This window comes from Hydractinia symbiolongicarpus, chromosome 14 (assembly GCF_029227915.1).
Source record: "Hydractinia symbiolongicarpus strain clone_291-10 chromosome 14, HSymV2.1, whole genome shotgun sequence".
NCBI classification, from domain to species: Eukaryota; Metazoa; Cnidaria; class Hydrozoa; order Anthoathecata; family Hydractiniidae; genus Hydractinia; species Hydractinia symbiolongicarpus.
In genome coordinates, this window is record NC_079888.1 from 5,292,965 (window position 1) to 5,410,527 (window position 117,563).

Here is a 117,563-nt window from a genome sequence, read left to right on the forward strand (position 1 = left end):
TGACAATAGTATAAACCTTCTTATTCACCCTAACAACACAAATTCAATATATTTAATTTTTAACTTTCATTATTTAGGCACAGCCAACATTTACCGAACTTCAACGGGAGGATGAGAACGAAAAAGGTGTGTGACATACAATGCAAATTTGTGCTTCATATAAGTTTCCTCACAAAATTATTTTTTAATTATTTTAAAATAAAATTGATAAACGAAAATGTATCTTGCGAATTAATATAATGGATTTTTTTTACCAATGTGAACGTTAATTGTGAAAGAAATAATACCGTTATGTATTACAATCTCCACTGTAGATTTATGCATTTTTTAATCTGTAAAATTCTTACATATAAGAGGCTTTGCCATATTTCAATACTTTACGATGTTGCATCCAGTAGATCAATAATGTTTGCAATTTGTTTACAGTTCAATTTGATTTTGGAAAAGCCAGTGCTTCGAAGAGTGATACCACTAAAGTGGATATGTGAGTTTTACTAATTGTTTTCGATATTTTAGCAGAAAATTTCTGTGTAGAAGATTGTAGCGATTTTTTCTTTTTAACTTTCTTTTAGTTCATCAGGTGCTAAAAAGTTGGAAAGTTTAATAAAAAAGACAGATAGTCAACCTAAAGTTTTCAAAGAGTGAGTAAATCTCCTAGTAGTTGACTTATTTAATGGAGATGGTGTAGCAGGCAAGCAGGTTTAGACAATAATATGCATATCTTTAGTGGTAATTTACCTTTGTTAGGGGAGGAAGAGCCAGTTGTTAGGAAAGAATCCCCTATAGGACACTAAATGTTCTGTTTGTCGTAAATCTCACTATTCACAAATTCACAATTCGCGTTCTAGTCTTTTTAATGAGGTATGTGGTATGGGTCCATAGAATGGTTGATTTTCTCAACACCTGCATAATCTTTTAAGCTTTTTAGTGGCATTTCTGATACGAGAAAACTCAGAGTAGATGAAACATGCTCCCAATCAAACGTTAATTGTTATTATTTTTAGGAAGCCCAAAAAGCGGAAATCAGCTTTGGATGAAATTCTAAAGGTACTGTGGTTTCTATGTTTAGTTATATTCCAGGTATAAAACATGAATAGCCACAGCTCCAAACTTCATACGTTTGTGTGCAACTTGCTTACCCTCCGTAGGACTAAATTTTGATTGGTTCTTAATAAAGATAAATACAGATACTATGGCTAGGAAAATTTACTTTTTGTGAGAAATAAATTTCGCGAAATTAGCAAATTCCTAAATTTAGCGTTAAAAAGATATAGTTGTCTTTTTTTCTTACAAAAGCTTAGTGTATATCGTTATTTCAAAAAAGAAAAAATTCAAAATTTTGCGAGAATTAATTCTGTAGCAAAAATCGAATGTAATAATTTTCGCTTGTCAGATGTTCTTGAAAATTAGAAATATTAATTTGCTAACGGTACTTACACCTTTTTAGGAGGAAGAAGAGCGAAAGAAAAAACAAAAAGAATCGAGATTACCAAACTGGTTAACAAAAGTAATTTGTATTTGCTGTTTGTTGTTGTTGTTTATTTTTTATTTCTGTCTTTATGAATTCACTTTTACATGCACCTTTTTCTAATGCTAACAGTTCTTAAGGTCAAATTTATCCATCATTTAAACCTTGCGGCTACCCACTAGTTTTTTTTGTTAGCATGTGCACACTTTCACGAAATGCATGCGCTTCAAAAAAAAATTTGTGAGTTTTTTGCACTATAGCGAAAAATGCAGTCAAATAGAAACAAGCCGTGTGTCTTGGTCTCTCAGGAATCTGAATAGTGATATATGTCTTGAATCAGCAGTTTATGTATATATAGTATTAAGAAGTATATAGCTAATTTCTAACTGGCTTCAACTAAAAATATTTGAGTTTGAAAAATGGTATTTTTAATTGAAGGATATTGTGGTGAAAATCATAACAAAGAAGCTGGGAGAGAAATATTACAAAAAGAAGGGTATTATAAAGGTAATTTTTAAAATAATGGAGAATGGAAAACTAGAGAAACGTTATTTCAACTCTTTAAAAAAGCCGTTATTTCATTTACTGTGCTCGCTGTATTAAATCATTGTCTGTTTTTCCTGGTATTTTTCTCTTACAGTTCAGCGTGCCGTGTTTAAGGAATCTTTCTTATTGTTCTTTAGGAGGTTAAGAACTTGTATATCGGTATTGTTGAATTGCTTGATACAGGCGATACTCTGAAGTTGGATCAAACACATTTAGAAACAGTGTTACCTGCTCCAGGTTCGTAAAACTCATTGACGAAACTCTTCCTTTTCGTTTTGTTGACATTCTTTCTTTGATAGTTGTTTTGCCACAAGGACAAAATTTTCTAGCGTTTGCAATTTTAAAATTAATGTAATTGAGATTTTAAGTGAACTCAATTCGTTAATTTGTTCTTTTTTTGCATCGTTTTGTTTCCGTTGGTAACTCATTTCCACTAAAAAAAATCGAAAAAGAAGAACATTTATTTGAACTGTTCCTACTTTAGGCCTTCGATGCCAATGTAATACATGTTAAGATGTTTGATAGAAAAAGTTGATTTTTGAGTGAAGTCGATTCTGTTACAGGAAAATTAGTCAAAATCCTGAACGGTCGTCATCGTGGCGAAAACGCGACAATGGTCGGCATTAACGAAAAATCTTTCACTGCTACTATCAAGTTGACAAGTGTACGTTGATTTTGTTGTTTTTTCAATGTGCAGATCTTTGCTGTACATCGCCTTTTTGGATATATTTATTTTTATTTTCTGGTGTCCGTTTTTTGTCATGTTTAGTCACTTTCTTTGATTGTTTAAGAAGTTTGATTTTTATACTTTTTTGAGAATTTGACTTTGATGCATAAAAATAGTAAGGGCACCAGCAGATATTCACCAAAATAAATACCGCAAAATATAAAGTTTCTGTTTTTCGCGAAAATAAACTTTTGAAACTTTCAACCACGCAGATTTATTCTGCGATATCCATGGAAACCCTTGCTGATAAAAATCCTTGTAAGCCCTTAAATCTTTAAGGGTGTATATTCCTGGGAAATCCATTGAGCTTAGCCAACCGTAAAAATTTATAATAAATAAAATGGAAGAAAAAAATGTGGTTGTTTTAAATCGCGATATTTTCTTCCCGGGAAAAGTATTTGACAATAAGTATAATACACTTTAATAGCAACGAACATGTTAGCTATAAGATTATAACTTAAAATCTTACAGCGTGGTAAAAACATTATATATAATTTATTTGTAAAGGCAAGGTATATTGATTTCTATTTCTTCTTAATAATACTGCAAATCTGGAAGCCACGGAGATATTGAATAATTTTTATAGTACAGTTGTCCATGATCTGCTGCTTCATTTTAGCTATAGAATATATTGAGTGAAAATCGCCACACTCATCCCTCGTAGCCCCGTGATCTTATGCAAAAACGTGCACAAGAAACTCTCTTAAATATTTTCTTGTCAACTAAATTTTCTTTTAACTACGAAACGACTAGTTTCTTGATGACACTTGTTTGTTGCAGGGACAATCGAAAGGTGAAACAATTTCGAAGATAGCATATGAAGATATCAGTAAACTGGCTGTCTGATCATTCTGAAGTAAACCAAGAAGAGCACGATTAATACGAGATGGACTGCGTTCAAATGTTAGCGTGGTTATGAGGCAACCTTATTATGTTGGATGAGATAGCTTAAAACGTTCCCAGAAAGGCTTGATGGTTGCTGGATTGGTGGCTCCGCTTAAACATAGAACAGTCTACTTGTAATACTCTCCAGCATATAGCTACCTGTAACACCAGTGAAATGGTCAAATTTTTCAAAAAAAGGATATCGTTTTAACATTAACATTTTAGAATCTGATGTAAAATATTTGTTTTAAAGAGTTTTATAGATTTTTTCCGCAATTAGTTATCAATAACTTGATATATTTGTTCAGCAATCAACTGGCAATAACAAGTGCAAATCAAAGACAAAATATTGTTAGGTCATTTCTAGAAAACTCTGGATATAGAATTTCTCTTCAATAATATCCGCCGTCTGTCTGTCTCTGCGCAAAATGATACGACAAGTAACGAGACACAAAATGTGGTAGATAAAGGACGGACGTTCGGGAATCCACAGGTGGTTTTATCCACGGACCAAAAATCTCTCGCAACGCTATATTAAGGAGCCTAACGTGTTGGTAATTCGGGTATATTAAGGAGCCTAACGTATCGGTAATTCGGGTATATTAAGGAGCCTAACGAATCGGTAATTCGGGTAAACACCAAGACCAAGCTTATTTTTTTCTTAATTTTTTTATTTGTTTATTGTTTTAACAAATTTAACTTTTCTTTTTTAAAAAAAAAATCTGTTTTTTTTCCTTTTTTTAACTATATTTTTTTATCTCGTTTCCTTATTTTGTGTTTTATTTTTGTTTCTGGTGAACTACTTTAAATATATACCATACGGGTGTGTTTCAAACGCCATACCGAAAAACTGGGTTCCACAACCCTAAAGGAGGACCCAGGAATAATAGGGTTCAAATGTAACAAAGCAAAATAAATGAGAAAATAAGTTTTTCAAGATTAGAAGAAAGGAAGTTTTTTATTTTTCATATTAAACTGAAAAGCACGAAAAAGTGAAAATTGTTCGCCCAACGTGGGGCTCGAACCCACGACCCTGAGATTAAGAGTCTCATGCTCTACCGACTGAGCTAGCCGGGCTGCCATTATTTAAAACATAAATTTAAAAATTCAAAAAATTAAAAGCAAGTAAGAAAAAACACCGCATACTATAAAAAAACAAAAAGAAAAATCACTGTTACAACATTGCAACAACAAACTGCTGTGTATTTTTTTAATGCAGCGTCTTTTGCTTTCCCTGTATTCATAAAAGACGCCCGAGAAGTGCATTTTTCACAAAACACAATCTTTATTTTTACTAAAATTATTTTTTTTATTTTGACGAAAAATAATCTCGTGTAATGTCTATCAAAGAAACTTCTTTTTTGTTTAAAAAAGAAAAAAAGACAAAACGAAACGCATCAACAATTTGGAGCTTTGTGATTGCTACATTTTCTCTTATTGGTGCATGACGCAGCAAGACTCATAGTAACTGGTCACAAATGCCTTAGTTTCAACTTCACCACATGGACTTTTAACAATGTGATTTTAATGGCGTTTAGTTCGCCAATGGTGTTTTGTTTGCCAAGTTCTTCAAAAAGGTTGTTTGGAAAATACAATTGTTGGAAAAAAGAAAAAAGCTTGGACCTAATAATACTTATAATTATCTGTATTTAAATTTTAAACTACCTTTAAACTATAAATAACTCAAATTTTGAAAATTCGCGTTAATTAAAACCCCGTAAATTTAATCATCGCGTAAATCCCCCCTACGGTAATTAATTGATGGCGCTAAAAGAATCCCTTGTTAACCTTAATTCTTAAAAATAAGTTTTAAACGCCTTGGATATTTAATTATTTCAATAGAAATAAAAAGAGAAAAAACATGTTGAAATTTTAAAGCTCTTTAATCTTCTCCAAACCACACATTGTGTCAAAATTTTCTATGCGTTACCTCAATTGATAGTTTCCATTTGAAAAGCAACATCTTCAACACCACAATCACTGTCATCTCCGTTATCTCCACTTTCGTTATCAATTTTACCCCAAGATTATGTAAAATCTCTTTTGAATTGTCAATAATTTACCAGGACAGTCCCATGCAACAGAAATTTTGATCGGCACAATCGACCCAACAAGAAAAGAATGCTAATTCAAGCTACAACATAGAATCTGTTATGGTCCCCAAAAACATGACTTTCATTCTTCAAAAATTTGAAAAACAGCATTTAGTGAATACTTCACTACTTGTATCGTGAAAGAAATTGTCCCTTCTGGAGATGTCACAGCTATTACGGAGTTTTATACCACGCAGGTCTGGGCATTAGCGTAGCGCTTTGTAAGGACAAATTTTTTCCTATTTTTGTCATGATAGATGAAATTTAAAAACCTTGGCACATCAAGGTGATGACTGAAGTGTACCATCACTTTCAGCAGGTATCACCTATAACTTGACAGCTGTCCGTAAAAACAATAAAAACACTATCAAAGATAAACCTTTTTTAGTAATCTTTAGATGAGAATTTTAGACAGAAAGATAAAATACGTGCGATGACATTTCATTATTTCTTTTTTATTCTCCTAGTTTGAACTTGTAAAAAAATGTCTACCTTTATGAGAATTCGCGTTAATTAAATACCATCTGAAAATTTGAAATTCGTTGACTCGCGTTAATTACTTTGAAATTTAATTTTAAAATTCGCGTTAATTGCTGATCGCATTAATTATAGGGCCGTTAATTACTTGCTTCGTTTTTTCGTGTAATAAGGTATTTTAAAAAAACTTAAGATAATTTTGAGAAACTCAAAAACTCCAAAATTTTAGGTTTACAAAAAATGGCGCCATTATGATTTCTTTAGAAAAAAAACACCAAAAATGTCACTTCCTAGCACTTACTGATAAAGTAAGTTTGTCAAAAGAAATCAGAAAAACTATGCGCAGATCCTGAGGAGACGGACGGACGGACGTCTGTATGTACGTCTCTTCTGGATCCTGGATTGAAGCTTCAGCGATTGAAAAAAGGGGAAACGACGATTTTGGGTTAAAGGAATTTTTAGGTAAAGACAAAATCTCGGGCCATTTCATAACCTTTTTTGCGATCTTAATAGAACCATGAATAATATATTCGATACCTACGAATCTCTCCCGCAAGATTTCAGCACTATACTCTCGTTAGTACGTCCCAAAATTAAACGATTAGACACCCATTTTCAGAATTCATTGTAACGGACATAAGCTAAGTTATGCAGGAATCTCTAAAAGATCCGACTTGATGGGTTTAACGGACGATTAGGCGGGAATATCAAAAATGTACGAAGAAAAGTTGATCTGCTCCAAGTGTTTACAATTTTCTGGGACATTATACTATACTTACAACGTGTTCTGCAGCATTGTTTTTCTAGTTGCTTGTGATGCAGACTTTTTTCACCTCGGTCAACCTTGGTAAGGTACGAAACGACTATAACAGCTATGTGTTGTCTGACTGTGACATGGGTGAACGATTTGAAAACAACAGCTGGAGAATTCGCTCTTACCTGAATATAATTTTGAACCACTCCTATATTTTTTGCAGGGTGATGACATTTCCCAATGTCATCACCCTGCAAAATAACAAGAACTTTTTTCTGGGCAAATTTGACAGAGAAGCAGCATCAAATATTCGCCTTTCATGTTGCAGACGTGTTATTAAGAACGCGGTCAGAATTCTGGTATCTTGTTGGCAAATTTTCTCTACTCCGATAGAAGCTAATGTTACAAATGTTCAGAAAAATATTCTTGCATGTTTGTCTCTACATAGTTAATCATTCCTGCAGGTTTTGTTGACAGTGAGAGCAGCGATGTTACTATTATTTGGGCGACTTACGCACTAAAAGATATAAGACTAATGTAGGAACCACGGGCTAAGGATAAAGTTGTGACTATATGAGAAAGCATATAAAAGATTATTTGTCATCAGATTATCACAGAGAGACATAAAAAAATAGAAAAAAGGGATTAAGTGTATTATAATAATATATAAGCAGTTGTAATAGCTATTACTATATGTAACTATTTTTAGTTAATACACAGGATTTTAACACATGTTTGAGCAGCAGGCAGAACTACTTGAACTAAACGAACTTATCCTCTGTGCACTTGCACTCTAAGTTCTCCAAACTGTAAAAAGAATAGTTTTGGGTTAGCTCCATTATAGCATTTTAGTTAAATTGCCTGACTTCATTGCCTCCACTTTTTTGCATATTCTCGATCTTCTTTAAATTTGTTTCTACCAGTTTTGTCCTTTCCATTTTATCTTTTTGAAAATTGAGACTGTTATGGTGTCTCATTGGCTAAGCGCGAAAATTGAGACTGCCAGCCAATGTGATTGGCCGAATTGAAAATAAGATAGCGACGAAGAAGTGCTAGGCGAGGAGATGTCTGTTTTGGTCAAGTATTTGTTGGAATTTAGTGCTATAAGTACTCCGCTCTGTCCTTTATACTGTGTCCTCTATTTCTTGTAGGCTTTACCTTCCCCATTACCTCCATTTTGTGTATAAATCTGCACTAAAATGCCCCAAATTAGAGCTTTTAAGACGTCTTAGCTCACAGCAGGGTAGCTACTTAGCTGGCTATAGTATTAGCTGTAGCTAGCTGGGGCTAGGTTTGGGTTAAATAGTCGAATTCTCAAGCTTGTCACACCCATACATCGTTAAGGTTTTAGCCATTCAAACATACTCCCATAATGGCAATCTTTTGGAAGGAAGGAGGATGTGGAGTGTCCTATTATTGTATGTTTAACGTTTCAAATTCTATGTAAAACTGTCATGTCTAATGGTCTGGAAGATTAATCCATACACACCATACATACGTACATAGATACTTTTGGCGTATAGCCGATAAACATGTGAAGTTTTCCAAGGATGTCACTGCTTATGCTAGCTATAAACATAAATTTAATTTTTATTTATAGTCTCTTGCTCAGCTAACTTAGCATTACTGCAACAGTTTTTAAAATGCCGAAGACTGTTCCGTCCAAAAAGGATTGGCTAGTCCGATTGCGATTATTTGCCAACAGAAATCTTAATTTCCAACGGGTGTCTGTGGCCTGCATGAGATACAAAGTGGCATCGTGAATTGATGAAAATTAAATCTTGTTGTCGTCACGATGCAACAAAATCAAAAGATCTTTTTGGTAACGTCATCGCATGTACATGTACCTATCAACAGACGGTAAGGCTGATTCCCAGGATTTGCATTATTACATTTATTTAATGCTGACATAAATTAGAAGGACCTTGTAGTCGGAAAGTGGCCTTGTGGAGTTTGCAGGAAAGGGGTTGGTAGTAACTCAATTTTTTGTCAGACTTGCAAGCATTGGGTACATAAGAAGTGCAGTAGTATTAGTGGAAGGTTAAGAGCTGACATTCAGTTTGTATGCAAGCGTTGCAAAGGTGAGATTATAGAGAATGAAGTTTTTCCAGCTTTATTATGTACAACAGTGGCTCGTTAGAGATAGTTGAGAACTTCTGTTACTTAGGTGATATGTTGGGCAGTGAAGGGGTGTTGGAAGAAGTGTTACTTGCAGGATAGGTTCTGCTTGGAAAAAGTTCAGAGAGTTACTTCCTTTGTTGACTAGGAGAGCCCTGTCAATTGAGGTAAAAGGTAGGTTGTATGAGGCCTGTGTAAGAAGTGTTATGTTGTACGGTAGTGAGACATGGGCAGTGAAGCAGGAAGATCTTGAGCGTTTAGAAAGGAATGATATGAGAATGGTTAGGTGGGTGTGTAACACCAGTCTGAGAGACAAAAAGAGTTCAGATGAGCTAAGAAGCAGGCTAAGTCTCCAAGAATGGAGGAGGATAATTGGGTAAGAAAGTGTAGAAACTTGATAGTTCCTGGGGCAAAGCCCAGAGGCAGACCGAGAAAGACTTGGCAGGAGGTTATAAGGACAGACTTGATACAGAGGAAGTTGAGTTTAGATCTAACACAGTCTAGAGCGGGTTGGACAGGGTCATTAATATACCCTGTCCAACCCATGCTAGCGTGGGTAATGCATTAGCATTACCCACGTTAAGCCGAGAATGATGATGATGATGTAGAGACATGTGTATATCAAATTTGCATATATATTTAGCCTACCAAACCATCTTCAACACTAACACCTCCACCCCCAACATCCGTTCATCGCACCTCAACAAATATCTCCACCTCACCTGCTTAAACTTCAGCCTCATCTACTGTAAGCCCGATAAAAGTGAAGCAAAGATTTACATATTACAAATCTCCACCAAAGGTATCAACCTTTTACATTTCTTTTTAAAAATAAGATGCAAAGCTTTTGTATATACTTATGTGTCTTGGAATCTTAAACGTTAGTCCGGGTCACGCATTGTTTTTGTCACAAGGATATTTGGATGAGGAAAAAAAACTTTACGTTAACTGTTAAAGTATAAGCTTAAGTTTACATTTTGTTAGCCAACACAAGCTTCGAGTATTGCAACAACAAAAGATATGAGTTATAAGAATGTCAAATTTATAGGGATAAGAGATTTCTTTACGTTAAGTTTAAAATATTGATTTTACCATTATATTTTGTTAGCCTGAAAACAACAAAATTGCACAAACTCAATCTGTAAGTGGTACTAATACATATAGTTTTTTTAGCAAGTCTTATATTTAAAATTTATATATATAATGGCTTGTTTATTTTAGTCTTTTTCCTCATCGTGTCAAACAAAGAATAATGTGGTGAGTGATGCGTTACCCAAGACACCACCAAAACCTGTAAGTGTAACTGTGTTAGTTTCATTTGATTGTGAAGATTGCAAATAAGCTATTTTAAAATATTTTGCAAAGATTTATTTTTAAATATGAGTAAGAAATGTGAAATCATGCAATCATGTCTTAAAAGACAGTTTTTGTAAGTTTTTATATATTGCATGTATTAGCATGGAAAACGGACGTTAAGCCGAGAATGATGATGATGATGATTGTTTGTTTTAGTGATTTATTTTGTAAACACATATGTATGTATATATATATATATATATATATATATATATATATATATATATATATATATATATATATATATATATATATATATATATATATATATATATATATATATATATATATATATATATATATATATATATATATATATATATATATATATATATATATATATATATATATATATATATATATATATATATATATATATATATATATATATATATATATATATATATATATATATCAAGCAAAATGTAATGTTTTAAATTTTATGTTTCTTTAGAAAAGAAGTCCATCAAAGTTCCCAAGGCACTCCAATGACTACAGTCAACGTCTGCCAAAAGGTTGGTCTACCAATGTGGCAATAGCTGAACGACAGTGGATAGGTCATCAAATTTTTGCAAATGAAAGAGACACGCCTGATCGATTTCAACAACCAATGAAATTATGGAACCATCCACCACCTGTAAAATCATCATCAATTTCTAAGCCTGTGCCGGATAAGTATTTTTAGAGAAGAATGTTTCTATGGATGCCCCGGATGATGTACAACTTTGATTTTAAATGTCCCAATTGTGGTAGAAGTGTACAATCCCGAGGTATACACCAAAAAGTGCGCCTGGTTTTGGATTTAAAAGATTTTTACTATCTTGCATCAGAATATTTGGGTTGTGCTTGTAGTAAAACAATCGTAGCAATGGACAGCCGCATGTTGGAACAGCTACCTTATGTCGTAACGTAGTACCATTATACGTACCACTATGCATGTGACACTGCTATCATTTCTTTCTTGAAATGAAGAACTCTTGGAAATAGTAGCAACGCCCTGAAGAACACTCTGCTTGAAATGCACCGTGAACACTGGGTCATAAGAAATCTGAACTTTCTCAGAGATTGTCAAAAGCATAAGGCAGCATTGGCCATGGTAAATGCAAAACCATGCGTATATGCTAAAGCTGATGCATTTCGGGTCCTACCTAATTCCAAGTGGTTTTTGGCTGCATACGCAAGAGATGTGTGGTCCAGATTGGACATATGCAAGGCATCGGTTACCAGTGTATTTGGAGATGTTTTAAAAATCGATTCTAACAAAAAAATATTGTCAAGACTTACAGGAGATGCAAAAACATCTGAAACTTAGTTGAGAAACGTTGGTAATGAGTATGGTCCTATTTTGCAAAGCATTGTCACATCATCAGAGTCAAATGAGTCTTTGCAACCTATGGCAGATGGTCTGATGTCACGGTACAAAAACGCAGATGTCCCACCACCTAGCCTTTTGTATACAGACAGAGATTGTTGTAGTCTCAGTGTACCATCAAGGTTTAAGAGGTTCTTTCCATCTTGGGACAGTTTGGAAGTTCGCTTGGACATTTGGCACTTCATGAGGCGCATTGCGCTTGGCTGTACTTCCGAATCCCACCCTCTTTATGGTTCCTTTATGTCACAGCCCTCAGGATGTATTTTTGAATGGGAAGAAGGTGATTACAAAAAGTTAGTTGCTGCTAAGAAGGAAGAGCTTCAGATGAAAGGACTGTCGGCACCCTCGTTAAAAGCGGTTACCAATGCAATAACAAAATATGAATTGGCCAGACATTGCAAAAGAAAAACGAGAGGTGCTTCAGTTACCACAAAAAAATTTGAAGAACTTATCCTTACATATACTGGGTGTACTGACACTTTAGGTGTGCCATTCCTAAGGGAGAACATGGTGGAAATATATAATGAGCAAAAGAAGCATATTGTTTGCACCCAAGACCCAGACATGCCATTATATACTCAAGTGAAAATGGTTAAAAAAAGAGCTTCGTTTTTTCCATTGTACCGCTGTGCCAGAGAAGCACTTCATTAGAATCTTTTCACTGCCACCTGTTAAAGTTTATTCCAGGATCTTCTGCCAATGCAGTAGAAAAAAAACAGGCAGAAGGTCCAGGGATGCTTTCTTTACGTTCCTTCGATGTTGAACTCGTTGCAAAGTTCAACAAAATGCATTTGGATGTATATGGAGAAATGTTTAACAACAAACCTGTTCCAAATAAAGCAACGAATGAAGTAATTGGTATGGAATATGTTTTTCGACAAATTGACATGAGCTTTACTCAAGCTTACGTAGACAGTACCATCGAAAACGGGTGCAAGTTAGAAGATGAGGGCATATAGGTTGATGTAGATATCGATACTTCTGCTGTCAACCATCCAGTAGAGGACTTTGCTGATGGAGATGATGATGGCACAGAAGAGATCGATGACACCACTACCGCTACTACCGACTCAAAAGGAATTCCTGGTTGGAATCATGTTGATGCGTTGGCACAAGCTCTTTTAGCATCGCATGGTCCAGTATTTCGGATGAAGATGCACAAAAAATCACTAGTCTCTTCAATCAACTGGACGAATATGACAAAAAGCCAATAACATATACAACTGTTTACCGGAAGCCAGTAAAAGGACGCTTCTGCACAAGGAAGAGGGAAGGTTTTACTGGTTTGGTGCAAATGAAGAGATCGTTTTTGTCAGGTGCCTCCCCTGCTCTTTTCCCATCAAAAAGTAGGGTGGTTGAGGCTATTTGTATTCATCTGTGCCAGAAAATAACAGTACCACACACATCTACACGTAGTGCCGGAAGCAGACAGTACCGTTCTCGTTGGGGTACCATTTTAAAGGAGTACAATGCCATTCGTGCGAGGTTATTTAGCAGTCAACACCTGTTGAATAATACTAATATTACTTTGTTCAACATCAACGAGACCACCCTTAGACTTTGTTCAAAGACAAAATTCGAAGCAAAGAGATCATAACACTGATGCAAGGAAGACCTGTCCTTAAAGCTGTGTACATTTCAGTTGATACTTTGCCAGTTGTTTGTGAACGAGCAAACACAATGGAAGGTTTAAAGAACCCTATTAAGTTCACCAATCATGAAGACCAATCTGGACAGTGTAAACGTTCATACTGTAGAAAGGGAAAAACATCTGTTGCAACAGAAGCAGGTGAACCAGCATTAAAAGTAATACCACCCATTAACATTTCACCAGTATTACCATCACCTATCTTACCAATGCCACACATGTTTACTCCTCCATCATCACCACCTTTTACCGTACCTGTTATTGTTTCACCAAATTTCGTGTAGACCAATCGCGGCCATTCAAGACGGGAAATTCAGTCTGCGCCTGCGCGATTCTTGTGCGTTATATTTCAGAAAAAAAGTGAATTTTGGCGACCTGGTAAAGCTCTCACGAGATGGAAGGTTTTGAAGATTTAAAATTTCCTGGTATTAAAGGTTTTTTGGCTAGTACTGAAGTTGCTTGTGGATGTATATATGATATGTGGAAACAGCAAAACGGACGTCGAAGCACTGTGCTTTTTTTTACAGAACTTGTAAAGCCCCAAACCTGGGGCATCAGACACGAAGAAGCAAATGAACCATCAGTCAGGTAACTGCTTAAAAATTATATTTTCTGTGTAGTATAGATGCAGTGTAGCCATAAAACGTTCCTTAAATATAAAAATATATTTTAAATGTCCTTAAATTTTCTTTTTTTTACTTGAGGGGTCATGCTTTTTGCCATCGGTTTGACTTTCAGATGATGTCGCTCAAGCATAACTTTGACTCGAGCGTTATGTGGTCGGACTGATGCATAAGTAGCTCTCAATTTGTTAAACTCTGGATGTATGCTCTCTCCTCCTTGTTCACCATACATGCCAAGACCAAAGTGCCACCTCTTTATAAAGTCAACTACATGGTCCTCCAACATGTGGAGTTTTGGTGTTATAGACCGGTTTGGAAAAGTGGTTCATAGATAATCCATTAAATCTTTTATTGCAGCATCTAGAAAAGATCATTAAGTACAGTTGATTGACATCATCATCATCATCATCATTCTCGGCTTAACGTCTGTTTTCCATGCTAGCATGGGTTGGACGGGGTATATTAATGACCCTCTTCCAATCTGATCTAGACTGTGTTAGATCTAAACTCAACTTCCTTTCTATCAAGTCTGTCCTTATAACCTCCTGCCAAGTCTTTCTCGGTCTGCCTCTGGGCTTTGCCCCAGGAACTATCAAGTCTCTACACTTTCTTACCCAATTATCCTCCTTCATTCTTTCCAAGTGCCCCAGCCAATTCAATCTTCTTATCTGGATAACATCTTTAATTCTACGGAGACTTAGCCTGCTTCTTAGCTCATCTGAACTCTTTCTGTCTCTCAGACTGGCATTACACATCCACCTAACCATTCTCATATCATTCCTTTCTAAACGGTCAAGATCTTCCTGCTTCACTGCCCAAATCTCACTACCGTACAACATAACACTTCTTACACAGGCCTCATACAACCTACCTTTTACCTCAATTGACAGGACTCTGCTAGTCAATAAAGGAAGTAACTCTCTAAACTTTTTCCAAGCAGAACCTATCCTGCAAGTAACACTTCTTCCAACACCCCCTTCACTGCCCAACATATCACCTAAGTAACAGAAGTTCTTAACTATCTCTAACGAGCCACTGTTGTACATCATTAAAGCTGGAAATACTTCATTCTCTACAATCTCACCTTTGCAACGCTTGCATACAAACTGTATGTCAGCTCTTAACCTTCCACTAATACTACTGCACTTCTTATGTACCCAATGCTTGCAAGTCTGACAAAAAATTGAGTTACTACCAACCCCTTTCCTGCAAACTCCACAAGGCCACTTTCCAACTACAAGGTCACACTTGGCTGCAATGCTACTTATCATGACTTTAGACTTTGCTGTGTTTACCTTCAGCCCTTTCTCTTCTAGTCCTTTCTCCCACTTCTCAAACTTTTCAACTAATTCTTCCATCGACTCTGCTATGAGAACCAAATCATCTGCATACAATAACTCCCATGGACAACCTGTTCTGAACTCCATCGACAGCGCTTCTAAGACTAGAATAAACAACAAAGGACTAAGTACAGAACCCTGATGTACACCAACATTTACACTAAATTCATCACTAAGTGAATCGTTAATCCTGACACGACTTCTAGCATTGCTGTACATAGACTGAACCATCGTAACTAGCCACTCATCCACACCTAATTTTCTCATAGCCCACCGAATAACTTTACGTGGCACTCTATCAAAAGCTTTCTCTAAATCTATAAAGGCAAAATAGAGATTCTTTCTCTTTCCTAAATACTTTTCCTGAAGCTGTCTGAGTAAAAATATTGCATCTGTAGTGCCACGCCCTGGAACAAAACCAAATTGCATCTTATCTATATCAATTCTTTCTCTAAGTAACTTATCAATCACTCTTTCAATAACTTTCAATAACTTTCAACCAACTTCAAACCTCTATAGTTACCCCTTTCTAATGCATCACCCTTGCCCTTGAAACAGTTCACTATTACACTCGACTGCCACTCACTTGGAATAGCACCATCCTTTATAATCTGGTTAGCAAGACGTAGTATACATATACAGTAACAGTGCCAGTATCAATATGGAGCTTTCTTATGTTATAAACAGCTTTAAGAAAAATCTTTTACCAAACCAAGAGGCGTAAACCGGTTAAAAAGTATAAACGTCGTTTGTCGGACGGCCCCTTACCCAATTCATCCATGTTTTCATCACTAAATAAATCACACGAATTCATCAAGTTATAGCACAGTGCATATTTGAGAAAAAGGTGTTTGAACTGTGTTGCTATTTGAATAGCATCTGTGTGAATATCTGTGTCAACGAAACCCATTCGGTAAACTTCTTTAGGTATGGTTTACGTTTTTTGTTTAGCTCCTCAATTTGTGACAACTAAATAGATAATATACATATAATTTTTAGTAGTGCAATATAAATGACTATAACTAATAAAAACAAACATAATTACCTTTTCTTTTAATTTGGTTTTTAAATGGACCAACCAAGGTTAAAAAACTTCATTGATTTCTACCTCTTGATCAGGATTTTTTAAAATATTTGAATTTATTGCTTCGTAAACCAAATTTATTTTGTTTTCGTAGTCGCCTGCAAGATATTGGAGTCTCTTATCTTGGACTGTGTTGTAACATATGCATCAAACCATTTTGATCTAACTTCCTGTTATTTACTGCCATAGCTGCTGCAATTTTCACGTCCAAAAGATGACAACGATCTTCGAGCATAATGAAGAATTTAAGATACGACCCCAACGAAATATGTAAAGCTGGTAATGCAACCTAGAAGAAAAATATATGTTAACGTTCGAGGTTTTAACAATCCACAATGAAAAAATATTAGGATGAAATGTATTTCAATGGAGATGTTAGGGTGATAAAAACATTCACTATCATTACTTAGATGGCTTAGTTAATGAAAAAAGACTCACTTGCTCTATGGGAACATTAAACATAACTTCATCGATAACATTGTTAAAGTGTTTCGCATCTTTTATATTTCCACCAGCAGCTTGAAATTATCGTAATCAAATTTCAAAGTGAGTAGTGTTCGTTTTTCATAATTTCCTCTTGTTGCCAATGATACTTGTAATTCTTTTGATGTTATGTTGTAAAATAAGCAGCAGTGACGACCTTAATTAAAAAGTCAATTTTTTAAAAATTATCAATAAGTTATAATTTATTTATTAAAATCGTCAACTAATGCAATACCATTTGCTCCAGTCAATCCATAAATAGCACAAAGGAACTCATAATCACCATAAATGAAAACTCTCATATTTCTTGTTCTGAAAAAAAAAAAGAGTTTATAATATCTGTTAGTTGTAGATATGTATACATTCCTAAATGTATTTACCTAAAAAAATATTTATACCTTCAGTTTTGTGTTTGTAAAGTATCAATTTGAGATTTAAATGTGTCAAGCCCCATCTTCAGATTTACTCTGTAGTCCTTTGCTTCGAAAGCACTGAACACAACTATATTCCCTTTGCTGTTTGGATGAAGTGTGTTACAGTATTGATAGGACATTTTAAACGATTTCCAACCATGGTCCCCACCAATCTTTACATGGATCTCATTATCAGGAGTTTGTTTCTCAACAAATTGAGCATACCTTAATAAAATACAATTATATGGAATTCAATAACATTTTAATTTACTGTGCATTTGTGAGATTTGTAGTAGAGAAACTTACTTGTATAATAAATTTAAGTAACAAAGAACGTAATGTGAAACCAGTACGTAACCCCATGGTGCCTCTCTAACGTCATAAGATCCCTTTTCCTCTTTAATTTGAAATCTGAAGGGAACACTTTCAACAACTATGTCATCCCCTGTCCACTCCTTTGCCACCTTTCGTTGTCTTGCCTGGGAAGCAACTTTGATGTTAAAGGTTTTTAGCCATCTATTGACAAATAATAATAAATAAAAATGTAATTATGGATGAAAATGTCAATGTTGTTTATTGGAATTGTGATTTTTGCTGCTGTTACCAAACGCCAAAATTATTTTTTATCAAATAAATGAAAACCTTACTAAAACCTTACTATAAACCTTACTTAACGTATATAATGGGAAGTATGCATGCCGTTCCATTTTGTGTAATTTTTCCCATGGGATCCCTAAGTCAACTTTCATAGATATCAATGTCTCTGCAGAGATTGATGTTGATAAAATATCAGGTTGCTTCAAACTATTTTCTTTTTCATTTTCTTGAAAACTGTTTACTAATTTATATGTTTGGTTAACCATGGATGAAGATGTTCTACCAGTTGGTTTTGTAAAAACCTGTTTCTGATTTGGAGAGTTTTGCGAGTTACTTCAGTTCCCTTAATAGCTTTTGGTGTGGATAAAACAAAGCATTATGATCATTGTGCTGGATACTTCGTATGTTAGACTTTGTAATAAATGCGAAATAACTTTAATGTTAGAAAATTGTTTGACGTTTCACAAAATTTTATAGATTTGGCCAAATTTAGATATATCACATTGGAAGTTTATTTTTTGCTGATCGAATTTCAGGAAAATTTTCTGACATTAAAGTAAAATAAGAATGCTATTTTTTACCCGAGAACCACCAGTCATAAACTCGATACTTTTATTTGGCAACATTGACTGTGCCATTTTTGTTTTTATGACACAAAGGACAGCTTCTTCAAATTCTCGTGAAATAGGACTACTTTTATCTAGAGCGAACAAGTCGTTTAACAATGTATGTGATGATGTCGCCAAGATATTTTTTTGACCACAACATGATGCTTGGTGTATTTCTCTTGAGTTCATTCCAAAATATCAAAATTAATTCCACATCCTATTACACATTCCAGCTTAAGACACTTTGTCATATCAGTTATACCCTTTGATGGTATTATAGAATCTGGTGCTATAGCTGTTGATTTCTCTTCTTTAGATCAAACAGGACACTTGGTTTCTGTCAGCAGCAGGCCTTCAACCTGCAGCAACAAACATTTAAAACAAAGTGTGTGATGACAGGCAGTTATTAAAATGGGTTGAACTGGACAAGTACACAGATGCAAATGACTATTTTGTTCAGATGTTAAACTTTTTATATTACATTTGTCAGGAATAATGTCTGCCGACATTTTATGTAGTAATTTTAGCGAGCATTCTTTTGTCCAGTATAAATGTTTTCCAGAATATCGCCTGGTACTTCCTCTCTTTTTTGGCCTCCCACCTCTTTTTAATGTTTTAAATTGAGTGCAAAAAGTACAATTACTGCTATGCTGACACCATGAAATATTTAAGTGCTGAGAAGTTGCATTATGTTACCATATTTTTTTAACTTGCAATAGCACTTCATGCAAATATTCTTTGGATGAATATCATCCTTATCCTTATCAATGTCTACTAAGAAATATTTCTTGAGAGGTTCTTTTACTTTAACGTTTAATGCACTAAGCACATTGTGAGAGTTCTTAGGCAACAACTATTGGCAAATTCTACAAACTTGAGATAGGTTTTGAAGATGTCAGGCAGCCATGTTCGATTTTAGTGTAGCTAGCTAGCGAAAACTATGGTCTAAACTTTTATTAATAACTTTATCTAAAAGTATAACAGTAACTTATTAGATACATGTATAGAAAGCCGAATAATTGCTATGTATAACACTTATCATGAAAAACTTATTAGGAAAAGTTACTGACAGATCGTGAAATATGTGTCTTTTTACTTGCGACATTTTCCGGCGAATTCCCGCTATTTTGTATGTTCTTAGCTGAGCATGGCAATAGCAAAATATATATTTGGATTCCTTGATAAAAACATTAAAATCTGATCAGAAATTATCCGGTTGGCTAACAGAACACAGGAGGTGTTGATAAGCACGTGTGTCCATTCCCCGCGCGAGCCTAAATTATCAGTTGTTTAACTTCTGCCTTTTGAAGCACGCGCAGACTGAATTTCCCGTTTCTTGTACAAACTGAATGGCCGTGCAATGGGCGTAAATTTAAGCTCAGTCGGTAGAGCATGAGACTCTTAATCTCAGGGTCGTGGGTTCGAGCTCCACGTTGGGCGCTTTTGTTGTTCCTGTTGGTATTTATTGTGAACCCACTGTGCCTGTAAAGGCTGATACTCCAAACCACATCGGACTACGTTCATTTTTACTTTTTTTAAACCGGGGTCTCATTCAACTGAAATCCAAATTTTGAGCTCGAATCCAGATTCCCATAGATTTACCAACGCTGGTAACAGATATAAGGCGTTGCAACACTTGTGGTAATTATTTTAACGTTAAGTATTATCAACAGCAAAAATCCAAAACTTATGACCCTGACGTGAATTGAACACGCAACCTTCTGATCTGGAGTCAGACGCGCTACCATTGCGCCACAGAGTCGTTACTGACATCTGGTCTTTACTTGTGCCATAATCACTTTGCCGTAAAACGAAAAAGAAAGAAAAGTTGTTTCCGCCCGGGCTCGAACCGGGGACCTTGCGCGTGTTAGGCGCACGTGATAACCACTACACTACGGAAACATGCTGTTGAATGCGAGAGTGCTGCTTTATACTTTCTTGGTCATGACAGATTTTGCAAACGGAGGATCTTTTTAAACAATCTGTCAATAGATTTAAATCAACGATCCAGTTGCATGGCGGAAAGTTTGCGTATTCGTCATCGCTATCGCTGGATGACACAGCGTCTGCAATTTTTTTTCGACTAGTGCTATCTGGACGATCGGCAGTAGAAACCTTTTGCTTTAATCTTCTTTTTAGCCGGCGAGTCAAATATTTTTGTTTTAGGTATTGTTCTTTTTTTCGATGATATAAAAGCTTTATGACGATAGGACATTTTTATTCGCTGTTAAACTTGTAAACTGGTTTTGCCATGTTTTTCACGGTAATTTAACTTAGGAAGACAACATAGAAAAAGAAAATATCCTTATGAGAAATAGGAGAAAACTTCAAAAGAGTCTTTTAACTACATACGAAAATCATTTTCCTCTTTGAGTCGGCTATCATTAACCGTGAACATAATTGAGTAGTAAAGATTAATGCCCAAGATGATTACGTGTGAACAAATATTTGATCTTTATCGCATAACAAAAAAGTAATTTATAAAAAAAAATTGGGGGAATAATAATCTATCTTAAATACATTTTTAAAAAAAATATTTTTGCACCATTTAAAAGCCCAGATCTTTTGCTACCTAATCACTGAAAAAAAATATTTTTTTTTAAAAAAAAAAACATTTTTTCGTATACTCAGTTGTACATTATCATGTTGAACATGTTGAACTTTTTATAGTATGTGAGCCTAAAACCTTCACCATTTAACCTTTTTGCGTTCCTAGTTTTAGAAACTTTGTTTAACAGCTTACCAAATAGTTATCTAAGCACGATCTATAAAAAATAAAAAGTAAAATTCATTATAAATAATTTAAATAAATATAACAACTGGGCTGTCGTGGGTGGGAAAATGTTGAAAATTTACCTTGAAAATAAACTCGTTCCAACGACAATTTCAATTTTTAAAGTCAACCTGTAGAAAACTTTTTAAAAAAATAAATAAGATAGTGATAATTTTATTTGGAATAACAAATGTTTTGGATTAAGCAAAAGAGCAAAAATTACACGAAAAAAAAACCCACCACAAAAAGCCGGCCGATTAAATGTTTTGTAGAACCAAGCAAGTTTCCGTAGTGTAGTGGTTATCACGTGCGCCTAACACGCGCAAGGTCCCCGGTTCGAGCCCGGGCGGAAACAACTTTTCTTTCTTTTTCGTTTTACGGCAAAGTGATTATGCCACAAATGAAGACCAGATGTCAGAAACGACTCTGTGGCGCAATGGTAGCGCGTCTGACTCCAGATCAGAAGGTTGCGTGTTCAATTCACGTCAGGGTCATAAGTTTTGGATTTTTGTTGTGGATAATACTTAACGTTAAAATAATTACCACAAGTGTTGCAACGCCTTATCTCTGTTACCAGCGTTGGTAAATCTATGGGAATCTGGATTCGAGCTCAAAATTGGGAGTTCAGTTGAATGAGACCCCAGTTTAAAAAAAGTAAAAATGAACGTAGTCCGATGTGGTTGGGAGTATCAGCTTTTACAGGCACAGTGGGTTCACAATAAATACCAACAGGAACAACAAAAGCGCCCAACGTGGGGCTCGAACCCACGACCCTGAGATTAAGAGTCTCATGCTCTACCGACTGAGCTAGCCGGGCTGACAACGTTGAACAAGAAACAGAAGGAAACAAAAGTAAGAAAAATTACAAAAAAAATATTAAATTTACAGAAATAAAGGAAAGGAGAAAAAAGTAAAGGAAATTAGAAAGTGATAACATTTAGTTATATTTAAAAAATTAAAAGAAAAAAAGGGAAAATTACAAAAAAAAAAGAAATATTTAATTAAGTTTATAAAGAGATAAAAGGAAAAAAGGAAATTAACTAAAAAAAAGAAATATTTAATTAAATTTAAAATAGATTAAATGGTTAAGAGATGATAAAACTTTTAGAAATAAAGATTGAAAATATGTTTTTTGTGCGAGAAAGGCTTGGCTGTTTACAATACGTTTTATTTTAAAAGAATGTTTATGTAAAATGATCGATAAGAAAAAAATTGTGTACGGTGGCCGAGACGTGCCATATAAAAAAACAAACAATAATAAACACAAAAAGGATATAAAAACATAAACAAATAAATATAAAATCCGAAAAAAATTAAAGGAAAAGAAGTAAACGTCATAGCGCAGGAGCGTTAAAGTACATTACAAATTAATACAAAGAGGGGCCCCCACAAAAAGCTGGGGACAAATTTGCGGGATAGAAAAGACAAGGCAATAAAACATTTCTTAGGTTTCAGACACCGTCTTTTAAAACAAATGATCTTTTACACGCATTTGCCTGTAAATCACCTGTTATTGAAGTTAGAACCTGACGAAATTGCTCTAGATGCGTCAAGTCGATGTAGTTGGATTCAGAATTTTAAGGTACATACTCGTGATTAGTTAAAAAACTGCGTATCAGCAAATTCTACGTATGAAACCGATTATCACAAAATACGTTATATTATAAATTACTTAAAAGACAATTTTATGATCTTTCAAACGAACATAAAAACGCATTGTTAAAAATGACTGCAAATCAAGATACTGGCTATTAAATATAAATTGATGACGTCAATGTTTAACTAGGATTTTTGAAATTTCATATAATATGGTTGGAAAGCAAACTTTATGGAGGATAAAATAAAGCAGGAATCATTCTATTTTGATAGCCAGTTAGCTGCGGAAGAGTTAGAAAAGTATACTGGCTAGCCAGGTCACCTTTTTGGGTGCTGACTTGCCCCTTATTCAACGTTATGTAGCTAGGTAGGTATCTACTAAAGCTAGCTAAATTTCACTTTAGGCAAATTGAATGAAGTGAGATTGTAAACCTAAACTGTTTTCAAAAAACTGACAAACCATCGACCTAACACATATCAGGATATATCATGGAATTTCCAAAAGCTTCTAAATAAATTTCAAAGCTATCCTGTCAATACTATATCTAAGATCTGTATTTTAATTCATTTATTGCGTGGTATTGTATGCAATCTACAATTCAACAGTACAGGTTTCAACTCCCACAAAAAATGCGTTGGTCAGGTAAGTAGCGTTAAAAATGAGCTGGGCGCACTTGATAATAATCCATATTAAGGCTCACAAAGGGCTCTGACATTTGTGAAAAGAGACCATGCTGACTTCAGCAACATTCTAAATAACCTTCAAGCTGTAGGGTTTTTTGTTCCACCTAACTTGCCTTTTTCCTTGACGTTAACAAGAAATGAAATACATTTCAGAACTTAAAAATTTGAAGCCACAAGTTGTTGTATGCGTGCTTTTAGAGATGGTTTCCACAAGCAATTATATACGTTCTTTCAATGTGCTGTCCGAGCTGTTTAAACCACAAGTTGTATATACGTGCTATGTTAAGTGCCACTTCCCATTGCCAATTTTCAGGCTTTAAGAGGAATTGCAATAACAAAAACCGTTCTTGTTCCATGTTATTAATAAAGAGATAAGCATTTATCTATCTAGATCCAGACTTTAAATACGCTAATTCTACTCTCTGATTATAAAGAAAATACGTCAACCAAGCGTGTTTTCAAGTTGTATCTCAAATTGATCCTGATTCATATCGTGGCACGAAAACTGTTTTCATAACACCAAACCACACTTCGACCAAATTTCATCGATATCATTGGACGAAAGTTGAGAATAAAATACGTCCACAGACACGAATAAGTTAAACAACCATGAAAATAAAGTCCGATTGCGGTATAAGTCCACTTTGCTTTTTTAGATGAAATGCGCATAATTAGATTTCCACAAAAGTTTAAAATAAACTAACATCACGCACGTAAAGAACGGTAAAAAATGCATTTAAACGAAACTAAAACGATACATCAGCAGGTACATTGAGTTTGGATGATGAGTGATCCGACATATTTAAACAGTTTGTTTCGCCGCACTATTTTTTGCTAATGTGAATGACAGGGTCTGGAACGGCTCCGAAGCGAAATCTTATTGAATGTGAGAATGGTAGTAAAAGTAAAACAAAAATCAAATTTTCCACTACAACTATTTTGTTAGAAACATTTTGCAGAACCACATACTACATCATAAAACTCGTACGTGTGTAAAATGTTAAATCTTATCTTATCGTTACCATGCTAATGTACCTAATAACCCTCTACTTTTATGTTAATGCATTCCTTTTTATATAAACGATTGATTCTTCGCGCTTCGCTCCAATTATTTTTACTTGTTTAGGAAAAAAATCATAGCCAAAATAGTTTATCGTTTACATATTGGTTTGTTTATTTTTTAAAGTATTTATTTTATTTATACCAATTATTTTAAATCTTCCGCAATTGCTTAAAATTGTAGCTATTCTTGAGGCGATTGTGCAATTTTGTAATCGTTTACAAAACAGGAATGGGCTAGCCTGGTGCACGAAATTCATGTTTGGATATTTAATATCCCGAACATGATGTTACGGATACACGACAAACTTTTACGCTTTCATCAATAAATATGCTCCGAATTGAGCTTTATCGGGAGACATGCTAAAATTGATGCCACTATCTGCAGTAGCTATTGAAAGGTCATCATCTTTCGTCAGTTTGACGATACGCGCAATGTATTTGGTACAGTACGTTTGACATGCACTGCGAGGGACGGTTGCATTTACTATTTTCGATAGACGATTTTTTCTGACATAGAATTGTAGAACGTCTTTGCGGAAGTCCTTATTTTCAGAAAAGAACATCTAAAAAGCAATTGAAACATTTTGTAAAAGTTATATTTTGATATTAAATAATTTAGATATAGATTGGCCTTTTGCCTTACCTGCGCGTAAACATAGTAGTAACCAGAAGATTTTATGATAATGTAAGAATCTTGAAAACTGGATATATTACCAGTTTGTAGAGTCGTCTTCCAATTATAGATAGCGGTATCTAAAATGAAGAAAAGTATCGTAAACGGTGTTGTTTTTTGTAAAGTTATTCCTTAAATTCACCAGATCTATATACCTTTCTGTGATTGTTGTTTTTGGTAGTTTCTACCCACCATCTGGATAGCTGCAAATGGTTTCTGAAAAATATGTTAAACATGTAATTTAATAGACAACCTTACGTCTTTAAATGTTTAGTTTTGATCACATCATTTTAATGAAATTTTTCAAATTTCTGCTTAATCTATAAAATTCATTGATATTAAATCGTTTCAGAGTATTTCGATTGCATTTATGTATTGGTATTTTTATTAGACTGATTAATTAACTTGCAGCTTAACTCCCACTAAAACAACATAATCTCAATATAGCATTTGTATTATTTCTATTTATTTCCGGATTTACATTTTAAGAGGGCACAAAGATAACACAAACAAGGTTAAACAAGCACACTTGCATGCAAATCTGATCGCCACTTGAATAAGTCTCTTGTGTGAAGTGCAACAATTAAAGTAATTTTGACGTCATTACGTTGCTCATCGGCAAAATTATAGAAATTCTAAAATAAGACTAAAACAATTTGTACCAAAGTGGGTAAAATTTATAGTTTTGACGTTGGATTTGTTGCTTTATTCGAAACTAAGTCGCTGGAATCATACAGGGGGTATAAATCCCCTACCTACCGCTCGACCCTTTCCACTAGCACACCTCTGAGCAGCGTACTGACGTGAAAATCGGATTAAATCCGAAATAAGTTTAAACAAAAAAACAAGAGTTTTAATATAGCGGGGGAGCAGTGACTTAAGTAGAGAAAAAATTAAAGGTAAAATTTCTGGATTTACAATACGTATTTCTAAAACGAATATTTTTTTGTTCACTACAAATATATTATGAACATTTTAAGATTAAGTGGGAGGCCAGTTTTAAATTTCTGAACTTAATGAATTACTTTAGCAGCTGATTCGACTGCTTCGTCCAGTTGACAGCTGTTTCGTAAGAAATTAATTCTAAAGGGGGATTTTCACGAAGGGAATTCAACTGCGAATTCGACGGCAAATTGTATCTGAGCATGCGCAGTTTTGTTTGTTTTGATTTTGCATCGAAATATTCGCTTCGCTGAAAAGTAGAAACAGTTCCTACTTTTTCGCGGCTAAAGGTTAAGTTGCTAGTTTTTGACCAATCAGAACGCGGTTAACTAATGTAAACAATGAATTTGGCGCCAAATTTATTTTGTCGTGAAAATTAAAAAGCGAATTCGCCATCGAATTCGCCGTCGAATTTGCCGTTCAATTCGCTTCGTGAAAATCCCCCTTAAAACAGCTTACGTCTCCTTTAGCTAAGTGTTTTTCTTTCAGAAACTGAAACGATGTCCTCGATTTCAAAAAGGCGCCACATGAAGTAGTAACAGAAACAAAAACTTGACAACGAAAAATATACCTAAAAAATTACTAAAAACGGGAATAACAAATTCAACATAGAGCGAAACAAATGAATTGAAAGGGTACTGAACGATAAGGCATGCAAAAATTTAAAAATCTTCAAAACGAAAGTCTCCTTAAAAGGGCGCCAAAATTTAGTGTTAGCCTTTCTTTACTTTAGTCAGGTTTTTTAAAGTGTTCTGGGGAAAGAGCTATTCCACGAGAAAGCAAAGCGAAAATTTAATTACTACTTACTAATTTTTGAAGTTTGTTCTTAATTTACTAAGTCAGCTATAAAAATATGAAAACGCCTTTTCATTCCCATATCTTGGAAAGAAAATAGGAAAAAATTGTATAACAAGTCGTTTGCCCGTAGAAAAATCCACGAGTTCGTGTCTGGCTACTGCGGTTACTATTTTGCGTGACAGACAGACGAATACGGGTATAATACAGACTGAAAATGTTGCAGTTTATTGGTTATCTATTCATTGGTTCAGAAAAAAAGCTCGTTTTTGTGAAGAGCTCAAATTGAAATTTCCTTTAAATTTCTCATAAAAAGTGCGAATGTTCTAGCTTTGAGTGAAATTATGACACTGGCCGCAAGTATAATGTGTTTTTTCTTCATTTAATAATATTTAAGAATAGCTGTAGGCCGGTTGAGAAAGTCCGCCAGTTTGCCCATTGTTAAAATTCCTCGCAAATTCGCCTGCAAAAAATAAATTGTATAAGAAAATATTGCATTTGCTATTCTATGTGTCCTTAGCACGAACACGAGTATTATTATAGAGATAGAGATGTTATACCTTCTCCGGAGCCTGTGTAACTTTGGTCCGGTTCCTGGTTTCTTTTTTGAACTGTTGAAAAATTTTCGTGTAATTCGATAACAACTTAGCGTAAAGGTGCAATTTTTTCTGATCGATAGGAGCTGAATACGATACTTGTGATAATATTTCTTGTAGGTGATCTTCTTTTGCCTGTAATCTTTCAAGCCCTTTCTCTAATTCCTTCTCTGAATTTGTGTACATGTAACCAACCAAAGATAGCAAAGAGATAAACAGAAACGAAAAAACAAGAGGGAGACATAACCTCTTAAAATATGAATTCCTTGCTTCTTCTTTAAATGACACAGAATGCATTTTTTACATTTAGTATTATAACTTATCCTGTCATAAACTTTTTTTTACAGCTCTTGTCTACATTTAAAAAAATTTAAAGCTTCTGTACAAGATGTATAAACATTCTCAAAAAATTCTCCGAAGAAGAGTTTGCTTATTAAATATTTAAAACTCGATGCTGGTAATGTTAAATGAGAATTATTATTACAACAATAAAATAGATTTTCTTGGAAGTTTATACATCTATAACAAACAAAAAACAAAAGGGAAAGTTATAAAAAGCAATAAAGGTTTATTTGTATTAGCATTCAAACTGAAATGATTAAATCACGTGTGTCCTTAAAGGCGCATAATCACACTTATCGAAAAAAATTAAAATATACATTTTATTTATTTATTTCAAAGTTCAGACGGAGTTATGACTTTCCTGAAAGTTTGAGGATGTAAAACATACTAGAAATGGAAATAATGGCACATTAATATCTAGAATTTATTGTTTTTGTTTTCCAGCCGCCATATTTAACGATCTTGTTGATCTCTTATTTTTGTCTAATAAGCGAGCCGTCGCAAAATGTTCGTGTGAAACCGTAGGTAAACAAACGGCCTCAACTTTAAATGAGCTCTGAGATGGAGTTCGATAAAATCAACGAAAGTAAAACTCGTTAATTGACGCCTTTAATAATTTATGTCATAAAATTTTAATGTATGCACATTTTCTTAAAAGAAAACGGGGGAATAGAATTATATGAATTCTTTATAGGTTTGCCTTTTCATAGTTAAATAGTAAATATTTCTTGGGTTTAAGGCAATAAATAATATTTACTAATTAGAATTATATGCTTCCATGTTTATACTAAGGAGATGTTTTTATCTTTTTAAATGTTCAACCGGAAATTCTTATATTTCAAGCATTTTCTCTTTTTTCAAAATGTTGTAATTTTTCGCAAGATCACGACAAAGGATTCTGCTTTGAATGGTTTATTTTCTTACATTTTGGTATATAAAGATCATTTTTTAGTTAGAATTAAACGATTCTTAAAAAATTCACATACTGTGCTATCATAAATAGTATAAATATTTTATTTAAAACCATTTATTTTTTCTATAGGTCAACCACTAATCTGTTCAAACAGTGGGAATTCTAAGACGACATATTATGTTAGAAACGCAACCTCGTTTCCAGCGCCTGTTGTCTCTTTTTATCTGGGGATTTTTATCAGGTACAGGATTTGAAACAAAAGTCCCACACGTTTAGCGTATGTTATTGTTGGTATCTAACAAGTTGCATATATCAAAACTAGGCGAAGGATCTCTCCCCTGCCTGCTACTACCCTGGTTTTTCCCCTGTGAATCAGGTAAATTCTTGTCTGTTTACACAAGTTTTATTTCTTTCTCAATCAAACTGGACTTTTGTTCAAAGACGCTACATCACTTTCTCTTTAGTTCTTACTAAGAGGGGTTTTCCAGAACATGATGAGCCTAGACCGAAACTGAACTTTTCTAACAATTATAATTCCCTCCCCATTCCCATCCACGCCCCCCCCCCCCAAAAAAAAAAAAAAAAAATAGCTCCAATCTAGTTACCAAAGTGCAGTGAACTCTCCCTATTTCGACTACTCTTTATCTTAAACATCTCGGTCTCGCTTCCTTGAAGATTTGTTTAGGTTCTAAGCTATTTTCCTCTATCTCAAACCTCTCTATATCAAATACCTCTCTATCTCGAACCTAAATCTCAGTCCCGTCTGATTATTTCTTTCTCTTTGTCGAACTTCTTCGCAATTAAGGGCCTATTTACACTAAAAATCGAATTAAAATGTTCGATTTGGGGACGAAAATGTTTGATGTTTGGATTCTAAGGTAGATCAAGACATTATGTAGTGTTTATACTGAATCAGAAATCTTTATGAAGATGTCGGCTGTGAAACGCAAACTCAATAATTTCTCTTGGTTCAAAAATGCAATTCGAAAAATTGAGAAAAGAATGATTAACAAAAAAATTTTAAAATCCCCCAAAACACAAATTCAACATGAATGAAGAACAAAGTTAAAACCATGTCTACATTATATCGGATAGGTTTTGTGTCGATAAAAAATCATATCGGATAGGTCTTCTGTTTACACTATACACTGTGTTTTGCAGCATGATTTCTATTCCGGATAGGTTTTGCAACGCAATGTATGTACCGGATAGGTTTTTATAAGTATGTACCGGATAGGTTTTTGTAACGCCATATTTTCTAGTGTGATCAGTTAAATGGCATGATTTTCATGCCGAATACTTGTTTTTTGTGTTTATTTTACCATTTTACACACGTTTTTTTCCGAGATTGTGGAGGAAATAATATTTCTATTTTATGGACTGCAAAACATGTAAGCTGTTCAGTTGTTATTCACCACCGAAATTTTAACAGCATCCTAACAAATACACGAAGAGATAGACTTCTCAGACTTGCTTGTTTGAATGAACTGTAATCGATGTCATAGGAAAGCGTTCCTCCAGGCCAATGAAACAAATAGTGGGTTTTTTTTAAGTTTTGAACCTTCGTGCTTATATTCAGAAAAACGATACCCAATTCCACGATTCCTCCGGTAAGAATCGTGGTATTTCGAATTTTGTATTTTGAATCCAAGTTTTGATTAATTTCTGCCTTTTTCCTAGAACTCTGTGGGACATGTTCTTTTAAACTTCGACTTTGAGATTGCTTGGTAGTTTCTGATGGCTCTTTTGCTGATTGACTTGTTTGTGATGATGGCAATTGCGATGAATACTTGAATACTTTTTGCAAAGACGTTCGTTTTCCAGATATTGAGAGTATTTTGCCGGTGTTTTTTTAAAAATTTTGGCACCATTTCTGCTTTCTGATCCTCTCTTTTGACTTTTTTAATTCACCCATTGCTTCCCGATATTTTTGGATACTTCTGAGTTGGTCAGTCCACTGTACATTCCACCTCACGATCCTAAGAAAAATATGTGAGAAAATAAATCATTCAGGGGCGGATCCAAACCCCGTCAAATGGGTCAAAGGACGGGGTTCAAAAATAACAAGTATAGTTTATCTAATTTTCAAATATTTAGTACTAACCAGTAATATTTGGGGCGTGTAATAATGTATTCATTTGAGCGCTCATCAATATAAAAATTAATAATATTGCCGCCGCTGCTGCTGCCGTGTGTATGGTCGCGCGGTGGTGGCGGTGGCGCGCGTTATGGCATCAGCTTCATTTTCGTTGCGAAGACAGGGCGCAAAGATGGCTAGACCTAATCTTTAATGGTGGATAGAAAAATATAGACTTTGTTCTGCAGGTTTTTGACGGAGCAATGAGGTTATTCTTAACTCTTATTGGTCTAGAGTGCCGGGTTTGCAGGAGAAGAACACCGGCAGGATTTGATTGGTCCTTACAGAAGTTTTCTTAAGCTGTGATTGGCTAAAAATCAATACCCTGCAAAAGCCAAAATTCTCACGCTAGTCTTCATCTTCATATCTTCCTCAACATTATTGCTCAACATGGCGTTTAGTTCAGTGAGAGAAGATGTTTTGAAATTATTTCAAGACGAAGATTTGCAGAAATTGATTGAAATATTTAATATTTATTCTGAGAAATGGATAAATTCAAATAAAAATGTGTTTTTAAACACAGAACAGCTTTATGCTGTACTTTCTTGCGGAGAAATTGGTGTGAATGAAGATGCTTTGAAATATCTTCCTGCATCAGTTTCTTCCAAGAATTGTGTTGCATTGAGGTAAGATTTTATTTTCTGTAATTTCCATTTCTGATTATTGCTGACCATTTGTTACCATAGTAATTAAGTGTACATCACTATGTCATCACCATGAACTACTTATGGCTAGCTAGCTAGCTACATGTATTCGTGGTTTTTGTTTTGATTATTACTCTTGGAGAGCTAGCAACCGTATCTATGGTAGCTAGCTGGCATGTGTGTGTGGAATTAATAATGGTTTTGATTCTTCTCAAAATGTTAAAATTTAGTGTCTTTGCTCTGGGGAGTGAATTCTCTTTAATTTCTCTAAGAAATATTTATTTATTTTTCACTGTTTAGGTCCGAATCATCTGGAAATTGCTTGTTTAGCTCCATATCCTTATGTCTGGTAGGTGATAATACTTTGACGCAACAGTTAAGGCTACTTGCTTGCATTGAACTTTTTGTCAATTCTGAGTATTATAGTTCTCACCCCAATTTATTTGTTGACAAATATCCATCTTTAAGTCCATCAAATATTTTAGCAATGTCAGTATCTCATGCTGCTGTTGATACTAATTTTAAGGCTGCTGAACTTGTCAAAGCTGAGGCTACTTTTTGTTTGAAAAACATGAACCAGTGGTCTGGTTTTCTCTTTGTTTTGTCATTGTCTTCTATAATTCGCAGAAATATTATGTGTTATTATCCTGATTGTGGTCCTCTCAAATACAAAGAAATATTCAATAAAAAGGTTTTTCCACGTGTGCCAAAGGTTGATGAAACTTGCTTCCATATTTTGTTTTGTTATGAAGGTTATCTCATTTCAGATATTACTTTTAAACATAATCACTATGTGCCACTTTTATTTACTTCTAAGGAATTAATTTATAAGCCTCTATTTAAGAAGAAATGTATGTCTACCAATGTTTCTGGATTCTTTCAAAAGAAAATTGATTTTAAACCTGTCACCAAGAATAAGCTTATTTTACCAAAGGTATCTCTTCCTCAGCAATTGCCTACATCAAGTCAGGATCCCCAAGCAATAATAAAAGGTACTAATAATACACCTTCAAGCAACATTTCAAATCCTTATACTTCTTCTGTATCTAATGTTTTTAGTAATCTTTTACAAAATAGTACTAGCCATGAACCTAATTTTTTTCCAAACAATAATAAGTCAGTCATAACATCAAAAATAGTTGATTCCCTTCCACAAAATTTTGATGTAACTGATGTTGCATATTACAGACTTCGTGTTAAAGAAGGGATGACAGACAAACAAATTTTCGATCTAATAAATCAGACTCTTTCCCCTTCTGCAGATTATACCTACCCTAAAACTTTAAAACGTCAGTTCCGTTCAAAGTGGTTGAAAGATTACCCTTGGCTTCGCTACTCACCAGCCTATGATGGGGCTTTTTGTTTACCCTGTGTTCTTTTTGGATCAAAGTTCCCTGACAAATGTGGTAAAAATTCAAAACCTTTTTTTACAACCTTTTACAAAATGGAATGATGCAACTAGATCTTTTAATCAACATCAATCCACAAATAATGGTTTACATGAATTTACTTCCACTGTTTTTAATAATTTCATTAGTCAGATGTTATCTAAATCCCAGCCCATCAATGTTTTAGTCAATGATCAGCTACAACAGAAAATAAACAAAAATAGAGAAGTTTTGAAATCTATTGTTGATACCATCATTTTATGTGGTCATACCAATTCAGCTTTGCGGGGACATAGGGATGATGGGAAATATCTCCCTGAGGCAGGAGGCTATGCTAATCAAGCCGGGGTTGGAAATTTTCATAAGTTTTTAAACTTTTCAATTCGCAGTGGCAATCAACTATTAAAAGATCATTTAGAGTCCAGTGCTAAAAATGCCAGGTATATTTCTAAAACAGTGCAGAATGACTTAATTGGATGTTGTGGTCAAGAAATTACTAATGAAATCATTTCTGAGGTTAAAGTAAATAAGTTTTATTCCATAATTGCAGATGAAGCATGTGACTCATCAACTAAAGAGCAAATGGCTCTCATTTTAAGATATGTTGATAGCACTTGTGAAATAAAAGAGGACTTCATTCGTTTTTTACACTGCTCTGAAGGATTATCTGGTGCTGATCTCTTCAGTACAATTATGAAATGTTTAAAAGAAGATCTAGGGCTTGACATAATGGATTGCAGAGGACAGGGCTATGATGGTGCTGGGTCAGTTTCTGGTCACATTAATGGTCTATCTTCTCATATTTTAAGACTTAATTCAAAAGCCATTTATACACATTGTCACTCTCATAAACTTAATTTAACAGTGTGTGATTCCCTAGACATATTGTTAGTGTCAGAAGTGTTTGATAAAGTGAAGGAATTGTCATACTTTTTCAATTTGTCTGAAACAAGACAAAACGTTCTGCAAAAGTTTGTTGTTGAGTGTAAGCCTGATACCTCAAAATCTAAGTTGAAAGATATTTGTAGGACAAGGTGGGTTGAACGAATCGATGCTCTAGAAGACTTTTTGAAATTGTACACAACCATTGTGAAATGTCTTAAATATATGTCTTCTTCTGATTGTATGTGTAACAGAGATACAAAGTCTAAGGCTTCAAGTTTTGTCAATTCAATTTCCAGATTTGATTTTTTAATTTCTTTAGTGTGTACTACCAAAGTTCTGTTGGTGACTCTTCCTGTCACACGAAATTTACAATCTAAATCTGTAGATATTCTTAAAGGTATCAATTTAATTTCTGCATTGAAAAAAGAGTTAATTGATACTAGAAATTCTGTTGATGCATTTCATAATAATGTATTTTCTGAGGCAGTTGCTATTGCAAATGAGCTGGATGTAACCATTAAAGCACCAAGAATTTGTAAAACACAAATCCATAGGTCAAACACTCCTTTTGACTCAGTATCTGATTATTTTAAACGTTCAGTAACAATACCACTTCTAGATTTTCTTAATACTTCTATTAGTAAGCGCTTTCAACCTGAAACAGTTGCTGCTTACAAAGGATTGGCATTAATTCCATCTCATTTATTTTTCCTTAAAAGTCAGGGTAAAGACTGGAAAAACGAAGTTCAAGATTTTATTACATTTTATACGTCTGATTTTCTTAGTGTTAATGCCCTTCAATCTGAACTGTCGCTCTGGGAAAAATATTGGGAAGAATATACTGATACTCTCCCTGATAGCATATCCTTGGCATTAAAAGCAGTTTCTTTCCCTGGTTTTGAAAATATAAAAATAGCCCTACGTATTCTAGGGACTCTTCCTGTTACTTCCTGTGAGAGTGAAAGGAGTTTCTCTGCATTAAGAAGGTTAAAAGAATACGCACGGAGTACCATGACCAATGATCGTTTAAATGGGTTAGCATTGTTATATATCCATCAAGAAATTATCCCTGACAAAGATAAAGTTATTGATAGATACGCTCTTTCAAATCGTAGGCTTGAATTTTAATTGTTATGTATATTTGTTGCAAAGGTTGGTATTATATTATACTATTGGTATTCTTAAAAAATTAATTTAATAGAAAATATGTTTATCAAAATTATTAAACACTTATATTAATACTACTTTATCACTTTGATTGTTAACATATTTCGTGTTCCATTTCCATTTTTTTAGTCCATAGTTCATTTTCATTTAATTGACAACTGTCAAGAAATAGTAGAACATAGTTGCAGGGACTGTGGGGTTACTCAGTTGTCATTTTATCCTGCATTCATTTTTGTTCATATCAAACCATTTCATTCCAATATTCATTATCATTTAATTGACAACTGTCAAGAAATAGTAGAACATAGTTGCAGTTGTCAAGTTATCCTGTATTTTTTAAATATAAATATGCCAATGACAGCTAAATTTTTCTCTATTTTTTCCTCATCATTGTATCTTGTTATCTTAATTCTTTACTTCTTTTTTATTTGGCTGTCCATGTCTGGATCACATTTTTTGTTATCCTAGGCATGCTGATGAGCTCTGATATTGAGCGAAACGGCCTATTAACATCTATAAATTATATGAGATAATCTTGTTTCTTTAGTTCATAGGCTTCATATATAACAATAGAAACTCAGCAAGAAAGACAAGCAACCAAACAACATTGTTGAAAAGATGACACGGTAACGATTTTCGTTTTATGCTGTATGAATGACAAATAGCCTTTTTATTTTCCAAATAATTTAGATGCGGAAATGTTGTTTTCAGACAATCTATGACCCTCCAATGTTTAAAAATTTTCTGGCCCCTCACGCCCAACCATGGTGGGCCTTCGCGTGTCACTAATATAAGTACATTTTATGACGGGGTACATCAGAAATCCTAGATCCGCCCCTGTCATTACCAAAAGAAGAAAGTAATCAATTAACTACAGCAGCAGTACTGCAATCACAGGAAGGATGAAGTTTGATAAAAAATGTATAAAGCATACCTTTTCCTTTCTTTGAACCTTGAGAGTCACTCATTTGAAAAATAACTAACTTGACTAAGCAAGAAAAAAAAACCTTGAACTTAAAAGAAACTGAAAAGTTCTTTTTCAAAATACTTAAATTCGAATTCGAATTCGAATATAGAATCATATATAATCCACATATGGCATTATAAAGCCATTGCAATGCAAAATGAACACGTTTGACCTTATGTCAGGCTGCCAAAGTTTGTAATAGATGAGCTCTGTAATTGATAGCAAGTAACTTGTGGGTGAAAAAATTTCCGTTCGAGAATTATTTCAAAGTATATTCTTTATTGAGAGTTAGAAAAATTATAGTGGGGAAATTCTAACGAACTTTATTGCAAAAGCGGTTAAAAGACATACAACCTCAGCTAAACGTACTTGGAACGTTTTAGACTAAATGATTACAGAGTATACAGACATTGGACGTTAGCGACTTTTTATGTCTTTTTTGTCGGACGGAATGAAGGAAGAAAAACTCGTTATTCTAGGAAAGTACAAACTGAAATGAGATTTTTCTGGTTAAATTGATGATTTTTTTTACCTTCTTCGACACTTGAACAATGTGAAACTCCGGCAGTTGATATTCACTAGCCTGTGAAGAAATATTTTGCTTCCACTTTTTGTCGGACGGAAACAAATGGTCTACTATCAATAGATTCGTATTCCTTTTAGCCAGGTCTTTTTCTAACTACTTTCTTTAATTTTTTTATAATGTTAATATGAATCTTACCTTTGAATTAATAAAAAAAGTATAATGTTGTTCTCTGAATTTTGAGAGTTTCGCCATATTGTAAACACGATCGCGCATGAATACGAAGCATATCTAATATGTCCCGCCTACGTCAGTGTCCAGGTTCAAAATTGGACCGAAAACATGGAGAATGTATAACGAACCAATTTAATTTATAATGCCGAATATTTAAAAATTACCCTCCTGCTACGAGCTAGACGCTCGTCTGTGATATATATTTTTGGATCGTGAAAGGGTATTGACAGACTGCAATATTAAAAATCACAAATGAATAACGTATGGATTCTTTAAAATTATTTAACGGAAAAAACTAAATATATCTGTCAAAGTATGATGTAATGTCATACACAAATTAGCAGCAGTTAAAAAACATTATTGAATGACTTGGGTTTTAAGCAAAGCGAAACGTTGAAGGTTATGCTATGTGCACATACACTTAAAAGGGCTACGAACCGGTTAAAATGCTCGCATTCCGTTTATTCCGCCACATATTAAAAATCCGGCAAACACGTTTTGCGCAATAAACAGACCGGCGCACTTTGCTCGCTGGTTCAATATTTTTTTCCGAAAAGTATATTACAAAGAAATATTTCAGCCTCATTCTGGATGAAAACATAACCAAGGCCGTAGAAGATAAAAGTTCTAGATATATCTATATGTTCGAGTCTGTAAATTTCATACATGCCGGAAAAATACCCATTTTTGTTTTCCGCCGCCATCAGCTCGACTTTCGTGTAAGTCACCAAAAACAAAAACCAACAGCCGTTCCGTAGCCCCTTTAAACATAGACCAAAAATTTATCCAGTCGGGACGAAACTGATATAAAAAAAAAATCTTCAAAAACCGTGGATACGAAGTTGCTGAACGGTTTATCATAAGCAAAGAAATGTTCCAAAATTATCAGTTTAAAAACGAACATGTCTTGGTGCTCAGCGTTCGGTTGCAGCAATAATAGTAAACGCGACAAAAAAAAAGTTTTTTCGTCTACCAGGGGATCCAAATGTACGAAATGCCTGGGTAAAAGCTAAAAACACAACTGAATTGCCGAAAAAAGTTCTCTTATGTTCTGATCACTTTACGGAGAACTGTTTCGATAAAAGTTGGAGCCTTCAAAATGAATTGTTTTATACCGAGAGAACAGCAAAAAGGAAATTGGTACCTGGATCTTTGCCAACAATTTTCCCACAAAAACCGCGACCTAAGGAGAGGCAATCTTCCAAGAAAAGAGCGGGAAAAAGTTTAAAAGAGGTACACACGATTCTGAAAATAATTCTGAGGCTCATTTTTAAGTCCTTTTGTTTTCAATTTTGGTTCAATATATCATAGTCACAGTGTTCTATACTGTAGTTGATTTAAGTCATAGTGCTTTTGTTTTTGCCTATTTTTGCTCTCTCCATCACATTCTTCCCTTTGGTTATATGTTGCAATCCTGATCTCTTACCAAGTGTTTGACTCGATACTTGGAAATTGGGTTGTGGAAAATGACTAGAATGATAGGTCAAACTCTGGTTATTTAAAAATTGAGAGGGCGAGGCTATGGGTGGTGAGTACATCGTTTTACCAAATGCTTGCTGCGATTGAAGTGCTAACATTTGTCTAAGCGAATGAACGCTTTGTTGCATCGCAGCACCAATATTCGACATAACTATGTGGATATTTGTTAGCCTAGCTTGTAACTCCTTGTCATTTTTTTCAATTTGTTGGAATAGCCATATCTTCCTAAGTTTTCCAAAACCATATAATTGTGAGCAGTTTTTAAATGGTTTACTGTTCAAAGAAACAAACACATCCGGATCAATGGTACTTCAATAACTTAATTAAAAGTTTTCCAAAACTATGTAATTATAATTAAACAGACAAGGCTGTTTTGAAATGGTTTACTGTTCAAAAAAGCAAACACATCCGGATCGATAGTACTTTTATAACTTAATTAAAATTTTTTTGAAACTATATAATTATGAGCAGATAGAAAAGGCTGTTTTTAAATGGTTTACTGTTCAAAAAAGCAAACACATCCAGATCGATGCTACTTTGATAAAAAAGCGCTGAGTTTGACTGCAAACTTTGATTATTTACGTTTTTAGGCTTCCGATTGTTGGCTAGACAAATGAAAAAACATGGTTATAGTTTTTATTTGCTGCATGATAAAAACATACAATGTATTTTCTATATAAAACACTGGAATTACATTTCTGTTTTTTTAAAATCTCCACCATCGACTTTGATAAGCTGAGAACACAGGGGACCTGTATCTCATCACTATCTCTAAGATGGTGATGGATCTCCCAAACTGATCGGGAAGGAGAAAATAAAATTTGATTTTGACAAACTTTCCATTTTTTCCTAACGGCGAATGTCCGACTAGTTTCCCATCATTTTTGACGGCTACATCGTATTTATCAACAGGGTTTTAAGGTTCCATTTCTCTGTGTAATTTTTTTTGTTGAATTGATGGCCATAAACTTTTATAAACATGGTACCCTCTGATGTAAGAAGTAATGTCAATAAAAGACAAAACGACGAGTAGCATATTTTCTGTGAGTTTAAATTTCTTGCCCTTCCATCTTGGATAGTTCTTCAATGTCATTTACACTAATTATATTCGCCTGTCATAATCGGGGGTCCGATCCGTGTAAAAAATTCTCTGTTAAGAATAAACAAACGGATTTGCCATGATAAAAGATCACCTATATCGCTATAACTTAATTACTTGTTCCAGTGAAATTAGAGCCATGTTGTTCATAAGATTCTACTACACACCATACACGTGTTCAACATGAGTTTGTAAAAACGTAAGAATCGAAAAAACCAATCTGAAAATGTACAACGTTCTATTAATATAAAGGAGCTGCCTTACATGAAACATTTCTTTTCGGGGACAGCATTTCGTTGAAAGTTATTGGTGGTGAATGTAAGTCAGTTACAAATCAAATGAAAAGCTCCTGGAATGAAACCGCACTCCAAACCATTCTGTTGAATTACAAATTGGAGGACACTTTCAACGCAGATGACTTTGAATTGTTTTACTATTGTCTTCCTGAAAAAACATAAGATCTCAAGCCATCAATTCTGAAGTTAACAAACATCCAGCTCGCTTTTTTTTGCTCCCTAACGCTATGTTAGTATTGCAATCGATGGTCGAAGTTGTCATACGGAGTTTCAAAGCGCGTTACAGAGGAAGTGGCTAAGTAGTGCTTTGGAGAACAACAAGCCTTTGCCAAAGATTTCTATTTTAAAAGGAGTGAAGATACTGGGCGATTTTATGGGAGGTTTTAACTGAAGAACCCATAGTCAATTGCTTTAGAAAATTTTGAATCTCTTCTACCGTGCAACAGGCTGCTACTGCTGATTTGGATGACCCATTTAAAGATCTTCAAGAAATTTCGGAAGATTTAAGAGAGGCTGATCCATCATTGATACCAAACGATGTTACTGCTAATGTCCTTTGACCTTGTATGAAGAGGATGGATACTTTGTAAAAGAAAATACAATTTTAAAATTGAAACCTCAAAAAAAAGTGCATTGTAAATATATGAGAATCGTGTAATCTGTAACGGCGCTCTTGTTATTAGTGTGCCATGTGATATTAAAGAGCCTGGAACAAATTTTAAACGTAACTGAGTACGGAAGTGTCATCCTTAAAGAAAACAAGAAATCAATCTAATATGTGCGTTTAGGAAAGGTCTGTTTTTCAAATAACAAAGATTATCTTATTATTTCCTTATCACTTTTTGTGTTGACTGCTTTATCCATGTCTTTACGTTGCAGGATTGTGAAAAATATGATTTTACTTTCGACAAGCTAAGCATTGCCTTATAAAATTAGACGCAAAAAGTGTGAAAAACCTTGTCCATTGACTTTGTTTGTTTGTTCGTTATGACGAAGAAATTGATTCAGCCGATACGATTTTTAATTATCTGAACAACTGTGTTATTAAAAATAAAAAGATTTAATAAGAACGCAAACCTGGAATCAACTGTTGAGATCTCCTTTCTTAGGTTCTCTTTAAAGCTTGAAAATGAACACGCTTAGAGAATTACAGTGAAACCTACCTAAAGTGGACACTTGCAAGAGATGCAAATTCTACCTAAAGCCAACGCTTGCCGAGATACGAAACCTACCCAAAGTAAATACTTGTACGAGATGCGTAATCAACCTAAAGTGGACACTTGCGCGAGATGCGAAACCTACTTAAAGTGGACACTTGTTCGAGGTGCAATACCAGCTTAAAGTGGACACTTGTACGAGACGCAAAATCTACCTTAAGTGAGCACTTGCATGAAATTCAAAACCTATCTAAAGTGCTCACTCGCACGAAATGCCAAACCTACCTAAAGTTGACACTTGCAAGAGATGCCTTACTCACTTAAAGTACACACTTGCACGAAATAAGAAACCTACCTAAGGTGGACACTTGCACAAGATGCAATACCCACTTAAAGTGGACATGTCTGCGTGTTGACTGTTAAGTAATTTAATTCAAAATTTTCCTGATAGTAATATGGACTTTTTGTGTGCTTTTATGCAACAGCAGAAATATTGCTTAACAGGACAAGCTTTATTAAAAAGATACGCATCATAAAAAAGTCCATTTTACTCTGTGAGTATTCCTTACAAAACTTGCCCAGAATAAATAAAATTGTCCAAAACTGCCCAAAGGTATCCAATTTAGAGCATGCTTTAAAACGTTCCTGCAGTGTATTCTTTTTACCTACACTAAATCCACCTCCACCGCTTCTTTTTGTTTTCGTTGCTAATTTTTCCGGTGTTCTTGTTTCCGGTGTTGTTGTTTCCACTGTTCTTGTTTCCACTGTTCTTGTTTCCACTGTTCTTGTTTCAAGTGTTGTTGTTTCCACTGTTCTTGTTTCCACTGTTCTTGTTTCAAGTGTTGTTGTTTCAACTGTTTTTGTTTCCAAGGCTGTTGTTTCCAGTGTTGTTGTTTTCAGTGTTGTTGTTTCCAGTGTTTTTGTTTTCAGTGCTTTTGTTTCCAATGTTGTTGTTTCCGGTGTTGTTTTTTCAAATGTTATTTCCGATGTTTTTGTTTCCAGTGTTTTTGTTTTTGATGCTGTCGTTTTCAGTGCTGTTGTTTCCCGTATCTTTGTTTCCAGTGTTGTTTTTTTGGGGGTTGTTGTTTCAGCTGTTTCTTTTTTCAGTGTTTTTGTTTCTGGTGCTGTTGTTTCTGGTGTTATTTTTTCCGACGTTTTTGTTTCTAGTGTCGTTGTTTCTGTTGTTGTATTGTTGTTTTTGTTTTCAGTGTTGTTATTATTTGTATTGTTGTTTTCAATGTTGCTGTTTCTGGTGTTGCTTTTTCAAGTATGATTATTTTTGGTGTTGTTGTTTTCACTGCAGTTGTTTCTGGTGTTGTTTTTTCCGGTGTTTTTGTTTTGAGGGTTGTTCTTTCCGGTGTTGTTTTTTTGGTGTTGTTGTTTCTGGTGTTATTATTTTCGATGTTTTTCTTTCCGGTGTTGTTGTTTATGGTGTTGTTTTTTCTAGTGTTGTTATTTTTGTTGTTGTTATTTTCATTGTTTTTGTTTTCAGTGTTGCTGTTTCCGGTGTTGTTGTTTCCAATGTTTTTGTTTCTAGTGTTGTTATTTTCTGTGTTTTTGTTTTCACTGCTGTTGTTTCCAGTGTTGTTTTTTCCGGTGTTTTTGTTTCCAGGGTTGTTGTTTCCGGTGGTTTTTTTTCAAGTGTGGTTATTTTTGTTGTTGTTGTTTCCAGTGCTGTTGTCGCCCGTGTTGTTTTTCCGATGTTTTTGTTTCCTGTGCTTTTGTTTCCAGTGTTGTTGTTTCCAGTGTTGCTATTTTTGGTGTTGTTATTTTCATTGTTTTTGTTTTCAGCGTTGCTGTTTCCGGTGTTGTTGTTTCCAGTGTTTTTGTTTCTAGTGTTGTTATTTTTTGTGTTGTAGTTTTCACTGCTGTTGTTTCCAGTGTTGTTTTTTCCGCTGTTTTTGTTTCGAAGGTTGTTGTTTCCGGTGTTGTTTTTTCCGGTATTTTTGTTTCCAGTTTTGTTATTTTTTGTGTTGTTGTTTTCAATGCTGCTGTTTCTGGTGTCGTTGTTTCCAGTGTTTTTGTTTTCAGTGTTGTTGCTTCTGGTGTTTTTGTTTCCGGTGCTTTTGTTTCCAGTGTTGTTGTTTGCGGTGTTGTTTTTTCCAATGTTGTTGCTACTTATACCTATAATAGAAATAAGACTTAACGTGCGAAATTCAACTAAATAATTGCAAAATCATGAAACCAGCTGCCAGAAGTAATTGCTTTCTTACAAAAAGTTGTGACGATACAATTGAATCAAGATTATGATTATTAGAACAAATATCTCCGAGTTTTTTTATTATACTATAATACTCAGCAAGTTTTGACCTGTTTTTGATCTAGAAGTAAAGTAATCCTTTCTCTCCTAAACGACTTAAGTAATTTAAGCTGTGAGCGTCCACCTTTCTTGTACTTTATGAAAATTTGTAAAAACTTAACTTGGGTACTGTAGAAATTTATATCAAACATATTTTGCAGTCATCCTTCTGCTTATATGGCCTGCTGGATTTAATTATTTTGTAACTACATGTTTTTTCTTTCATAACAATCTGCAAAAACAAGCCACTGCAAGAAAAACTCTGATTCAACATGTAGTTTAAGCATCTTTTTTTGTGTGTATATATCTTTCGCATACTTTTTTTAAATGTATAGAAAAGAAAAACAATTTATGAACTGGTATGCCTTTCCACTAAAATTTGGCACAAAATCCAGGGTCAGCAAAAAACTTTCGTGTTTGATCGACTTTTTTAAATAATACGTATGTTAATAAGAAATAATTTTCTAAGCAGTTTTGTATCATTAAGAACATTTTAAGTCACTGCAGTATCACTAGTAAGCACTAAATCACTGACTGGAACCTAAAACACATGTAATCTGTATGAGGTATACACCACTGGTTTATGACAAAAACAGGTACACGAAGGTATCAGATACAAATAAATTCCAATATAACTATTTAACGCAAATTAAGCAAACATTCGTGTCTATTGTAGTTTTTTTTTTAAGTTTGCATTGTTAGCATCTTAAAAGAGAGCACGCCTTCAATGAAACAGTTCTTTTTATAAAAATCATACATGAAAAAGTAATAGTGCTAAATTCAGCACAATTCGATGAATCGGTGCAGAGTTGTATAGTTGAAATCTAACAACCAGAATCAATATTCAATGTTTGTCTCCAATGCGGCGACCTAACACCCACACCAAACCACTTTGTTATTATTTTTTCTAATGTTTTGTTTTAGAATTCATTCAACTATATAAACTTCTTGCCGAAAATATCACTTATTTTATATGCAAAAATATCTGTAATATTCTGTTATTATGTGATAAAAATACACGATACAATAGAAAGAACAAGCTGAATTTAATTTAATTTATAACATCAGGCATGTAAGTAGCCAGGAGACCTAGCATAATTTTTCTTAACAACGGGAAATCGGAGTAGCTAAGGTGGGAAAATTTACGGTTGGTCTCAACTGTATCTTGTGCGGTCAGAAACTGGCCGCGCGTTTTGATTGGCTCATTCTATTGTTCTTTGCTTACGTGAGCATTATCGGGGAAAGCCATTTTCATCCCGATTATTCCGAGCGAGTGGTTTCATTCACCCTAACAGTCATTACTAAACCATGAAGTTTATACCAGAGTAAGATGTGGCCAAGCTTGGTAAACAACTTGCAGATAAATTAGAATGGCCTCCGTAGCGATTAGTCGCATTAGTCAATTTAAGTCAGGGTTTTCGCTGAGTCGTTTGCGTCTAAGCTTTTGTTTCAGAGAAACTCATTTTAATGACCTCGGAGAAGAAAGCGACAACGAAGAAAAAACATTTTTGTGCTCCTTAATCTCTGCAATCAGTTTTATTCTTTCACATAAAAAAGAATAATAAAAATGGATGAAAGATTGACTCCATCACAGAAATGATAAGCGAGCATGTAATACATTCGTGGATTTTGATACGATCTAAACGTACTTGGTAATACCAAATTATCTGAACTATTCTTCAGTTGCGCTTCTCTGCACTACTATTAACACTCTATTCTGTGCATAAAAACATTTAAAATGAAGGAAAATTCGAGTGTGAGTACACTGGTGGCGATTTCCTTTGAAATAATATTGCTCTAACAAAAAAAAATTGATCTTAAAAAATCAAACCAGTTCGATTTAATTAAATCGATTTTTTAATATTGATTTGTGTCTTTACGTCATTTTAGTATTATCGTTCTATTATTTTTTAACGATGTACACACAACAATTTTGGATTAATTATAGTTCAATATTATATTTTCAAAATTGTTCTGCAAAATTGTTTCGCCTATCTGGCCCTAAAACCACATTTAAAAAGTAATCTATGCGCACACTCGGTTAATACTTTTGACAAAATGGAGTTTCCTAATGAAGTCTTGGTCCCAATCAACAAGAGCATGAAGTGAATCACTTCCACTATATCATTACAAAGGTTTAGGAAGATTTCTGAATTTGATGTTAACAAGAACAAAAATTTTTAATTATCAGACGAGGTTTATCTAACACTTGTCTTCTGGGAGCTCTAATGCACGACTTTTCTCTCGACATGGTTGCTGACATCAAAAAATAACAGAAAATATAATAGCTGTCCAACCATTGGTTTCCGTATTGGTGCAATCAGGAGGACATTGTGAAAATTAATAGTGGCTTCGTCGTGTTGATATAATATACAATCACTTGTTTGCACTCCATTTATAATAGGGAGCCCACTCACTGAACACAGAGAGTTTAGTTCACAAGCAAGCGCGCATTTTGTAACCGTAACTGTAATTGTTTTTACTACTGTTCCTTTTACTTCGTTGATAGTTCCCATCTTAAGTAAAATCCCCGTTGATAAAGGAAAACATAAATGAAAAAGTAAGAAAGAAAGAATTTGAATCATTCTTCATAACAAAGCTTAGAAGCTAATGGCTTCCTCGTAACGAATTCGTGAATACTTTGAGGAAAGGTGAATATTTGTTATCATGTTCTGTTAAATTTAATACTTTCTTTTTAACACCATTTATAAAAAGTTTTATTTAATAAAGCTTTTCGTTACCTATAGAAGGGTGACGTCCTATTTAATAGGTGATTTTTCTTAAAAAATGTTTTACAAGCTTCTCTCTAGTACTTCGTGCGCTTTTTAAATAAATAGAAGAAAAGAAATAGTGGTTACATGATTGCTTTGTGTTTTTCCATACTCGCTTAAAACTACATAAACATTATGAAATATTTATATTCGCTAAAATTTAATAACCTTCAGCATAATAAAAATTGGAACTTCAAACATGCATGATAACTTCCTTCTACTATTGCGCAAAGTTTAGACACGTGAAAAAACCGATTTCCCGATTTCTTCTTCGTATTATACCTAGACAGTATCTTTAATAACTCTTATTTGGCTATCGGAACTTTAAGAACAAAAAAGGGCGCTATTATTATTCTTTCAATTGTTTTTGTTTTTTTGTTTATTAGAGTGATATCTATCATAGTACATTGCGCCATCATTGCTGTATCTTTATACACGATGGCAACTCGAGTAATCAACAATACAAAAATTTTCCGTATAGCATGACAAAAACGTCGCCAGTTTCTCAATCAAAACAACACAGACATCTGCTATTTCTGCAACTTTTATTGTTGTCCACTTTCTTAGGAGCAAAAAATGTTTTTGTGTGGTGTTAACTGGATGTTGCTTTTAGGACTTACATGCGTTGTCAGATATATACGCACTCAAAGAAATATTGAGTCAACAATGTTGCTAATTGTACGTTTGGGACGAATTTCGCGTAAAAAGCTTTCGCAAAAATCAAAAATCACTTCAAATCTTTTGCGAATAGAAACAATTAGATAATAAGAAAAAAAAAGAAAAACAAGAGGTTTTTCTTTCGTCTCTTATTATTAGTATTCGAAAGTCTGCTTCCATTAACTCCTGTGGTTTATTTGTTTTTAATATTAAAAAAAGCCTCTTCTTTCTTGGAGAGATACACGAAGACATTTTCTGAAGAACATTTAGCTTCCTGCTGGCTTTAGAACAAATGTTTCAATGTGTGCGGCAAATTTTAGTTTTGTATAAATCGTATAACCGAGCAATTCAACTGTTGGACTCCACATAGTAGTGTGACCCTCAAAAGAAATAAAATTGTCGATACTTCCCATCGTAATGTATTGATATTTATTTAAATTTACGAAGAGAAAGTTTTCATCTATATTATAATACCCGTATACGTCTGTCTGTCTTTCTGTTACGCAAAATGGTAGCCTAGCTGCGCAAGTAGCGAGAATCGCGCAATGTGGTATAAAAAAAACAGGCGAACCCGTGGATTTTCCACGGGCTAACGACTAGTTAAACTAACTATGCAATACACTATGAGTTATTATATTTTAACTTCGTCTAAGCATATAAAGTGTTATCATTTGCAAAGTGATTCACTAAACTTGAAAGAAGTAAATGCGTCTGGTATGGTGTGGATTACCTATGACTATGTTAGGCGAACAAGCAGGAAGGTAGACAGACAGACGTTGGAAATTGTAATATAGATAAATGTATATGTTACATCAAAGATTAAGTTTTGATATGAACGATTTCCTAAAAAAGAAGTATTTTTATTTATTATCATTCGCTTTTCTTTGAGAGAATAAAATATTTGATTACAATTGAAGAAACAAATGTGAGATTTTGTCATCCTTTACATTGACAACTTGTACTTCGAGCACTTCACTGCTGGTAAAATCCATGGCGGTGACAGTGCAGTAAGTCGCATTGTGTCCTAGCGTGTGACACTGACCATCAATACCTATATTTAATTTAACTGCTCGAAGCTCTACAACCAAATTTTGTTGATGAACTTTCCAAGCGTGATCGATGGCAGGAAACACATAATCACCTGAACATAGTTTTATCACACATTATTATCAATTTCTCGAGATGTAAGACCAAAAAATTACAAAAAGCGTACCACGGAGCCTGTAAAATGTCGCCTTCTCAATAAAAATTAAGTTCAACACGTAGGCAAATCTTCTCAATTTTGAAAATGGTACACCAACATGCTCAGCTGCTGCAGTTACCATTAAATTCTCTGAACCTAAAAGACAGCCCCGTACACTTTGTATATATAATTTCAGAAATTGTAAAACATTATTGAGAAAACATACAATTGAATCAACTTCCGGCTGCGAAGACCAGGATGTTGAACAACCATTTAAACCTTCCACGGTGACTTTGTATTGACTGTCCAAACTCTTTAGTTCTTTTATGTCATAAACGAAACTTCCACATTTTAAGCACTTCGAAAGCAGTTGTTTTAACTTTGATTCGTACACCAAAACACCCTTTCGTATTTCGTACACCCTTTGATTGGTCAGCAGACGTGTGTACAGTGACTTTCATTGCAGGTTTGAAGTCCGGATCTGAGCGTTCCGATCTCTTCATGGATGTGAGTAACCAACTATCATTCAAGACTTCATCGTCGTGCCTCATGCTGATCAGGAACAAAAAGGTACAGGTATGTTTATAAAGAAAGTAACATAAAACAATATATTTTGCTCAAGGAGCTTTAGTAGTGGACTCTAGTTTCAGTATACCTATTTGTCATAGTAGTTGAAGCTGCTTCTTTATTAAATCGTTGTTTTGTTGGTGTTGATTATCTATAAGAAAACGATAGAAAATAGTGAAATAAGACATACCCTTTTTTGAATAATGTCTAAATATTTTAACTTACAAATAAACGTCGAGGTTAGTTGTCGATGTATTTACGTCGTGCATTTTCATAGGTGATGGCCTTTTGTTTCTCGGTACTGTGAATAAAATCCCTGAAGTTAAATGTTATTGAAATAAATATACAGAATTTATAAGAGTTTTAGGCAATAATTACAAACACTTACAAGATAACTGGTTTCAACAGAGGCATATCAAGTATGGTGCATAAATGATCAATGATCGCAATCTAATCTGTCGGTAAATCTAGTGAAAATAAGGTAAAGTTCGTTTAAAAAAAGACACAACGATTTACAAAATTACATTTATAGAAGATAATGTCATACCATCTTCGAGTAAATCTGTTTGTATTGCCACGGAGAATGATTTTGCGAAGTTTTCTTTAGTGACATGAACTTTTTTGCGCCTGATGTTTGGCTACATTGGGCGAAATAAACTATAAGAATGTTTGCAATTTTGAACAAAATAATCAACGTAAATTTTGTTTTGCTCGATTTGCCTTGACATTCACTTGTGAACCTTTGCATTCAGTGGTAGCAACTTTTGGCTGCGTAGGGACGCAGTTCCGCAAAAAGATGTCGTCATTGTCGGCATCCAGGAGTAAATTCTGTTCTTCATGTTCAGAATTTAAATCCTCGGCTTCTGCTGTCGCCATCGCAGCTATAATAACCTAGAATGTACTTTTCATGAAAAAGAAAACAAAAAAAGCGAAGAAGAAGCAGCCAAAAATATATATGTACAGAAATTCCCCATGCTTTCACCTTCCTTTTTTGTAACTTCTCAACGACACTAACTCTTTTGCTATGTTCAGGCTTGCGTGCAAAGATCGTTAGAACAGCCCCTTAAACCAGTTTACGAGGTGCTTTTTTAAATCGTGTAATACGAACCACTAATTCACACATTCGCAATATACACTGTGTTCAGTATCACAACCTTCTTACCAGTCCCTCCGATAATAACTGGACTAACACAAAGAAAAAACGTTGTTTACTATGCGTATCTTCATTAGTTGATTTCTTAAATCGATGGACTTATCAAAGCAGTTGTTTTGGAAGTGCTCCTCGCATAAATAAATAGTTTTTGGAAGATCAGTTCTTTTCATGCTTGCTGCAGATTTATCACGCAGGATTTGGAAAAATGATAACTCCAGATTCCCTTTTATGTGGTTTTGACAGCCTGCGGCAGCACAAGACGCATCCATTCTCAAAATTTCTTTTTTCTACAAAACTTTGCCAAGTCTTTCGTTATATTGCAAGAAAATTTTGTAAATGTTTTACTTCTGAATTAATTTTTTATTCGAAAAAAAAAAATAAAATAAAAAAAAAAATAGGAACCTGCGGCGCGCCATAAACAGATTTCCTTTATAAAAACAGGGGGTTGTTTAATTCCGCTTAAGCAATTTACTTCATAGCCGGCTCTACGTCATTTGTTTACATTTTTCTCGCATCCGCTGAACTAGACCGTTTTGGAGAGGAAGCCCGCCATACTGTCGAAGGCAGAACGTTTGGTAAAAATGGTAAGAAAGAATACAATATTTCTAAGTTACACTAATGAATTGTGCAAAATAATTATTGAATTCAGCTTAAGGCAGCATTATTGACGATATGAGAAAAAGGTTTTTTGAGGTGGGAGTTCCCCTATAAATTTTATATTTTTCGTACTTTTCTTGCATAAAGTTTGAACTTTATATGTTATTGCAACATCATCTAGAAAAAGCACAAATTATGATTATACGACACACAAATTCTTAGCTACAACTCTTTAATACATGACGAATTACACATAATAATGGAAATTGATTTGTTTGTTTGTTTGTTTGTTTCGCTGAAATGGAAAAAGAAAAATTTTCCTGCAAATATTCTGGCGAGCTACAAGAAACTCGACAAACAGAACTCTACAAACATAGATTTAAAACACCAAGCGTCATTTTAAATTATTCTAAAAATTGTTGGTTTCAAAATTATCATTTTTTCTTCACTTCATTTTTGCTTAAAAAATTTCAGCAACAACAGCTTCTTTCTTCATCTTAACTAAGAGCCATGCTTCAATAATAAAAACAGCTGTAGAAAAGATAAAGGTCTGGTTTTTTAACTTTATATCAAGAAAGCACAACATTAGCTTTCCGTTTACGCAAGAAAATAGTAAGGAATTTTTTCATCCAGTGAAATGAGCAGTAACAATGATTCGAATCCAGTGTGATAAAACTTTCCTGAAGACCGCCGCTGCCGCCGCGACGAAAGGGGAAACCAACATATCGCACTACTCCGTACGTGTGATTTAATCAATACTACATAACCCCTGCCCAAACCACTTCCCTTGTAAATACAGCTTTAGACGTGTGAGTTTTTTTGTCCTAAAGAATTTCAAATTTTGACTTTAAGAAAAAGTTTCATCAAAGTGTTAACTTGCCGTAGCAATGAAGTTATTTATCAAAACCACAATTTCATTTAACTTTATTAAACCAAGTTAATTAATTCTTCTAATACAACAAGATATATTTTAATCTTTTTCCCCGTTTATCGATAGTATTCTTACACCATCCCGTTACTCATTCTATCTTCCTTCTGAACATTTTTCCTGTTTGTGTGTGGGGGATGAGCATTCATCACTTATAACGATTTTCTTCCTCCTTTTTCTTTTATGTGTGTCAACACTATACTCTATGCATTAATTTTTAAATTTGCTCATTTTGAAGTCAAAACAAATTAATCAACAAAAAAATTAACTCATAAAAGGTGGTTACATTTGAGTGATTTGACAAGGAACATGCTTTAGAATATGGCATCACACGAAAAAAATAAAAAGAAGAACGAGTGGTCCTTGTTGGACAGGGGAAAACAAAGAAGTTTATTCGAGACGGTATTATGGCAGACGAATGTTTGCATATTGCAATTACAAATTTAGCTAATTGATATTGTAACATAGGATGTCTTCATGCCCTTTTTTAAATTTAGTTATACAGAGCAAATACGGGATGAAACTCTCCACAACAACTTCAACAAAAATAGAAGAAATTAATGACATCACATGCGTTTTAACACAGTTCAAAATCCGTTGTTGCCTCATCATAGCATTATGTTGGAACAAGGTCACTCGATAAAGGTCGGGGGAGGCAAGCGCTATTCCTATAACTTCTTAACTAATTCTATATTTTTGAAACTTACTTAGCAGACATAAGTCACATCACGAACTAACGAAGCTAACTTTGACGTTTTCATGTCTGATCACGAGAATCGAACATTATAACAATAAATTAGTGGTTCCAATGCATTTTTTTCAGGTAGACATAAATTGCCAAATAGTTCATATTAGTGCTTAAGCTAAGAATAAGTCATGTTTGTTGTTCCGGCGCACCTTCGTGCACACTTGTGATAACCGGCAACTACCCTACTACCGGAGTTCCTTCAGCACCTGCAAACATGACGTTTACATCGATGTTGGAAGCGCTTCTGCACCACTTAAACCTAGTTCACATTGACAAACGTCCGTGAATACCCCGTTCAAAAAAGAATCTACCCCACTTTTTGGTGTGGTTTCATGAAAATCAATGAATCCCTGCCCCAAATCTACTTCTCATCGTGTTTAGGAACTAGTGCAGTTTGAGACTCTGATTGTTTCTTTTAGCACACACTTAGGAACATCGGCAAATGTTTTTTTTTAAATGTAAGGAAATACCTTAGAAATACCCCATAAAGTTTTTTCCGCCAAGAAAAATCTGGCGTAGGCTAAAAGCGTAGAAAGAAATGGCAAACAAAAAAATTTATTTTAACTTAAAAAAAACCTAATAAGAATGATTCATTTCAATTCCAGCAGGCTCGGCTATTTATATGAGAAGCATTATTCTGTATGTATAAAGTTGGCTATAATCTATTGATGCATAAGGAGAATTTTATGAAAGTCTAAGCAGGGAGCTGACGGAGTAATGTGATTTAGGGAATCATAAAACAAACAATATTATAACCTGCACCATGGGTCATTGCCAGTCGTCTTTGATACTTCGGTTTGATGGTTTGGTTGATGGTTTGGACTGGTGTTTTTCCGAGAATAAGAAGAAAGACCTTGAAATATTGTAGAGCTACGTGAAGTCTCTACTAAAAAAGGCGACGCTAGTTGAGAGTTTCAAAATATATAATAAATAAGCAGTTTAAAAATTACCCAAGAGATATGCAACAACTCCGTAGAGAGAAATCTGTATGTACTCAAGGACGTTCCTGATCAATACAAAACCAATCCGTGGGAAGAGTATATTCATGACGCAAGAAATCATCCATAAAGCTGTTCCAAATAGATTCATGATCTGAAAAATGTATCATAAGGCAGTCCGTCAGATTCGTAGGCACTCCGTTATACTTCAAATATATTAATGACTCACGAATTCTGCAATTAGGTTGTTAAGGCGATACCTTGGTGCCCGGTGATCATAGGTATATATTCATATATGGCCAAAAATATGGCCAAAAATTTTCCCGATCGACTCAAAAGCCAAGAGCTATACAACAAAGCTTTAAAAACCTACATGTCTTCGGTATAATCATTGCAAAGCCTAACTAGCCTATCAAACAAAGAGATGAAACAACAATTGGGTAGTTGCAACCGTATACTCGATGGGTGTGACAGAAGTAAGTGGGGACGTAGGCTTATAATACAGGCTAAATTACTCTGCTGTCCTGCTACCAGAAACACATCAGTAGATACTCATTTTGTAATTTAAGAATAAAAAACTCAAATCAAAAGAATTTTACAGCGATGTTCCCGTCCACAATATCGGGAACGTATATGTCTAAAACCTAGTATTAAGTAACTCCATGACACGAGAGAAATGTCATTGGATATCTTAATCAGCATAAGCTATCCCGGTTGCTTTCGTAAACCTTCAAGAACGTATACTTCCTTGGTGTCTCATAATATATTAACCATGTTGTTTAATGTTGGGAATTATCCAAAGCAACTATGGAAAACGTAAACCATTGGGAAGACCGCATACGTTTTAACTTTCATAAAAAGAAGTCGGGACAATGTATGGACCTCCGGTAGGTTCTAAATACTTGCCAAGGGAATTCAAAATCACTTTTTTGAAACTCAATTTTTCCGAATCTAAGGAAGTGATTTTGGGAAATGTTAATATCAACTTCTTAAAAATATCAGATGATAAAGACATTAAAGAGATTTAAGAAGACTAAAACAAAACAAGTATTTGTTCCACACATATTAGGAAAGGTAGTAATAATTTTTCTCCTGTCGTCGTTTTTTTAGATGTGGAGAAGAATCACGTCTTCTGAATAGGGTGTCGTCGTACTGAGACACCATTTTTTGTAAATCAATCTCTTACACAAAGTGGACATTATTTAAATTTACAATTTTCGTTTTAAGATTGCTCGTAGCTATGTACTCATAACAATATGAACACATTGCCAATGTTGCTCTTACAAATAAAGCAATAAGAATATTTTTATCTTTTACACCAAGTGGACATCATACATACGCAAAGAGGTAAGAGTATAATTTTTTTTTGATTATTAATCTTCTTTACGTATCGTTTTTGATGAGTTGGAATTAAAGTAAGTAAGGTTAATAATTGTATTGGAATTTTTTGTTGTTGTTGTTCTAATAACAGTTAGGAAAAGTTACTAACGTTAATTACTCAATTACATGTTGTTATTCCCAGTCAAACAGCCCTAGGACAATTTATGCCCTCCCCCCCCCCCCCCACCGCATGCTAAAATTATTAAATTTGCCCAACACATTGCTGTTATATTTTACGTCATTATAGAAGAAGGAGAGGAGGTGAAGGAAGAAGAAGAAGAAGATATTGAGAGAAAGTTTCCTTCATCATTCATCGAAGTCATTTTTGGGAAATATTTTGACCAAACTTTTCGGTACTATAACGATATATTATTTTAGTTCGAAGGAAAAAATGTTCTGTGTGAAAAGGCAACTACATTTTTATGTTATGTTATATGATAAATTTTATTCGTCAGCTAATCTGAAGTTTGCGACATCGATGATTCTCTTTGACGGCATTTCATCTGTCGCTATTATGTCCATGGTTTCAGAGATGATTTTCCAGGTATTTTTCAGACTTGGTAGCCGTCAGTACAGGAGAATAATGCCTGCTATGGTGTCATTTTAAAGCCCGTGGAAAAATCCGCTTGGGCAGAAGAGTAATGGAAAAATATGTTGTTTGTGTTTTTTCTGGAGTAAGTCGCAATTTAGCAAAAAAGTTCTAGACAAAATATAAACAACAACGGCTTGCAAGGTGTAAAATCAAGTTGGATGAAAGTTAAAACATTGACAGTCACAACACCGACAATTATGACACCAATAATATCAACACATTTCAAATATGTATAATACATCTTATGTGATTATGTTGAATACCTTAAAAGAAAGGCTTGCAAAAGTAAGCACATATCTATGACATTTTCATTTTTGGGTAATCACCTTGCGCATCAGGGGAGGAAGGTTTAGCTGGTACAAAAATCGCATCTTGGAGGGATAAAACAATGTAAAAGAAATCAATTTTCATGTTAGGGTTATCACCGTGCACATCAGGCAAAAGAGAATCAAGTGAATAAGGTTATTGCAAAGAATGCAGCTGGTATAAAAAAGACTAAGAACTAAATTGCGCATCGTGCGAGAGGAAATTATGCGGGCAAGGTACAAAAATCACACCCAAGATATTTTTGTTTTACAAAAAAGAAGGCAAGTGAAAGTCAAGTAAGTAAGGTTTATTGGAAAGAATGCAGCTAGTACAAAAAAGACTAAGAACTAAATGTGGAGGGATGAAACATTCTAAAAGAAATAAATGTTTATTTTATGGTGATAACCTTACACAACAAACTGTTTCCTCTGTTATTATTTAAACCGAAGTTGCAATAAAGTTTTTTTTGGAAAATGTATTACTCTTATCCGATGTCAAGATTAATTTTTGATATTTCACGAGACTTTTCTCATAAAATAAAGCAATGTTACAGGGCTCTTTGCTGTAAAATGTTACCTAAACATTTCCACAAAATAAAATTGCTAAATGATTGTTTTAGCTGCATAGGGTAATAACAGGCTGTTTACGGTCTGTTTATTTGAACGAAATAGTTAAGTACGTTATGTGTGCTGTAAATCCACAAGCATATATAATATGCACCTACGAAGTTTTTCATATTATATTTATGCCCTTTTGGTCTAATGGCCATGGCTAATTTTCGCTTGCGAACCTAGGGGACCCTGCCCCCGCTCCGCAACCCTTTGTATATTATTCTACTGTGAATTTTTAAGATTTGCAAGAAAGTAATTCGTATTATATCTCTAACATTTGCACTTATAAAATCACATGCGAAAATTTTAGAGGAAGGTTAAAATATGCAAGAAGACTTATACGAGGCAAATTCAAAGCAAATTTAACATCTTACGTTTGACAGCTTAGCACAGTTTAATATAAAGTCATATTGTTCATAAACGTCTGGAGTAAATGGTTTTGAAAAATGATGAGGTATGGATTCATTAAGCTATGCTCTCAATCGATGTAATTGACAACGTTTTTACTTTATTTGCACAAATAAATTAATTTTTCCGAAATCGCTAAAGTTACAATTCTAGCTTTACTAATAATAACAAACATTCTACTTTTCAAAATTTGTTCTTTATTAATTTCTATGCCTTTTATTTTGTTAAATTACACAAGTTTATTAAGGGGCTGACCACATAATGCGAGTCAGCCAAAATATCATGGTTTTAAAATATCGTATTAAACACTAACTAGTCGTTACCCCGTGGAAAAATCCACGGGGTCGCCCGTCCTTTAAATTAACCTGTTGCAACAAAGTGGACAAAAATATATCGCATTTAGTATTGGTGCGCATTATAAAAATTTTGTGTTTCCGCCACGGGGCGCGTCTTTTGCGGACACACAGACAAAATACGGCTATTATTATAATACTAGTAGATTAGGCCCGTGGAAAAATCCACTTAAGCAGAAAAACAATTGAAAAGTTCTGTCATTTGAATTTTGATGACATCAGCAAATATTTCAGTATATTGAATATGCCTTTTACTAAAAAAAATAATCTGAAAATGCATAAAAAGAAAGTATATAAGTCATAATTTAACAAAAAAGTTCTTAAAATCTAACACAAAATATCAAATGTCAAATCGCATGAAATCCTCCCAACAAAACGTCAGACAAAATATGAAAAACAACGATGTGCAAGGTGTAAAATCTAGTTAGTAGAAAGTTACAACATTGACAGTCACAACCCAGACAGTTACGACAACAATAATAATAATGTCAGAAATAACACATCTCAAATATGTATACATCTTATTATGTGATTATGTTGAAAACCTTCAATATTTTAATCTGAAATGTCGAAAAGAAAGGCTTGCAACAGTAAGCACAGATCTATGAAATAAGTTCTTTATGCATTTTAAACATTGTCTTTTCCCTAAATGCTTATACAGCAATACAACCTGAACAACATAAAAAAGCCAAACTTAAACAAACCCAAAACACCAAAAAACAAAAAGTTAAACTTTGAAAAATCATTTATTCGGTTGCATACCATCCTCTCCCGCAAAAATATGCACAAAATGTAAAAATTAACCGGTTAGCAAAACAATTTTTTTGTCTCATGATCCGTACTGACTTTACCAAACATTTTAAACTGAAATGTCGAAAAAGCAATGAGCAAGGAGTAAATTTCAAATCAACAAAAATCATTATTTTGAAAACATTGTATATATATATATATGGTCCTTCCTCACAAAAGTTTACAATAAATGTAGAACACAAAGGTTTATGAGGAGCAAATCAAAATATGAACAAAAATCAGTTCAATTGGCATGTTTTATATTGTTTTCACCCATAAAATCTTCCACAAAATTGATATGAAACCCATCAAATTCAACTCAGAAAAAGCAGTCATTTAAGTGCATACAAAAATACAACTTGGAAAGTGTAAAATATCAAATTATTATTTTTAGTATATATACTTGCATATGGTCCTCCCTCACAAAAGTTAAACAGTCTCAGTCTGAACATTCAGTAATTTTTTATCATCACCAAATATTTATTCCCGTAATTACATTACTTACAGTTAGTTTAAAGCTTAAAAAAAGTTTATAAAACAAAATATAAAAAAAATCCAACTTCAGCTCACAGTCTAATTGTACAAAAATAGGGTTTTTTGCTGCCCACTTTAAGCATGTGGAAATAATTACTACTACGAGAATAACAAGAAATTGTTTGGCGGTTTAAAGAACGCTTTAAAAAATATTTTTAACGGCTAATAACTAAAGGCAAGATTAACTTGTACCGATATTACCAATTCCTTGAAAGAAATATCCACCCTAGGAATTTTTGTTGCATCACAAAGGCAAGAAGACCGGAAAGTATTCCCATTACCGACGGTTATTACACGGCTTTTTAAAAGCATTTTTCGTAGACTACTCGTTAGCCCGTGGAAAAATCCACGGGTTCGCCCGTCCTTTTTATACAGCATTGCGTGCGTCTCGCTACCTGCGCAGCTAAGCTACTCTTTTGCGTGACAGACAGACAGACGAGCAGACGGACGGACGATTTTCCACGGGCTAACGACTAGTATAGATAATGATGTGGTTTGCTGCATAAATATGGACAGCGTATTTAGTCGCAGAAATGGTAGATGTAGACGTCGTTTTTATCGTGGGTATTGACGCCCTTCTTTTCTTAAATATTGAAGCCATTTTTTTCGTAAATAATTACGCCATTTTTTCATAAGTAATGAAGCCATTGAATATTAACGCCCTTCTTTTCGTAAATATTGACGCCTTTTTTTCGTAAATATTGACGCCCTTCTTTTCCTACATATTGAAGTCATTCTTTTCATAAAAATTGAAGACGTTCTTCAAAAAAAATTTCAAGAAAGCGCATTTCGTTATCCTGTCCAGTTAAAAAATTACTCACCAATTTCTATTTTGAAACTTAAGTTTTCATAACAGTAATAAAAGTTGTAGCTATCTAACTGCATTTAGCGCAGGAATTTTGTCTTAAGAAAGTAGTCATGTCTACGTAGAGGTTTGACTCTCTAAAGACTCCACTGTGATACAAAATCTTCTTTGTTACAAGGAATGGACAAAATATACATTGGATTACCATACGGCACAAAAGAACACAGGGAAACCAAAAAAATTGAAAGCACAATAAACGAAAGATGCAATGAAAAACAAGATATATAGCTAGTTAGCTAGCTAGCTACAATCACACACAATAAGATTCTCCCTTTCCCTCACTGTGCAGTATGTGTAGCAGCTAGTTAGCTCAAAAATTTGTCTCAAATTCTTATATGATGGTTAGCACAACACAGAATTCCTTGAGAACTTAATATAGGTATAGTTTTATGCTAGCTAAATTGGTAGTTTTATGCTAGCGAAGCTGCTACTGTTGTGCTAGCTAGCTTTAGTTGTAAGTAAGGCTAAAGAAGGGCTTCAAAACATGTAAAAAATAGTGATATACCAGGTACAAAACCTTCACCTTTTTCTTGAAATCTCTTATATCGTTTCTAGCTAGCTACGCTTGGCACCATCTTTAAAAAACAACCAAAACTCCATCGCCGTGGTGAAAAAAACACGTTGTCTCGCTTACTGAAGACTGTATCAAAGAATTACCATATGAAATTGCTAAATTACTGTGGTTTTTGGCAGAATTTTTGATACTTCGGATGTATAGGGACGAAATCGTAAAGAAATGCTATATACTCTCCACCTTCCTTCCTTTTCCCTTACATTTGGCTTATCTAATGAGGAAATGGGCTCTGCTACGCTCAGTTCGCTGGCGTTCAATCCGCCTTACTGCGCAAAAATTGTATAAATCGTCAAACGTTGCAGGAAAATAACGACCGATATTGTGACGTTAAATGGACATCACTGCGTTCTTTTTATGCAAACAACCAACGTTGTGGTTTTCCCACGTAGTGCCTGGGTAAACGGTTTAAGCCATTTAGTGGCTGGTAGCCTGATAAACACATAGGAATTGAAGTGATCTATAGCAAAAGTAGATCCAAGTCATTAAACATTGGCACAAAAACCATGTCTTCTGACAGTACAAACGTTCGATTGACCGAAGGAAAATAATTTCCTTTCGAACACAATGAAAACATTCTTTAGTTTTATTTTGAATGTTCTGAAATTTGCTGTTGGTAGGATGGTTGTGTTTGTTCTGAAATTAAACGATCAATTGTTGAAATTAAGTAGAAGTAAACGAAAGAAATATAGAGACATCACATTAAACTTGATTTTTTAAGAGATAGCTGATGATGATTCGGGAGTGGTGTTTAGTGGATTTCTTTTATCCTTGTGTAAATAACTGATGTGAGACATTTGGAAACTATGAATTTCTCAGCTGCTTTGTAGCTTTTGAGGGAATCTCTATTTTTATGGCCACTATATTGCTTTGACAAAACTTCCATATTTCGTAGCATACTTTATTTTCAGATACTGTTGGTCCAGTATAAATTGATCTATTTCTTCGTACTGCCAGAGCTTAACTCCTCTTATTTGGACATTTGACAGATTTCTAATTTCACGAAAGTTTGTTTACTTTTTGGTTTGCATATTTTAGCCGGTCGCTACAGAAAAATAACGCCTGCTCATGTGATCGATACGCCCGGTACGCCTATATAGCCTGTTCTTTATCACCTGCCGTTTTTTTTTTAGATTTTATACACATAAACATTGAAACTCGACTATACCACTAGCATAAGATATTTATCCTGTGTTTTATTTATTCTGTGTAGCCAACACGACATATTATGATGTATGAAAAGAAAATTTGTTAGGGGTATCGTTGCTACTTTCTTGTTGATAAAGATAACACAAACAAATAATGCTAACATAAAAACACTTATACCAAACTAAATAAAAAACTACGAAAGACAAGTACGAAATAGCTAGCTAGCGTCTGTCTGTGGCTTTCTACTGACACTGACTACTATTTTAGCTGGCCTGATATAAACGTCAGTTATAGCCAGAATAATAAAATGATTTTTTTTTAGATTTACCAGGCAAAAAAATGTGATGGTATATTTATTAGCATATAGCTAGAAGTATAGAAAAAACAAGAAGAGTATTTATAAGGAAAAAAGATCAAAAAGACATCTTTTCCAATTTTGAGCTGTGCAATTTTATAAATGCGAGGTTAACCGCCAGTTTTACTAACCGCGTCCGGAACATGTATGTCTTCACTTAAATCCTAGAAGAACAGAATTTTGTGCGAGGTTTTAGCCGAAACTGGAAGTTGTGTGTTTAACAGCTAATAATTCGCTCTTGGTCTTCCTTAGGAGGACTGTTGTTTCCAATTATTGTAATAAATATGACACTCTGCTGATAGAAACTTTTTAAAAGCATTGGAAATAAACATCATAGCTTTCCTTTTCACACCGCATCTGACCGCTCTTCTCTTTTCTATTTCCAAAATTTATGTGTTTTGCTACTTTGTTAGATAAAAAAGATATCTGCGCCAAAGAATCAGATGAGATTTGAATTGTAGTAATTAAAAATAAATAAAATAAATAATGACTTATATGGTGACGCAAAAAACCTTAAATAATAATTGAAGTCACCATTTTATTGTATCTTTAAATTTTAAAAGAAGATGACACTAACGGGAAATAGAAACTTAGAGTCAAGGAAAATTACTTAAACATTTCTTTCAGTTTGCTGGACACATTTTTTGAAGCAGTAGCAACAGCAACAACAACAACAACAACAACAACAACAACAACAACAACAACAACAACAACAACAACAATAACAACAACAACAACAACAGCAACAACAACAATAACAACTACAACAACAACAGCAGCAGCATTAATCATGCTCTTTTTAATTACAATGGTAGTTTCCTGTTGTGCAGCCTCATTTGATAAAATACTCTCCGGTATTTACAACTTCAGAAGACAGTCGCATGCTGCAGACGAAGTCGATTTCTACAACGAATTTGACGAGCATGCCATGACTGCTTCAAACGAGCGTATTATCATGAATATAACATATAAAGAGTTTGACCAAGACGAAGAAAAACCAGGCCTTTGTAAATGGATGCTGACATGTGTTAATGTCTCCGTTACAATAATTTTTTGCTGTCTTGTAATCGTCCTCTTGGCTTGTACTTTAACGCCATCTTTACTGTTTTGTGTTAGCTACAAATATTTTAGCGAAACTGAAATTCTAGCTAGATTATTGTACGATTCTTTTTGTGGGTTTCTTTTGCAAATGTGGTTTGTCATAAACTCTTCATTTTTACTACCAGTAAAAACATTGTGGAAACTTCATATTATCCACAACCATATAATAGCTGGATTACTGGACTTCATTTACCGATCTTACCTACAACTAACAGGTAATTACCCGTGCAAGAATCATTGTTACGTGCTAACTGGAATTTGGCTTCTGAACTCCACTATCAGTGCCTTTTTGGTATCCAAATATTTTAGACATGGCTATAAGGAAATCATTAAACTTGGGTCAATATTGTCTTTGCAACACTTAATGGCAGCCGCTGTTGTTTGCTTAAACAACATATTTATTGTACCTTTATATGCACACTTGAGGGAAAACCAACAGATCATGTTTTCCATCACATTTCTCTTTCCTGGCTATGTGCTGCGCTCAATATGCAGACTCGTCAGTGAAAATGTGGTGGACTTTGTTTCTGTGACAAAAATTTTTGCTTTATCGGCAGCCCTTGACATTTCCATGAAGCTTGAATATAGATTTCTACAAGCTTATATCACCGACACAACTTGGTTTATCATTTTAAGCCTAATTCATGCTTTGATCTCATTTGTGGAAAGAGTTAGCTTATTGGTTTGCAATTATTTTTACATGTGGATGGCCTCCAAATGCTGTTGCAGTGGGAATGTAAGGCCAATCACGCAAAAAACTAAACGACTAATGGCTGATCTGATTCTTATTGGTTTCATTAGCGAAGTAGCAGGATTTGTCCTCACAAATACTTTGGTACAATTTTTTGCAATGATTCGGAAGATGCCGTTGCAGGGAGAGAATAAGTTTTCCTACCAAAGTTATGGCATTGACTATGCGAAAAGAACGTTAATAAGTACCGGTATTGAATTCTTCTTTATAGTTTTAGCGATATTTATTTTGACCAATTTCGTTAACCTGCCACTTGTTAAATTATGGAAGAAACATTGGAAAAAAATAACATTTTACTGTTTTTATACAATGGCTTTGAGTATATCGTACTCCGGACGCAACTTGGTTAGATTTGCTTTTCCTGATGTCGTAGATGATCCGTCCCGTGTGTTTAACTGCACTAAGCTCGATTATTTGTTTTCGTAGCTAGTACACCACAATATCGGCGAAGACAAGTAACCAAATACGTTTCCCGAATAACATGTTATAATTTCATATTTATGATATTTTGACTTTAAGATCATAGTCAGCAAAAAAAAACTAATTCAGGACAAAGAACTATTGTATAATTGTATAAAAAACTTTTTAAAAATATTCTACGCTACTTTTTCTATTTTTTTATATTATTTTACCTAGCTCTTTCCAAGTTTTGCGCTCTATTATCAAACACTTACTTTGTTTAGTATAGCATATTTATTTTAATATGTTACTTCCCTTTCTTGTTGTTTATAAGTCAATCGATAGACAAAATAATAAACGTATTTGCTATGGGATAGTGTGTCCAAATTCAAAGCACAGGTGATGTTAAAGAATGTTGATTTTAGGGGAAATATTGAGCTAGTACTGCTTTTGATACTATGACCGCAAAAAGGTGTATATAAATGTAAATTTTATATTAAAATAAAAGACTCTTGAAGACCATTTCATTTTTATTTATTTATTTTTATTAATATTTAAACACTTGCCCAAGTTTTGTCCTCCCTTCCACCGACAACCTCTAGAGACGTGTATATTAAATGTCACTTCTTAGACGTATAGTTTTAAGGCCGTCTTTTATTATCCTAATTTCAAGATGGGCGGAATATTGACATACAAGAATCCCACCTGTTTGTTTCTGTTATTTAACGTGGGAAATTTAAATCGATAGCCAACAACAAGTCGATTCTACAAATAAAAAAAAGAAAGTTCTTTTGGTTGCGGTTTTTTATAAAAAGAAAATAGAAAGAAAAACATTGCTAGGATTTCTAAGAAGATGTTTTTTTGTAATCAGTCAATGAGATTAAAGAATTCAAAATAGGATTCCGCCTGCCTTTAAATTATTGCAAAGTAAAACGGGTTATACGCGTCTTATAAATCTTTTTTGGACGTTTGACATGGCGTTTGGCTACAACGTGTTACTTTGAATACATGGTTGCAAAACAACAAGTGAGGTGCAAACTAACTTTAGAAGTATTATGGTGTTTGCAACAATGATGTTACAGGACTGAACAGCTGCATCGTATTTCATTTAATCGTCTCAAAATCTCAAAGACTATACTTCCGGTTTTGACTTCCTCTGTTTCTTCTACTCAACTAGCTACTTTAACTTTTTATCTTAACTGCTACTGAATCACTTCAATTTATTTATTTTATCATGTTTCGCTTTCTCTATTTGTATTATACTTTCTGTAGTAAAAATAGTTGACCAGAAGATAAACATTACACATTTTTTAATTCGTGGAACCTTTTCTCACAAATAGATTTTTTTATTGTTTATTTGTCTGTTTATACAATCACATGTTTGCGTTCTGATATTCACAGCACTACCGAATAAAAAATGGTTTATTTTTTGTTTGTATCGTTTAGAGGCCGCAACTTCATTTATTATCCATCATCCTTTGCAACTTTTATTTTTTTACATATACTTAATTTCTGATCCATATCATTTGTAAAAAAATTAGGGGAGGTATTACTACCTATTGCTAAAAGTCATTCATAGCTTATAAAAAGTTGTAAACTAAGACACAAATACGGGGACAGCACATTTTTGCTGCTCTGACACAACTTTGTTGTCAGCGGCTGAGATGGAGGTTATCTCTTTTATAACGGACGGCGGTGAAGCGAAATTCATATGTTTGTATCAGCAACCTAACAAAAAAAAAGAAAACAGGCGCTGGGAACGAGTTTTGCTTTAAAAATAGAGTTCAGAGCAGATTCATTTCTAGGCCCTATATTGCCATGTCCGGGTTTTGGAAAAGATTCAAGATGTCTTTTCAGATTCTGAAATATCTTCTAGTCTAGTGAAGTGCCTATTTTTTTCCTGATTCAGGAAATTAAATTTCTGCGAAATCAAGAAAATTTCGCGAAAGGCTTGATCTGCGAACATTTCTTCCCGCGAAATTTCACTTCCAATAAAGTAACTTGGTGAATGGAAGGTTCAAAATAAAAGAAAAAATGTACAGCAACAGAGTGTGTGTTTGAAGTTGCTTTATAACCAAACTCTTCCTCCCCTCTTAATAGTGGCTGAGATATTCAGGTTTCGCTGAACACCTCTGTCCCCATCACTAGAATTCATGGAGCTGTATCTGCAGTTAAAGTAATAAATAATATTTTTTTATTTTTAAAAAACTGCAACATCGACAATGCAGAAAAATAAATAGATAGTGTTTGTTTAGATGTCGGATGGTAGGAATCAATTCTCTAGACATACTATGGTAAGTTTTTACGCAGAACAGTTGTGCGCATAGAGCGTGTAACCAGCTGTTAAATACAAATATGTCTGTTACAGTTGTGTGTTATCTTGTACAGAGCTGAACAAACAGAAACGATACAGCAGGCTTCATATTGACGAGAAAGAATTTCAAAAGGTGGATGATCAGTTGAGATTTTTTTGAGAAGGATAAACTAAAGTCATGGTTAAAATTATCATCTTGCTTCTCTTCGTCGTTACTGCAGAGTGTAAGTTGAATTTTGATCATTTATTTTTGTGATTCCTTTCTGTGACGTAAATATGGACTTATTTTATTGTAAATATGGCTTTTTTTAAGTGAATGCTAAGTTTTCTGATTGGAATGGATGGTCAGCTTGTTCATCGCTCTGTGGAAAAGGAACAAAATCTCGCGAAAGAGTTTTGAAGGACGATATCAATGGTACATGTTACAGTACAATCATTGAGAAGCAAGAATGTCAAAATAATTGTCGAAGTAAGTGACAATGTTTTATGAAGAATAGTGTAAGTTACTTACGCAAAATTGTTAGGCTACTAGCCTTTCTATTTGAAGAGAGTGGTATTGTTTCTGTAGATATAGATAACTTACGCTGGAACGTCAACAAAATGTGAGACGTTTTGAGGAAAACATTTGTTGTTACTTACTCTTTTGTGCTTCTCATCATACTACGAAAAACCGTTTACTATGAAAAACACGTATGGCTGTTGTAGTGGTGGTGTAGCTAGCTAAGTCAAGAAACATTTTTATTTGCATTTTTTTGTCAAATTTTTACAATAATATGCTAAATTTAAAAGGTTAGGTTATTTAACTTGCTCGATAGGTTAGCTAACTCGCTCGATAGATTAGTTAACTCGCTCCAAGGGTTAGTAAACTTATCCCATAGGTTAGTTAACTCGCTCGATAGATTAGTTAAATCGCTCGATAGGTTCGTTAACTCGCTCGATGGGTTAGTAAACTTATCCGATAGGTTAGTTATATCGCTCAAGGCTATTTGTGCTCAATTAATGACGAATTGCACCGTAAAAATTACCCCAGAATTCATAAAACTGTCTCGTCAGCAATTTTGAACTTGGAGCAACAACGATCCAATACTTATTTCGGCCTTTTTCTCTTGTTTTCGAATTTACTTGTAGCATGGTTTAAATTGCCCGCTAAGCGGCAGAACAAGCGTTTTTAGTAACAAAACCCTAAGAATGTATATATGTACACGTGTGTAATTGTGACAACCAATCAAGTTCGTGCATAAAAAATAAAAATGCAGAAAATTATTTAAAATTTTAAACTGTTATTTTTTTGGAACTTTCAAGTAATTAAATGTGCCTGTTCACAATATTATTTTTCGCCAACATTTTGTTTAAAATTTCCTACAATCTCTTCTGAATAGCTAGCTTTATTTTCAGCTTTAAGAAATGTAGCCCTGGGAAAACGAGCCACTGCATCCAGTCAATTTTTGAACGTTTATCCAGCTGGAATGGCAATTGATGGAATAACAAGAAATAGCTTAAACGGAAAAAGCTGCATGCATACTGCAAAAGATAAGAAACCTTGGTTAAGAATTGATTTAAATGGAAATGCTGTTGTGGAGAAGGTTTTTACTTTTTTTTTTTTTTACAGCATTTCATCCAATTAGCGGACATCGTTAGCACAAAAACATCTTTCCCCTAATTAGAGGTGTCCGTCTTTTGGAAAGTTGCATTTTCAAGATTACTTTTGATAAATCGAGAACATTACTTTTTTTTATGTGGTTTCTTCTGGAAAATTCCGCACAAAAAGAAATACAGCTGTTGGGTTTGAAATTAAGCTGTGGAGAAACCACAAAGCGAGAGCATAACGAGTATTTTCAATATAGGGATAAAAACAGCCATATGAAAGTATGAGATTTTTATCTATCAAAAATTTATAACGTTAAAAACATGCTAGAATCTGCCTCTTTGACACTTTGTGTTTTTGCACGAATATATAAAGAACGTTCTTATATTATAAGCTACTTGAAGTTAAGCTTTGCTTTTTTTGAGAATTATTATTCTATAAAGAACATATGTTATGAATTGGAACAGACGAAACAGTGTTACAGACCACAGGCGGCCTTATTTCTTACACGCTATAAACTTTTTTAAGAAGGATGATATAAGTAACACCTGGACATGTTGCTGTTAATCGTTAATTACATGGAATAACTTCATGTGCCCAATATATCTTAAGGGAAGAAATTTTCACGAAAAGAACATTTCGCCAGATTCGCAAAAAATTTAAATTTTCAAAAGTCGCGAACTCATATATGTTAGATTCCAATGCGAGTAAGATTTTTTTCTAATTACAAAGATAGAATACAACATCAGATAGAGAATATAATACTCGTCACTTAGTTGACCTTCTGATATCATATGATGAAGCAGGTTTTTTTCTTATTTTTCCTTTATTCGTCGTAGCGTTTGTTTTTTATTAATTTTGAATTGCTGATGTGCCAGCCTGCGGCACGACACTCGGCTCGAGAAAACTGCTAATTATCGCCACCTTTTTCAGTTCTGTATATTTTTCACATCCGTGTTTCTTGTATTTTTATAATATGAGTTGATTATTAATCGTCCACCGCATAAAAACAGAATTGAATTAATGGCAATCTCCTGTACTGTGTTGATGATATTGCCTCCACTTTTGCCCCTCTATTAATAAAAAACTTTGTGATTCACGAAAATTTCATTGGCAAATACCCAACAGTCTGTAAACAAACAAACAAACAAAGAAGAAAAAATTACTATAATTAAAATTATAATTTCTCCGAGTTTTCAACTTCCGCGAAAAAGTTTTTTTTAGATTCGCGAAATTAAACTCCTGCGATTTTTTCCCTTAAGGTACTTTTTACGTATCTGACAAGTCAATATTTTTGGGTAGAGCTTATAATTTCTTTTCAGGTTGTCATTCATAATCGTGCAGACTGCTGTACTGAGCGATTAAATAATCTTGTCATCAGGATTGGAAATAATGCAACAGGTGTTGGAAACGATGTTTGTGGTCGTCAAGAAAGCATGAAAAATGTTGAAAAACTCTCTGTATCTTGCTGTAACCTGTTAGAAGGTCGATATGTGCACGTCACAATTCCAGGACCTCAGTTTTTACATATATGCGAAGTTGAAGTTTTAGGGAATATGATATCAGGTAAATAAACGACTAATGTGCGTTGAAAAACGATCTTAACTACTTATCTTTATCGTTAAAATTAAAATATTTCGTAAGGGAATAAACACAGTAGCAGTGCAGTTATTTTGTTGTTTAACATCGTTACAGATCTCGCCTATGATAAATCAGCTACGCAGATAAGTACTCATAGTTCGCCTTATGTTGCTGGCAAGGCACTTGACCGAAATACAGCTACTTATACACATACAACATCGACGAACAAACCATGGTGGAGGGTTGATTTGGGTAAGAATGCTTACATTCGAAAGGTTAGTATTGTGATGCCACAGGTGCAGAATGTTATTTATACTTTGAGCACTTTAACACGATTCAACTTGTTGGAGCAGTTAAATTATGCTAAAGTCAAACAGCCGTTCAACTTCGTTGTAGAATACGTTAAAGCGCTCTCATTTAAAATGAGCCAGGCTTGAATGGTAGCTACCCCTTCATTCTTTGCTAACATTTTAATTAAAAAAAAGACGAAAACGCGGCAAATAAAAGAAGGGTGTTATTGTCATTTTAAATTTATGACTAACACTTTTTTAAACTTTTATTTACATCCTTGCCTCCATGCTGCCACAGTTTTTTCAATTTTTTTTTAACACACAAGATTTTATCCAGAACAGTTTTGAACTTGTTGAAAACAGGTTTCAAATTTAAAAATTTACTTTCGAATTTTCAATAAGTTATCATCTCACACACAGTTAACGATTCTATTTTAAAAAATTGTTTTGAAACGCTGATAATTTTTTACTGTTTTTATTTTTTCAATTTCTAAAAAATATAATGGCAGAGTTATCAGAAATTTAACTGAGCAAGAATGAAAAAGATTAAAGAAGTAATTTGATCGGCTTATACTCCATGTGTTATTTAAAGCCTGCATTATTAGTCTGCCCAAATTGTTAGCCAAAATACACAACCAAATATAAAGTACTAATGTATCCATTAAATAATGAATTTCCAGGTTATCGTCAATGGCCACTCAAGTTATGCAAAAAATGCTGACGTCACAGTAGAAGATGGTTCCAGCAAGCACTGGTGTGGTGACACAGGCAGTGTAAGTAGCAAGGTCATTGTTGTATGTCCAAAGATGTTGCTTGGACGATATGTAAGAATACAGCTCCGCACGACTGGCACTCTTGTAATGTACGAAGTAGAGGTATTGGGATATTACCCAGAATAATAACCTGTATCACGTGATCCTTGTATTTATCAATGATGGAGATAATATACAAACATGTTTCATTAAGTTTGTTTTACTGTTGTAGCAGACTAGAGCTTCTTTAGAAAACATGAACTTATGTGGAAAACCTGTTTTTCTCTATAACGCATTTCCTGTTAAACCTGTTTCTGTTACAGTTCTAAGACATATCTAAAAACATATTTCCTTTAAACATAAAATGAATATACTGAACGTCCCATTCTCTTGAAAGCAAATTTTGTTGATACGCAAAGCCAATCCGTTAAAAACATTTTTGCTTCGTATGTACGTAGCAACATTATCTATCTAATTGTGGTGAACGTGGTTAGCAAGTTTTATTGTTGGGTAAATATTCTCACACTGTTTATAAATGGCGCGTGGCCTTGTGGTTACGGAGTTCGCTTCGTAATCACAAGGACCGTGGTTCGGTCCACAGCGTGGGCAAGTATCTCTATCACAGCTCCGGGACAACCTAGGTCATGTGAAGGAAATTGGTTAGGATGCCGGTGTATACTTCATGTATACATTCAAAACACAGGACCCACCTTGACCACAGTGTTTCCAACACTGAAGAGGCTATATGGTCGGAAATAATAATAGCTATTGCAAAGGTATACACGCTTTTGGTTTGATTCGAACATTTTATGAGCATCACGTTTGCCAAAAAATAAGAACAAAATAAGGACAGACTAAGGCTCAAATCATTGCTCTCAGAACTAAGAACGGGCCGGGTTTAAATTATACCGAAGTATTTGGAATAATTAAATAAAGGTATTTATCGTTCTTATTTTGCATCGGGCAAAATAGCACTGTCGTGAGCATATTAAACAAAAAAGATTGTCTCAGAGAAAAACAGCGTCATTAAATGAATTAATTTTATTTGCTTGAAATATTCAACTTTACTTTACAATAATGTTTCATTCCTCTCTACTTACTCCTCTCAAACACAATTTTAACCAACTAGACAGCTTCTATCTATTCATGGAGGTATAAAAGAACTGCATGATCTATGACTGATGTTTCATTAAAAAGCTGGTAAACCCACTAAGATGCAATAATAGTGACAGTAGAACTTGAGGTCTGTGTGAGAAGAAGGTTAAAGGTTTAAAAGCAAATATTGTAAAATCTATTTTTATCTTTAAAATTGTGAAAAAGTGCACACTCAAAACAATATTGCCGCAAACGTAATTATATAGTTAGATATAACAAATCACGTGATATACAAAAATTGTCATGTTACCACAATGACCGTACACCAACAGCGAATATATTAAGATAGCAAAAAAAAAACATTGATTTTTTTAAAGCGCCCAGCTTTTGAAAATCTCTGAAGTTGTCATCAAACGTTTTTTATTTATAACAATAATGTTTTTTCGTTTCAACATAAACAGTCTTAACTTTTTGGCCAAATCATCCTAATATATTCTTAACCCAACGGCTATTGGGGCATGGAAAGACTTTCTTTCGATGCCCCAATAGTCACTTGCTTAAAGTTTCGTTTGTTATCCATGTTTCTGCAATTCTGCAATATAGTATTTATTTTGTATTTATTTTGTTTGTTTAGCTTTTTTTGGATTCCATAATTGTATTTTTCTTTTTCTCCCTAAACTTAGAATATTAAAATTTCTAAAGGAGTATATGCATGTAAAATTTCCAAAACATGATGCTAAAAAGTGTTACCAATAACAAAACTTGGAGAACACTGCTGCAACAGTTAATAAATTTGTATTGCCGGTAAACGAGGTAGTACAAGTAAAACATTGAGAAGGCTTCGATTATAATAACAACAATGCCACCAAAACAGCACTTTTTCATGCCGATTATAGTTAAGAAAACAATTCAATAATACTTAAAAGTCAGGACAACAAAATTGTTTTAAAACAATTTATTTGACAAAAGCACCTGTGTTGATTCTGATAAATGACATTGTTTGCAAAATTATACAACCAACGAAATTGACCACTTTCTATCCACACTTTTTTGTACACTGTATTATGACAATAATTAATCGCAGAAGTTTTGCAGTTTCTACACGTCAAAACAATTTCTTCGAAACTTTCTGACCGCGAAAGTTTTAACATATTATTGCTAGCAATCTAAATTCTTCGTGCAGGAGCTAGTTAGCTAGCCTAGTGCTTTCTCAAATTTCTAAACTTCTTTATAAATTCCTGTTCATCAGGAACAGTTATCTGTGCCGCAACCTTACGAAGATATTTTACTTTGTCAGGTATTTCGTTATTATAAAGGGATTTTGTGTTGGTAACAAAGGTAATAATATCACTTGGCAGAAAAACAATAGAAACACCAAAACCAATCGTTTGAATTGCTCTACCAGCATAAGACAGAGAACGAAAGGCTGTAACTGCTACATCATCCGCCACATTCGCGGCAATACTTGCGTATTTTAACGACAGTGCAATAACACTTACACCACCAACGATTACGCCTGTTGCCTCTCCTACCACAGATCCTATTGTTTCTATGCTGAGCAAATCATTTAATTCTTTTTCAAGACGTTCAGCTGCAATCTTGTCTTCATTTAACAACTCTTGTGCACTTGACAAAATTTTCTTTGCAGCTACAACTTCTGTTATGGTACCACCAGCTCCAAAGACTCCACCAGTTCCTGCAACTGCAGCCCCAGCTATACAGAGACCAAATCCCGCGCCTAATGTGAAGAAACCGGAAACAAATCCAGCTGCACCAAGACCGGTTCCAATAATGCTAAGTGGAGCTCCTGTTAACTAGAAAAAGAACAAATTACATTTAAAAGCAAAACACAATCATTTTATTTCTTTTAATTTTTTGGGAAAAGCAAAACAAGATGAACCTTAAACTATGTATGTTTGTAAATTCGCTCTGTTCAATTTTTGTTATTTTTTTCCCTTTAAAAAAATATTAGGACTTTCTCGACACCTGCTTCATGACTGAAATTGTAAACGAAAAGTTTGTCTCAACAGAATCATTATTTGTGGCTGTCAAATATTTCTCAAATACTTCATAGCCGCAAACATTCTTTTACCTGATTGCTTCTTTTACCCGATTGGTGCTGTTTGTTAGAAAAGTTATTTTTTATTAACAAACGACTGGCAAATGAATTTTCCACTTTTTAATAGTTTTTCCCTTTTTGGTACTAAGTTTGTTGAAAATACGTTGTTTTGGGTTTTTTGTATATATTTAACATGAAAAAATGTTTTAGATAGTGCTTTTGTAGGAGCATTTATAAAACAATCAGGGATGTAACAAAAACACATGTTGTTTTTTAACTTCACTCCTGCCGCAAAGACATCATATGTTGTACTGCCTCTGTGTACACACATAAGCAGCTTTATTAAGCCTTATACAGGTCGATGTCATAATAGCTGACAGCTTGTGTTTTAGCACAAAAAAACATTTTGTCTCTCTGTTGAAAATGGTAGCCCAATTTCTTGTGATCTTTTCGCAATTCTCTAGAAAACAGAGTGGTTATTAAATCTAAAAACGCATTATTTTAATACGCCATTTTAAATATTACCCTATGTTATTAATCGCTGATTCCGATCATTGGCCACAAAAAACAAATACGACATAGTTTTACCCATTTTGTTTTCACCGCTCGCGCATTGGAAATCAACCACGATATAAAAAATACAATCCAAGATTTATGAGGTCTGGATATGACGAAGAAACATAATCATCACGAAAGCCATTTTGCTTTTTGAAGTGGTTAGTGTTAGGTCTGTAGGTCCCTGTTTGACATTTTGGTCTTCTGAAAGCTTTTTATTTTTTTTAATATTTGTATTTGTCATGTTAAAGTAAATATATTGTCACATTTTTTAACAATGTACAAATCTTAAACATACCAATATAAGGATTTTGACTACGAATGAAGATTTTGGGAATCTTCACCAAACTCAGCTAGCTAGCTAGATACACCTGACTGCCGTCTGCCTCTGGCTGCAACAAAATTTTCAACCTTTGATACTTGAAGTCTACATTTAACCAACCATATTTTTTATACGAAAAGCTTTGGGATGTGCTTTTATTTAAAATAACAATGAATTATTCTTATTCTGCAAAATAAAATTGCCGATTGATTATTTTCGCGGGATTGATTATTTTCGGCGGGGTTATTACGAGCAGTTTTCTATTCTATTCTCGTGGTGGAAAGTTATTTTATAGAAAAATATATATAAATATAGAAAAATATATTACATCCGAAACACTCTGATGCTATGTGCGCTTCTCTAGAGATTTAACATGGTACATACCTGTACTAAAGCTCTCCATCTAAATACCTTATCGGTAAAAAAAGTCGACAAAAAAATAGTCGGCAAAAATAAAAAGTCGGCAAAAATATTAGTTAATTGAACAAAATTTAGTCACTTTATGCCGACTAAATTTTTGAATGTAGTCACTAATAAAGAATAATTGCATAAAACTGATAAAAATTAGCAACAAGGAAGAAAAAAGTGGCAAAAGGTGGTCGGAAAAAAATTCGGCAAAAATATTAGGTTGGAAAAAAAAAAGTCGGCAAAAATTTTAGTCGGAAAAAAATATTAGTAACCTAACCAAAATTTAGTCAATTTTTGCCGACTTTTTTTTACCGATAAGGTATGTGGCACATTTTACGGCTGTTATTGAGCGCATAAGCCTAGTGTTTAACACCTTGTTCCCCCGGCTATTATAGTCATACTCTAATTATAAATTTAAACATTCATCGATGATTAACTTACGGTTACGGACAATTGAAATTCCGTTAAAAAAAAAACTATCTGCGCCTTTTCAACGAAATTGACAAAAACAAATTTCTGATGAGAAGAACAACAAATTTTAAGTATTTTTTGGCTTAATTATTTACTATTTTATTCCCTCGGATTCCTTCGGATTGAAAATAACAAATCGATTTATAACAAAAAGTAATAATTTTTATATTTTTTAAATTAAATTTGAAACTTATTTCGTGAAATTTTTTTCATCTTTAACCATTTACATTTTTTATATGATAACATTTAAATCTTAGCTGAGGCTGGCGCTTATTTTTTTGCTAAAATTAATGTTATTGTGTTCTTGAATGGCCAAGATTTTTAAAAGTTATTTACACCTTTTTTTCTTGATCCAGATTCGGCAAGATGCGTCAATTAGTTGTATTTTACAAGAAGGACTTTGATTTATTTTAGTAAGTTTTTCCAAGCATGTATGTTCTTGATGTATTCCTAAATTTTGGGCAAACGCCTAAATTTCACGATAAACTAGTTTTTTGATAAGAAGGAAAACGTATAGTTATTAATACTTAATATAATATTATTATCCATGCTAAATGTGAACAAGGATGTACGAAAATCTGATGCGGAAGATCTGTTTTACTAAAAGGTCGTAGAAGTCCTAATGTAAAATCAAAAAGGCTGTTGCAAAGGTTAGATCTAAGAGTACACGCTCAAATAACACAAAAAAACATTATTATTTTTTTATTACCTTATTTAAAGTCAAGTTTACAGTAGTTTAAAAAAATAACTTAAATCGATAAAAAAAAAATGAAAAAATAAAAAAATTAAGAAATTAAAAAATTCGCATAATAACGCTCAACAAAATCTTAGCACTGGGTTACATATTTTACATGAGCAATCAGTACCCTTCTAAGACCGTATGGAACGACGAAAACTGCAAAGCGAAGAAGAGTTTTTGATGGAAGATAAGACAGATAAAACCATAAAATTATAATATGATTTAATAAAATATAATATCATTTTAAAATTAAAATATAATTTATTATCATTTTGTACGTTTTGTTTCTTGGATCTGTTTTTTTTTATCTATTTTTGTTCTTCCGTTCCGTTCATTTAAACTGTGAACTCAAGTTATTATCAAAAATTATATCTTAAGTTGTTGTTGTTTGTCAACTTAGTCAAACGTACTAAAACAAAATGCGTCACCTTTGCAATCTTTGCCTTTTTCAGATAATTTTCAAGCTCATCTGCTTTTGCTAGTAGCAGCGTTTTTACACGTTCTCTTGCTCGTATGAATTCAATGAAACGTTGTTCTAGTTTTGAAGACATCTCTTTTATCTTGCCTAAAAAACAGTACACTGATAGTTAAACAGTACAGTGTTTTCCAACTTCATTACAGATGTGTGAATTGCAAACTTTGGACACTTAGACAAAAACGTTACTGGAAGGTTTTATCTAAACGCTAGGAAAACTTAGAGTCTTATCAAAACCAAGCTACACACGCTTCTATGACCTAAACTTCTAAACTTTGGAATCCTCGCCCCACTATAGTTATGAACTGCAGTCCAAGTATGAGCAAATCTAAATTAAGACGACTAGACTAAGAAATTTTGTTTTCAATCATAGGAAGCCTACAATAGAGCTATTCTGACGTAATTTGTAAGCCTAAAATATATTGAACCACGCCTAGTCAAGATTATTGAAGTAAGTATGAGAAATGTGTCGCTGATCAAGACCATTAATAATACAGAAACAGGGAATAATGTGGTGACAGCTTGAAAAATATACACAATAAATTGTCTATCTATATGTCTGTCTACTATCTGTATGTTAGCAAAAACTTCCTTATTAGCATATACATTGACTACTTAATACGACCAATATATTAGCGTCAGTACCTATGAATCAGGCTGAACATTTCAGGAAGTCTCAGCTATCAGACCTACACAGATCCTTGTTGTTGATGAACAACCTATTGACAGCTAGACTTCCATGCCTTTGCTGATATGCGTCTACGTTAAAGGGAGGATATAAGAACACAAAGCGAATTCTAAAGCAGCAGTGTGTCATAAATGAGCAAAGTCTTTTTTAGTGTACTAAAGTAATTATTGGGATTGTAGAATTGAAAACAAAAGATCAATTCACGTACTGTACTTCTTACGGGATGCTAAAAAAGAGATAGGGTGAGAAAACTCCTCTATCACAGCAAGCGGAGGACCTATGAGTAAGCTTAGTTACATTGGACATATTAGGTGATAGGAATTTACCGTAAAAGAAACGTAATTTCTGGCAAAAACAGTATAAAACTGATTGTTTTAAAGCAGTGACTAAATTGTACTTTCTATTAAAAAAAGAATTTAGTTACGTGTTAAAATTATGGTTTTAGGACATGCTGTTTAGCTATATCTTCTAAGGATAGTAAGTGAACAGATAATGTTTGCCTTGGTAACTAAGCAAGAAATATATCCCCTTAACTAAAATTTGGGTTTCATGTGTGTTCTTAATAGTAGAGATAAAGTCGCTTTTTTCTGCCTTGATGTTTTTGAGATTAGAGAACTCAAATAAATATTCTATACATTTCTTTACAAGTTATCATATGTAAATATACACCGAATATAGATCGAAGTACTTTTTATTACAATTCTATCGTTTTTGCACAAAAAAGCATTTTTAGTCTGTTTTATGATGCAATCTCGATTCCAAGGCAGAACTTTTTTTGTATAAGTTTGTATGAGTTAGCGACAAATACCATATAAAAAATCACTCTTTGTAGGAGTGAGTTGAGTAAAACAATCGATGGCCCTTTGTTGTAAAAAGAAAACAACATGGCAAAGGAGATTTTTGTTGTTGTTGAAAATACAACCAAAGATTTTAAACGAGATAAGGACATCCTAAGCTTCTCTATATATTCCTCAAAAACACCGATCAAAAGAAAAAGATAGAAGGAAGTGTAGTGTTTTTATAAAATAAAGTGTATGAAAAAAGCCAAGCAAAATTTCTCTTCTATCAAAATACTAACAACTAAGAGTGGAACATGTTTTAAAATTGCTAAGCCCAATATTAGAATCAAAATCTGACGAACATTTAACAGTGGAAAAATGAAAGAAAAAATTTTATTATGCAGCTAGAGCTAAACAGTCAGCATCTGAGAAATACTATCAGAATTTTTTTTTAAATTTGTAGCTGATACTTTACCAACAACAAAAGAACACCAAGCTGCAAAATTATTGCACCCTTAAATTCAAGTGTCTTCAAAAGCAAAAACTTACTCACAGATTGCTACATAACGTCGGGTTTTTTTCTTAGCACAGTAAAGTTGTGTGTATAAACATAATCCTCAACCAAGTACATGAATGTTCAACTCACAATCGTCACTCCATCACATTGTTTTCTTTTTATAATCAAAACAAAAACTTTGGAATTTAATTAAGAATCATAAATGATTATTGTAAAAAGAGTTGCTAATCAAATTGAATACCATCTTATGTTTTTATACAGCAGGGAAAAATCGTCACATAACGAGTTGAGAACATTTTCATCGCATATCGAGTGGCGCGCTTTATTACCGGTATTACCTCAACCTCGGTATAAATGAAAACACAGCCACTCGTGGTCTTGTCCTATTTCAACCTATAAACTAATAACCCTATATACAAACTTTGATCAGATATTTAAAATTCCTTTTTACTCATAGAATCTATTCCCTCCAAAAATTGTCGCAAATTTACCTAAAGCACCTCGTTAATTACACAGCAATGCAGTACAGCCGACGTTCGTTATCTCGACCTTCCACGGGACTGGTGAAAAAGGTCGAGATAACTAAAGCTCGAGATAGTGGATAATCGAGGTAAGGAGCGTCGATCGTTGAAAAGGTCGAGATAAGGAAAGTTTACATAGCAGCCACATCTTTATGTTTCACATCTTCCTTTAGAGCATTTTTCAACCAAAGTTTTTACCTCAAGCTTACACTTTATCCAAGACATGATGTGTAACAAGGAGAAAATTGTAAACATTCGAAATCTTAATTTTGAAAAAGTTTGAGAAATTCGAAAATTTGAATGTTTTCCAGATCAAATTTTTTGTGTGATGAAATTCGAAAGATTACAGAAAAGGTTTTGATAACGTGTTAAAATGTACCCAAGGGACCGTAAAAATAGGTTGCGATAAGGAAAGTTCGAGATAACGGGTAGTCGAGATATTGGACGTGTTTTAGCCTACGGGAGGTTGAAATGACGAAGGCACCTATGAAAATGGTGGAGATACGAAAAGATCGAGATAACAGGTAGTCGAGACAACGAGCGCCGACTGTATTTCCAAACCTAATCTCATAATAGTATTTTGCATTAACACAGGTTGTCGAGACTGACAAAATTTGTGGCCTACATTGAAAAACCTACATTGTAAAACAAGAAACAGAACATCATTAAAATATGTTCTACGATGGAGAGTATTATTGACATTTTTATGTTTTGATAACTGCAATTGTAGATCTACATCTAATTACTTTCACTTTACAGACACAGCACAAACAACAGTTCAGTTGGAAATTAGATTACTATTGCAGATAAATATACAAGACAGAAAGAACAATAATATGCGATAAAATACAAAGCTTAACCCTATTCGGTCTGGGGTATTTCAAACATATTATGACCGGGGGTATTCCCCCTCCATAACTTTTGAAAGGCTTGTCCAAATTGAATCAAACTTGGTACACTTATAGTATGCCATGAAAAGAAAAATCGGGTAATCGGATTACCATGACCAAAATTCTAAGAAAGATTCCCCTGAATAAAGTCTTGTAAGTTTCAAGTCCTAAGGATAATCCTATCGAAAGTTATTAAATATTTTCCCAAATATAAGGATTTCATAGAGATTTTTAGGGGTAGTTCGAGTAACAGGAAATATCTAGAGCTTTAAGAGGTATGGAACCTAAATATTTAGCATACATGTGCATAATAGATGAATATGAGAACACTGCAAGTATCATAACCATGCAGCATTGTTAAAAAAACAGCATGTGGTTTAGTTGGATGGAAAATCTTAACTAATATTTATACTTGTTGACATCAACATGCACGATTTTTTGTATTTGTTGAGCCCTAACTGACCGTCGTGTCGATTGCGACAATGTATTTTAACGTTTCTAACCTCACCTGCACGGCAGCTAAAAAACGGTTTTTGGAAAAAAAATTTATCTCGGATTGTTGTTATGGGTAAAATAAAAATTCGTAATCACAATACAAAAAGATGGACAATCAATGTGAAAAACCCTGAAAAATTATTATGGAGGCTGTCTTAGGGTAAGATATGCTAATGTCGTCAAAAGTTGATGTTTTTTTTTACATTTTAAATGCAACCAAATCCCTATTTCCTCTATCATATGTGAAGTGAATATTGAGTTTAAAGTACATGTGTCTTATTTGAAAGCAGCGTACGTAAATACTCGTGTGGGACGTTCTTCCAAATTATTACCAATTTTGTGTTCAGGTTTGTGTAGGCTACTTAGTTAGGAAGGCTTATCAGCGTATAAATGTCTAGAAATTCTAACAAACAGAATTTAATTAAGTCTGTTTGGAAATCCCATATCTTACGTGTAAATGTCACAGGGAATAACAAAATATACATTAGGATTAGCGTCCACAGGATATTAATTGTGTTTTGATGATAGTGCAGTATAGATTTTAATTAACAGAGGACTTTGATATAAAAAAAAATTGCTTTCAGCATTATTGACATACCACACAGTTTGAGTTTGGGACGTATCAACTAGTGAAAAACTCGACAAGAAAATTGTTTTATGGTTACCTCATTAATAACATGTTCCATTTTCATTTATTTTTCTGACAAGAAAAAGGTGAGTCTTTATAATTTTCTTTTTTTACTGATGCTTGATTAAAAAAAAATATCGAAATATAGCTTGCAACAAACAGCCTATAATATTTGCTAATGTAACTTAAATTTTCTTGTTACCACAATTATAACCTCGTTATTACGTAGCTTGATGTAATCAGATCTTCCTAACATATCAGGTAACTTAACTTACTCTCAGCATTGTGTAGGGAATAAAGGACAGTAATTTTGTCGTTTAAGATCAGCTTTTTGCGATTGCGTCAATTCCTTTTTGGCAAAGATTGTATTATTTGACTTATTAGCTTTGTAGGTGGGCATTTATTTGAAAGAAATGATTTTTCTTGAAAGAAATCTTATGTTAACATCAAGCAAACCATATAAATATTATTTCGTACCGAAGCAAAACCTGAGAGAAACGTACGATGCATATACCTTCAATATTATTACAAAAGGCAAGCGTTGTCACTGTGCCTGGAAATCTGAAAACGTCAGAAACTTCTGACCGACATTAGAATGAACCTGGAAAAATCAATTATGAAAAGTGATATTGTATGTGTGTTGTCTTGGTTACAATAGATGCTATAATTTAGTACTTAAATAGTTAGGTTATGTAATGTAAATTTCTAACAGAATTTTAAAAGTATGGCCATTTTGTTTCCAAAATGTATTACAACTGAGGAGCAGCAGATCAAAAAACCAATCCCATGTTTTGTGTTAAGTTAAACTGATCTTTTGATACAAATAATGCTTAGCATTTCAGGGGCGGATACAGGAATTTATACAAGCTAGTCTAACTCGAAATTAATATAAACAAAAATTAGGACAGTATATTGGATTCTTTCAAACAAACAAGCAAAGAAAGAAAACAACATTTTGCGACATTTTTAATGGTATTGCACAGTGAGGTTAAATTAGTAACCCTATCAGATAGTTAAGCCAAGTAATGTTTTTTCTAAATTTGAAGTTTTTATATCAACAAGTTCTTCTTTCTTCAAATACCACAAGTGGAACCAGCAGCCATGAACAAAAAAGGGAACCAAATCATGAAGAAAATAACATATCAAAATATTTCATGTTGCTATAGTAGTATAATCTAGTCAACAATGATTAAAGAATTGATAAAAGTGTTCGTAACAATGTATCAGTTTTAAAATAGATTTATGCGTATCATGAATTAGAAAAATTCCATACAAAAGAAAGATTGAAATGTTAATGAAATCAATATTGCCACTCCATGAGCTATAAAAGAAAATGAAATGAAACCTGAAAAACCAAAGTAAAAAGCCTAAGAATCAATTTAAAAGTGTAAAACTTATTGGAAACGCATAGAAAGGCTAAAATATGATTTTGGAAATGTGAATTAAAAAAACGACTGAATAAAAATACACCATTTTTAGCCACTTACTCATGCATGAGTCCCATTGGAAACAGAATGCAAACTATAAATAATGAAGGATGGTCAAATTTTAACTCATAACGGCATATTTTAAAAGTTATCACAAAAAGTTGGGATGGAGTAGTGGAGTATTTTTGCGGAGCTAAGCCAGCGAGCAAAACCCATTTGCCATTTAAGCGAGCGAAAATATTTCTTACCGAAGAACTTTTTTAAAAAGTTGGTCAGGTGTCCACTTATGACCTTTAGTCCGGTTCTGCTTATGACCTCCAGATTAAAAAGTATTTTAGCTACTGCTACTGGCGCATTTCAAACAAGATATTTTTTGCGTACTGGGTCTGAAGTGACTTTTCGGCGCGAAATGTGCAAATTAAAATTGAAAATCGATTGCGACGTTCAAAATTTCTTCTTTCACAGAAGAAAAGAGAAAGAAAAACGTAAACCATAAAAACTGCTGAGAAAAAGTTATAAATTTTTGTCATGTGAGGCGAGGAAGATAAAAGAATATTAGCTAATAAAGTTTATCATTTTTGCGTGTTTTATAATGGCTCCTTAAATTAAGAAGAAATGAACTTAGGTTGTAAAAAAAATTAAATATATTCGCCGATAAAGATATTTCTAAAACTCTTTTCTTTTACTGTTTTTGATTGATAACTATCAACAGTCCACACGCTGGATAGTTCAATGCTGTGGTTTTATCTTATGAAAACGTAATTAAGAAATCAAATTCGAAACGATGTTTATCCGTTATGTTGTAACTTTCGAATGTTTAATTTAGCAAATTCGAACACTGCTTTGCGGGTCAGTGTGCTACTGTGCACTGTTCTTGATGTTGTAGTTGTTAATATGATTAAAAAAATGTTTTTCAATGTTTATCGCAAATAGCTCTGGGTACTAGAATGCTTATTTTTCAAACTTTTTAATACGCGCTTAGTAGCCAATTAATAGTTCAGTCAATATGAGAACACAGAGTAGACAGTTCAAAAACCAAAAACATAGAAAACAGAAAAAAAGCAATTATGTAGGAAAACTCCTTAGGATTTCTCTTTGTAGTGTTTTCTATAAAAAATTTTGCAACGTGTATGCCGTTTATACTTGCTGAGGAGCGAATGCGTTTAAAATAGATTCGAGATTGTTAATAACTTGTACGAAACAGAAGTGCTCTGCACCTTGTCTCTCATTGTAAAAAGAAAACCTGGAAACCAACCATTATCAAAAAGTGAAAAGAGAGCCCTGGGAACGAGGTTGCTTGGAGACTTTTAAATGGCTTAAAAAATTTCTTGATAGCCCCGTCGAGTATAATATTTGGCTTGCGAACATAGGGAAGCAGTTCTCGCTACGCAACCCGTTATATATTTATAGTAGTAGCCGCCATTTAATAGGATGCCCACGGCTTTTTCTTCTTTTAATATCTTTTTTTGTACTCATTATTAGACCCTGAAATTTTGTGACTTTTCCTAATTTTTATTGGACTTTCTGATTCTAAAAAAAATTTTTGGATTTTTTTGTACATTTCCGGGGGAAAGCCATTTGTAAACAGGGGGTAAAATATTTAACGTAAATATTTTTGTTATCTCCTTCTATGCTCACGGCGGTAATATTCTTTCCATTTTCTCCCGTTTGCAGAAATTGCGTAACATATTTTTCTCCGAAAAACCGGTAATCGATTTTTTCTACAGGTTATTATTTTAAGCGACGAAAATTCATCGGTCCCGTAGCTTCTAAGTAATTGACCTGCATTTTCCGCATTCGTAGTTTTGAAGCGGTTCATTTTGATTTGTGCTGGCCAGCAGCTAAGTTACTGAAAAGCTATCAAACGCAAGAATGGGTTCTGAACGAAATAGCAATTTCTGGACTGATTTGGAATTAAAATTAGGTACCTTCGAGCGCCATTGGTTTAATGATGTAGCAAATGGTGTCGAGAAAGACTATTGTATGAATAGTTCTATGTTATTTGGTGTTGAAAAACTGATAGGCAATCACCTTGCCCTTGTAGGCCCCATGATAGATAGTTACTTACGAGAAATAGGTGCACGTATGCTGTCTAAGTTATGCAGGGGTCAGATTACTGGCTTAGTTCCTCCAGTTACATTGTTCGTACCTTGGCAGATCATGCGTTACTTAGTCTGTCTTTGCAAAAATTATGGGGCAGAAGTAAAGTGTGTTCTGCCAAAAAGTAAAAATAAAAAAGGCCAAAAAATAATAATCTTTATAAAAAATGTAGCTAGTGCAGAAAAGATATTTAATCCTGTACGTTTTGATGGGACTAACTATCTTGTAAAACGCAAATATCGCAAGGACAAGGATAACATTTTGCAGTACGATGGTATGTCGAATGTTGCTGTTAGTGAATATGCACCAATACGCCTTGAATATGCACATAGCCATCTGAAAGTGTTGTTTTATATTCAACGGTACACTGCTGATGGCTTCGTTGTTGACACCCATGTGCAGTCATTAATGCTTCATTGTGCTCAAACAGTAACAGCAGCAGAAGTATAGTTAGTATAGCTAAATTGTTCGTAGCTTCACATTTCAAGGAACAATAAATATAGTATATTGTTTGCATAGCGTTGCTTATTTATAGCTAGTAGTCATTTAGAAGTTGTAAATTATCTAGTTTGGACCTATGTGAGATCGGCTATTTGAGCTTTATCCAATTTGTTGTCTACTTATCCATTTTGAAAAAACAATCCTTGTTTGAATTATAAGCTATTTTTTAATAAACTAAAAATATAAATGGCATTTTATATGTAAAAATAAGTTTTTTCCCTGTCCAGGATTCGAACCCAGGTCTCTCATTTGTACGAGTGTCATTCCATTAGACCAACAGGGCGTTAATACAAAAACAATTTTCTAGTTGTACAGGTTAGTCCAATAAAAGACATTTTTCAATAAATATTTTGTTGAAATTTAGCATTATCATCTAAGGTTTTTGGTACAACAGTACAATGTGTATTTGAAAGTAAAAAGTAACAACAGGTTGACTGCGCTTAAAAGTAAAAAATACTACATACTGTATTGTCTTTGTTGTTGTTAAATGCTCTTCCAATCTACTAACTACAACACTTTCCGTATCTTAATAAAAACTAATAATCTAAAGTAAACTATATATCTATATATATTACAAGTATCAATTGAAATTTCATTGGAAATTCTGGAACAAAAAATCAAAGTTGATTGTAATTTTGAAAAAAAGAAAGCTAATAGAACAAATTATATGTACCTTTTGATTTTTAACTACCCTCTGCAATATGCCAGAAGGCTTGTATAAATATATTCAATATATATTATATACTAACTGTAACATAATTGCAAGGTAGGTGGCATGTGTTAATGTCATATAAATCATTAATTGGGCTATGTGAACACAACACAACCCAAGGGTTCCTTCTGGTATATACTATTTCACATTTTTATTTACTTATTGAGACAGTAACAGTAGAATTTATAAAAAGCATTCCGATCATAAAAATTTATCCTACAAAAAATTGTTTTCTGGTTTCGCAATCAGAAATATATGATTCACAAAAATGTCTTCCCGTAAAAAATTTTTTTTTAGAATAAAGGAAAAAACATTAAAGGGGTCCCAAAACGAGAAAGGATTTTGAGCTTACGTTGTGGAGCTTAAAAAATTGTCTTTGTTTTCAAGATATTCACCTTTTAAGATTTTTAGTTTTATTATGCTGCATAAATTAATTTAATTTTACTCTATAATATAGTTTGAATCAATGTCCTTTAACAGATCCAAAGTTATTGATGACAGAAAATATCAAAATTTGCTTAAATGTGACATAATTTATGCAGCATAATTAAATCTAAAAATCTTTAAATGCAAATAACTTAAAAACAAAATAATGTTTATAATGTTCCTTCAAGTCGACGAATCAAATCTTCTTTTTTTCCAGTTACTGCCTTCTTGCGTAATTTTAACTCTTCTTTAAGTTGCCCAACAGACATCGATCTTGGAACCAAATTTTTGTTTGTGGCTGTTTGTTTTTGATGATGTGTTGTTTGGTGTTGATTACACATGTTAATGTCTGAGAAGCGTTCAGAGCAACTGCTACATTGAATAGGCTTTAATATTAAAACCAATTCCTGTGTTAAACATTTTTGATTGACACAAACGAGCAGAGGAAGTGACGAAATACAAACACTGCACAATGTTTCTGACTCCAAAGGACGGCAGCAATGGCAAGCTTCAATGTCCATAACTGGTTTACGAGACTGATAATGAGAATGGTAATTTGATGGCAGTGGGAAATGATATGGCAGGTAAAAATTTCTTACAAAACTTGAACGCATTAATTGATGCCACTTTCCTTTCTCATCTGTAGCTGTTGATCGATTGCTACAGGATTTTAATTCTTGCTTAATTGAAGAATGTTTCGACTCCTTTCCTTGCATACTGAGTATTCCATAACCAACTCGAAAGTTATTAAAAATTTCTTTGGCATGAAAAGGTACCACATATCCCATTGTCCACACAGTAATATTACACCTCAGTGGAAAAAACAGAGAAAATAGATTAAAATACTTTTTACAGAAAAATGAAACATCATCTGGATAGGTTTCGTTATTGATATAAACTTTATTAATCAACGATCCAACATCACGCAGTGATATCACAATTTGAGCAAGCGCTAATCTTGTCACAGCTTGTACATCGCTTTCACTTTGTAACTTTAGCGTATCCACTAACCTGTGCCCATATTGTGCAAGTAGAATTGCTTGCGCACCAATTAATCGAACTTCAGGGGTTTTCAACCTTGAAATATAAAATGGAAACTTATTTTCAATCTGATTGATATTATCTTTTTAGAGCAAATCACAAAAATAAGTTCTGCAAAATTATGTAAAAGTTTATCAACAGGAAAATAAAAACTATCCGAATTCAAAGATAAGTTCTGCATTTTTCATAAAAACCTTAATTGCAAAATATGTTTCACGTATATATTGTTTAAAAATAGCATAATTTTAAATCAGCTCATGGGAACCTGAATTCTGTTGTGTACTTTGAAGATGTTACCTTTTTTTCTCATCTGCGTAATGTTCCTCAATCATCTTCCCCACAAACCTCATTCCACAACCACTCATTGCATTATCATTGCTGCATTTCACAGGCGCTTTTAATATGGTGGAGAATTCCCTAAATTTGTTTCGCCGAACAGCTTCTTGGTATATAACATTAAGGCAGTGGGTCCAATTGTTTATTTCAAGGTGCAGGGGATCTGGCTTCATACGGTCTGCAAATATGCCAATTCTTGGCTCTCCAAGTTGCCTTATGCCATTTTCTGCCATAAAAGCCAAGCATTTTTTATGTTTGGTGTCTTTATTAATGCCAGTAGGTAGAGACTTCTCAAAACACTGTAGTTTTTCCAGATCCTTTTGGCGGTTTTCATAGTTTGGTACCTGCCACGTTGATTTGGAGTCATAGCCTATCGACCCATCCATTCGTTGCAGCTGACTTTTGTGAACGTTACAAAAAGGGGAAGGATAAGTTGCACTTGCAGGTAGTACATTCCCAGCCCAACACAACCAAGCAGTATCACCAGCAGGTACGAATGAGAATGTAACTTTCTCATCACATATGTTGAAAATATTGCCTTCAATCAGTTGCATTTCTTCAGTATGCTGCTTCCAAAGCTGTTCACAAACTTCATGTTTTTCAGGGGCAGTCACCATGTGAAGAGGATAATGAAACTCGCGACTGCGTATACGAGCTCCATAATTCCACAAGGAGAGGGTGGCAATTGTCATTGTTTTGTCTTTCGACTCTGGTGCACCATCATCTGCAAATTCAATGACAAAATGGTTTGTATTACCATTGAACCAAAGTAATTTATCTTTTAAAGACTTAACTCTTAAATTTAAATCGGCAATCATTGTTACTAAAGCAGTAACTGTACGTGATACCCCACCTTCAACATGATGGATGTCTCCTATATCCAAAGATTTTACAAAAGAATCAATTGTCCTATCAGATACAGATCTTGTTCTCAGCAAGATGTTATGATCGCCGTATGAAATCAAATTACTTGAAGAATAATGTTCTGTGAAAGAATGTTTTTGTATCTTACAAAGCATTGTGTACTTTCTTCGTGACATATAATTAAAATACTTTGTTAACACTGCCTTTCGAATCCCACCTTCACTTCTAGATTGAAGTTCAGAGAATTTTCCAATAAGATTTTCAAGGAATTTTCCTCTCTTGTATGATAAAATGAACTCCTCCATTTGCTCCTTACTTGCTGTACTTCTTAGGTAGTCCCAAGCACCATAAAGGGAACCGATTTTTCCACCATGAATATATTCGAGTAGACTTTTCGTCTCTTCCCGACGTCTATATTTTACAGAATGTGTGGAAGAATTAATCATGTCAGATGTTGTTGGCAAATTTTCACGTCTTTTCCTTGCATAACCTTTCTGCTCAATCAGCAATTTTACCTTTTCAAATTCCTCCTGGCATTCTTTAAGTTCCGCCTCTTGGTATTGTTTTCTGTCACTAATCTCTTGAACCTCATTCCTCAAGTCTTCAACACTGGATTGACACTCCACCTCTTTTTTCTGCATTTCACCTATATTGGCATTCAGGAGGACCATATCAGAAACTAAAAATATAAAGTTATACACACACCAAAATTACACATTATAGAATTATATAAGTATTTTCTTATACATATGTATATGTATATATATACAAACGACAAACATACTAAACTTTGAACTATATATTTTGATTCACTTTTCCGTCATGTTTTTCGCTTGTATATATCGTATATAAACATATAACTGTCTCTAATATGTACACTTATCATCCTTTCGGAGCCCCATTAATAGTTCAACATGTTTAGGCATGAGCCCCCAAAATATACATCCTTGTTAACAAGCCGAAAGGCAAGGTGTACTATCATGGTTCAACATGTTTAGGCACTTAATGATAGTGGTACATATATATCATTTTGTATTTAATTTTAAAACAAATAGCTGTGGAAATACATACCTCTTTTTGCATTTTGTTCAGACAAAGACTGGTGTTGTATTTTTAACTTCTTTATGTTGCGTGCAATATGAACAGAAGACTTCTTCCAAAAATGAGTCAAAACAAGGCGTTTTTTATCGCAAGGGCCACAGTGTTTCAACTTCTTTGAACAGTTTTTCTTCTTGGCACAAAGTCTGAAATTAAAAATATTTTGTCATGAATTGGTTGATGTACTTTGTAAAAATAAACAACCCATTATCTAAAATATAAAGATAATGTCTGAATATATGACTCAAAAAACAATTATAACAACCTAGCGCTTCCACTATCTTCATTGTCATCATTTTTAATATCATCAGTGTTACTCCCCCCACTCTCATCATTTCCAACATTTCCATTATCATCTTTGCAATCAGTTTCATTTGTAGCAGTTTGAACCATTTTAATTTATTTTTCAATTATTTACAATAATCACAATATGTCTCTATAATCACACAAGATGAATTATTGTTGTATACTATGTAGGCCTTAAGAGGAACAATAATGATGAATTAAATCCTGCGATATACAACATTTTTAGCAACCTAATTTGCAAAATTAGATCCCAAAACAAAATTTTTATTTATAATATCTCATAGAAGTTTCTCTCCTAAAAAACATACATTGTTCTCTTGCTAACTATACATAGACACATTATTATTCTCTCATCATAGTAGCTATAGCTAGCCATCTTAATTTAATTTCATACATTGTTCGTTTTTCTATCAAAAAATAACTGGACTAATTCTAATTATATCTGTTAGCTAACTATTCTGCAGTTAATCTAGCTTAATGAATCACTGCATAGCTATATAACATTAAACACAAAAATCTGTCAGTTTTCTCTCTGCTAACTATACATTTATAATGGCGGAATAGGATAGCTTTGAAATTCATAATGGCTCTCGTGACTCCTTGTTGCAGGTAATTTCCAAATAAAACTGGCAAGAATCAAAACAGGTATTCGTGAGGCCACAAATCAAAACCAATTCAACTGATATTACAGACACTTGATTAACATACGTGAAAGAAATTTTTCAGTTTACAACATGCCAGAAATTCGCATCCGAATCCATACACAGAGCTAACAAACACAAAAAATGGTGTTTTTTGCACGTTTTAGGTCAAGTTTGTTACTTTAAATGCGACTAATCATGCACATTGTAAAGAGAAAATTAAGATTTTCTCCTGAGCAAACGATCTGGCCACAGCGTACATGGTTTAGATCAATTACCTTTAGACATGAATGCGAAATATTTTACAGAATGTCTGTTTTACACATTCCTCATTTGAAAACAATGAAAAAAAAGGGTGTGATCTTGCAGTGATGTTTTATATTGAAACTCCAATCATATATGAATATAAAAAATAAAAACGTACATCGAGCTTGTCAAAATATATCTGCGAATAATACTTTCAAAAGCTAGGCACTTTTATGGAAAATATCGTAAAACCACGAAATTTGCAGGTTAGTCACGCGGGTGAAGCCCGTTACTATGACGTCACAGTGGGAGAAATTGTAACAAAAATTACCGCCGTGGCTAAATCTTTAGTCAAAAATTATTCAGTTGATAAACATTTGAAAGTAATCGTGTAAGATAAAATGAGGACCAAATCTGTAATTTACAGACCAGAATATATAATTTACGGACCAAAATTGATATTTTACCCTTTGTCTTTGATGACGTCACTACAGGTGGTAATGACGTCATAACACTTAAATTCTTTATTTTCGGAAATATACTTATTTTTGAAAAAAAAGAAGAAATTGAAGTTTTGAATTGGAAAAAAACATTTCTTTATTGTGATCAAATTACATTTTCTCCTAACATATATCTAACAATAGACTTTTTTTCATAATTATAATATTTTGGTATATATTTTACATACTTGTCTACTTTCTAAACATAGCATACTCTAAACTACGACATTTTTCATTAATATCTAAAAAAATCAGCTACCCTTTGTCTTTGATGACATCACAACAGGTGGCAAAGACGTCATTACACACGAATTAAAAATCAATCGTATTCCTATTGTGTTGAATTATAAATGTGCCAAGTTTTATAGCAAAATGATTTGTAGTTCATGAGTAATTTTTAAAAATGTGGCTGCGGGCGCTTTATGTAATCGTATTGGTGCATATTGTCGACAATGACAATGAACTCTCAATACATATGTATTTTGCCTAGTTCAAATCCAGGTAGCACCAGCGATTCTGTAATAAAGATTAAAATATCTGCAGGTTAATTTTTATTCTATGTCCCTTTTTTCTTCAAATTAGAATCAAATTTCTATGTTTTAACAACGTCCCTGGAAACCAAATGGTCTTTCAAACAGATCACTCTTCAAACAATCTTGGATAACTCTAAATGGAATTTACCAATGCCTCGATGCAAATTTTACATCTTCCTCTGCTTTCACCCACTGCAGGAATTCTCGTATTGACTGGTGTTGGGTGTACGTCATTTGTGATAACCATCGAAGCAAGAGTCAAGTCATTGCAATGCACATACACATAACTTTGAGGCCAAATAACTTAGAAACGAGGTGGTGAGGTCAGTTATTTTTCACCGCACAGGTAACTAGGAACAACCTAGGACCAAAATGGGTAAGTTTTCCAAACCCGAGTCCCTGCATCTGTATCGGAATGGTCGCGTTAATGACATCATTAAAAACCATTGAAGCACCTTCAACCCTAACCCAAACCGTTCGTCAAAAGCACAGGATTAAGCAATTTCTAAAAAAAAATTTGTTCATTGTTTTTCTTTAAACCCTTTTATCTCCTTAACCGTTCGTTGGAAGCACATGGTCTAATACATTATTTTGATTAGCATTTTAGTTTATATACAATACAGTCAATAAGTAATCTTTTTTAATAAATCAATTGTTATAAGGAGTAGCAAAGTTAGCAATTTTTTGACCCTTTCTTTAAACCATAAATAAAACACACTGCTGAAGGAAAAACTTCTTTATGTGCAATAATCATGTAAGTTTCTCTGCAAAATGTAGAAGAACATACCTAGCTAAATAATTGAAAAAGGTTTGGAGTTTATTTTATCAGAAGCCTTACTTTATAGGGGCTACGAAACGGCTGTTGGTTTTCAACTTTGGTGACATACACAGAAATCGAGCTAATGGCGGTGGTAAAGTTTATGATCACCGAGGACAAAAACAACAACTTAAATCATCTTTAATATCATATTGGGCACCAAAAAATGACAAAAAAGTTTCTTGCATGCATTAGATACTCATTACTTATTTGATATAAGTACTAACCTTGCTTTCAACTCAAACTTTTTAATAAAATTAAATTCAAACCTTTTGAATTAGCCAGCTAGCTATATCCTTCGAAAAGTTGCATTGAAACGTACAAGTTTATTATACATAAAGCCAATCTAAGCTAAAAACAATGACTTTAAATTCCCCTTAGAGGTATTAATTACTTTATTTAGGCAAGCAACATAGCATGTTTTAGCTCCTCGTGTTCTCTTTGTTCCCTCGTCAAAACAAACTTTTCATTTACTATTTAATACATTTTATAGTCCGTAGCTCATTTTACCGCCAAAAAGAATAATGAAGGACATGTTCTTTTTCTTTTAGAAAGTAAAAATAAAAAAAGTAGCAAATTCCTCATAAAAATTAATTATTTGTAACAAGTTGTCTAGACGTCTTTTTCGTTCTAAAGTGTCTCTTGCACCTTGACCTTTTGAGTGGTCCGTTTATTACACGCCAATCTTCGGAAATTGCAGGAATTCAGCTTATTGAACGATTTTGTAGTCCCTTTAATAGCACGGTAATATAGCATGGTAAATGTTTATGTCGAATAAATTATGGATATCCATTAAACGTAGGGGACTTTTTTGTCGTTTTCAGTTATATTTGGATGTCCAATGTGATCTTCAGGATGATTTTAGATGTTCTTTTTGTCATCAGTGCTCATAAATTCTTTCACCACCATTGACTAGACTAAAGTAAAAAATTACCAGACTGTTTTATAGTCCCTTTGAAAAATTCGTCATAGGGATCACGTGTTAAGACATTTTTTCTTCCACCATTCTTGGTATTTAGTTCAAACCAATCTCAGCTGCCATAAATATATTCTAGTCTTCTTCTTCTGTATTCACAATGCATAGCTACAATTGGTTGGACGCATAACTCACATAGCAACGTATCAAACCTGTAGTAATTTTTTGCCCATATCAGCTTGCACAGCTTTTAAGATTTATATACATACTTTGACCAAAATTTGGCCTTTGTAATGAAATCTGTCCGTTAACCAAGGTGTCCGCCCTTGACTAGAGAGGTTTTTTTTGTAATTTTGTTAATTGCGTAAATTTTTTTCGTTAAAGAAATGGATTTGTTGATTACTTTTAGGACATAAATTTTACAAGAAAAACCTTTGGTGGAAAATGGTTTCCAATAATAGACACTAAATTCTTTATTATATTTAGTTTTAGGTCGTATTCATCTTCACCATGGCAACATCACGGTCAGTTCATTTTTGTTAGTTTCATTTACTACTCTTTGATACTAATCGTAGGGAGGGATCTCACTAAGGAAAAAAAATGGCGAGGGATGATTTTTCTAATCAATAGTTGAGAACGGTTTTGCTTAATTCAACTTGGTGAACTCCTATTCTAAGGTATAAAAAAGACGCGCTGCTGCGCTCATCCTTATTGCCAACAGTGGCACAAAAACATCTTAATAATATAAACAATTATTGTTTAGAAAAGATCCTGACACTTTTCCTGCGAAAACTATGCTCGTCAGTTTGCTAGGAGTCAGTGAAACTGTCTTGCAAAAGCTGATACAATATCTTGCTCGTGTGAATTCTAAATCATATGCAACAAATGGTGGTGTAGCGTTAGGCGAGGTGTTAAAAGATGTCCACAGAAATAGACGACTAAAGATTGGAGTGTTAAAGAATAAAGAAAACCATATTAAAATTTTTGATTGTCCAGGCAATTGTGTTCCTGAGTCTTGCCAAAGCAAAATACGTTATTGCATTGAGGTGTCGCATTTGGATGCATCATTGCTTATATCCTTAATACTAAAGGTTCCTGATTTGCTGCCAAAAAGGAATATTAATAATGTTTACAAAGAAATAAGGCTGCATGTTGAAAAAATTGAGCAGTTGCGGAATTTAGCAATACATACCTCTCCTGATGGATGTAATCTCATGTTTCAGGGTGATCAATCATTTCTACCAAATGAATATCACAGTTGGGAGGATATGTGGCAAAAGTTTAAAGGTCATGTAGTTGATTTAAGTAATATGTTGTTAAGCGAAACCTTTGTTGACGATAAATTCAAGAAAGAAATCGAAGGAAAGATTGCACTGATAGAATTCAAAAAAGATGAGATTCAAAGAATTTTACAATATCGCAGTGTTACACGTGAGATTTATTCTGCTGATTGTTACTACAACAGCGTCTTTACACAAAAGTTTTCATTGAGTCTCTATTTTGAGAAATTTGAAACATCAGGAAATTGCTGCATTCCATTTGGACATCGAAAATTACTTCCTTCTGCGTTAAAAGATTGCTCATCAGAAGAGATGTTACGGATAAGGCGATTGGTTAAAGAAGATGCAGAAAAATACTTGCAACGCTCTATTCCAAATTACCAGCGAGAAAATTTCAGAATTAACATAGAAGGCAATCAGTATGTCAAAGGGTCGAAAACTATCGACGTGCGTGTTCTTATACACTCAACTAAAGGTGAGATTCCTGAACAATTTCTTAACAGCGACTCCGATGAGTCATTTCAATTGAAAAAGACAATAAAGGAAGCCTTCGAACAGACAATATTAGAAGAGTGGAAAACCAAAGTCAAAATTCGAATTTCACAGTACTGTTACGGTTGTTTGCATATGACGTTTTCTTTGTCTTTCGAAAAGGAGATAAATATCCAAGATGAAGATGTTGACAAGCTTTTAACGATGTTAAAAAACCTTGTAAGCTCACCCGAAACCCAAGTTCAAATACTCTTAGGCAACTCCAAGTTTCCGGAATATCAAATTGAAGTTTCACTTGATTATGACCAGGAATGTCTGAGAAAACAATGTCTTAAATTCATCCTAAAAGTTTACTTAATAAAGTGCAATAATATCCGACAGGTGCTACAACAGATAAAAGGTTTAAAAAAACATCTACAAAGAAAAAATGGTGATGATTGGTTGGACCAGGTATACGATACATGTAGGTCTAATTAAAGATGTTATACCTTAGTTTGATAAGATTTCAAATTCTAAGTTCAAATCCTTTTCTTATCTCTTTAATAATAGCCGCATTCCGTCTGTCTGTTTGTGCGAGGGAAAATAGTCGTGTTACGAAAACACGAAATGCGATATATAAAATACGGGTTAATCCGTGGATTTATCCACAGGCTATTTATTAGTCTCTTTAATGATAGCCGTACTTTGTCTGTCTCTGCGCGAACCCCCCGCTAAGTTAGAAAATCATGCTACAGAAACACGAATGTCAAATGCGATTTTTTTAGCCACTTTGTTGCGACTGGTAAATTTAAAGTACGGGCGAACCCGTGGATTTTTCTACGGGCTAACAACTATCTCCTTAATAATAGCCGTATTTTATTTGTCTATGCGCAAAATGGTACCGCAAGTAGCGAGACACACAAAATGAGGTATAGAAAGTATGTGCGAACCCGTGGATTTATCCACGGACCACCAACTGGCCTCTTTATAATAGCCGGATTTCGTTCAAAATGGTTGCGCGCAGCTTTTTTCGAAAAAATAGCGCATGGTCCGAGTTTTACGGACCTCTGTTTTTCGGTTGGACACAACTTAATTTCGGAAACAGGCCAGAACCGTGATAAAGAACAGAAATATGCTACGGCGGCAATTTTAGTTTGGAAGTGATGGTGTCAGGCCTGTTTGATCTTTTTGTCTTCTATATTTTTTAATTTTGTAGTATTTGTTTTCACATGTTAAGGCACATATATTTTTATGTTTCTTCTACCCAACTACAAATCTTAAATCATTAATTTTAAGATCTTGGTAAGGAACGTAGATTTTAAACCAGCTTGGCTAGCTAGCTATATTTAGCTTTATTTATTCCTATTTTTCTAAGTTCTTATTCAGTTTGATATACTCTTATTCATTTGTATAGCCACAAGGCTATCTAGCTAGCTCCTTAGCTACCTTCAACAAAAAAGTGAAAGTAGCCAAATACAGTTTGGCTACCAACAAAATTTCTTATACTAATTATGCTAAATACAGTCAGGTGGCTGCAGCTTTTTGTTACTGTTATGAAAATTTATTTTGCAAAATAAAATTGCTGAGTAATTTTTTAAACTGGACCCGGTAACGCCAGCTGTTTGCTGATTTCGTGCTAACAGGCGAGCGATGTGCACAAAATACAACCTCATTCCCAGGGCCTGTAGAATTTTTTTATAGGAGGATGAAACGCCTACGAGGCCCTGGTACAACAGACTGTTTTAACCAATGAGATTGAGTGTACGGCTGAAACTATGCTAAAAAGATAATTAATGCAGACGTTTTTTTTGCAAGCACAGCATTTTTTTATCAACAACCAATATGACGATGAGCATTACGAAGATTTTTATGGTTACTTGTTTATGAAGAAAATATTTTTTAATTTACCTTTTTTTTTTACTTTTCTCGCATCGTTTACAAACTTATCGAAACTGTTCAAAATTTTTAAACATTACCCCTGTTTTCTCACTGATGGTGAAAAAAGGCAGCTGACAATTCAAGTGAAATGGTGCGATCAAAGGAACAGGTACTTCTCACTTTCTCTTGTGACGCAATACTTATATTTTTAAGAAACTTCTCATATGCTAAAAAATAAAGAAAAACTTGGTACAAATGTAACTGTAGTGTGTATGCTGAGTACCTGGCTAGATACTTTTGGTTTGAAGATGCACAAGCAACTACAACAATGACAAGTAAACACGTGTTAACGATATCTTTTAACAAACTTTTGGGACAAAAATACTAGCTAGAGTGTTGAAAAATAAATGGAAGTAAATTAGGAAACAAAGTATAGCTAGTGTATAAACAAAAAGAAATAATTTATATATTTTTTAGGCAACATAAATTATGGTCGATGTGCTTAATGTAGGCTGTGTGCTGAAACTAACTTAGAACGGTTTAGTCAACTTTTCAGAAGTATTGGAACCTAAAAGCACCTTACGAAGAATGTTGTGGGTATCGCAATGTTGCAAACTGATAATATTAATGATATAATCTGTCGTAAATGTAAAAGACAATTCAAGATTTTCTGCCAGAATGCACAAATAAGCTTTTGGAAAAATTGCAGTGTGAAGAGTGTTATATCACCACCTAAAGCTCCTTAACATTATTTTGTTTTGGACACCTACTGCTGATATTATGTCCAGCATAATATAATCTTGCCAATGCTTTCAGCCCTCATCGACACAATTGCTCATTTTCTGTATTTAAAAAATGAGGTAGACAAAGTGAATTTGATAAGGCTTTGACCATGGGCGTTATGAAAATTTCTCATTTTCTGTAGAAATAATTAGTCTCACGGCATGAAACTTTAGTATGTTAGGCTACTTAAAACATACGTGAAGAAAATTGTAACTTTTCTTATGAAAAATATTTGACAAAAAAATTATTTCACTTAGCCTTCTTAATTCATAACAGTTTACTTCCTTTTTTTATTCTCAATAAGAGCGTTGTAACAAAAGAGAGATTTATTTAAACAATACTTAACTGAAACTCTGAACTCGTATATAAAAAAATGCGTCTTTATTTGTGATGACATCTGGTGTGTGTAGCTAGCTGGCTAACAGTTGAAAAATTAGAGATTTTTATATTCTTTTGGATACACTCCAATGACTTCGTATTCATTCTGAAATTTGACGGTGTATACAGTAGCTAGAGGTAGCTCTAGCAACCTACAAAAAATCAAGTAAAACAATCTCAAAACTCCCGCCACAAAAACACCATCTTTGATCGAAAACGTCACACACACATTACTTTTCTCTGCAAGCTTAATTTGGAGCGAATTTAAGTTTGTTGTACAAGGGCCTCGTACGCGTTTTATCTTCACATTTCTGCTATTTAGATGAGCCAATAATCAAAGAAAAGACCAAAGGTAATATTTAGTATAATCAGTATAGCCAAAGTAGAATGCTTATTCGTATTATACTGACATCACAAGGGGTGAGAAACTTTTATGCCAAAGAAATTATGATTTAAAATTCTGCCCTGTGCTTCACACCCTAGGAATTTTCTCTGTATCTTATTCGTATTAAACTTTGTGGAATTGTTACCCTATAATTATTTTTCTCGTTTAGATGAACCAATACTCAAAGAAATCATGGTCAAAGGTAATTATTGATTCAGTAAGGATTAAAGCAAAAATAGAATACAGTCAAACCTGTAGAAGAGGGCCACTCTGAAAATATAAATCATACAAGAAATTTTATTTTCAAGCCATGCAAACTGTAATTTAAATGCTTTTCTATGCATTTGGATTGCAATTGAAAAGTGGGGGACGTTTATTTTTCGTTTTCGAAAAGAAAAATCACTGTCGTTTTAGACAGGTATCTTATCTTGGGAATAGAAAATAGCTGTACCTAGTCTCGTTTGGCAAGTGGTCGTTTTATAGGGTAGAAGGTGACCAAAAATGATATTAGGGGCCAAATGCGGTCGCGAAAATTCTATGTACTCTGAAGTAACTCAGCACATAATTAAGTTCTTTTAAGGTTTTAATATTTTTTTCACCCAAACATTATTTTGAGTACACAACTTAATGGTGCGGGCATATATCTTTTTGGGGGGGGCGTTTTTGGCTTCCTCTCGATAGATTTAGGTCCATTTTAATGACACTGACAGACACAACATGTGGGCTAAACCTAAGGACACACAGCAATAAATTCAGGATTCATGGACATGCTATCAGTTTATGTACTAGGAAGAAAAGAGTAACTTTTCATTATATGTTATTTAAATTAATTATGGTAAAACAATGTTTATTCATTTAGTTTTTAAACATGACGAAATATCACACGAGCTGCAAGAAAGTTTTGTCGAATTCATAAAAACAAGGAAACGCTTAAAGAGTGAGCTCCTGGCAATAGCAGATTACCTTGAGAACCGTAAAGGAAGCAGAATTTTCATAGTAAGTTAAAAAGGAAATAATTTATTCTTCAGGTCCACTAATTTACAATAATTTATTCTTCAGTTACACTGTTAAAATAACTGGGAATCGTACTTTGTTTCTTACGTACTGACAACGTAAGTATTTGGTCGAGCGGTGCAGTATATTTTCGCAATTGGTTAACAATATCATCGTTCTGGAAAAAAGAAAAATTTTCCATTAAGTCTATTGTCTCGAAAAAAATTTCTTGCTCGGTTGCGTTGATTCCATTTCATCACTCTAATCATCAATTATTTCAACATCGTTTTTCTGAGAGCAGATGTTTTTAATATGGCAACAGTGACAATATCTGGGGAGGCTGTGAACTAAAAAAAGGGAACAGAATGGAAGCTCTCTGGATAATTACATTCACTGGCAGAAAGTAAATGTTAAACAAACTAAAGAAAGTTTTGTGAATGGTGATATTTTATAGAAAAAAAAACTTTCTTTCTAATAATGTTTTATTTTCTTATTTTTCAGAATTCTGCATAATGAACAGTTCAAAATATCACGGGTATTTTTTCGAAGGGACCCTAAAAAAGGCTTAAAAATCGTAAAATTCAAAAAAAAAGTTCGAAAAATTCGGGGTAAATTAAAGAGAATCTTAATTCAAAACCAAGGCACCAAGGAAGTAACTCGAAAAATTGGGGAATTCGAATAATCCGTTTTTCGAAAAATCGGGGTTGAACTGTATATAGAAAATAAGACTTCTTCTTTTTACGTTAAAATTATACCCATAAATTTTATTTCCCTTTTCCTTGAGATACAATAAACTATGCATTGATCACCGGTATGAGATATGCATGTTAACTACAAAAATTAAAATAATTTATTGTGTATAAAATTGCTTAACTTTTCGTTTTTCAATTTTTTTACATATATATTCTTTCTAGTTAACAGCACTCGTTATAATTGGTCTTGCCGTTGCCGTATCCATCTATCATTCCTTACCATACATGGCATTCATCTTATTCTTATTCTTTTTGATTGCGCTTGTTTTTGTAGTTTATTCTAACTCTGCCATAGTAGGAGCCCGGTTGCTTACACTTAAATATTTATACAATGAGAAGCACGCAATCACACTCCTTGAAAAAGAGCTAAAAGGTCTGGTGAACATAAAAACGATGACATTTGCGGGGAAAAGAGAAACAAGCATAATCAGGAGTGGTGCAAGTGTTATTGCTAATTTGTTGAAGTTGAATAAAGCTGATGATGTTACTGATACAGATTTTCGTTCTCTTCCCTATATCGAGACAGCATTTGAAATAATTGGCTTTTCTGTCAAATGCTTGACAGATGATATTATCTCTATCGGTTCTAAGTTAATTACCATTCATAATAATGAAATACCAAAAAAAGTGAAATTTATTCGTGAACTTGCAGTGCAGATAAATGTTCCTGACGAGGAAGAATTCATAAGAAAGTTTAGAAGCTTGAGAGAGCAGTCAGCTAATTGAATTTCCTAACACTGAATGGCAATTGTTAGCAGTGATTGTGCCTTCAAATGAACCTGGAAAAGATATGAACTGAAAGTAAGATTTTACAGGTGGAAAAAATCATGTGACGGATTGTGGATATCCTGATAGCAACAGTCAAAAATATATTTTTTTATTCATTTTTTTTGTTTAATTAATAATATTTGTCTTTTTATCATAATTAAAATTAATAACGTGAACAATGTGAGTAAGTTATTTTTAAGACATATTAATGTTTCGTAATTATCTATTCTTAAAAAATACTTGTGTAATTTTGTGCAACTTTGTGTAATTAAACAAACCGGAAATGTGTTATTTTAAGAGACATATTGAAATTTTAACCCAGTTCCTTAAGTACTCATTTTTTCATACTTTTTTCATACAACTTTTGGCGAGCACTGAATTTGGCGTTTTCAACGATTTTAGTCTATAATTGTTAAATAAAGTGCTTAGCAAATTTAATTTTTTTTATCCATCGCCAAATTAAATGCTCGCCAATTTCGATTTTTTTTATCCATCGTCATAAATGGTCGCCAAATTTATCTTTTTTTTCATCTTTCGCCAAATTCAATGCATAAAAATTCCACTTTTTTACAGACAGAAAAAGTGACAAAGAAAACTAAGCTAAATTTTACATGACTTCTTTTGTTTGTATCATAAAGTATATTCATGTTTAAAAAAGGGCGAAAAATATGTACCTCTTTCGAGATTTTGATTACCTGTGCAACGGAAAAAGTAAGGCCGTAGGGCAAGAGAAAGAAGGTATATGACCTAATGAGGTACACCCATAAAGTAGTGTGTAGTTTATTAACTAGGATTGTTATATAAGCTAAATGTTAATTTCTTGATATCAAGTAATTCTATTACAGGATTATGAAGACTATAAAAGATTAATACCTAGTGTAATGTCTTCTTTATATCTGCCGTTTTATTGGCTTATATCGATCACGTGAGCGGGCGCTATTTTTCTGTAGCGACCGGCTAAAATGTACTCATAAAAAAATAAACAAACTTTCGTGAAATTTCAACGCTGCCAAAGCTCCAAAAAAGATCCAAGTTTTGAACTAATGATTAACCTTTTGGCAGTACAATGAAATAGATCAATTTATACTGGACCAACAGTCTCTGAAAACGAAGTATATATGCTGTGAAATATGGAAGCCATACCTTCAATGAGGTCTGTCAAAGCAACATAGTTGCCATAAAAATAGAGACTTCCTCAAAAGCTACAAATTCATCGTTTCTAAATGTCTCACATCTGAGTTTTTTAAGAAAGGATAAAAGAAATCCACTAAATACCATTCCCGAATAATCATCATCAGCTATCTCTTAAAAAAACAAGTTTAATGTGATGTCTCTACATTTTTAAAATTTTCAGAATAGAAGTAATAGAATGTTTTCATCATGTTCGAAAGGAAATTTTTCCTTCGGTGGATCAAACGTTTATATTGTGCAAAAACATTGTTTCTACATACATAAACATTTTGTATTATATTTTTCATCCATGTGCCAATTTTTTGTGACTCAAATCTACTTTGGCTATACTTCAATTCCTATGTTTTTATCAGATTACCAAGTACTATATGGCTTATAAACCGTTTACTTCGGTGCTATGTGAAAGAACAGCAACCTCGGCTTATAAGCCATTAGTTCGATATGCATTGCGTATTCTGTGATGTTGCAATAGCAAATTTTCTTGCAATCTTAAGAGGTAATACGATCGAAACATTTTAAGATTTAGTGATTAAGCACCAAACACTTCAACCCTTTCACAATAAAATGGAAGAGAAAATGTTAAAAAAAATGTCATCGTGCAACAAAACTTTTTTTAGTAAAAAAACAAATATTCACTTATAGACCTTATCTTGTTGAATTGATTCAGTAAGCAAGGTCGTTCTATTCCACATGCTGGGTTTTCTTCCTTACCCCTTCTACACAGTTTATACTACAGTTTAAGATCTGGACTTGAAAGATCAATCTATTGTTATTTGTTAAGTACTTCATAGTTTTCAGTCATATTTATTTTCAGTTATTCTTTAACGCTTCAGCATTGCCACACAACAAAATTTTACTGGTCTTTCCCAGAAACATGAAAAAGAAATAATAACAACAATTTTAAGTAGTTAAATATAGAAAAGAATCCAGCACGACAAAAAAACCTGTTAAGATTTGGCAGATGAACAATGTGATTGATAAGCACAGTTTAGTAGTAACATTATCCTTGGTAGCTGACATCTGTTCAGTATTTTGCTCATTGAATTCATTTTAATTCATGCCTAAAAGTCTGGTTCCCAAAACGTGTGCTCCATTTTTTTTTGTTATTCTTAAAGGACTTGCCATCTGGATCATTACAATTTCTCTTTCCAGTATACTTGTTAGGGCTTCCCTCTTACCTTGTTAACCTTCTGGGGTTTGCAAGCGGGCAATACGGGTTTTGCGAAGGAGTATTGCCCGTCGTCAAGAAAAATGGTAGCTTATAATGTAAACAAGCACGAAAAAAAAAGTTTTAAGAAGTATTGAAAATTAGACCTCGGGCGATATTTTGCGGTACAGCCCGGGGTAATCGGTTATTATTGCATTAAAATTGTTTCGAACATCTCGTCGTTGTTCGTTCCGGTCTTACTACTATCATTAATTAGTTCCGGTCTTACTATTAATATTAGCGGTATAAAGAAAATTGCGTGTATTTCTCTGCAATGGTGCAAAAGCGTGGTGTGAGTTAGTTCAACACGATTGGGACAGAGAAACTTGGAGGTAAACTTCTAATAATATCCTCTTAAAAGTGATAATTAAGTGTTTTAAAAAGCGCATGTTCTGATGAAAGCTTATCCTCTTAAAAATGTTTCTAAATTTAGTGATAAAAACCATACATCTTAACCGTTAGAAAAAAAGTTCGTAATAGATAATTGAACAAATTAAAAATTGATGCTATTGCAAGTAAACCACTTTAGAAAGTAGGTAACGGATGGAGATTCCATCCTCCACTCCAAGTGTAGTTAAATTACTGCCAGAGATTCGTATACCGTTGCTCTCACTTGCTAGATGCCACACCAGCCGGTTGGTGGTTAGTAGATGGCACTAAATGGGCGGATAACATAAATTTATATTGAGCAGGAGCGGGGACTCGAACCTGAAACCTTATGATTACAAACTGAATGCGCTACCACTACCCCATCTTTGCACTTATATGGAAGCAATTGCAAAGAACTAGTAATTTAGTAAGATCTTTTCACTCTATATGTTCGGTGTTCTTCTTCGTCCCGTCCACGCCGTGTCTAATACAGAATGGAAAACCTAGCTTTCAAAAATGGATATATTGTTACTAGTTCAATCATTCCTGATTTCTTCAAAATGCTGAGAACATTTTGCTTTCGTATTGACTGAGTGGTCACCTATATCAACGTTTTATCTTTCAAAAAGTCATTCTCGACTATTCTTTGACGCTTCGACATGGCTACACAACAGTACTTTTATCATAATTGGCCTAGACAAGAGAGACAAACTATATTTTAAGGACAATATTATTCACGTTTTTCTTGTACCTCTGTTGCTGAAATAGCGGCTGCATAAGTGAAAAAACGACCTCTAACACCGCCTATCTAATAAAACGCTGAAGGAAATCGACTTCTGGCTCGCCGAAGATAGGCAGAAGAAGCTGGAATAAGTTTATTTTTCACACTGCTCTACCAGACAAACGATAATCATAAAGAATTTGAGGATAATAGTCGTTGGACCATGGATAAATCCACGGGTTCGCCCTTCCTATTCTTTACTGCATTTCGTGTGTCTTCCTACCGGTTATCATTTTCGCGTGACAGACAGACAGACGTATCAGGTATTATAATATTTTTCGACTGTAACATATTTTTTTAAAAAATAACCTTCCCGCAACGATAGCTGAAAGAAAAACAATGTTTACATACCGTTGTTACACCGTCATAGCAGAAACAACCGGTTATTATAATTTTATTTTGCAGAATAAGTGTATGTGAAAGTTAAAAAACTTAATTGTAACACTGGGCTAGGCACTTAGTACAGTCAAACAGTGTTGGACAGGCGCCTAGGGAAAAGACACAGTACATTGTAACACAAGGCTGAGCATTTAGTACAGTCAAACAGTGTTGCACAGGCGCATAGGGAAAAGACATAGTACATTGTAACACAGGGCTGAGCCTTTAGTACAGTCAAACAGTGTTGCACAGGTGCATAGGGAAAAGAAACAGTACATTGTAACGCAGGGCTGAGTAGTATTAGTATAGTTCACTGAGTTGAAGAGGCGTATAGATAGGGGGTAATATCCAGAAAAACGTCATTGCAATTACGGTTTAAATAAAAATACGGGGAACAGCATGTCGTGGCCCGTCTAGCTAAAACAATCGCTCAGCCATTTTATTTGCAGAAAAATAACAGATGTAGCCACGTATAGCTATAACCATTTCGCATTAAAATTATATACTGCTTAAGAATATTGTTGTATAGCCTAACTGCATTTTTATATATACTTTCAATTTTTAAGTAAAGGCATAGCTAGCTAAATGGCTACATCATCAACATAAAAATAAATATTGGGTAGGATAAAAAACTCTTATACCATACAGAGTAGTAATAAGGCAGTCTCTAGCTTGGTAGCTAGCCTTAAAAATATTCGTTCCTAGCCAAAAATCCTAAAACTGATCCTAAAAGTGCGTTTAAGATTTGTACGTGGCTAAAAAATGTGACAATATATTTATCTTAACCTTAAAAACAAACAGAGAAAAAATATTACACAAATAAAGAACTTATAGAAGACAGAAAGGTAAAACAGACCTACAAACAACACTGACCACCATCACTGTAAAAACTACTTTATTCGGAGAAATTTTCGCGAGAGAAAACTTTCAAAATTGGCCATTCGCGAAAGTTTAGTCAGTACAAACTTTCTAAATTGTCGATTTGCGAAAGTTTATCCATTAAAGTTTAAAAAAAATGCTGGTTTTAAAAGTTGACTCGCCTTCACTTGGCTCGCCCTCCTAATACAAAAAAGAGACAGCTGGCGCTGGGAACGAGGTTGAAATAAACTTAGAAATAAACAAAAGCAATAATGTTTCAATAATGTTTTATTTATTTATACAAAATCTTCTAATAAAGTGAAACAAATTCATTTGTAAATATTACAATAAAGTGCATACATATATATAATAAAACAATATTTTAATCCAAAACGCCAAAGAAAAACAGTTTGCAACCATTATATATATACACACCTTGCAAGCTGTGTTTTTCTATATTTTGTATAAACTCTTACCGGGGAGGACTCTGTGCAATATACCGAAATGACTGATCCTTCTCGATTTAAATTTGATGTGTTCCAAATCGTAGTTTTTTCAAATTTTGTGTAAGATTTAATGGGTGACAAGATACATAATGTGAATAAAAATGATTTTTTTGAATCAGAAGCACTCCCCCTACAACCATTCTTTTTTTTACAGTTTGTGATGCTTTTGTGGGGAAAGAGTGTATGCAGTATCATCAAAATAACTGATTTTGGTTGCAACCTTTTTTTCTTTGGCGTTTTGGATTAAAATATTGTTTTAGAGGGCATATGCAGTAAATATGTGTACCAAAATAATTAAATTTTGCAAACTTTAATTTTTTACATTTTGATTAAACTTTTGTGGGAGACCGTCGGTTTGCGAAGGACTAAAATAAGAGATTTTAGTATTATTTAGAATTTGTATTTTGTGTGCAAATTTGGTGCAAAAATTGACATAACATGAACTTATAGATTGATTGCTGTTGTTTAACATGCCTCATTATGACTTTTATATATATTTTATGAAAACATTTGTGGCAGAATACTATGTGAGATTTATAATTTTGTTTACTTTATTGATGGTAAAACAGCAAGCAAGTTGCTAAAAGGACTGATTTTTATTTTTTTTATTTTAGGTTTAAACACCTTTTTTTGTTGTTGACATTTTCTCTAAAGTTTAGTGAGGAAGGACCGTATGCATTATATCAAAAAACGTTTTATTGCATTATAATTTATCCTTGCAATCCCTTTTTAACACCTTAGATAAAAATTTCTACTTGGGCACAAATTATTGTTTATTCTTCACATTTTGTGTCAACCTCTGGCAGGGTTTGCAATAAACTAACTGATTTTAACATATACAATGAGAAAAATTTGTCTTTGACATTGATCAGCTTTTTTGTATGTGTTGTTGGACACCCTTAATTTTTTGGGTCATTTATATAATAATGCAGATGTAAGATGCGCACTGCTGTATTGTTTGTTTTTTAATGGACGTATATCTGCTACACAAATTAAATGAGAATACAGTGGATTCTGCCACGCGAAACAGGTAGTATGACATTAATCACGCGGGGTAACACTTTTATTTGTGAATTTAAATCTGGGCAATAAGTAGCGCATGAGACAGTGCGCCATTTACTCACTGAACATGCGGGACATAATATTGGGATATATTTTTTGTGTTTCTGTTTTAGGATCAGAAGTTATTTTAAAACGATGTTTTGGGACATAAATAAGGTACACAAAGATAATTTATTTAAACAAATATTAATTTGTATCGATGCATAATACGTAGAATTCTTCTTAAGTTAACTGAGCACATGGGGGACAATTCATGAATATTTTTCAAGATAGCAAAATGTTGTATCACGCCGTCATTAGGGAAATTTGCTTCACAGAGTAGGAACATTGAGCTTTTAACTACCATAAATAAAATTTTCGTCATTGCACACCCCTGTGGACATTTTTACCTGTGAATGGTTCTTCATGATTAGACATTCGAGCATGGAAGGCGGAATTTGGTCAGTACGTATAATGATGACATTTTAAAGGTACTAAATTGTAAATTGGTTGCATATTATATCACGATCGCAAAAAGCATAAAGCTAGAAAAAATGATCCCATAAAGGTTAAATTTTATACTTGACTTCAAGACGCATACCAAAGCGTCTGTTGTTGAGGTTTTATTTAATACCGTTTATCTCAGGACTTTCAAACCATCCTTCATACTCGTCGAAATATGTATTTAAAAAGAAAATTAATCAAGGATCTGGACGCCGTTTGCAGAATTGATGAAGAGGAGCGGAATGCTTATAACCAAGTTAGTGGCAAGAAGACGATGACGACAATGTGTGAGAGCCGGAAGAAGACGATGACCACGTTGCATAGGAGCCGGAAGAAGACGAGCCTAGAAATGTGTTTTATCTGTTTTGTGATTTTAACGATGAACCCAATTTATAAAAAGAGGTTTTTACATACCATAAGAAAGAAAATATATTGTTAAAAAAACATAAAAATAAGTTCAAAATCACGAATCGCGAAAGTTTATCTCGCAAAAATTTTTCAATTTGTAGATTCGCGAAAATTTATCCAAAAAATTTCGCCAGTTTTTTAGCTTGCGAAAGTTTCTCCGAATAATCCTTGTTTCCCAAAATCTGCGGAAAGATCAAAGGAATATCGGTAACCCTTTTGAACAGACAAAATACGGCTATTATTAAAGAGACTAGACGGTGGCCTGTGGATAAATTCATGAGATCGCCCATCCTTTATTTACGGCATTTTGTAAGCCTCACTTTTGCGCAGAGACAGACAGACGGAATAGGGCTATTATTAAAGAGAGTAGTTCGCCCGTCCTTTAAATTTACCCGTCGCAACAAAGTGGATAAAAATATATCACATTTCATATTCGTGCGCATTTTAAAAAATTCGTGTTTCCGTTACGGAACGCTGCTTTCGCGAACAGACAGACGGACTACGACTATTATTAAAGAGATACTAGTCGTTAGCCCGTGGAAAATCCACGGGTTCGGCCGTCCTTTATGTATCGCATTTCGTGTTTCCGTAACAAAAAGACAAACAAACGTACGAACAGACAGACAGACGGAATGCAGCTATTATTAAAGAGATATCTTTTTAAAAATATTTATGTTGCCTTTATAAATGAAATTATTTTCTTTTCACATTTAAAATTTAAAATCGCTTTTATACCTCCATAGGCAAGCCACAACTTAAATTTTCTGTTATTGTTGTTGTTTTCTTCTTCTTGCGCTACCATTATGAAAAATTTGTCCCGAAAAGCGCTTTACTCGTGCCCAGACTGCATTGTATGAAAGTCAGTAATGACATGATATTATCTATATTGTTGAATAATCCTTACCGCTCAGTCAGGAAACATGGTTTCTACAAAGATATGTTGATTTTGACCCTTTTTTTATTCAAATCTTGACAATTTTTTTTGTTACTTGAACCTTAGTTCTATTTTCCCGTAGCGGCCAGATAAACGGTTTATAGGCCATTATGAAAAGCTGATGCAAAAGTTGCAACTTAGTAACAATAAGAGACAAACACTCAATAGATTAATGTTTTTATTGCGTTGAACCAAAGAGGATGTGAACGACATTCTTAATGCAATATGTCAAAGGAATAATAAAGTTATTTGCATGCGTCTCTAATTTGTGAAATCGTCCATAGCGTAAGTTTAAAAGAGCGCTAGTTAGATAGGTATTTCGTCCTGTGTCTGTAGGTGGAAGTTTTGTAACACTCGCTTTCAAAAATGGCTGAGAAACGTAAAACAAAAATCACACCAACAAAAGGAAAGAAATCAAAAACAGTAACTATTGATGAAGTAGATGCTGCGTAAGTTCTTTACATTTCTGAACTTTAAGTTGTGCGTTTAAGTAATGGTAACAATACAAGTTTTATTTATTAAGTTTTCTGTACATGAACTACCTTTCTAGCCAAGTTGCATCTTCGATTTGAACTGAACTCCATACTATATTTCAGACCTGCAGCCGATGTCTACAAGCAACCATGGCGAGCATTGGCTGGTTGGTTTCTTGGTCCACGTGCAGAAAATCGCGATCAATTTACTCGCTTGACTAAACAAGCAATTGACTGGTATTCCGATTGTCGAGAACAATACTACCCCACAGATCCATGCTACATCACTGAAGATGTGAAAGCTTCTTCTGCGTATCGGGCTGAAATAAGAGACCTAGAGGAACAAATGGAAACGATGTTTCACGAATTGTCAGATAGTATTCCGTTTTTCAGCACCAGATATCAGGTAGATTTTAGCAAAAACAAATCACGCGAACAGTCCTTTAAATTTTTCCGTTTAACCTTCTCATCTACTTCTTAGGGCCACATGACTTGGGAATGCACCCTGCCATCAATACTTGGATATTTTTCTGGTATGTTATGGAATCAAAACAACGTAGATTCTTCAGCATCTCCAGTTACAACACTGTACGAGATTAAAGTTGGTCAACATTTGTGTCAACTTATGAACTTTAAATCTGATAAATCGATATCACCATGGGCTCATCTAACAGGATGCGGCTCCGTTGCCAATATTGAAGCAATGTGGGCTGCCCGAAACCTGAAATTTCATCCTATTGCTGTACAAGCAGCAGTAACCTCGATGGAAGCTGGCGATTTAGGAAGTGAGTTTTTTCCCGTTGTTTTTTTCTGGTTCGATAAGGAGAAATATTTTCCTACCTAATATTTTTAGAGGGTGCTACTACTCCAGTGTATGTACCCGAATTGGACAAGTGTGTTCCACTAAATCAATGCACACATTGGCAATTACTTAATCTTGACGTAGAAACCGTTTGCAACCTAACTGAAGCAGTAAGAATTCATGCCAAGTTGCCCGACAATAGCTTGATAGATGAACATTTAAAGGTAACTTTTTATCTTGTATAGCAATACGCTAATTGCGTTTTTCTTTATTCTGTCCTTGTTTTGTGCTGAAATTACAAAGCACGCGTTTCGAATTAGGGATGGATGACTGGACTTTATTTTTATCCAAGTCTCACACTAACAGCAAAGCCTAGAAAAAATTTTGTGTGGATGCGTCACTTATATGACGTTCGTCTTGGATTTATTCTTTATAATTTTTAGAAAGAGTCGATCGTCTCTATTGGATTAGCAGATTTCATGGCTAAGCATGGTATTAAATCCCCAGTAATGTGTTCACCTGGTACAAATCACTACTCGTGGCCTAAAGGTGCCACCATACTTGGCATGGGAGATAACAACGTTCTTCCTATAAATGTTGATAAGAATGCAAGGCAGGATGTCTCTCGTATGTATGATTTTTTTGTATCCATCTAAGCTTAGTTGGTGTTTATAAGCGTAATAATAATCATGTTTTCAGAGTTGAGGGAAAAGTTGAAGATGTGTTTACAAATGAAAAAGCCAGTAATCATGGTAGTAGCAGTGATTGGTTCTACTGAAGAAAGTGCTGTGGATCCACTGGAAGAGATTTATAATCTCCGAAACGAGTTCAGAGGAAAGGCACGAAATTTCTTTACATCAATTTACCTGCATTCATAATTTTATTCTGAACATTTCGCTTTCTTTTTTTTAGGGTTTGAACTTCTCCATTCACGCAGATGCTGCTTGGGGAGGGTACTTGCTTACCATGATCCGAGAACCAACTGAATCCAAACTTAACAGCCGTCAGAAACACGGAATTGACTTCATCCCGTCTATCCCACTTTCTGACTATGCAAAGCGCCAGTACTCAGCCATCTGTAAAGCAGACACGGGTAATACGTCTTTTTGTTCTGCTATCGCGTTTGAAGATTTCGCCTACATATTTTTATAACGTAAAATTGGATTACTATTATAGTGACAATTGACCCTCACAAGGCAGGCTTTTGTCAGTATCCTGCCGGAGCACTTGCTTACAGGAATGGAACAATGAAAGGGTTCATCACGTTACAGGCTCCAGAAGTTTTTCACGGTGAAGATGATGTTTCCGTTGGTGTTTACGGTTTGGAAGGTTCGAAACCTGGTGCTGCTGCTGTTGGTGTTATGCTCTCTCATCGTGTACGTTAGTTTACATCTAAATTTTTACCTGCATTTATTGAAATGAATTTCTATAATATCCAGTCATTTAGGTTATTGGTCTGGACAAACTTGGTTATGGCAGAATTTTAGGTCAATGCCAATTAGGATCGAAACTATTCTATTGCATGTGGATGACAATTGCCGAGGAATATGATGAATTTGTTTGCATGAATTTCATCGATTTGCCTGCAGATCTTGGTGTGCCAGAGGACGAAGTCAAAGCTTTTATTCGAGAGCGCATTCTTGGTTCAAATGGTGCAGACTTGGCGGAGGTAATGTTGTAACTACGATACGATGCATACTAAAATAAGTGCTTCGCATAAATCTGATGGTAATATTTCGTATTAGGACGAGGAGGCTATGAAGTTTCTCTCCAATGTCGGACCTGATGCATTGATTAACTCCTTTGTTGTAAATCTAAAAGGCAATACAAAAACTTCTGTGTGTAATGATCTTCAAATGCTAATGTTTAATGAGTTAAATGGTACGTTTTTGTTTTTTGTTTCGTTTCTTGTTCCATCTGCAGCTCTTAACATTATCCATATATTTTTAATTAGCCACTGTTGGTCAGTCCCCTAAACGCGTTCCAATGTTTTTGACTACATCTATGCTGGAGCCAACGAAATACGGTGCTTCCGTGGATCAATTAAAGGTTCGTCTGGGTTTACCAATAACCGAAGAGAGTTTGGGATTTCTACGAAACACTTGCATGAATCCTTTTCAATGCACTCAAGCATTTGTTACGGCTATGGGAAAGATGTTCAGAAATGTGGTATTAAATTGCATTGGAGGGGTAGGTGTATCTAACAACTCTTACAATTCTCAAAATTTAGCCATCAATGGTAACACATGTTACTCACATTTTTAGCTAGACAAGAAAGGTGATCCAAAAGATCATCACACGTTTGTCGTCTGTGGTCGCATGAACAAGACTGGTAAAGTGTTTGTCGAATACATACCATCTATATCAGAAAAACAGTCCCAGTATCACGTTATCACTACTTTGAAAACCTGCTCAGACGCAGATCTTGCTAAATTTAGGTACATTATCTTCTGGGGTTCTTAAGTTCCTTTTAGGAGTTTTTTAGTATATGAAATTTTATTATACTGTAGAAGCGAGCAGAAGCATCAACAATCGACTTACTTCCTTCGCACAAAAGCACCAATCACAATTATGAACATGCTTCGAAATTCAGATAAGATGCAATTTCAGGTTTTCAAGGGTATGCTCTTTTTCTTCTTTTAAAGTCTTAATTTACTCGCCTTTTATTTCATGCTTGTTTCTTATTCTGTCCTATCTTTAGGTGCAGTTACGTCAGAATGTCTTTTTGAAGTTGCCTTAAAAGTGGACGAAGTATTTCGGTATAACCATTTGGAAAGCATCAAAGCGTCCGAACATATACAGTATCCAGAAGCTCAAACATATTTCTTGTATGGCGACAAAAAACGTGCGTACATTTCGCATGTTATTACCAAGCATCCAGACTTCCAACAGGTAAGGAATCAACATTAGGAAACACAGCATATATTTTTTCACAATGAATTTATTTTTACAAAAATAACAACCGCATTCTTTAAACCATGATCATTCTATAGTTTCTTAAGATTTTCCGAAAGTATTTTATCCACTAATATAAAAATTTGTGCAAAATTTTGTTTCTCCTTAGGTTGTCCAGTTGGATGAGATCCCTCACAGTATCACACCACACGTGCTCGATCTCGGTCTAATTATCACGATTCCTGAAATTCATGGCTACCCCTTGATCATCGACAATAAGATTAGCGATCCCTTACAACGAGAATCTTATACAGTGCACTACAAAGGCATCCAGTATGCTGATTGTAAAACCAAAATTACTCTCAGCAAGAGAAATTCCAAAAAATGGTTTAAGGGAAATTTGTAAATCGTGTATATTATGTAAGAAATGAATGGATTGAATGAATGAATAAATAAATTAATGAAATGAAATAATACACCATGCACTTTTGATATGAATATCACACATCAAAGATCCACTTATAAATTTGTACCTACTCCGTGCAATCAATTTTGTATAGCCACTTAATGCAAAAATATTAATTTTTCCCGCTTTCACGAAAGTCCACTAATTTCTCATTCTTCTCCATACATGACTGGTCAACAATAAGGCAGATTAGCTTAATTTTCTGCATATTTAGTTTGGTTTAACCTCCACTTCATCCCACTCCATGTGCACCTACACTCAAACGGTCAAACAACAAATCTTTCTAAGATAGACGAAACATTCTTCATTAAATCCACACAACATCCTTCCCTTCCTCCTAATATTGATGCACCGTTGGAATACGTTCAAGCCTCCCTACTCTGTAACACCACTCACTCACGCACTTAAACACGAGTTATATTCTAGAATTCGATGGTCGATATAAAGCAAAGGGGTTATTTACACGTTACAAATACTCGCTTTGTCGTGAATTATCACATTAAGCAACGCCGACGTCAATTTGTAACGTCAAATTACAACGTCAATGGTAAAACAATACGTTGACATAAGCGCTGCAGTTTTTAATGTTTCAATTTAACAACCATCTTGTTAATTATTCACATGTTAAATGTTTTGAATATTTTTAACGGAAAATGGAGATAGTAATTAGAATTGCACTTCATCGTTGTGATTAAAGTTTGTTTAAATTGTTTGAATTTAAGAGATATCTGTAAAAAAGGGCCTGTCTCTCTTGCGTGTAACTCCATACGAAAAATAAAGTGCTTTCAGTAGACTAACTTCAATTAAACGCACACTGTAGTATTTATCTGGATGTAAATATAAAATCAGCTGCGAAGAAGAGCAAATTTACAATTACTAATTTTTTTAATTGATCAACAAAATGAGATACAATTGTATTGTTTTTCTGTCAATTGCTGACTTCTTTCATTGCATATTGTTTGTTGAAAGAAAATGCACAGTGTGAAAAGAAGTTTAACAAAGAAAATATGTGAGTTTAAGTACACATGGAAATTCACTTAATTTATTTTTCAGTGTGAAATCAACATATAAAATCAATTTCAAGAATTCGTGACAAGAGGGTAAAAGAAGTATTTCATATAAGGTTAATTATTCTTTTTCATTTAAGTCAAGTGATATATACGCTATTTTTTCCTGATTTAACTTAATACGTCAGGATAATATAAGGATAATACAAAAAAGCCATTGTTACTTACATGGAGTTTGAAGTTAATTTTTATTTAAAATTTAATATTTAACTACGCTTCGTTTACATTTTAATGGTAAAAAATGAAGAAACGTGTTTTTGTGAGATATTTCTAGAGGGAACAAAATAATAGGGAAATATGATCTTTATCAATAACGAGGTTTGTCATTGTCATTATTCAAAAGGTTAGCTAGCTAGAGCAATTATTACTATGTATCATGTAGTTGTTTGTATACAAGCAATCACCTTTAAAGAAACTGCACTAAAATTCGCATTTGTAAGCAACTTAAGTATCACCAAAATTGGAAACAAGCAACGAATTATTTTTTGCATAAAAAAGCAGTACATTGTTGTTTTCCATTGTGTAACTTCTTGTTGTGTCTAATAAGATAATTATTCATACAGAATATCCCTTTAATTTTAAACCAACTACTACTTTATCGGGTATTTAGTTAAAAACTGTCATTAAATCAAATAATTGCGTGTGTATACTTTTTCATAGGGTTGTTTTTCAATTTGTGCTAAGAAACCTTTAAGCAAATTGTCTATAAATTTTAAAATATTTGTATATGCCACGGGAACAGGAGGCAACTTTTTCAGGCGATAGTAACATATTAACGATGATTACTTTCGCCTGAAAATGTGTTCTGGTATCATCAGTGTAGCTTTTTGTTGCTCGCAGCATTTTTTTTGTTACTCACAACATTAATTTTGTTGCCAGTAACAAGATGCAAAATAAAATCGATTTGATTTTGTATCTTGTAAAAACATGCTTCGACTAATGTTGTGACTTAATGTTGTGACTAATAAAAAAATGTTGTGAGCATTAAAAAGTTATGCTGTCAACACCAGTAAATATTTTCAGGCGAAAGTAATTGACGTAACTTTGTTACTATCGTCGGAAAAAGTTGCCTGGTGTCCCCGTGGCTTAGGAACTAATCAAACCTTATTACTAACGAAGTTGAAGGTGTATGCAGTATACATGTTGAAATATCTTCGTAAACGCATGTTAAATTAGCACATTTTTCTTGTCATTTTAATAATTTAACATTTTATAGTTGACAGGAAAATTAATTAATATTTCACTAGGTAATGTTTTATATAAGGATATGATGTGTTCATTGTTAATGTTTCTCTGAAGAATAGATTAGTCACGTGTAAAGGAAATGCACCAGTGTGTCAAATATAATTTGATGAAATAATAGTTAACATGAGGGAGTTAACGATCGCAGAAGTAAAACACATTTGCTTTAAAGTGTTATTAATATTTCTACTTGTATTTTTTATTGTTTCTTATTAATTTGTTTCTTTATGTTAAAATTATTATTTGGTTCTAAAGTTTTCTAGTATGTCTCTTACACGACCTCTACCAACACGATGTTGTGGTACATATCTCCTCCCTTGGGATTTGTTACCAAAGAAATTAATAACCATCGTAATAAAGCTGACAACCACAAAAGTCATACCTCAAAATAACATTATAATGACGGAAAGTTGTAATGGAAATAGGAGTGATAATAAGCAGAATTGTTTTTAAATGGGAGGAATTGTTGTGAAGATTGTGAAAAAGAGAAAACATCACTCACAGATAATTAAATAATTTCTATTTTAATTTTTCGATATGCAAAATAATTATTATGTGTTAAAGTTATAATTTCGTAATTTAAATATCAATTGCAATTAATCCTTAATAAAATGGGTAGAAGTTTTGCAACAACAATAAAGAATATTTCTAATGGATTTTTTATAAATTACGATAGCTTTCAATTGGCAGCAAGCAAAGGTGAAATCTGGTGATCTCGTTATCTCCGCATTACTCTGGTTGCATTGAGATAATAGATCTAACTAATTGCTATTTTGTGGTGGGAGAATGTTTTATTAAATTTTAATGGGACCTGAAATAGTATTTTATTCTTCTAAAATAATTAGATCTATCATTTTTACGACTTTTTATATTCTAACGACGTTGTCGTGACGAAGATGACCTACGCAAAATGAGTATGATGATCTTCTGTTGAGAATAACTTGATTTCCGCTCTACAAACACGAACAGATACGTCTTAGTAGCGGATGTCTATTAGATGTGTCCAGCATGCCGTGTGTTGGAATGTTTCCGTGTGCAAGCACATGTGCGAAATGATACAGTGTAGAGCATTTGGGGAATATTCATTTAGATATTCTTTCTTTTTTTTGAGAAACAATCCTAAGTTTAAACAATTTTGAACGATTTTAAATAATTTGTAATAATTAATAATTAACTAATTTTTTTAAAAAAAAAATGCATGAGGCAAAACATGTATAAATAACTGTAGAAATGGAATAATTACTTTGAATATAAACAAATCCTACCCAGGTAAACATTGGCTAAATATTTGTTTTTGTTGTTTTCCTCATGTATATTTAATATATGTTCGCGCCGCAGTGGAAAAATCTATTTGTATAAAAATTACCACTGCAAAGGGTTTGAACGAATAATAATAACAAAAAGAACATGAAAAAATATGTGTATGATATGTTTTAAGGCAGCATGTATCACAAAATAATTTTAAGCATAATTTTCCTTTGCCATTCTATCTGTTCCGAATAGTGACTAATCTTCCTGCTCACACCACTCAGCTCTTGTTAGACGTGTAGCAATCCACTTGGCACAGCTGCTTTTGACAAAAAGCTCGTTCAGGTACCGTGTGAGAAGGGACCGTATATTCCCTCTGTTGTATCAGGAATTTGTGGTTTGCTGTGATCCCACGTACCGATTTTGTAAATTTTGTGATCGAAGAGATGGTGCATCAGAAAAAGACCAGTACCACTGTCCTTTTAAATAGGGTTGGCGTCAAGAAGGGCATCCGACCATAAAACATTTTCTTCAATTTAGTGTATGTTCAGAATTTTATTTAAAGAATTTTTGTAAAACTTCTGGTGATATTTCTGTTGCCAGTGTGGCATCTTTAATTAAAATTCTGACAACGAAAAAAGCGGACTAAAGATTTTGATATCTTATAATGTACCCGAAAATTCCATTTCCTGATATATAGCTATAAATAGAATGGTATCTAACAAATATGATATATATTTGTTTATATTCGTAAAAAAAAAGAAGTGATGGAGAAAGTTTTGTTGATCGACAGATGATAAGTAAAAGACATGTGTTAAATGAAATTTTAGTTAAAAAATTCATTCTGAGCCTGAAAAAACAGACTGTGACCAAAGGCATCTCGTTTAGACGAGTCAAATCCGTCAAATTTAAAGAATTAATGTTAATG

General features: G+C 33.8%; 11 protein-coding genes, 3 long non-coding RNA genes and 6 other non-coding genes across 27 annotated transcripts in view; 9 read left to right on the forward strand and 11 right to left on the reverse strand.

Annotated features, from left to right (window-relative positions):
* Positions 1-3,897, forward strand: part of LOC130625551 (DNA/RNA-binding protein KIN17-like) — an 8,611-nt gene extending 4,714 nt beyond the window's left edge. Inside the window, exons 7-15 of the mRNA XM_057440659.1 lie at positions 78-126; positions 427-484; positions 573-641; positions 1,005-1,047; positions 1,448-1,507; positions 1,907-1,975; positions 2,152-2,251; positions 2,578-2,678; positions 3,522-3,897. Coding sequence (XP_057296642.1) covers positions 78-126; positions 427-484; positions 573-641; positions 1,005-1,047; positions 1,448-1,507; positions 1,907-1,975; positions 2,152-2,251; positions 2,578-2,678; positions 3,522-3,587 — 615 coding nt within the window. The 3' untranslated portion in view covers positions 3,588-3,897. The remainder of the gene's footprint in view (positions 1-77; positions 127-426; positions 485-572; positions 642-1,004; positions 1,048-1,447; positions 1,508-1,906; positions 1,976-2,151; positions 2,252-2,577; positions 2,679-3,521) is intronic.
* Positions 3,898-4,630: 733 nt separating this feature from the next.
* Positions 4,631-4,703, reverse strand: Trnak-cuu (transfer RNA lysine (anticodon CUU)). Its single transcript has one exon. It is a non-coding gene; the product is annotated as a tRNA-Lys (tRNA).
* Positions 4,704-8,837: 4,134 nt separating this feature from the next.
* Positions 8,838-19,186, forward strand: LOC130625488 (uncharacterized). 5 transcript variants are annotated; one of them, XR_008981719.1, is made up of 5 exons: positions 8,838-9,870; positions 10,177-10,209; positions 10,290-10,361; positions 16,681-18,385; positions 18,909-19,186. It is a non-coding gene; the product is annotated as an uncharacterized LOC130625488 (long non-coding RNA). The 5 variants fall into 5 exon arrangements; XR_008981717.1 differs by lacking the exon at positions 10,177-10,209; XR_008981718.1 differs by lacking the exon at positions 10,177-10,209 and having other exon boundaries at positions 8,839-9,870; positions 16,681-17,037.
* Positions 16,011-17,288, reverse strand: LOC130625489 (uncharacterized). The gene is made up of 3 exons (XR_008981722.1): positions 17,210-17,288; positions 16,930-17,131; positions 16,011-16,780 (listed from the first exon to the last, which is right to left on the reverse strand). It is a non-coding gene; the product is annotated as an uncharacterized LOC130625489 (long non-coding RNA).
* Positions 19,187-20,282: 1,096 nt separating the features above from the next.
* Trnaw-cca (transfer RNA tryptophan (anticodon CCA)) lies at positions 20,283-20,354 on the reverse strand. The gene has a single exon. It is a non-coding gene; the product is annotated as a tRNA-Trp (tRNA).
* A 67-nt stretch (positions 20,355-20,421) lies between these two features.
* Trnav-aac (transfer RNA valine (anticodon AAC)) lies at positions 20,422-20,494 on the reverse strand. Its single transcript has one exon. It is a non-coding gene; the product is annotated as a tRNA-Val (tRNA).
* A 1,153-nt stretch (positions 20,495-21,647) lies between these two features.
* Trnav-aac (transfer RNA valine (anticodon AAC)) lies at positions 21,648-21,720 on the forward strand. The gene has a single exon. It is a non-coding gene; the product is annotated as a tRNA-Val (tRNA).
* Positions 21,721-21,787: 67 nt separating this feature from the next.
* Positions 21,788-21,859, forward strand: Trnaw-cca (transfer RNA tryptophan (anticodon CCA)). The gene has a single exon. It is a non-coding gene; the product is annotated as a tRNA-Trp (tRNA).
* A 250-nt stretch (positions 21,860-22,109) lies between these two features.
* Trnak-cuu (transfer RNA lysine (anticodon CUU)) lies at positions 22,110-22,182 on the reverse strand. Its single transcript has one exon. It is a non-coding gene; the product is annotated as a tRNA-Lys (tRNA).
* A 2,384-nt stretch (positions 22,183-24,566) lies between these two features.
* Positions 24,567-28,163, reverse strand: LOC130625751 (tumor necrosis factor ligand superfamily member 13B-like). The gene is made up of 4 exons (XM_057440853.1): positions 27,678-28,163; positions 25,536-25,596; positions 25,351-25,460; positions 24,567-25,270 (listed from the first exon to the last, which is right to left on the reverse strand). Exons 1-4 carry the CDS (start codon positions 28,008-28,010, stop codon positions 25,016-25,018), a joined length of 759 nt encoding a protein of 252 aa, XP_057296836.1. The 5' UTR covers positions 28,011-28,163; the 3' UTR covers positions 24,567-25,015.
* Positions 28,164-33,290: 5,127 nt separating this feature from the next.
* LOC130625094 (52 kDa repressor of the inhibitor of the protein kinase-like) lies at positions 33,291-35,150 on the forward strand. The gene has a single exon (XM_057440170.1). The coding sequence runs from the start codon at positions 33,291-33,293 to the stop codon at positions 35,148-35,150; it is 1,860 nt and encodes a 619-aa protein (XP_057296153.1).
* Positions 35,151-41,734: 6,584 nt separating this feature from the next.
* On the reverse strand, positions 41,735-42,578 carry LOC130625095 (serum response factor homolog B-like; the record flags this gene model as incomplete). Its single annotated transcript, XM_057440171.1, has 1 exon — positions 41,735-42,578. A coding segment is annotated over one exon (471 nt), but the record flags the coding sequence as incomplete, so codon positions are not given.
* Positions 42,579-42,591: 13 nt separating this feature from the next.
* LOC130625096 (uncharacterized) lies at positions 42,592-44,492 on the reverse strand. Its single transcript, XM_057440172.1, has 4 exons — positions 44,469-44,492; positions 43,746-43,784; positions 43,106-43,265; positions 42,592-43,058 (listed from the first exon to the last, which is right to left on the reverse strand). Exons 1-4 carry the CDS (start codon positions 44,490-44,492, stop codon positions 42,592-42,594), a joined length of 690 nt encoding a protein of 229 aa, XP_057296155.1.
* A 2,910-nt stretch (positions 44,493-47,402) lies between these two features.
* Positions 47,403-50,936, reverse strand: LOC130626094 (uncharacterized). 2 transcript variants are annotated; one of them, XR_008981806.1, is made up of 7 exons: positions 48,969-50,936; positions 48,810-48,888; positions 48,647-48,737; positions 48,510-48,572; positions 48,081-48,406; positions 47,885-48,010; positions 47,403-47,812 (listed from the first exon to the last, which is right to left on the reverse strand). It is a non-coding gene; the product is annotated as an uncharacterized LOC130626094 (long non-coding RNA). The 2 variants fall into 2 exon arrangements; XR_008981805.1 differs by having other exon boundaries at positions 47,403-48,010; positions 48,969-50,935.
* A 14,246-nt stretch (positions 50,937-65,182) lies between these two features.
* On the forward strand, positions 65,183-69,680 carry LOC130625757 (pentraxin fusion protein-like). The gene is made up of 7 exons (XM_057440857.1): positions 65,183-65,243; positions 65,338-65,487; positions 65,577-65,732; positions 66,659-66,846; positions 68,171-68,414; positions 68,544-68,704; positions 69,400-69,680. The coding sequence occupies exons 2-7, from the start codon at positions 65,442-65,444 to the stop codon at positions 69,616-69,618; spliced, it is 1,014 nt and encodes a 337-aa protein (XP_057296840.1). The 5' UTR covers positions 65,183-65,243; positions 65,338-65,441; the 3' UTR covers positions 69,619-69,680.
* Positions 69,681-70,497: 817 nt separating this feature from the next.
* LOC130625758 (uncharacterized) lies at positions 70,498-77,797 on the reverse strand. 2 transcript variants are annotated; one of them, XM_057440859.1, is made up of 3 exons: positions 77,612-77,797; positions 75,549-75,685; positions 70,498-72,380 (listed from the first exon to the last, which is right to left on the reverse strand). In XM_057440859.1, exons 2-3 carry the CDS (start codon positions 75,669-75,671, stop codon positions 71,766-71,768), a joined length of 738 nt encoding a protein of 245 aa, XP_057296842.1. In that variant the 5' UTR covers positions 75,672-75,685; positions 77,612-77,797; the 3' UTR covers positions 70,498-71,765. The 2 variants fall into 2 exon arrangements, with proteins under 2 accessions (XP_057296842.1, XP_057296841.1); XM_057440858.1 differs by having other exon boundaries at positions 77,616-77,794.
* A 2,174-nt stretch (positions 77,798-79,971) lies between these two features.
* On the forward strand, positions 79,972-94,969 carry LOC130625559 (uncharacterized). Its single transcript, XM_057440665.1, has 3 exons — positions 79,972-80,199; positions 93,064-93,101; positions 93,341-94,969. The coding sequence occupies exons 2-3, from the start codon at positions 93,088-93,090 to the stop codon at positions 94,824-94,826; spliced, it is 1,500 nt and encodes a 499-aa protein (XP_057296648.1). The 5' UTR covers positions 79,972-80,199; positions 93,064-93,087; the 3' UTR covers positions 94,827-94,969.
* On the reverse strand, positions 85,314-89,198 carry LOC130625558 (uncharacterized). Its single transcript, XM_057440664.1, has 4 exons — positions 88,884-89,198; positions 88,592-88,764; positions 86,618-88,199; positions 85,314-86,356 (listed from the first exon to the last, which is right to left on the reverse strand). The coding sequence occupies exons 1-4, from the start codon at positions 89,009-89,011 to the stop codon at positions 85,450-85,452; spliced, it is 2,790 nt and encodes a 929-aa protein (XP_057296647.1). The 5' UTR covers positions 89,012-89,198; the 3' UTR covers positions 85,314-85,449.
* Positions 94,970-97,578: 2,609 nt separating the features above from the next.
* LOC130625560 (uncharacterized) lies at positions 97,579-100,644 on the forward strand. 2 transcript variants are annotated; one of them, XM_057440667.1, is made up of 4 exons: positions 97,579-97,719; positions 97,922-97,954; positions 98,612-98,748; positions 99,660-100,644. In XM_057440667.1, the coding sequence occupies exons 2-4, from the start codon at positions 97,945-97,947 to the stop codon at positions 100,221-100,223; spliced, it is 711 nt and encodes a 236-aa protein (XP_057296650.1). In that variant the 5' UTR covers positions 97,579-97,719; positions 97,922-97,944; the 3' UTR covers positions 100,224-100,644. The 2 variants fall into 2 exon arrangements, with proteins under 2 accessions (XP_057296650.1, XP_057296649.1); XM_057440666.1 differs by lacking the exons at positions 97,579-97,719; positions 97,922-97,954 and having other exon boundaries at positions 98,279-98,748.
* Positions 100,645-108,726: 8,082 nt separating this feature from the next.
* LOC130625798 (uncharacterized) lies at positions 108,727-113,088 on the forward strand. The gene is made up of 15 exons (XM_057440909.1): positions 108,727-108,891; positions 109,039-109,321; positions 109,397-109,700; positions 109,769-109,941; positions 110,161-110,344; positions 110,417-110,556; positions 110,630-110,810; positions 110,894-111,093; positions 111,165-111,386; positions 111,463-111,598; positions 111,672-111,907; positions 111,983-112,155; positions 112,228-112,337; positions 112,419-112,609; positions 112,782-113,088. The coding sequence occupies exons 1-15, from the start codon at positions 108,809-108,811 to the stop codon at positions 113,016-113,018; spliced, it is 2,853 nt and encodes a 950-aa protein (XP_057296892.1). The 5' UTR covers positions 108,727-108,808; the 3' UTR covers positions 113,019-113,088.
* Positions 113,089-117,563: the final 4,475 nt, after the last annotated feature.

Bases quoted from the DNA above. Each gene is read 5' to 3' on its own strand.
- LOC130625757 (XM_057440857.1), top strand. From the start codon at position 65,442: ATGGTTAAAATTATCATCTTGCTTCTCTTCGTCGTTACTGCAGAGT. The intron at 65,488-65,576 runs GTAAGTTGAATT...GCTTTTTTTAAG, and splicing joins CTTCGTCGTTACTGCAGAGT to TGAATGCTAAGTTTTCTGAT. The intron at 65,733-66,658 runs GTAAGTGACAAT...CTTTATTTTCAG, and splicing joins ATGTCAAAATAATTGTCGAA to CTTTAAGAAATGTAGCCCTG.
- LOC130625560 (XM_057440666.1), top strand. From the start codon at position 98,596: ATGTTTATTCATTTAGTTTTTAAACATGACGAAATATCACACGAGCTG. The intron at 98,749-99,659 runs GTAAGTTAAAAA...TATTCTTTCTAG, and splicing joins AAGGAAGCAGAATTTTCATA to TTAACAGCACTCGTTATAAT.
- LOC130625798 (XM_057440909.1), top strand. From the start codon at position 108,809: ATGGCTGAGAAACGTAAAACAAAAATCACACCAACAAAAGGAAAGAAA. The intron at 110,811-110,893 runs GTAATACGTCTT...TTACTATTATAG, and splicing joins CATCTGTAAAGCAGACACGG to TGACAATTGACCCTCACAAG. The intron at 112,610-112,781 runs GTAAGGAATCAA...GTTTCTCCTTAG, and splicing joins AGCATCCAGACTTCCAACAG to GTTGTCCAGTTGGATGAGAT.
- LOC130625096 (XM_057440172.1), bottom strand. From the start codon at position 44,492: ATGGCTTTCCCCGATAATGCTCAC. The intron at 43,785-44,468 runs GTAAGCAAAGAA...CATGTGTTTTAG, and splicing joins CTTTCCCCGATAATGCTCAC to GTTCCAGTCAGTGATTTAGT. The intron at 43,059-43,105 runs GTTGAATTTCGC...AGGTATAAGTAG, and splicing joins CATGATTTTGCAATTATTTA to CAACAACATTGGAAAAAACA.
- LOC130625758 (XM_057440859.1), bottom strand. From the start codon at position 75,671: ATGTCTTCAAAACTAGAACAACGTTTCATTGAATTCATACGAGCAAGA. The intron at 72,381-75,548 runs GTGACGCATTTT...TTCTTTTTCTAG, and splicing joins AAAAGGCAAAGATTGCAAAG to TTAACAGGAGCTCCACTTAG.
- LOC130625558 (XM_057440664.1), bottom strand. From the start codon at position 89,011: ATGGTTCAAACTGCTACAAATGAAACTGATTGCAAAGATGATAATGGA. The intron at 88,765-88,883 runs GTTGTTATAATT...TTTTAATTTCAG, and splicing joins GAAGATAGTGGAAGCGCTAG to ACTTTGTGCCAAGAAGAAAA. The intron at 86,357-86,617 runs GTAACATCTTCA...TTATATTTCAAG, and splicing joins TACGCAGATGAGAAAAAAAG to GTTGAAAACCCCTGAAGTTC.
- LOC130625751 (XM_057440853.1), bottom strand. From the start codon at position 28,010: ATGCATTCTGTGTCATTTAAAGAAGAAGCAAGGAATTCATATTTTAAG. The intron at 25,597-27,677 runs GTATAACATCTC...CATATTTTTCAG, and splicing joins TTACACAGGCTCCGGAGAAG to AAACCATTTGCAGCTATCCA. The intron at 25,461-25,535 runs GTATATAGATCT...TCTTCATTTTAG, and splicing joins AAAACAACAATCACAGAAAG to ATACCGCTATCTATAATTGG.
- LOC130625094 (XM_057440170.1), top strand. From the start codon at position 33,291: ATGTTATCTAAATCCCAGCCCATCAATGTTTTAGTCAATGATCAGCTA.